The sequence below is a fragment of the Peromyscus maniculatus genome, chromosome 1 (genome assembly GCF_049852395.1).
Source record: "Peromyscus maniculatus bairdii isolate BWxNUB_F1_BW_parent chromosome 1, HU_Pman_BW_mat_3.1, whole genome shotgun sequence".
Lineage (NCBI taxonomy): Eukaryota > Metazoa > Chordata > Mammalia > Rodentia > Cricetidae > Peromyscus > Peromyscus maniculatus.
Window position 1 is genome coordinate 9,696,858 of NC_134852.1, and position 144,179 is coordinate 9,841,036.

Below are 144,179 nucleotides of genomic sequence, written 5' to 3' on the forward strand. Positions count from 1 at the left end.
CCAGCTGACTTTAAACTTTAGATCAACTTCATTAACTGCTGGGATTACAGGTGTGTGTTGTCACGCTCAATCAGAAATTCATCTTAAATGTATGTGTGCATTAGTGTGTGTGTGTGTGTGTGTGTGTGTGTGTGTGTGTGTGTGTGTGTGTTCGTTCATTTAAATCTAGATTCCTGGACCAGTGAGATGGCTCAGCATGTAAGGGTGCTTACCACCAAACCTGACAACCTGAGTTCAATCCCCCATCCTCAGGACCCACATAATGAAAGACGATAACTACCTCACATCAGTTGATGTCTGACTTCCACCTGTGTGCAACATGTTGCACACATCATAATAATAATAATAATAATAATAATAATAATAATAATAATAAATGTGATAAAATTAATAAATAAATCTAGATTTTTTATAAGAGAGAAAACAATTTCTTGTCATTCTTTTCCCTCATTACCATCTCTTGTCTTTCCTCCTCTCAGGTCCCCTTGGACTTTCAGAGCTCTTTAATGTTTTGACACCCACCTAACCTAAAAACAGACTCTTGGGACATCAGCACTGTGAAATGACACCCATCCACCCCGACCCTGGAATGGATCATTCTAATTGCAACCAAAATTGCAAACCACTGGCATAGCTAGGAACAGCATGGGGCTGGGGTGGGGATCGGTCTCCACCTATCCCTTTCCTAGATAGAAATTTCTCAGTGGTGGGATTGATTCCCAGGAGCCAATCACAGGGCTTGGGTGGGAAGGCAGCCACTTTTAAAAGTGCTTTCTCACACCTGTAGCACTGGAAGCCTGTGTAGATGCCGGCTTTGGAGAGGTGAGCAACAGTCGAGCTATTTACTCTTTTTTGTTGGGGGGTGGTGTCTCTGTGGTTCCCTCCTCCATTTCTTTGAATATTTGGATGTCTTGCCAGGAAGAATTAGGAGTTGTGGGGTTTGCACTCAAATGTGATTTTTGGAAACAGGGTCTCATGAAGCCCAGGCTGGTTTTCAACTTGCCTTATAGCTAAGAATGTCTTTGAACTGATTCTCCTGGCTCTAGCTCTAGTGTGCTGAAATTACAGGCTTGTATCTGTACTCAAATTATGCAGCATTTTGTGCATGATAGGCAAGCACTTAACCAACTAAACCACATCCTTCAGAACTTCTCTGTGCTTGGAGGAGCCCTCTCCAATGACTCTTAAGATATACAACAGCTTTTCCTCCGCTGGAACCCGAGTCCAGGATAAAGTCAATGGTTCAGATACTCAGAGGAAGGTGTGGTATTGAGCACAGCAAAAGTCTCATGCCAGGGTCTTTGTGCTCTCTGAGGGAATTTAGAACCCAGAGATACAGAAAACTGAAACACCTGAGCCTGCAGGGTGTCAACCAAGCTGTGGGCTGAGTCTGGAAAATGCTATAGTTTTGTTCTGAGAGTCCCTTCTGCTTTATACCCTTTCCTCACCCCCTTCATTTATGGGACAGGGCCTTGATGTAGTCCAGGCTACCTCAAACTCCAGGCAATCCTCTTGACTCAGCCTCTTAAGCTATATGACTTATATGATCCACCATGCCTGGGCTAAACATCTCCCCTTAACAGAGGACATCACATTTTGTTTATAGAGATGAAGTATCAAATCTATGATGATCTGTCCCAGTTACTGTCTGCATGTGATTTACATTCGTCTCCTGGATGGATGAGTTATCCTCTGTCATTCAATGTATTTCCATATCAGGCATTTTCAGTGCCTCCTTAAACATTTAAGCAAGCGTAACTTTTCACTTAACCTGCCTATATCTGATTCACCTGGGCACAGCAGCCAGCGCTGAGCATTGCCTAAGCAGCAGGTGTCATTTACCCGGAATGATTCCTCAGGAGGCCAGCACAGGGAGCTGCCCCACTCCCCCACAGCCTGTGAACACAGGAGAGAGGGAAGCAGGAGTCTGGGCATCACAGCCTGGAAGTCTCGGTGAGCTTTCATACCAACCCAAGTCTGTACCATGCACCTCTGCGTGATGCACACAGCTACCCAGTACACACTCACACTCTTACACAGCAGCCTTTGTTTTTCTAGAGCATTTTGGCATAGAAGGCATGTGGCATTACAAGCTCTTTATTTGATGTGCTGAGGACCGAACCCCCAGGTTCTTTTTGCTGCTCAACACCATGTTCTACTCACTGAGATACATGCCCAGCACCTCAGTAGAATCCTACTGCTAGCCAGGCCTTTTTTTCTATCTTCTCAATTGTATGAACTGTATCATCTATCTAGTCTATGTAAAGAGTCAGCTAATAACTTGTGTCATAGCCTTGTGGTCTCACTGAATCCTATCTACTCATATTTTTTCAATTGCGTTCTTAGCTGATAATTTAAAAGACTAATTCTGTGGATGTACTTTTTATTTTTTAACTGAGAATTGATCCTACAGTCTCCACACACAAGGCAAGCACTCTACTGAGCTGCATTCCAAAGGTCTGTGTGTTTGTGTGTCTGCCTGCATCTGTGTGCCCGCATCTGCCTGCCTTTGTCTGCCCTTCAAGTCTGCAGGTCTACGTGTGTGTGCACACGTGTGTGTGTGGGGGCACGTGTGTGTGTGTGCGCGCGCACGTGTGTGTGTGTGTGTGTGTGTGTGTGTGTGTGTGTGTGTGCGCGCACGTGTGTGTGTGTGTGTGTGTGTGTGTGTGTGTGCGCGCGCGTGCGTGTCTATGTCATGGAAAAATTAGTTTTCTCCAATAGAGTCTTACTTGGTATACAAACCACACTGAAGGGCAGGCCCCTGACCAGCAGTACTTGACCAACACAAAACAAACTTCAGGAGGCTTTTTTTTTTTATCTGTTATTGCTGTGTCTGGGTATTTTTTGTCTTTATTTGCAGGTCTTCTGCATACATACTTTTGTTTCTAGTTTTGTGTTTAAGGGTTTCTGTGTGTCTAATGTACCTGTTTCTGCATCTGTATGTTTCATATGCCTTTTCTTTGCCTTTGTTTGCTCGTTCTGTCCTATTCTGGTTTATTTTTATCTTATTGTATCTTAATCTTTTTATTTTATAAGTGTTTTCTTGTGTCCTAATGAGAGAAAGGAATGATATGGATTTGGGTGGGTGGGAGGTGGGAAAAATCTGGGAGGAGTTGCGAGAGGGGAAACCATAATCAGAATATATTTTATGGGAAATCTATTCTCAATTTTTAAAAAAATTATATTTGGAATGTTCTTACCACAAAACTACTTTGAGGTCATGGGCATGTTCAGCAATTTGATTATAATATTTCAGTTTATATGTATATTCCACCACATTATCCAACATGAATAGATACTGTTCTGATGATTACTCAGAGCTGAGGGCAATGAATGAAATAACTCAAGGTATACCGATGCATATTTAATGTGAACAATTCGGTGAACTTAGAGATAAATATATACATCCTCAAGCCATCAGCAGAGGCTATGTGATGAGTACAGTCATCCTCTTCTATTTGAACAGGGCTGAAAATCCATGTATGTTGTCCATAAAACTTTACCCCTCTCCAGGATCAGGGACAAATGAAAATAACTTGCTGTTCAAATGAGTGTCAAGATATTTTTTCAACTCAAGTTCTTGATTAATATTGTTAATATTTAATGCCTGCTATAGGGAATTGATTTTTAGAGTCCTGGGATTTTTAAAAACATGCAGACTGGAGAGATGGCTCAGTCGTTAAAGGCTAGGCTCACAACCAAAAATACAAAAACATGCAACCATGTAAAATATATTGCCTCTGTTTAGTTTCTATTCTCACTTAGAGTTCCTTCTCCATGTGGTTTGTCTGTAAACATGTACACATGCTTTCACCTCTCAGATTCAAAACTCTATCTCTCCATAAACTCCACAAGGTAACTACATATCAGGTTGGTGTGGAGACTGGCATAGATTCTATCAGCTTATTAATACTCAGTGAGCTTAACATAATCAATGATCTCCTAGGAACAGGAGACGTGGCATTGTAGACTTCTAATGTGACTCTAGAGGCTTGCATGTTTTCAAAGAGATGAAGACTCTCAGATTAACCCCTTAAATTAGGCCAAGGAATGGAACTCTACGTGAAAATAACCACTACCGGGAACTGAATTAACTGTGTGAATAGCTCTGCCATGGCACATGGTATTTGAGGTAAGAAAGCTGACTCTTTTCATTTCTTCCCATAGTTCTGTAAATCTGGAAGTTCAACTCTTACCTGTGGGTCAGGATGGAATATCCCAATCTGCCCCATATCAACATGAAGGATGTCCTGCAAAAACTGGACCACAATGAATTGAACAATTTCAAGAGAGTCCTAAGGACCTATCCTCTGCCAGATGCCCTGAAACAGATCCCCCAGATTGCATTGGACCTGGCCAATGGAGTTCAGCTAGCAGAAATTCTCGCAGAGTACTGCCCCACTGGTTGGATGGAGAGACTCACCCTGCAAATCTTACAAGAGCTAAACCGTGAAGATCTTGCTATATTAGTAGCAATACAAATCGAACGTAAGCAAAGACCATTCGATACTATGTCCTAGAAAAGAGGGAATTCCTTAAGGGGTTAGTATATGTAGAAATAAGTCAGATGTGATGGATGGCTCCTGAAATTCCAGTGCTGGGGAGACTGAGGCAAGAGGATTGCTTTGAGTTTTAGACTAGCCTAGGCTATATGGTAAGTCACTGTCTCAAAAAGAGAAGAGATGAGGAGATAGCTCAGTTAAGTGCTTACCATGATGACATAAGTACCTGAGCCTGATCCTCAGAATTCTTTTTTTGTTTTTTTCAAAAAAGCCAAGCACTATAGCACACATATAATCCCAAAACTGAGAGGTGAAGATTAGAAGATCCCTGGGGCCAGCCAGCCTAACCTACTTGCTGCTGAGCTCCTGGCCAATGGAAGACTCTGTCTCCGAATTTTTGCGTTGGCATATGGTGCCTGAATACCAATGCTAATGGTTGTTTTCTGCTCATACATGCTGGCACACACATACACACCTCTCTAGAACCTATGATCTCAGAACCATCCCTGAGATCCTTCCTGCAAGGATAAACCTCAAGTACAATCAGAAAACAACTTGGTGCCCCCAGAAGAGTCAACCTAGATTGAAAGAAAGAGTTGTAACTCCTCTAGGATCTGGGTTCTGAAAGATGCAAATGTCTTCCACTTTCTTTTTCAGAAGCACCATTGAAAACACCTGGTAAAAAGGATTCTACTTTCGAATTAGGTAAGTTTCTTGTGGATAATTTTTATTCATGGAATATTTGAAGACCTGGAGATTTCTTTTAAAAAAAAAAAGATGGAGATCTCTTTAAAATAAAAAAAGATTCTACCTTGAACGCCAAAGGACTCGAGGGTAGTGAGAAGTAAGCTGTCCCTTATCCTGGGAGATAGGCTAGGGTGGGATGCTGTTCCCTTTTTTCTTTCTTTTTGTCTGAAATTTTATATATGTACATAATGCATTTCAATCATTTCCACCCATATCCCATTCCCTGTAGTTTAGACATCCTCCATCTCGCCGTCCCAATTTCATACAATCTTTTCCTTTTTAAAGCCCTTTGAGTCAACTTACTGTATTTGCATGGGTGTTGAACCATCTACTAGATAGAGCATGCACTCATCTCAGGGTTGTGTTTCGGTTTCATTCTTGTTGTTTCTTTTGCTAACCAGTAAGTTTAACTCAAATTGCTTAAAGAAGCATAGGAGAGGGCCTATTTGCAGGAACACTAGGCACCTTACCAATGGATACGTCACTGAGGAAAATATTGTTCCCTCCATGATGGAATGTTGGGGGGGCAATCTTATGCAGGTAACCACAACAGCCTCATTGTGCATGGAACACAGGGTCCTGCGACACTCCCTCTTCTCTCTGGCTCTTACATTCTTTCCATCCTCTCTTCTGCAAATGTCCCCTGAACCTTGGAAGGGGTGATGTAGATGTCAGTTTGAAGCTGAGCAACATGCAATGATCACTTAGGCCCAACACTTACAAGTCTGCGGTTGATCACCATTCAGTAACAAAAGCTAACCTAGAGCAAAGATCAATAAACTATGCAATCCCGAAAGCCAGATAAAGACCTCATCATCTGTTTTTCTAAAACCCATGAGTCTACAGTCCTTCCTACAATTTCCACACTTCTGTTTTATTTGTTTTCATGTAGATGGCATGCATACTGATGTCAGGGGTCAACTTGTAGGTCTTGGTTAGAATTTCCCATCTTCTGCCTTGTAGCTTCTGTATCACACTCCGACTTCAGCCTCAGTGGCAAATGCCTTTACCTGCTCATCTCTCTTGCCATCTCAACTTTTGTATTTTTTAAGTGGTAGAATACAAAGGGAAATGTCTCAGGGAGGTACGTGGTGTTCAAACGTCAGTGTCAGTTAAGCAGCTTTTATGGGATACTGCTTGTTTTATGTTTGACTTTAAGACAGGTTCTCACCATGTAGCTCAGGCTGACCTTGAACTCAAAATCCTCCTGCCACAGACTCTCTGATGCTCATTATGGCCATGTGCCTCCGTGACCAGTCATCAAACAGGTTTTATATGAAAACAGCATGCCTATTTGTCTTTATTACCTGTATCTGCTTTCCCACAGAAATTAAAAGGTACAGGCTAAGCCATCTAGTTAAAAAGCAAAAAGTATTTACTGCCTGGCCCTTCGAAGGGACATTGATTGACTGGCCCTGGCCATCTTAGTTTCCTTTCCTGTAGATGTGATAAAATATCTTGACAGTGGTAACTTAAGGGAGAAACTCATAATTTCAAGTTATAGAACATTGTGGGAGAGAAGTTATAAAGTCAGGGTGCCTGAGAGAAGAGGTCACATTACACCCACAGTCAGGAGCAAAGGGCAGGGTCTGGGGTAATTGTTCAGTCCTTAAGAGCATTTACTGCTTTTCCAGAGGACCTGAGTTGGGTTTCCTCAGCACCCACATCAGGAAATTCACAAATGCCTGTAATTCAAGCTCCTGAGAATCCTACACCTTCTTCTGGACTCCTGGAGCACATGAACACAAGTGACACACATACTCACACAATTACGCAGACATACACATAAACAAAATAAAATGTCAAAGTGAAGAAAGCAATGGATTAATACATGCATCACAGCACTCAGCTTGCCCTTTCCATGTTATACAGACCAGAATACCCTGCTCAGGGAAGCGTCTCATCACAATTAAGATGGGTCTTTCCCTATTAATTAACTGTAATCAAGACAATCCCTCACATACAATCTCAGAGGTTAATAATCTAGACAATCCCTCATAGATGTGCCCAGAAGCTTGTTCCCTCCCTGTTGAGTTGACTGTTAACTATCATACGGATTTGGGGTATCATTTTTTTTTTCAATTTTCTCTTGATATTGCTGGTGTACTATAAAATATGACTTGGGCTCAAAGCAGCAGTAAATGAAAGATGATTTAGAAGGTCCCATGACCATTTGTGCCTAAGCCCAGACCATCCAACTGTTTCTAGAGGTGTGTTAAACCATCAACTGAGATCATAAGATCTATCAGAGCTGGGATTTGACATGGTTTTAAAGAATTGTGCTTGCTACAAGGTACATGTTCTGAGTAAACCAGCACCAGATAATGTTTGTTCAAAATATTTATTGGAGAAAGTTTGAATTTGTTCAAGGTGCACAATGTTTGACCAACAAATTATTTGTTTGACCAACAAATAATCTGTGTGGTGATTAAATCTAGATCAAGCAATCCATCACCACCCACATTTGAACCCAAGAACTTAGTTGTGAGATAAATGAGTTTGTTCCTTTCTTCAAGTGTCTTGTTGTATAAAGAAGGCTGGTCTCAAACTTGAAATCCTCATGCATCGACCTTACAAGTTCTGGAATTAGAAGAACTTACCACCATGTTTAAGTTTGGATCTTGTACATTCCATATTTAACTGAGGTCATACGGTGCCTGCCTGCCTGCCTCTGCCTCTAACTCCTTTCATTTGGGATTCGTTTATTTTATTTTATTTGTGTATATCCAGGGTTATGCACTCCCACATACACCCATGCCCATGGAAACCACATGAGGACTGAAGGCATTCTTTGCCTTATTCTCTTGAGATTGGGTCTCTTACTGAACCTTGGGCTAGGCACCTATGAATTAGCAAGCCACACTAGCCCTCTTTTCTCTGCCACTTACCTAACACTGGGGTTGCAAGTGTTCATGGCCAAGCCCAGGTTTTTACATGGGTGCTGGGGATTTGAACTCTGGTCTTCATGTTTGTACAACAAGCACTCTTACCTACTGAGCCATCTCCCCAGCCTCTTTAAAAACTTACTCCCAGCTTCTATGGCAGTGTTGTCCCAGCGCTAGCTCTTGCACATGGCCAGCGTGTCCACTCAACACATTTCAGAGACCCTCGCCTTCAGACTTGATTGTTAACTGGCCGCTTTCTCAGCATACCGTGCTGTCCCTGCTTACTGTCACCTTGTTTCTAGCCAGCCTCCTGAAATCTTGCTGATGGATGCTTTCAGTGTGCAATCTTCCCTGAATTTCAGATGCTTGTGCTCAGTTACCTCCTGGGTTTTTTTCCAGAAGTTCCCTGGATTCCCCTCTTAACTTTACCTTTTTGTGTGTGTGTGGGGGGGGGGCATGTGCATGTGTTCTTTTGAGTTCAGGCTTGCGTGCCACAGCCACATCTGGGAGTAAGAGGACAACATCAGGTGTTAATCCTCTCCTTTTGACTTATGTGAAGAAGGGCTCTTGTTCTTTGCTGCTGTGCTCCAGGATAGATGAGTCATTAGCTCCCAGAGATTCTCCTGTCTCCATCTCCCATCTCACCAGAGGGGCAGTGGGGTTTCAGATGTTCACTACTATGTCCAGCTTTTTGAGGGCTTCTGGGTATCCAAACTGAGACCCTCACACCTTGAAAGCAAGTGTTCTATCCACTGAGCCTTCTCTCCAGCTCCATAACTCACCTACACACAACCCAATGTTTAGTTTCAAATCCTTCTTTCACTGAGACTCACACTGCCCTGTTCTGTGGTTATTCATTCCAGACTCCAGGGAGTTCCTCCACAAGGCTTGTTAATGCCTTTAGGAATGACCTTATGTGCCTCTGTTCCATGCTGTGTGACACTTTGTTCAATGGCGGGACACATAGGACAGTGATCCCATAAGATTATGACGGGAATGAAAAGTTCCTCTCAGATGACATCAGAGACATTTTAACCTAGCAATGCAAAGAGTACCTTGTGTGTTAGATGTGGTTCTGGCATAAGTAAAACCAGTCCTACTGCTAATAGAATTAAAGCACAGAATGTATACTTGTGCACAGTGCCATGGTAATGAATTTGTCATACTATTCATTTTATCCTTGTGGTATATACCTTCTACCTAGAAAGGGGTGTGTTCTGGCATAGGTAAACCTACATGTCTGTGTGTAGAGAGGTGTGGCTGCAGAAAATAGAGGTCAATGCCTGCTGTCCTCAGTTGCTCTCTACCTTATTCTCTTGTTTTATTTACTTTTCTCATTTTTTTTCTTAGAAAATTTCCTATGTTTTGGTCACATCCCTCCCATCCCCCAAACTTCTCTCAGATGCATCTGCTCTGCCCTTTCTTACACACCCAACTTTATGCCCTTCTTTTAACTCATCAAGTACAGTTTACTCTTAAATAAATGGCCTCCTACTGGAACATGATGAACCTACCAGGAGCCTTGGTTCAATTTGCAGGTAGATGCATTGCATACCTGTTCTTCTGTGTATGTTGTATTTCTGTGTATATGGCTCTAGGAAAATCCCCATGATTCCTTCTGCACAATTTCTCTATTAAAATTGGACTTTTAACATCAAAAAAAAGGAAAATTGGTTCTCCCTCTTCCCAAAACTATCAACTGATAACTGCTTTTCAGCCAGGGGTGAGATTCTGTGCTCACCTCCCCTCTCCCTGCTGGATTTTGTCTAACCTGAGCCTGCATATTCTGCCTCCACCACAGTGAATTCATATGCATCTGCCCTGCTCTGTCCAGAAAACAGTTTCCATCCACCAACTATGACTCTTACAAACTTTCCTTGTCTTCTTGTGCAATGATCCCTAAGTCTTGGGAGGGGGAGGATGTGATAATGGGCCACCCATGTAGGAATGGGCACAGTCTTATTCTCTGTGCCTTGATTGATTCTTCTGTTAGTAATCTACTACAAAAACAAGTTTCCCTGATAAGAGTTGACCACTTCACCAATCTACGTCATTTTCTATGCACTAATGTCGTTTACTGAGATGAAGTCTCTACTGAACCTGGATCTTGCCAGTTTGGCTAAACTGTCTGTCCAGTAAGTCCCTGGGGTGGGTCCCCCTGTCTCCATCTCTCTGGCACTGGGATTAAAGATGTGTGCTTCTGCACCTTAAATAGGTGCTAGAGATGTGAGCTCCGTTCTCCACCCCTTCCCAGAAAGCACTTTACGAACTGAGCGGCCTCCTCAGCCCCTTAGAAACACTTCTGTAGAGTCATCTGCAATATTACTGGCAACAAGGGACTGCGGAAGATGTTTCCAGGTCCTTGACCTCATACCCAAAGAACTAAAAATAGGGGCTCGTGCAGATTTGCAAAACAGGCAAGATGACTGCATTCAAAGCAAAGCTATAATGTGTAATAATACAGAGGGATGAAACATCAAGATTGACAGCAGGCTGCAAGAGTGAGTGTTCAAGAGCCCTAATTTTTCTCAGGGCTTCCTTTTATGGGGTTCAATAGAAGGTGCTGGTTACTAAGGGGTGCAGTTTGAGTGGTTCACTGTTTTGATAGATTAGGTCATGTGTTCATTTTTCCTACTGTAAATGTCCCGTCCACATAAAGCATCTAATTTTAATGATCTACATGTCATTAAAGCTTACTAGAGGACAAAATTTTGCTTTCTTGCTCATGCACTCAAAAGCAGTTGAGGCCAAATCAGCCTTTCTAAACTTCATACGCAGATACATTGGGAATACACTTGATTAGAAACTATATAAATGTATTACCTAGGGTAGCAAAGATTCTTGTTCAGATGTGGCATAGCATAGCCAGAGGTTTCTGAGGTTGCAAGGTGCAGTGTTTGGAGGAAGGTGTATTTAAACAGTACATTCAGGTAAAGGAGCTAGCCTGCCAAGTGCAACATTACAGAGGGTGGAGTATGCATAATCCAAAAGTAAATGGGGTTCTCGGGGCACTAGCCTGTCTTCTAGATATGCCTGCAGCAGCCTCTGCTGTCTCACATGGAACTACATCTCTTGATTACATCAAGAGGCTGTGTTATATGATTGGATTGCACCTCCAAGACTCATGTGAGAACAGTCTGTGGTGTACCAGATCCCACAAAACAACCCAATGATGCATTTCTCCAAATGAATCCCCCTTGCTAAGCAACACATGAATACCTCCTAAGTTGTGTTGGAATTCTCTTACCAGAAAAGGCGCATAACTCCAAGGTCAGAAGCTGACACACTTCCATTTATACGTCCAGGGTCTCCTTAACATTCTCTTTGTGTAATCCAGGAATAAAATGCTGATGCTCTGTTGGTTGTGCTCTCTCCAAATCATGGATCTCATACAATGACAAATGACATGTGTCTCCCTTCTTTCAGGAGCTGCAGATCATTCACCATTTCCCCAGAAAAACATGCAAGGAGCTGAAAAACAAGGTGAGTTTTATAACATTCACTGTAAGGTAAGCAAAGCCCACATCCTCCTTCCCAACTCCCTCTGAAGAATTCAGTCTCTTCCCCTATCCTGTTTCCTCTACCATTTTGTTTTGATAGCTTCATCTATGAGCATTGTTTCTACATCACTCCAGCCTGCCCTTCCCCACCTCCAACTCCTTCACGTCCCTTACTCTCCCTCTCTAATCCATGATCTCTTGAATAACTTTTATATTCTCCCAGTTCACAACCAATGTTTTCTTTATTCTTGACTCATTCGCTATATCCTAACCACAACACCGCTTCCCTCCACTCCCCCCCCCCGTTTCCCCTCACCTCCCTCTCCCACAGATCCACTGCCCTTCCATTTCCCTTCAGAAAAGTACAGGCATCCCAGGGATTTCAACTGAACAAGGCAAAACAAGTTACGGTAAGACGAAGCACAAGCCCTCATATCAAGGCTGGGCTAGACAACCCCGTAGGAGAAAAAGAGTACCAAGAGCAGGCAAGAATCAGACAGTCCCTTTCCCACTGTTAGAGAGTCCCACAAGAACACCCAGCTTAACAACCACAACACATATGCAGAGGACCTAGTGCAGACCTATGCAGGTTCTGTGACTGCTGCTCAGTCTCTGACCCCCTCTGAACCCTGCCTAGTTGATTTTTGTGAGCCATGTTCTCCTGGTGTCCTCAACTCCTCTGGCTCCTACAATCCTTCCTCCGCCCTCTCCCGCCAGGTTCCATGAGCTCTGCGTAATGTTTCTGTTGGGTGGAGGGTCTGCATCTGCTCCCGTCAGCTGCCGGAGGAACCTTCCCTGATGTTGACTGGCTAGGCACTGATCTATGAGGATAGCAGAATAGTTAGGAATCATCTCATTTACTTTTTTTGGTTAGTTGTGTTTGCTTCATCCCTAGGTCTCTGAGCCATCCAGCTTTGGGTCCCCAGCCACCCAGGCAATGTTAGGCATAGGGTCCCTCTTGTGGCATGGGCCTCAAGGCAGACTAATCATTGATTGATCATTCTGACAAGCTGTGAGCCACAATTTCCCCCCAGCACATCTCAAAAGCAGGACGGTTGTGGGTTGAAAGTTTTAAGGCTGGGTTGGTGTCCCAGTGCCACCACTGGGAGCCTTGTGAGGTTACTAAAGATGGCCACCTCAGGCTCTCTATCCTTCATAAATAAGAGTCCTAGATAGAGTCACCCTCATAGGTTCCAGAAAGTTTCCACTACACTAGGTTTCAACATAGCCCCTAAATGCCTCCTTATTCCAGTCATCTCTCATAGTACTCTCTCCCTCCATCCCTCCCTCCACAAGCTGATAGCTCCGGTTCCCATCTCCCTTGCCCCCCAAGACACACACAAAATCTATGCCATCTCCCCTTCCCAGGAAGATCCATGTGACCCCTCCAGAGATCTCCTTGTTGCTTAGCCTCTCTGCATCTATGGATTGTAGTGTGATTTACCTTGACTGCTAATTAATGTCCACTTATAAATGAGTACATATCATGTTTGTCTTTCTGGTCCTGGGTTTCCTCACTCAGGATAATTCTTCCTAGTTCCATTCATTTGCCTGCAAATTTCATGATGTCATTTTTTTTGAAAGCTGAGTAATAACTTAAATGTGTAAATGCCACATTTTCTTTATCCACTCTTTGGTTGAAGAACATTTAGGGTGTTTCCAGTTTCTGGCTATAATGAATAAGGCCACTATGAACATAGAGTCCTTATGGTAGAATGGAGTGTCCTTTGATTATATGCTGGGTCTTGAGGTAGATCCATTCCCAATTTTCTGAGGAACCACTATATTGATTTCTATGGTGGCTGTACAAGTTTGCACTCCCACCAGCAATGGAATATTCCTCACGTCCTCTCCAGCAAGAGCTGTCATTTATGTTACTGATCTTAGTCATCCTGACAGGTGTAAGATGAAATCTCAACGTTATTTGAATTTCCCTGATGGCGAAGGATGCTGAAGATTTCCTTAGGTATTTCTCAGACATCTGCAATTCCTCTCTTGAGGATTCTGTTTAGATCTGTACCCCATTTTAATTGAGCTATTTTGCTTGTTGATGTCTAGTTTCTTTAGTTCTTTATATATTTTGGTTATTGGTCCTCTATCAGATGTGGAGTTGGAGAAAATCTTTACCCATTCTGTAGGCTTCCATTTTGTCCTATAGACAGTGTCCTTTGCGTTAAAGAAGCTTTCCAATAAAAGATGTCTATTTATTATCAATCTGAGTGCCTGCGCTATTCATGTTCTGTTTAGGAATTTGTCTCCTGTGCTGATGAATTTAAAGCTATTTTCCTACTTTCTCTTCTATCAGGTTCAGTGTAACTGGATTTATGTTAAGGTTTTGATCAACTTGGACATGAGCTTTGTGCAGAGTGATAGATATGGATCTATTTGCATTCTTCTGCATGCAGACATCCAGATAGACCAACACCATTTGTTGAAGATGATTTCTTTTTCCCATTGTGTATTTCTGGCTTCTTTATCAAAAATCAGGTGACCATAAGTGTGTGGATTTATGTCTGGGTCTTCTATTCTATTCCATTGATCAATGTGTCTTTTATGCCAATACCATGTGGTTTTCATTACTGCAGCTCTATAGTACAGCTTGAAATTAAGGATGATACCTCCAGAAGTTCTTTTATTGTTCAGGGTTATTTCAGTTTTCCTGGGTTTTTTTTTATCATATGAAGTAGAGAATTGTCCTTTCAAGGTCTGTAAAGACATGTGTTGGAATTTTGATGGGGATTGTGTTGAATCTTTAGATTGCTTTTGATAAGATGGCCATTTTTACTATGTATTCTATGGATCCATGGACATGTGAGATCTTTCCATCTTAATATCTTCAATTTTTCAAAGACTTGAAGTTTTTGTCATACAGGTCACCTGCATGGTTACAGTTACCCCAAGATAGTTTATATTGTTTGTGGCTAATGTGAAGGGTGTTTCCCTGATTTCTTTCTCAGTCTGTTTGTCTTTTATATAGGAGGGCTACTAATATTTTCAGTCAATCTTTTTTTTTAATTTTACAATTCAATTCAGTTCTATATATCAGCCATGAATTCCCTTGCTCTCCCCCCTCCCGTCCCCCTCCCCATCTCCCAGCCCACCCACCACCATTTCCACCTCCTCCAGGGCAAAGCCTCCCCAGAGGACTGAGATCAACCTGGTAGACTCAGTCCAGGCAAGTCCAGTCCCCTCCTCCCAGGCTGAGCCTAGCAACCCTGCATAAGCCCCAGGTTTCAAACAGCCAACTCATGCAATGAGCACAGGACCCGGTCCCACTGCCTGGATGCCTCCCAAACAGACCAAGCCAATCAACTGTCTCACCCATTCAGAGGGCCTGATCCAGTTGGGGGCCCCTCAGCCATTGGTTCATAGTTGATGTGTTTCCATTCATTTGGCTATTTGTCCCTGTGCTTTATCCAACCTTGGTCTCAACAATTCTCGTTCATATAAACCCTCACTAATTGGACTCCTGGAGCTCCACCCGGGGCCTAGCCGTGGATCTCTGCATCCAGATCCCTCAGTCGTTGGATGGGGTTTCTAGCACAACTATTAGGGTGTTTGGCCATCCCATCACCAGAGTAGGTCAGTTCGGGCTGTCTCTCGATGATTGCCAGCATTCTGTTGTGGGGGTATGTTTGTAGATGTCTTTTATCCAACCACTTCACTGAAGTTGTTTATGAGCTGTAAACATTCCCTGGTAGAATATTTGGGGTCACTTATGTATACTATCATTTCATCTTGCCACCACTGATACCTTTATTATTGCTACGTGTAAATATACATGTGTGTATGCACACATGCATAAACAACCTACTAAATTCATTTAACATAATCATATGTACATGTGGTACAAGACAACCACTTGGGACTGAATAACTTAAAAAGAACTGATTCTCCTCTCAGCAACCAGTAACCACCTGTAGCTCTTCATCTATGTATGGGGCCATGTGGGATTTCACCTGTCTACACTGGCATGTCAACTGGTGATGTCATTATGTTGGTCTTGTTTTGGCATCCATATTGTTGAGACTTCTGTTCCTCTATCATTTTTAAGGGGCACTAGCAACAGGAGTCACAGTTTCCACTCCCCTACTATGATGTTGTTCCCTGAGCCTTAGTTGTAGGGGTTGCATTGCAGGGGCTGAGCACCCCCCCCATAATCACTTACTCTCTGCATTTTGACTAGTTGTGGATCTCTGGAAAGGTTTCCATCTGTTGCTAAAAGAAGCTTCTTTGATGAGGGGTGGTGATGAACTACACTCAATCTGTGGGTTGTAAGGATTAGTGTTTAGAATTCAGTTAGGAAGTATATTGGTTTAGTAAAATGACAGTAGTAGGGTCCCCTCGAGAGTCTATCACCTCTCCAGCCACTGGTCATGGACAGGTTTACAGTATCTGGCATGAATTCTTCCTGTTGCATGGGACTTAAGTCCACTTGAGTATCTGTTGATTATGCCCAACCTATAAGTGACATCACTACATCCTTGGAGGTATATTGTCATCATGTCAATGTTGTGTTTCATAGTCTTTGCAGCTGTATAGGACTACGGATTGCTCTTCATACCTGATCTGAAATCAACCAAGCTTAGGTAACAATGAAAACAAATGTCCCATCATTTCTAATGTACCAGTTGTTCTGTTGATGATAGCTTCCTTCCTAACAGAAGAAAAAGGGGGAAAGTGGATACTGGTGAAAATCAGAATTCAGTTCCTAGAAGGACCAGGACTATTGTGTGTAGAATTTCTCAGCTTTCCTTGATTACCTCTAGGTCTTTGTATAAGGTTGAGACCTTGTGGGCTTTCCCATGTCCACTTAGGCATATTGATTGGTGTTTTTTCTGTTCAGCTCTTATTTGGGTAGTCATGTTAGGAAGACTAATAGGTGTAGTTTCTGACATTCCTAGAAGACACATTCTCACAGAAAACTCCTTGATCTTCTGCCTCTTATCCTTCCACCTCCTCGTCAATGTTCTCTAAGCCTTAAGTGTGGGAGTTGTTTTATAGATGTAGCCAATGAGACTGGGCTCCACAACTCTGCATTTTGATTTGTTGTGGTTTTTGAAATGGTCTTCATCTGTTGCAAAGAGAAGTTTCCTTGATAAGGGGTGAGAACTACACTTACCTGTGGGGAAAAAACCAAACATTTGGAGTGCAGTTAGGGATTATGCTGGTTTAGGAAAGTGTTGGTTGCAGTGCTCCTCCAGCATCCATGAAGTCACTAGCCCTGGGTAGTTGGATAGGTTTCCAACATCAGATGTGGCATCCTTCTTCTCAAGCATGTTTCAAGTCCAACTAGAGAACTAGTGATTAACACCAAGGTTAACGCCACTACAACCTTTGTGTTCTCAAGCCATTCTAGTCAGTGTTGTGGTTCATAGGAGTGGGATTCATGGGTTCATGGGTTGGGATTGTTGGTTGCATCCCTCCTTTTGGAAGCTTGCATGACGCCTTCTGGTATAGCAAAAGCTAGTCCTCAGGAAGGAGATTTTCAGGTCAGTTTCAGCTCAGGGACTTATGGACCCTATGTCCAAAGTGAACAGAGTCTTTAACAATAGGAATTTAGCTTCCACCTCACAGAAGGCAACAAAAACAATAACAAACTATGTGAGTTCTGGAGTCTCTTTGACCCTAAACAACAACTCAAAAGAGGGCTTCTCATATCTAGTATTGGGGATTTTGTTAGGTGATCTTTGGCTTTTGAAGGGAGTATTGTCAGCCCAGAAGAGAAACTTTTATTTTAATTATAGATGTATATTTCTACACAGACTTATGTGTATTATAGGGTTTTGTAGGTAAATAGTTAATGGTATGATCCCTTATGACATTTTCAGGCATCCTTAATGTTGCTTTACCCCTGCCTCCTTCAATATTTACATATTTCCCTGCCCTAATTAGAGTACCACCTTTTCCCATTTACCATATATATTGCTCTACCACCCTCTACCCCCAGCAATGGTCACTTTTTTACTTCCCTGGTTTCTGCACTTATTCCAGAATATGGACACTCAAATCTGAAGATTTGAAGCTAGAGTCCTCCGATAAGAAAGACCATGTGACATTTGTCTGAATCTGGATTATCTCATTAAATACTGTCTTTTCTAGTTCCACTTGTTCATCTGCAAAGTTCATGATTTCATTCTTCTCTACAGCTGAATAGTAAACTCTAGTGTTTATGTGCCACATTTTCATTATCTATTCATCATTATGGATCATTAAGGTTGTTTACATTTCCTAGATATTGTGAATGAATGTGGTTCATCAAGTATCTATGGATTAGGATGTCGAGTCCTTTGGGCATATGCCCAGGAGTGGTAGAGCTGGGTCATATGGTAGACTTGTTTTTAGCTTTTCTAATTCTCCTTACTGATTTCCACAGTTGCACACCAGTTGGCAATCCCACCAACACTGAATGAGGATTCCCATTTCCCCACATCTACTCCAGCATTTGTTGTCAGTTGTTTTGTTGATCTTTGCCCTTATAAGTGGGATAAGTTGACATCACTGTTTTAGCTTGCATTTCCCTAATTGCTAGAGATGATGAACATGTTCTGAGATATTTCTTAGTCATTATATTTCTTTTTTTTTTTTTTTTTTTTTTTTTTTTTTTTTTTTTTTTTTTTTTTTCACTTATAAACTGTATGGCCGTGGCAGGCTTCTTGTTAACTGTTCTTATATCTTAAATTAACCCATTTCTATAAACCTATACCTTGCCACGTGGCTGGTGGCTTACCGGCGTCTTTACAGGTTGCCTCTCCTGGCGGTGGCTGCAGTGTCTCTCCCTCCTTCTTCCTGTTTCCCCAATTCTCCTCTCTCTTTGTCCGCCTATACTTCCTGCCTGGTCACTTGCCATCAGTGTTTTATTTACAAAGAGTAATATCCACAGCACTTCCCCTTTTCTTCTTTTTTTAAAAAGGAAGGTTTTAACTTTAACATAGTAAAATTACATATAACAAAACAATTATCGAGCAAGAATTACAGTTACAATATTAAAGAAGTTGTCCTATCTATCTTATATTTGTGAGTTTAAGGTTTTATATCTAACTTATCTTTTATCATAACTGAGGAAATTACAACTATCTAGTTTTCAACCACATCAAAGGCCTGAGAAGGAAGATAATGGTACCTGAGAAATGGTAGATGGATGCAAGCAACTTTCGGGAATCTTGCAAGATTAGACCAAAACAGCTGGCAGCCTGGACAGTCACCTAATGTTTCTCAGCATTATTGGTGCATTTAAATTGGCTACAGGCCTAGAGTATCTGACAGACCATTTTCAGAAGCAGGAATTCTGAAAGACCATCTTACCCTGTCTTGGCAGAGTACAGTGGTCGCTTTCCTTGTGTCCCGCTTGTCCAGGAAGGACAGCATTGCATTCGTACTGTCAGCCATCAAGGCAAGGGCAGTTCTTTGCCCAGTAGGCCATTTTGTGCCAAAAAGACAAACTTCCAAATGGAAATGTCTTAGAAGCCCAACATTCTCTCGGGATCAATTGGTGCAGCCAGGAGCAATTGTGTCTCATGTCAACAGAATTTTAAGTTATTTAAATGCCATATTCTCTAGGTCTATGAAGTGTTTGAAGGTTACCTATCTATCTGAAATATATCTATGTATACCTAGAAGACTTAACTAACATGGCTACAAATATGATTATCATAAATGACTAATTATTAATCTATTTTAATTATCCATTACAATTTTAAATGAGTTACATAAACATAATACCTCAAACAAGAATAGAAATATATATATACAGTATAACAAAATTAACTTCAAGTTTGTATCAATAAACTAAAATTTATACCAATGTAAAACATTTTAAACATAAACTAAAATCTATACCAATGTAAAACATTTTAAACAAGTTGTTCTTTAAAAGTAGGTTCATTAATCTACCCTTTTATCTTATCATCTCCATATCCTCCTATATATCTAATCATATCCCCTTTTCCTTTTTTAGAAAGAGATCACATTTATAATCAACCTGTTTTAAATAAAAATATTGGTTTTTTTTCTGTCCCACACCAGAGGGCTCTTCTGATTTGGGACACAAGAATCTTTTAACCATTTTTTTTAAGCAATATGTCTGGGTTTAGAGGGGGAGTGAGCCAATTCCACCTCTAAAGCCAGCTTGGTATATTTGGGAATTTGGGCGTAGCATCTCTTACTACTTCCTGCTGGAGGGGGGCGCTGTGTCTTATGGGGACGCAAAGAAAATTTTAGGCCTATGGGGTAGTCCTTGAGGCTGTATTGTGGGAGCCAGTTGCCTTGAAACCGTTCTGGATGTTGGATCATCTGGGCCATGGTGTCATCGGATATCTTTCAGGGGGTCTTGGCTGGTGAAACCTGATGTATCTTAATCTGGAACAAATCCACAGCCTCTGGCTTTCTGTGGAAACAAAAGCAGAACCTCTTTTCCAAAGCAACATATCCTTAAATCCAAATTTTGAAGTCAAGGTACCTTTAAAATATACATTTTGGCATAACTGAACAGCTTTTGCAATCAAATGTTTTTCTTTAGTTACGAATATCAAAGAGAACATAATCCAGATTTTATGTGTGGTAGCCATCTTTACGTGGCTTATATTTTATATTACCTTAGCCTATTGCTTTAAACTGTACCATTCTAAGACTGAAACGGCGCTGACTGCTGGCTCCGCCCACTTCAGCTTCCCAACATGGCGGTGGTACGTTTTCCGCCAGCTCTGGGAGTCATCAAGTCTCAGAAATAGTGGGTCTAAGCTTTTTATCAAAGCAGCATGTAGCCCAGAAACCTTTTTTTTTTTAAAAAAAAAAAAATACTAGTAAAGACTAAATCTACTACACAGCATAATGTGCCTCTGGCAGACCCCTCATTCCCGCCATACTGCCGGTCAAACGCACACGCCAGGAACCCGCCAGTGTTCAAACCTGCGTTTTGCGGCGTCTAGCTGCTCATATGAGACAAGAAGCAGGAACCTGGTTTTGGCTCTGTTTAGAATTGGTTATTAAATATTCTCAGGTTTAAGGTGGAAACTCGAGCCGTTGGGCGCCATTTGTTGCTGGAGAGCTTCTCTCCAGGTCATTATATTTCTTTTGAGAATTCTCTGTTCAGGTCCCAGGCCCATTTGAAAAATGGGCCATTTGTGTTGTTTGCTTTCATCCTTTGTGTTTTGAGTTTTTATATAGTGTAGACATTAATCCTCTGACAGATGTATAGCTGGCAATGATTCTCTCACATCCTGTGGACTTCCTCTTCACCTGGTTGTTTCATTACCTGTGCAGAAGCTTTAGTTTTATGAAGTGCCACTTGTGGATTGTTGGCCTTAATTCTTGTGCATATGGAGTCCTATTCAGAAAGAACTTTCCTACACCTATATAATGTAAGCTATTGGCTATGTTTTCTTCCAGCAGTTTCAGTGTTTCAGGCTGCATATTTAAGTCTTTGACCCAGTTGGAGTTAGGTTTTTTGCAAGGTGATAGATATGGGTCTAATTTCATACTTCTACATGTGGACAGGGAGTTTTCCCAGCACCATTTGCTGAAAGTCTTTCTTTTTTTGGTTTTTGAGTTTTTGGGGTTTTTTTTAGTGTTTTGAGTTTTTTTTGGGGGGGGGTGGCATCTTCGTGAAATATTAAGTGGCTGAAGTTATGTGCACTTATGTTTGAATCTTCAGTTTTGTTCCTCTGGTCTGCATGTTTATTTTTATACCAATTGATATTTTAATCAGTATGGCTCTATAATAGACCTTAATTCCAGATTTGAAATAGTAGTTCGTCTAGTCCTGTTCATTTGATTTGGATTGTTTGGCTATCTAGAGTATTTTGTAAGCCCATGTGAATATTTGGATAGGTTTTTTTCTGTTTCTGTGACAAATGAGATGGAGGGGTTTTTATTAAGAAAAATTTTAATTTTACACACCAATCAAAAATCCTCCCTCTTCCCCCTCCCACCCTCCCAGTCTCCCTGACCCAACCTACCCCCCACTCCCCTCCACAAAAATGCAAGGCCTATCATGGGGAGGCACATCCATAGAGCCAAGTCCAAGCCCATCCCCCTGCCTCAAGGCTGTACAAGGTGTCCAATCATAGGTAGTAGGCTCAAAAAAGCCTGCTCATGCACCAGGAATGAATTCTGATCCTACTGCCGCCCAGCACCCCCTGCCCCCTACCAAGCAGATCAAGCTACACAATTATCTCGCCATGCAGAGGGCCTAGTCCAGTCCCATGCAGGCTCCACAGCCATTGATCCAACTTTCATGAGTTCCCACTAGTTTGGTTTGATTATCTTTGCCCATTTCCCCATCATGATCCTGATGCACTTGCTCATAGAATCCCTCTTCTCTCTCTTTGACTGGACTCCTGGAGCTCTGCCTGGATTTCTATATCTGCTTCAATCGGTCATTGGAGAAAAGCTCTGTGATAACAGTTAGGGTATCACTGATCTGATCACTGGGGTAAGCCATTTCAGTTCAGGCACACCCTCCACTATTTCTAGTAGTCCAAGTTGGGGTGATACTTGGGGATTCCTGGCAACTTCCCTAGCACTTGGTTTCTCTCTATCCCCATGATTCCTCCCTCTATCATGGTATCTCTTTCATTGCTTTCCCACTCCATCCCTGTTCCAGCTCAAACCTCCCATTCCCCTATGTTCTCATCCCCTAACCCTACCCTCCTTTGCCCTCCCCTCATCCCCGGTTTACTCATGGAGATCTCATCTATTTCCCCTTCCCAGGGTGATACATGTGTCCCATTTTGAGTCTTCCTTATTAGATAGCTTCCCTGGATTTGTGGATTGTAGTCTGATTGACCTTTGGTTTACATCTAGTATCCACTTATTAGTGGGTACATATCATGTTTGTCCTTCTGAGTCTGGTTTATATTATTCAGGATGATATTTTCTAGTTCCATCCATTTGCCTGAAAACTTCATGATGTCATCGTTTTTCTCTGCTGAGTGGTACTCATTGTGTATATGTATCACATTTACCACATTTTCTTTATCCACTTTTTGGTTGAGGGGCATCTAGGTTGTTTCCAGGTTCTGGCTATTACGAATAATGCTACTGTGAACATAGTTGAGCATGTGTCCTTGTGGTATGATTGAGCATCCCTTGGGTATATGCCCAAGAGGGGTATAGCTGTGTCTTGAGGAAGATTGATTCCCAGGTTTCTGAGAAAGTGCCGTATTGATTTCCAAAGTGGCTGTACAAGCTTGCAACAGTGGGGGAGTGTTCCCCTTGCTCCAGATCCTCTCCATAAAAAGCTGTCTGCAGTGCTTTTGATCTTAGTCATTCTGACATGTGTAAGATGGTATCTTTTGATTTGCATTTCCCTGATGACTAAGGATGCTGGGCAATTCCTTAAATGTCTTTTGGCCATTTGAAATTCTTCCTTTGAGAATTCCGTTTAGCTCTATAGCCCATTTCTTAATTGAATTTTTTTGTCTAGTTTCTTGAGCTCTTTATATATTTTGGACATCAGCCCTCTGTCAGATGTGAAGTTGGTGAAGATCTTTTCCCATTCTGTAGGCTGTAATTTTGTCTTATTTACTGTGTCCTTTGCCTTACAGAAGCTTCTCAGTTTCAGGAGGCCCCATTTATTAATTGTTCTCAGTGTCTGTGCTACTGGTGTTATATTTAGGAAGAGGTCTCCTGTGTCAATGAGTTCAAGACTACTTCCAACTTTCTCTTCTATCAAGTTCAGTGTAACTGGATTTATGTTGAGGTCTTTGATCCACTTGAACTTGACTTTTGTGCATGGCTATAGATATGGATCTATTTGCAGTCTTCTGCATGTTGACATCCAATATGCCAGCACCATTTGTTGAAGATGCTTTCTTTTTTCCATTTTACAGTTTCGGTTTCTTTGTCAAAAATCAGGTTTCAGAAGTATGTGGGTTAATGTCAGGATCTTCAATTCAATTCCATTGGTTCACAGGTCAGTTTTTAAGCCGATACCAAGCTGTTTTTATTACTATAGCTCTATAGTAGAGCTTGAGGTCAGGGATGGTGATGATCCAGGGGTGGATTTATTGTACAGGATTCTTACAGCTATGCTGGGTCTTCTGTTTTTCCAAATGAAGTTGAGTATTGTTCTTTCCAGGTCTATGAAGAACTGTTAGGATTTTGATGGGGATTGCATTGAATCTGTAGATTGCTGTTGGTAAGATTGCCATTTTTACTATGCTAATCCTAACTATCCAGGAGCATGGGAGATCTTTCCATTTTCTGATATCTTCTTCAAATTCTTCCTTCAAAGACTTAAAGTTCTTATCATATAGGTCCTTCACTTGCTTACTTAGAGTTACTCCAAGATATTTTATATTATTTATGGCTATTGTAAAGGGTGAGGTTTCTCTGATTTCTTTCTTGCCTGTTTATCATTTGCATATGGGAGGGATACTGATTTTTTGAGTTAATATTGTATCCTGCCACATTACTGAAGGTGTTTATCAGCTGTAGGAGTTTACTGGTAGAATTTTTGGGATCACTTATGTATACTATCATATCATCTGCAAATAGTGAACAGTTGACTTCTTCTCCAATTTACATCCCCTTGATCGCCTTTTGTTGTCTTATTTCTCTAGCCAGAACTTCAAGTACTATATTGAACAAATACAGGGAGAGCAGAAAGCCTTGTCTTGTTCCTGATTTTAGTGGAATTGCCCTGAGTTTCTCTCCATTTAATTTGATGTTGGCTGTTGGCTTGCTGTAAATTGCCTGTATTATGTTTAGGTATGTTCCTTGTATTCCTGATCTCTCCAAGACCTTTATCATGAAGGGGTGTTGGATTTAGTCAAAGACCTTCTCAGCGTCTAATGAAATGATCATGTTTTTTCTTTCAGTTTGTTTAAATAGTATTACATTGACAGATTTTTATGTATTTAACCATCTTTGCATCTCTGGAATAAAGACTACTTGATCATTATGGATAATTTTTTGATGTGTTCTTGAAGTCAATTTGTCAATATTTTATTATTTTTGCATCAATGTTCATGAGGGAGATTGCTCTGTAATTCTTTCTTTGTTTCATATTTGTGTGGCTTGGGAATCGGAGTAACTATAGCCTCATAAAAGGAGTTTGGTAATGTTCCTTCTGTTTCTATTGTGTGGAACAATTTGAAGAGTATTGGTATTAACTCTTCTTTAAAAATATGGTAGAATTCTGCATTGAAACCACCTGGTCCTAGGCTTTTTTTGGTTGGGAGACTTTTAATGACTGTTTCTATTTCCTTAGGGTTTATTGGTCTATTTAAATTGTTTATCTGCTGTGATTTAACTTTGGTATGTGGTACCTATCCAGAAAATTGTCCATTTCTTTTGTATTTTCAAGTTTTGTTTTGTTTTGTTTTGTTTTGTTTTTTTTGGTTTTTCGAGACAGGGTTTCTCTGTGTAGCTTTGCGCCTTTTCCTGGAACTCACTTGGTAGCCCAGGCTGGCCTCGAACTCACATAGATCCGCCTGCCTCTGCCTCCCGAGTGCTGGGACAAAAGGTGTGCGCCACCACCGCCCGGCTTGTATTTTCAAGTTTTATAGAGTATAGGTTTTTGACGTTTGACCTGATAATTCTCTGGATTTCCTCATTGTCTATTGTTATGTCTCCCTTTTCATTTTTTATTTTGTTAGTTTGGATGTGCTCTCTGCTTTTTGGTTAGTTTGGATAAGGGCTTATCTATCTTGTTTTTCTCAAAGAAGAAAGTCTTTATTTCATTGATTCCTTGTATTGTTCTCTTTGTTTCTATTGTATTGATTTTAGCTCTCAATTTGATTATTTCCTGGCATCTATTCCTCCTGGGTGACATTGCTTCTTTTAGTTCTAGAGATTTTACATGTGCTGTTAAGTCACTAGTGTATGATTTCTCCAACTTCTTTATGTGCAAATTTAGTGCTATGAATTTTGCTCTTAGCATTGCTTTTATAGTGTCCCATAAGTTTGGGTATGTAGTACATTCATTTTCATTGAATTCTAGGAAGTCTTTAATTTCTTTATTTCTTCCTTGACCCATTGGTGATTCAGTTGAGAATTATTCAGTTTCAATTAGATTGTAGGCTTACTGTAATTTTTGCTGTTGTTGAAATCTAACTTTAAGCCATTGTGGTCTGATAGAATACAGGAGGTTATTCCAATTTTTTTATATCTGTTGAGATTTGCTTTGTGACTGAGTATGTGGTCAATTTTAGAAAAGGTTCAATGGGGTACTGAGAAGGTGTATTCGTTTGTGTTAGAGTGGAATGTTCTGTAGATATTGATTGGAGTCATAACATCAGTTAGGTCCCTTATTTCTGTTTTGGTCTGGCAGATCTGTCCAGTGTTGAGAGTGGTATGTTGAAGTCTCTCACTATTAATTGTGAGGTTTGATGTTTCATTTAAGCTTCACTAATGTTTCTTTTCATATGTGGGTGCCCTTGTATTTGGGGCATAAATGTTCAGAATTGAAACTTCATCTTGGTGGATCTTTCCTGTGATGAGTATGTAATGTCCTTCTCAATCTCTCTTGATTATAATTTGAAGTCTATTTTGTTGCATATTAGGATAGCTACAACAGTTTGCCTCTTAAGTCCATTTGACTGGAAAGTCTTTCACAAGCCTTTTACTCTGAGGTAGTGTCTGTCTTTGAATTTGAGGTGTGTTTCTTGTATGCAGCAGAAGGATGGGTCCTGATTTCATATCCATTCTGTCAGCCTGTATCTTTTTATAGGCGAATTGAGACTATTGATATTAAGGGATATTAATGACCAGTGATTGTTAATTCCTGTTATTTTTTGGTGGTAGTGTTGTATGTTTCCCGTCTTTGGTATTTGTTGGTATGAGACTATCTATTGCCTGTGTTTTCATGGATGTATCTAACTTCCTTAAGTTGGATTTTTCCTTCTAGTGCTGTCTGTAGGCCTGGATTTGTGGAGAAATATTATTTAAATCTGGCTTTATCATGGAATATTTTGTTTACTCCATCTATGTTGATTGAGAGTTTTGCTGGTATAGTAGTCTGGGTTGGCATCCGTGGTCTCTTAGCATGCATAACGTCTATCCAGGACCTTCTGGCTTTTAGAGTCTATTGAGAAGTTGGTGTTATTCTGATGGGTCTGCCTTTATAAGTCATTTGGCCTTTTCCCTTTGCTGCTCTTAAAATTTTTATTCCATATGTTTAGTGGTTTAATTATGTGGCAAGAGGACTTTTTTGGGGGGTCTATTCTATTTGGTGTTCTATAAGCTTCTTGTATCTTCATAGGTATTTCCTTCTTTAAGTTGGGAAAGATTTATTCCATGATTTTGTCAAATACATTTTCTTTGCCTTTGAGTAGGTATTCTTCTCCTTCTTTTATCCATATTATTAAGTTTGACCTTTTCTTGGTGTCTCAGATTTCCTGGATATTTTGTGTTATGACCTTTTTTGTTTTAGTGTTTTCTTTGACTGACATATTTTACTCTATTGTGTCCTCTACACAAGAGATTCTCTCTTCCATCTCTTGTATTCTCTTGGTTATGCTTGTTTCTGTGTTTCCTGTTTATTTACTCAGATATTCTATTTCCAGCATTCCCTCTGTTTGTGTCTTCTTCATTGTTTCTATTTCCCTTTTCAGGTTTTGAACTGTTTCTTTCATGTATTTCATTGCTTTTTCATGGTTTTGGTTTTTTGTTTTGTTTGTTTGTTTGTTTGTTTTGGGTTTTTTGGCTTTCTTTAAGGGATTCATTGATTTCTTCCAATTTTTTGTTCGTATTTTTCTGTTTATTTAAGGGGATTTTTCATTTCTTTAAAGGCCTCTAGCATCTTCATGATATTATTTTTAAAGTTACTTTCTTTTGCTTCTTTTACATTGTGAGGTTCAGGTCTTGCTCTTGTAGAAGGGTGAGGTTCTGGTGATGCAATGTTGCTCTTTGTGTTGTTCTATATCTTTCTACACTGGCATCCTCCCATCTCTTCCTCCAATAGGTTCAAGAAGTTCCCGTGTCTGAGCAAGCTACTATTGGTCCAGTCTGTGCTTGCTTTGTCTATGTCTCAGGGAGCCACACTAAGTCCAAACTTAGCTCTTAGTCTAATTGGAGCTGGCAGATTATGTATCTCGGGGAGCTACTCTTGATCCAATCCAAACTAGCTGATTTTGCAGCTCGGGGAGCCGCTCTTGGTCTTATCAAGGCTCTTGGTTCAGTGAGCACTTGTGGATTCTGTGTCTCAGGAAGCCTCTCTTGGTTCAATGAGAGCTGGCAGATTCTATGTCTCAGGAAGCCACTCTTGGTCCAATGAGAACTGGCAGATTCCTTGTCTCAGGAAGTTCCTGGGGTCACAGGCACACAGGTATTGGGGTAGGGCTTGGGTCTTGTAGATTGCAGGGTCTTCTGAGGGGTTTTGGTGGGGAATCCTGCCCACAGGAGTTTTCCCTGCTGGCTGGCAACTGGGGCAGAGATGGGTGGGGGTTCCTGGGGACTGGCTATGTCCCAAGGCCTAGGTCCTAGAGGCAGGACTATCTGGGTGGGAGAAGAGTCACTCACCTTGTGGTCCAATGAGAGCTGGCAGATTCTATGTCTCAGGAAGCCTCTCTTGGTTCAATGAGAGCTGGCAGATTCCTTGTCTCAGGAAGTTACTGGGGTTGCAGGCGGATGGGTATTGGGGTAGGGCATGGGTCTTGTAGATTACAGGGTTTGATGGGGGGTTGGTGGGGAGCCTGCCTACATGAGTATTCCCTGGCCAGCAACTGGGGCAGAGTTGGGTGGAAGTTCCCAGGGACTGACTGTGACTAGAATGAGATGGAGGTTTTTGATTGGGGTTGCATTGAATTTGTAAATCACTTTTGGTAAAATTGTCATTTTCACAGTATTCTACCAATCCATGAGCATGAGATGTCTTCCGATTTTCTAGCATCATTTTCTTTTTCATCCAGTGTTTAAAGTTTTCATTGCAGAGGTCCATCACTTCTTTGCTTAGTTTATTCCTAGATATTTTCTTGAGAGTATTGTGAACAGAAGTGTGTCCATGATCTATTTCTCTTTGTTCATTGTTGGTATATAGAAAATCTATTGATTTTTTGCAAGTTGGTTCTGTATCCTGCCACATTGCTGAATTTTTTTTTTTTTTTTTTTTGGTTTTTCGAGACAGGGTTTCCCTGTGTAGCTTTGCACCTTTCCTGGAACTCACTTGGTAGCCCAGACTGGCCTCGAACTCACAGAGATCCGCCTGCCTCTGCCTCCCGAGTGCTGGGATTAAAGGCGTGCGCCACCGCCACCGCCACCACCACCCGGCCGCTGAATTTTTTTTAGCATTTCTAGAAGTTTTCTGATAGAAATTTTGTGATCTCTAATGTATAGTATCATGTTATCTGCAAATAAGGATAGTATAATTTTCTATCCCTTTAATTTTTCTTTCTTGTTTAATTACCCCAGTTAGGACATTGAGCACAAGATTGAGGAGTGGGACAGTGGACACCCATGTCTGATTTCTGACTTCAGTGGGATTTCAGTGAGCTTTTCTCCATTTAAGGTGATGTTGGCTATGGGTTTCTCATATATCACTTTCATGATGTTGAGGTATGCTTCCTCGATCCTTACATTTTCTCTAGGACTTTTATCATGAAGGCATGTTGGACTTCATCAGAGGCTTTTTCTGCATCTATTGAGATGATTGTGATTTTTGTCTTTAAGTGGATAATTCCATTGTTGACTTCTGTATTTTGAACCATCCCTGCATTTCAGGGATAAGGCCAACATGGTCATGGTGTATATCTTTTTTATGTATGTCTATGTTCTGCTGGAAAATATCTATTGAGCATATCAGTCTATGTTCATTGGGGATATCGCCCTGTAGTTTTCTTTTGTGTTGTGTCCTTATCTGATGTGAGTATTGAGGTGATATTAGAAGCAGTTTGGCATTGCTTCTTCTGTTACACATTTGGTTATGATACTGGAAGCAGTTTGAGTGCTCCTTCCATTATATTTTTTTTGTTGGTTGCTTTACTCTTTATTCTTTTTTAATTTTTTTATTTTATTTTATTTTACAATACCATTCAGTTCTACATATCAGCCACGGGTTCCCCTATTCTCCCCCCTACCACCCCCTCTCCTTACCCCCAGCCTACCCCCCAATCCCACCTCCTCCAGGGCAAATCCTCCCCCGAGGACTGCAATCAACCTGGTAGACTCAGTCCAGGCAGGTCCAGTCCCTTCCTCCCAGACTGAGCCAAGTGTCCCTGCATAAGCTCCAGGTTTCAAACAGCCAACTCATGCAATGAGCACAGGACTTGTTCCCACTGCCTAGTTGCCTCCCAAACAGATCAAGCCAATCAACTGTCTCACCTATTCAGAGGGCCTGATCCAGCTGGGGGCCCCTCAGCCTTTGGTTCATAGTTCATGTGTTTCCATTCATTTGGCTATTTTTTTCAATAATTGAGTAAAACCAAAATTTATTATAAGCCACAGTCGTCCTAGGGACCTCCATGCTATATATATAGCCTCTATGGTTCTATGGGTTGTGGTCTGATTGTTCTTTATTTTATATCTAGAATCCACTTATGAGTGAGTACCATGACTGTCTTTCTGGGTTTGGGTTACCTCACTCAGGATGATTTTTTTCTAGTTCCATCCATTTGCCTGCAAATTTCATGCTTTCATTGTTTTTCTCTGCTGAGTAGTACTCCATTGTGTATATGTACCACATTTTTTCCATCCATTCTTCCATTGATGGGCATCTAGGTTGTTTCCAGGTTCTGGCTATTACAAACAGTGCTGCTATGAACATAGCTGAGCATGTATCTTTATGGTATGAATCAGCATTCCTTGGGTATATGCCCAAGAGTGGGATGGCTGGGTCTTGGGGTAGTTCGATTCCTAATTTTCTGAGAAATGGCCATACTGATTTCCACAGTGCTTGTACAAGTTTACATTCCCACCAACAGTGGAGGAGTGCTCCCTTTGCTCCACATCCTCTCCAACATTGGCTGTCATTGGTGTTTTTGATCGTAGCCATTCTGATAGGTGTCAGGTGGTATCTCAGAGTCGTTTTGATTTGCATTTCTCTGATGATTAAGGATGTTGAGCATTTCTTTAAATGTCTTTCAGCCATTTGTAGTTCTTGTTTTGTGAATTCTCTGTTTAGCTCTTTAGCCCATTTTTTAATTGGACTGTTCAGTATTTTGATATCCAGTTTCTTGAGTTTTTTTTTTCTTCCATCACAGGCAATTTATTTTGTTCTATTCATTCACAGTTAATACAGAAAATACTTGGAAACATTTCCATATAATGTTTGACACAGAAATCATCAAATAGAAGTATACAATGTTGACAGGAGGCAGTACATTTATAATTTATAACCCCAAATGTATTTATAAATTAGAAATGGAAAGATCTATAAATGAAATTATGAAGGTTCACCAAAGTCATTTAATCTGTCAGTTTCTCATTCATTTTTATGTCTTAATAATATTCTATTGTATGAATAAGCCACATTTTATTTCTCTCCAGTATTTGATAGCTATTTGAGTTGTTTTAACTTTTTTACTATTAGCAACACACTGCTGTAAACCTTCATGTACATATTTCATAGGTGCGCATTTTCAGTAGTTTGAGGATATATTCCTAAGAGTAGAATTGTTGAGTAACAGAGTAACAATGTTTTGCATTTTGACCAACCACCAAACTGTTTTGCCAAAGTGGCACACCATTTTACAATCTCACCAAATCCTTGTTTTTAAGGCTCTGATTTTTGTACAAAAGCATTCAATCATTCTGTCAGACCAAACCAGGAAAAGTTAGCTATAGTTCAGAGCTGTTCTATTCCATTTACTATGCAAAGCCATTCTTGGCGTTTGCAACTCTCAGCCCTTTTGAGTATTCTTGCAGTGTTCACCTTTTCCTCCACCACTTTTTTTTCTTCTTTTTTTCTGGTTTATTTCTATCTATTACAAATGTATAAAAAATCCTCCATCAACGCTGCTGATAGCAGCAGAACCTTGAGAAATATACCTTTGGTTTGCCTCAGAAAAGGAACACATATTACACTGTAAAGTTTATAAAATTGGCGCAAAACATTGTGATAATGTTACAATACCAGTTTTAAGAGTTCAGTGACTAATGGGGAGCCGATGGGATACATGCAGAACTGTGAAAGCGATCTCACTTAGCCAGCTATACACGTAGACTGTAAATCTACATTCAGATCATTTCTGAACTAAGGCTATCATCTCAGTTTATCTGTTGAGGTCAACCAGGAAACCCTAGAATATACCTTGATTTTTGCAAAAAACAAAATAGGGGGAGGGGTTTCTTCAGCATTTCAGTCCACGAATAACAGTATCCTAATAGGCAAAGTGTTCTCTCACTGTCAACATAGAATGAACAGCTGTTGGAGGTCAACTTGGGCTTTAATTTGCATTAGCACTTACATGCATAGTAGTCCAAGTTGTTGACCTCATGACTTTAAAAAGTAACTCTAAAAAAGTAAAATGGCCCTTCTTGGAAGACTAAAGAAAGACATCCAGCCACAGTTGTAAAAAGTCTCATCCAAACAATATACCCTTTTATGAATTACGCCTAAATTAAAAAAAAAGTAGCCCCAAATAAGAAGCAGCTCTGAAAAAGAAAATATAACTTAAGATATTTGAAAAAAACAAGGTGAATACAGGTTTAAAAATAATTAAGATACATTTTCTTAAGGCTACCTAGAATTAGGCTTTAAAGAATTCTACCATTTCAAGTTTACCACTAGTTACTAGATACCTATTTACAAACAAGATGTTCACCTTTTTTGTTTCTTTCTCAAGAGAAAAATCTACCTTCAGACTATGAGGGTGGTGATGGGGAGGGACTAGAAAACAAGATTCAAACAATCCCATGCAAATATCACATTTTTCAAATGGAATAACTCCAAACTGCACTAGAAGTTCCAATCACTAAGACACTTTCCATTGAAATGATTTAAGTACAACTACATGGCACCAAGGTTTAGGCCTAATATAGGCCTGACAACCAAGTCCTTGTTTTCTGGAAGAAAGGCCTCAAAAGTCCCACTCAATTCCACATAACAATACTACAAAGATCAGTTAGGTTTTCCTTTCCTTAATATTTTTGTTTTTGACTTCTAATCTTAAAGACTAGATTAAAACTTAGCTCATTTCCCAGAAGGCATTGCTTCCCTTTGCTCTATGAAAGAGTCCACCAAGACCTCTTCCTCAAAACCATCTAGCCCCCAGCCTCCAGCCTGTGCTTGTGATGCATCTTTCTCAACATTCTGAAAAGGTACTGTAGGTAAAATATGCTCATAAACATTAAAACTAGTTGTTAGAAAGACGTAACTAGCTTTATAATTTAAGTTTTAAAGCATTAAATACTTAATTAAATAATTAAATACTTGCAGCTTAATCTGCACTGACAATGATTGTCGAAGCCTAGAATTCAACATTTACAAATTCTCATTCACACACACAAAACACACTATTATCACACAACTTGTGTCTTGAGAGAATCTTCTGCTTTTTAAATCTTTGGCCTCCCAGTCAATTCCAAGTTCAACCAACTTTTCCGAGTTCTGGTAGTTACCTGGACCACTGAGGCATTGCCACAAGACTTCTTCTCTTTTGAAACATCCTTTTTCTCTAGATATTAGGATAGCTACACCAGCTTGTTTCTTCTGTTGTGTATGTTGGTGTGGGATTATCTATTGCTTGATTTTTCATGGATGTGTTTAGCTTCTTTGGGTTGAATTTTCCCTTCTAGTGCTTTCTGTAGGGCTGGGTTTGTAAACAGGTATTGATTAAATCTGGTTTTATCCTGGAATATTTTGTTTACTCCGCCTATGGTGATTAAGAGTTTTGCTGGGTATAATAGTCTGGGTTGGCATCCGTGGTCTCTTAGTGTCTGCATGAGATTTGTCCATGATCTTCTAGCTTTCATAGTCTCTATTGAGTAGTCTGGTGTTATTCTGATGGGTTTACCTTTATATGTTACTTGGTCTTTTTCCTTTGCGGCTCTTAATATTTTTTCTTTGTTCTGTGTGTTTAGTGTTTTGATTATTATGTGGTGAGGGGACTTTTTTTTTGATCCAGCCTATTCGGTGTTCTGCAAGCTTCTTGTATCTTCATAGGTATTTCTTTCTTTAGGTTAGGAAAGTTTTCTTCTATGATTTTGTTGAATATATTTTCTGTGCCTTTGAGTTGGTATTCTCCTTCTTCTATCCCTATTATTCTTAGGTTTGGTCTTTTCATGGTGTCCCAAATTTCCTGGATGTTTTGTGTTACAACTTTTTTGTCTTTAGTGTTTTCTTTGACTGACGAATCTATTTTCTCTATCGTGTCTTCAGTGTCAGAAATTCTCTGTTCCATCTCTTGCAATCGGTTGGTTATGCTTGTTTCTGTAGTTCCTGTTCGTTTTGTCAGGATTTCTATTTCCAGCATTCCCTCAGCATGTGTTTTCTTTATTGTCTCAAATTCATTTTTCAGATCTTGGAATGTTTCTCTCATCTGTTTAATTGCTTTTTCTTGGCTTGATTTGATTTCTTCCCATTTTTTGTTCATTTTTTCTTCCATTTCTTTAAGGGAGTTTTTTATTTCCTCTTTAAGGGAAGTTTTTATTTCCTCTTTAAAAGAGTTTTTCATTTCCTCTTTAAGGAAAGTTTTTATTTCCTCTTTAAGGTAGTTTTTCATTTCCTCTTTAAGGAAAGTTTTTATTTCCTCATTGAGGGAATGTTTTATTTCTTCTTTAAGGGCCTCTATCATCTTCTTAAAGTCATTTTTAGGGTTGATCTCTTCTGTTTCTTCTGTCATGGTATGTTTAGGTCTTGCAGGTGTAGAATCACTAGGTTCTGATGTTGCCATATAGGTCTTTATGTTGTTGCCTGTATTTTTGCATTGGCGTCTACTCATCTTTTCTTCTGTGCGGTGCAGGTGGTGTCTGTGTCTGAGAGTGCCTCTCTTGTTCTAATTTTTAGTCTTGGTTTAGTAGGGGTTCTTGGTTAAATTGGTGCTATTGGGCTGTTTCTTCAGGGACAGCTGATTTCAGTCAGTGAATTATATACTTATGATTCTGGTGATCTGGTTTAGTGGCTGGGTAGTGCCTTCTTCTATGTTCCCAGGTCACGTTTTGTTCATTTGTCAACTCCTCAGCTGATCTTGTTTCTTCAGACTTCAAACTGTAGGCATCTGAATCCTCTCCCAGATGGGTTTCAGCTGAGCAGGGTAGTCTCACCAACACCTCCAAATTGTTGGGTTTCACAGGATCAGCAGTTGGGCCCTGGGTTGTCCCCAGATGGAGTGCCCAGACTCGCCCTGGTTCTGACCCATGGAGATAGCCTCTTCCCCAGGTGTTGGGGCTAGGGGCATCCCCGTTCCAAGCTGTGTCCGCCCCTCTCCGTCCCCCAGCCTGTCCACCCCTGTGGCCTGCCGCCACAGGCCCACTTGTGTCCGCTTGTCTCCGCTGCCAGGCCTGTATGTCCCTGTCAGCTGCCACTGGGTCTGTCTGCCTCTGCGGGCGGCCAACGGGCCTGTATGTCTCTGCCAGCTGCCACTGCGGGCCTACCTACCTCCGTCTGTCACCGCTGCCGGGCCCATCCACCTCTTCGAACTGCCACCCTGGGCCTGTATGTCCCTGTCGGCCGCTGCCACCGGGCCCTTCCACCTCTGCGAGTCGCCGACCTGCGTCCGCCTGTCTCCGCGTGTGGCCTGTCTACTTCGGTGGGCCGCTGCCGGGCCTGAATGTCTCCGTCGGCTGCCTCTGCTGGGCTCATCCACCTCCGTTTGCTTATCTCCGCCGCAGGGACTGTCCACCTCCGTGGGCCGCCGCTGGGCCTGAATGTCTCCACCAGCTGCCGCCGGGCCTAAATGCCCCCCTCGGCCGCTGCCGCCGGACTCGTCTACCTCTGCGGACCGCCACCACAGGCCTACCTGCGTCTGCCTGTCTCTGCCATCTTCTTCTTGAGTTCTTTATATACTGTGGAGATCAATCCTCTGTCAGATGTGGGGTTGGTGAAGATCTTTTCCCACTCTGTTGGCTGTCTTTTTGTCTTATTGACTGTGTCTTTTGCCCTGCAAAAGCTTCTCAATTTCGAGAGGTCCCATTTATTAATTGTTGTGCTCAAGGTCTGTGCTGTTTGTGTTTTATTTAGGAAATGGTCTCCGATGCCAATGCGTTCAAGAGTGCTTCCTACTTTCTTTTCTATTAAGTTTAGGGTAACTGGATTTATGTTCAGGTCTTTGATCCACCTGGACTTGAGTTTTGTGCATGGTGACAGATATGGATCTATTTGTAATCTTTTACATATTGAGATCCAGTTATGCCAGCACCATTTGTTGAAGATACTTTCTTTTTTCCATTGTATAGTTTTGGCTCCTTTGTCAAAAACCAGGTGTTCATGGATTAATGTCAGGGTCTTCAATTCGATTCCATTGGTACGTATGTCGGTTTTTATACCAGTACCAAGCTGTTTTTATTACTATAGCTCTATAGTAGAGTTTGAGGTCAGGGATGGTGATGCCTCCAAAGGTTGCTTTATCGTATAGGATTCTTTTAACTATCCTGGGTCTTTTGTTTTTCTATATGAAGTTGAGTATTTTTCTTTCCAAGTCTGTGAAGAATTGTGTTGGGATTTTGATGGGGATTGCATTGAATCTGTAGATTGCTTTTGGTACAATTGCCATTTTTACTATGTTAATCCTACCTATCCATGAGCATGGGAGATCCTTCCATTTTCTGATATCTTCTTCAATTTCTTTCTTTAGAGATTTAAAGTTCTTATCAAAAAGGTCCTTCACTTGTTTAGTTAGCGTTATCCCAAGGTATTTTCTATTATTTGTGGCTATTGTAAAGGGTGATGTTTCTCTGACTTCTTTCTCAGCCCTTTTATCATTTGTGTATAGGAGGGCTACTGATTTTTTTGAGTTGATCTTGTATCCTGCCACTTTACTGAAGGAGTTTATCAGCTGTAGGAGTTCCCTGGTAGAGTTTTTGGGGTCGCTTATGTATACTATCATATCATCTGCAAATAGTGAAAGTTTGACTTCTTCCTTGACAATTTATATCCCTTTGATCTCCTTTTGTTGTCTTATTGCTCTAGCTAGAACTTCTAGTACTATATTGAATAAATATGGGGAGAGTGGACAGCCTTGTCTTGTTCCTGAATTTAGTGGTATCGCTTTGAGTTTCTGTCCATTTAATTTGATGTTTGCTGTTGGCTTGCTATGAATTGCTTTTATTATGTTTAGAAATGTTCCTTGTATTCCTGATCTTTCTAAGACCTTTATCATGAAGGGATGTTGGATTTTGTCAAAGGCTTTTTCAGCATCTAAGGAGATGATCATGTGTTTTTTTTTCTTTCAGTTTGTTTATATGGTGTATTACATTGACTGATTTTCATATGTTGAACCATCCTTGCATCCCTGGGATGAATCCTACTTGGTCATGATGGATAATTGTTTTGATGTATTCTTGGATTCAGTTTACCAATATTATGTTGAGTATTTTTGTATCAATGTTCATGAGGGAGATTGGTCTGTAGTTCTCTTTCTTTGTTACATCTTTGTGTGGTTTGGGTATCAGGGTAATTGTAGCCTCATAAAAAGAGTTTGGTAGTGTTCCTTCTGTTTCTATTGTATGGAACACTTTGAAGAGTATTGGTATTAGTTCTTTGAAAGCCTGGTAGAATTCTGCACTGAAACCATCTGGTCCTGGGCTTTTTTTGGTTGGGAGACTTTTGATGACTGTTTCTATTTCTTTAGGGGTTATTGGTCTATTTAAATGGTTTATCTGGTCTTGATTTAATTTTGGTATGTGATATTTATCCAGAAAATTGTCCATTTCTTCCTGGTTTTCCATGTTTGTGGAGTACAGGTTTTTGAAGTATGATCTGATGATTCCCTGGATTTCCTCGTTGTCTATTGTTATGTCTCCCTTTTCATTTCTGATTTTGTGAATTTGGGTGCTCTCTCTTTGCCTTTTGGTTAATTTGGCTAGGGGTTTGTCTATCTTGTTGATTTTTTTCAAAGAATCAACTCTTTGTTTCACTGATTTTTTTGTATTCTCTTTTCTATTTCATTGATTTCAGCCCTCAATTTGATTATTTCCTGGTGTGTATTTCTCCTGGGTGAGTTTGTTTCTTTTTGTTCTAGAGCTTTCAGTTGTGCTGTTAATTCGTTGGTATGGGATTGCTCCATCTTCTTTATGTGTGCATTTAGAGCTATGAATTTTCCTCTTAACACTGCTTTCATAGTGTCCCATAAGTTTGGGTATGTTGTACTTTCATTTTCATTGAATTCTAGGAAATCTTTAATTTCTTTCTTTATTTCTTCCTTGACCCATTGATGTTTCAGGTGGGCATTATTCAGTTTCCATGAGTTTGTGGGTTTTCTATAATTTTTGTTGTTGTTGAGGTCTAACTTTAAGGCATGGTGGTCTAATAAGATACTGGTTATTCCAGTTTTTTTGTATCTGTTGAGATTTGTTTTGTGTCCAAGCATGTGGTCAATTTTTGAGAAGGTTCCATGGGGTGCTGAGAAGAAGGTATATTCTTTTGTGTTAGGATGGAATGTTCTGTAGATACCTATTAGGTCCATTTGAGTCATAACATCTGTTAGGTCCTTTATTTCTTTGTTAAGTTTCAGTCTGGTAGATCTGTCTTTTGGTGAGAGTGGTGTGTTAAAATCTCCAACTACTAATGTGTGGGGTTTGATGTGTGTTTTAAACTTTAGTAGTGTTTCTTTTATGAATGTGGGTGCTTTTGTATTTGGAGCATAAATGTTTAGAATCGAGACTTCATCTTGGTGGATTTTTCCTGTGATAAATATGTAATGTCCATCCTGATCTCTTTTGATTGATTTTAGTTTGAAGTCTATTTTATTAGATATTAGGATAGCTACACCAGCTTGTTTCTTAGGTCCATTTGCTTGGAAAGCCTTTTCCCAGCCCTTTACTCAGAGGTAGTGTCTGTCTTTGAAGTTAAGGTGTGTTTCTTGTATGCAGCAGATGGATGGCTCCTCTTTTCTTATCCATTATGTTAGCCTGTGTCTTTTTATAGGTGAGTTGATAGCATTGATATTAATGGATATTAATGACCAGTGATTGTTAATTCCTGTTATTTTTTGTGGTTATGTTGTGTTGTCCTTCTGTGGTGTATGTTGGTATGGAATTATCTATTGCTTGATTTTTCATGGATGTGTTTAGCTTCTTTGGGTTGGATTTTCCCTTCTAGTGCTTTCTGTAGGGCTGGGTTTGTAAACAGGTATTGATTAAATCTGGTTTTATCCTGGAATATTTTGTTTACTCCGCCTATGGTGATTGAGAGTTTTGCTGGGTATAATAGTCTGGGTTGGCATCCATGGCCTCTTAGTGTCTGCATGAGATTTGTCCATGATCTTCTAGCTTTCATAGTCTCTATTGAGTAGTCTGGTGTTATTCTGATGGGTTTACCTTTATATGTTACTTGGTCTTTTTCCTTTGTGGCTCTTAATATTTTTTCTTTGTTCTGTGTGTTTAGTGTTTTGATTATTATGTGGTGAGGGGACTCTTTTTTGGATCCACCCTATTTGGTGTTCTGTAAGCTTCTTGTATCTTCATAGGTATTTCTTTCTTTAGGTTAGGAAAGTTTTCTTCTATGATTTTGTTGAATATATTTTCTGTACCTTTGAGTTGGTATTCTTCTCCTTCGTCTATCCCTATTATTCTTAGGTTTGGTCTTTTCATGGGGTCCCAAATTTCCTGGACGTTTTGTGTTACGACTTTTTCGTCTTTGGTGTTTTCTTTGACTGACGAATCTATTTTCTCTATTGTGTTTTCAGTGTCAGAGATTCTCTGTTCCATCTCTTGCAATCGGTTGATTATGCTTGTTTCTGTAGTTCCTGTTTATTTAGTCAGGATTTCTATTTCCAGCAATCCCTCAGCATGTGTTTTCTTTATTCTCTCAAATTCATTTTTCAGATCTTGGAATGTTTCTTTCATCTGTTTAATTGCTTTTTCTTGGCTTTCTTTGATTTCTTCCCATTTTTTGTTCGTTTTTTCTTCCATTTCTTTAAGGGAGTTTTTTATTTCCTCTTTAATGGAGTTTTTCATTTCCTCTTTAAGGGAAGTTTTTATTTCCTCTTTAAGGGAGTTTTTTATTTCCTCTTTAAGGAAAGTTTTTATTTCCTCTTTGAGGGAATGTTTTATTTCTTTAAGGGCCTCTATCATCTTCTTAAAGTCGTTTTTAGGGTTGATTTCTTCTGTTTCTTCTGTCTTGGTATGTTCAGGTCTTGAAGGTGTAGAAACACTAAGTTCTGATGTTGCCATATAGGTCTTTATGTTGTTGCCTGTATTTTTGCACTGGTGTCTACTCATCTCTTCCTCTGTGTGGTGCAGGTGGTGTCTGTGTCTGAGAGTGCCTCTCTTATTCTAATTTTTAGTCTTGGTTTAGTAGGAGTTCTTGGTTAAATTGGTGCTATTGGGCTATTTCTTTAGGGGCAGCTGATCTCAGTCGGTGAAGTATATACTTATGATTCTGGTGATCTGGTTTGGTGGCTGGGCAGCGCCTTCTTTTGTGTTCCCAGGTCACGTTTTGTTCATTTGCCACTCCTCAGCTGATCTTGTTTCTTCAGACTTCCAACTGTAGGCATCTGAGTCCTCTCCCAGATGGGTTTCAGCTGAGCGGGGTAGTCTCACCAACACCTCCAAGTTGTTGGGTTTCACAGGATCAGCAGCTGGGCCCTGGGTTGTCCTCAGACAGAGTGTTCAGATTCGTTCTGGTTCCATCCCACGGAGATAGCTTCTTCCCCGGGAGTTAGGGTTAGAGGCATCCCTGTTCAAAGCTGAGTCTGTTTGTCTCTGTCGCCGGGCCTGTCTACCTCTGTGATCCGCTGCCGGGCCTGTATGTCCCTGTCAGTTGCCGCTGGGTCTGTCTGCTTCTGCAGGCCGCCGCCAGGCCTGTATCTCTGCTGGCTGCCGCCAAGGGCCTACCTACCTCTGCTTGTCTCTGTTGCCGGGCCCGTCTACCTCTGTGGGCCACCACCTGGCCTGTATGTCTCTGCCGGCTGCTGCTGGGCCTGTATGTCCCTGTAGGCCGCTGCTGCCGCCAGGCCCATCTACCTCTGTGGGGTGCCGCCGCCAGGCCCGTCTACACCTGCATCTGCTTGTCTGCGCCGCCGTTCTGTCTCACTCTTTATTCTTTGAGAGGCCTGCCACCCAGCTCCAGTGTCTTCACATGCTGCTGGTCATGGCGGCAGCTGGCAGTGTCTCTCCCTTCTGTTATATTTAATGGATGAGCCACTGCTGCTATAATGACCAACCTTTAGCAGCTCAGGAACTGAAGGGGAGCCATGAGGTCAGCAGACTAAGCACACAATTGACTTATTTATCTGAGGGAGTAAAACTTAATTCTCTGGGGCCAGCAAAAAAGGGAAACACACAAGCGCATGTGTATACACACACACACACACACACACACACACACACACACACACCTACACACACACACACACCTACCTACCAGTGCAACAGGTCAGAATCTCACCTATGGTGCTGATGAATGGCAAGCCTTTGGCAGGTCAGAAAAACTGAAGAGAAGATGCAGAGTCATCTACTACTGAACAGGCAAGCAGACACACAAGGACTTTCTTGAGGGTCAAAGTTTAGTTCTTCCTTTTACTCTTTCTGTTGCTTGTTCTACTCTATTTTTCTGTTCTCTACTTCTACCCTGATGTTTTCCCTTCTTCCATTTTCTTGATGAGTTCTTTTAACGACTTCCTGGTATCTTTTTTTCTCTTATGTCTTCTATACTCCAGCAAAATCTTTCAAGTGATATAAAAATTACAATGTGGTTACATTCTATTTTTTAAGTGAATGATTATAATGAATACAGTAAAAAGCAGCATTTTTTCATATTGCTTGCATGGTTAAACATTTTACATATTACAGGTGAGAAACAAATTATTCCCACGACCCACATACATTCACAGCCAAGCAATTTGTTATCAATTAACAAAGTGTAAGCAAGCAATATATTTTTCTCAGTTCTTTGACTAGCAGGCTGTGTTTGTGGTTACAAAGAAAGGATTGTTTACTTTATTACTTATCTCAAAAGGTAATCTTTAAAAAAGTCTTAAAATAATGACAAATCTAAAGTTTTATATATGAAAAACAGCTCTACTTTAGATCTTCAGGGGGCATACCCATTTATTAACAGTTTTTTATAGCAGGAAGCTGAGAGCAGAAATAGGTACAAGGAACTAATCATCACCTTTGATCACCAACTCATCCTAACAAGAAAAGTACATCAGTCAGCAATAGCAATAGCCAGGCTGCCATGGTTTTTGTTCCCTGACTTCAATGAATTCCTCACTCAAATATTAAAAGTGTGCCTTTCTAAACTTTAAATTGTTTCCCAAGATTTTCTATCTCAAAGCCATTAACAAAAACATCTTAACCTTAAGTCATTATTTAAAGCTTTGTTTCAGCTATGATGCACACCAAAACCTGTGAACACTTCTCCTAACATTAAGATTAAAAGACCTTGTGCTAGCCTAGCTTCTGGGACTCTGTTGTTTTCTTAATCATTAACCTTAATTCTGTGTTTTTAACTTGTCATATCCCTTGCTTATTTGGTCTAGGACTCTCTATTTTATCTTTGAGTCCTAATATTCTGTCTTTTGGTTGATTTCATTCTACTTGTAAGCATTTCCTTTGAATTTCCTAGTTGGGATCTTTTGGGTTTTTCAATTCCATCTTCATCTCAACTTGGGTCCTCTTAAATTGCCTGAATTATTTCCATCAACCTTATGTTTGTATTCCTTTTGCACTGTGGGGTGGGGGCAATGACTCAGGCATTTGTTATCAAGTTATCTCTCCTTAATTTCATTGAGCAGTTTCTTTGTGTCTTCTACAAAGTTTTTTAATTCTTTGAAATTCACGATTGTTCTTTTATATTCTTCATTTAGGTAACTCTTGCTGGCAAACATTTCAACAAGAGTAGTAGGTATTAGGAGATAGTGAAGGAGATACTGGTTTGATCTTTCATATCATTGGCATTTTCATGATGAGGGCAGGAGAGAATGAGTGGGCATCTTGGACCTAGAGTTTGGAAGTTGCTTGAGTAGAATGAAGTCAGGTGTACAGAGAGGACAGGGAGAATGTCCAAGATGTGCCTCCTGGTTAAAGCCTGGAGTGTGAGCATAGATCTGGCTGGGTAGAGATGTTAGATATGGCAGGAGAAGCCGCCTGTGGGTTGGGTATAGGTAAGGAGGATTTTGGCACAAGTCAGGGCACTGGATGTTGGACCCAGGCAAGATATGGTGAGTTAGGGATAAGGTATAGATAAGGTGAGGTCAGAGAAACCCATTGGGCTGGATCCTGACAAAGGAGGTGGGATGTGTGGTTGGATGTAAAGATTTTATGAGGCATAGAAGAGACATGTGGGTGGTCGCAGGTAGAGCAAGTCTTGGTGGAATCCTAAAGGGAGCCTTAGAGGTTGGTTGCAGTTTAGGCAGGGGGTACAAGACTGGGCTGGGTCATTAAATGTGGGACCCAGGCTAGATTTTGTGGGTTAAGGAGAAGGCATATGGATGGAGAGGTCATGGAGGCTCAACCTGGAAAAGGAGATGGGAGGTCTGGCTAAGTGAAGAGGTTAGATGTGGCACTGAAGAGAATTCTATTTGTATATTGTTAACATTATTACTTGTTATATGTGTAGCTAACAAGGATTCTTCTACTATTCTGTAGACTGGTCATCTGATTGTTTCCTTGATTGCAGAAACTTTTGAACTTTATGCAGCCCCTTTTGTCAGTCCTGGCTTTACTTCCTGACCACTGGGTAATTAACTGAACCCACCTTCCAGAAAGTGACTATCTGAATCCATATCTTGAGATGTTGCCCTCTTCTCCTCCAACAGCTTCAGAGTTTTGTAGGGTCTTATTTTTTTAACATTTTAATAATAATTTCATTAATCCTTTGGGAATTTCATATAATGTATTTTGATCATATTCACCCTCTTTCCCCAAACTGTTCCAAGATCTACCCCCACCTTCCCAATTTCATATTCTCTTTTTTAACCCATGGAGTTGAACCAGTTACTCAAAGGTATGGAGCCTGCCCTGAAGCATAGTCTACCTACCAGAGTTCACACCCTTAAAGAAGACTGACTCTCCCATCCTCCCCCTGGGAGCTCTCAATTGCCAACAGTTCCTCAACTAGGGGTGGGACTTTGTGCTGACTCCAACTCGCTCGCCACACCTCCATGCTGGGATTTTGTCTGGCTTGAGATTACACAAGACTCCTACATGCCGTTTAAACTGCAGTGAGTTCACACATGCAGCTTCTCTATCATGCCCCCCAAACAAACACTTTTCTTGTCAGTTATCCACCAGGCCTTCCAGTCCCTCCTCTGCAATTGTCCCTCATCCTTGGGTAGAGTGTGATGACATGAATGTCCTGTTTCAGGATGAGCACTCCTCAGAATTTCAGATCTCATATCGTGGTCCAATGTTTCTGATTTTCACCCTTTTGCATAATACTTTTATGAATTGTACAGAAGAAAAAGTTCCTCTATAACCATCTTGGTTTTTTTATTGCCTGGGTCCCTGATAATGAGAAAAATTAGGGCAAAAATTGGAGTTTTGTTACATGCAGGTGTAGTTGGAAGTTTTCTTGTGTCCTGCCTGGCCTGTGGTCAGGACAAATATCTCTCTCCCACCGGTCCTGCAGCTGCTTGGACCCAAGTAACACACTGAGGCTTATATTATTTATGAACCATATGGCCATTAGCTCAGGCTTATTACTAACTAGCTCTTACACTTAAATGCAGTAGTTATGTCATACCTTAGAAGACACTACCTGTCCTTTGATTTCTATGTTCTTTTGCCTCCTCCTCTTCATTATTCCCTGTTCCCCGAAGGAGAGGAAAAAGGTGTCCCATTTAGTGAAGATTATTCAATATATGCTTACAATCAGCACTTGGACCAGTTCCATGTTGCTTTAGTAACAACTACTCAACTGTAAAAGTTTTCCCTGACCCAAACTGGCATTGCTAAACTGGGCATCAAGATTAGATGTTTAGAAAACAATTGATAAGCACATTGTGTCTATTTAGCCAAATAACAGCAGTAACTTCCTCATGAAGGTCTATGTCCTCCCAAGCTAAAGACCTTTGACCAGGTTTACAACATAATACCAGATTTTAATTTCTTCCGGTGGAGACAGTATCAAATCAATCAGAAAGCAGGAATAGAGAAGTGGCTTAGTTGTTAAGAGCACTTGCTGCTCTACCAAAGGTCCTGAGTTCAGTTCTCAGCACCTATATCTTACTGGCTCACAACCATCTCTCCAGCTCCATGGGATCTGATGCCTCTGGCCTATGTGGGCATCTGGAAATAACTAGATTCAGATACATACATATACACATAATTTAAAATTTTAGAACATTTTAAAATTCCAATCAGAAAGCATTTGGTTTGCATGCCATTATTTGCACACTGACACTGCCCTGGCAGAGCATTGTTATGACAGGCAGGATCCACAGCTGGGTAAAACCACTAACACTTACATCATTATACTCTCCAACACTATGAAAGCTCCAAGCAGAGAGTGAGTTTCCAGATGAGTGTCAGTGTGATTTGTCTTGCCACAAAAGTATATGGGTCTTATGTCTAGTTCTGGTTAGCAGCCAAGAGTAGTGGCAATAAACTTGTGCTGATTTGGAAGGCTCTAGAGCCTCACTGGCCAATAACTTATGAAAAACACACCTCTAACACTGGAATTTCCATTTAATCCTATGCATTGAGGTTTTCTTATAGCATTTTAACACTATCTGTATAGCCCAAGTTACCTTAGAATTGCTATCAGCTGAGGTTCATCTTATCCAGCGTCCTAAGTGATGAAATTATGACCATGCAACACCACACTCAGGTTGCACTGAGTTTGAATATAGCAAATGTGTCTTATGACAACTCTCCAGAGCAGAGGCATCTGACTTGGTGAGAGAGCTGTGTACTCTCTTTACTCCCTATAAACTACCCATTATACTTCCAAGCTTACAATTTGAGCAGAATTTGCAGTTCTAGAAATATGGGGGGGGGGAGACATCACAAGCCTGAAAAACTAAGATGATCTTGGAAGAAGAAAAGTTAGTTGTGATTAAAAATAGAAAAGAAAATGTCCCAAGCCACAAAGAGGACTAAGAAGAGGATGATATGAGCATAGAGGAATATTCAGTGTACTTATGTGAACATATCCATGTATGAATGTTTGAGGTGTGGTATGTGCATGAGTGTGCACACATGAGCTCACCCATTGTATACATGTGGAAGCCAGAAATTGGCGTTAGGCTTCTTCCTCTAGCCTTCTCTACCTTATCCTTTGAGATACGGTCTCCCACTGGATCCAGAACTCTGATTGGCTAGGCTGTCTGCTCATCAAGCCCAACCTTCATAGCACTAAGGTGACAGGCACACACCAATAGGCTTGGTTTTGCATAAGTGCTAGAGACTGAACTCAGGTCCTCATGCTGGGAAACTACCAACCGAACCATCTCCCCAACCCCTGTACGAGAATTTTAAATGGCAAAGAGAATCGAATCATTCTCAACAAAGAGGTCACTTTCCCATCAAAGCAATTTCCATTTTTTTTTATTTCATCAGACTAAAATATAAATAGGAACTGGACAGACAGTTCAACAGTAAGAAATGCATACTGTTCTTGCAGAAGACCTGAGTTTGGGTCCCAGCACCCACATCAGCCCACTCTCAGCCACCTGTAACTGCTGCTCCAGGGGATCCAATGCCTTCTCCTGGCTTCTATGTGCACCACACTCATGTGTCCATGACCACACATAATTAAAGTTTTTTTTTAATTATTTCAAATTGGACCCTTTTTGAAAGTCCATTTGCAAAAGCGATTTCTGAATCACATTTTGCTGAAATGGACTTGGATTGAAGTTGGTCTTTGAGAGGTGTGTTTCCCATGTTCCTTTTCTACTTTATACAAGGTAATTTTTTTCACAATAACCAACTATGTTCTGTCTGTCTCCTCTCTCCATCATTGGCTGGGAAGAACACAAGCATAAAAAGAGCTGGTTGGATCACTACCTGAATGAATGGAAATACAGGTTCTGGCCTTCATGCAATGAACGCCTCTACATAGAGACTGAGAGCTACAGGACCCTCATGACACTATGTAATCCGAAGGCAGGAATGCCATTTGCTCATGCAATAGTGTTGCATGGCCCTCCACATTCTGGCAAAACCACAGTGGTCAATAGGCTAATGCTGCAATGGTCAGAGAGCAAGCAGGCCCAGATGTTCCCATGTGCCTTCTACATCAACTGCGGGGAGATTAATGAAATGAGACCTTGCACTTTTGTACAGCTCCTCACCATGGAAAAACCCTCGTGGAGAAAGTATGTGATGAAGTCCCTAGCCATGGGAGAAAACTTCTTGTTTGTGGTGGATGGTTTTGATGAGCTGAAATTCCCAGCCGAAGTGCTGATGCATGACATCTGTGGGGACTGGAACACAGAGAAGCCTGCGGTTGTCCTGCTGAGCAGTTTGCTGCAGAGGAAGATGGCCCCCCATGCCACACTGCTGGTGACCACGCGAACACAGGCGTTACGGCAAATCCACCTTATGATAGATCAGCCCTTCCTTGTAGACATTCAGGGCTTCTCGGAACGGGAGAGGCAGGAATACTTTCAAAAGTTCTTTAAAGATTTGAAGTATATCAACAGGGCACATGGCATTTGGGAGCCTGGTGATGACACCGCCCAGCAGGCCACCGCCTCTGTTGCAACGACCGCCGAGCAGGGCGCTGAAGACATGGTGGAGAGCGATGATGTAATGGCACTAAGAGCTTTAAATGCACTGAGAAGCAATGCGGCTCTCTTCCACATGGCCTCACTTCCTTCTGCATGTTCAATATTCTGCGTCTGTCTGGACCAAGGGATGAGGAAGAGGGAAGACCTTGCTCTGAGGTGCCAGACCCATACCTCTATGTTCCTGAACTACCTCTTCAGTGTCCTCTCACCAGAAACCTACCAAAGCTGTTTGAAAACGCAAGTCCCGAGCACGTTCAGGAAAGTGTGTATCCTGGCTGCTGATACTCTGTTGGAACAGCTGCCTGTGATCTGTGAAGAAGACTTGTTGAGATTAGACGTGAACCTGAATATAATGCATTTTTTTGATTGCAGGAATGTCGTTGATCGGAAGAAGAACAACTGCTACAGCTTCTACCACCTCAGTGTCCAGCAGCTCATGGCTGCCATCATATTTGTTCAAGAACTTGAGAAAGAAGATAAACGTGTCTCTAAATACAGTATGCAGAAATTGGTTTCTAGGGAAACAAGATTAAAGAACCCCAACCTGTCAGGAGTGCTACTATTTGTATTTGGACTCTTGAATGAGACTCGACTTCAAAAGTTGGGGACCTTTTTTGACTTCCAAATATCAATTAGGGTCAAGAAGAAACTCCTGGAGTATAAGTCGGGGGAAAATAAACCCTTCCCATTACTGATAGATCGACAACAGATTTTGTCTTGTCTCTATGAATCTCAAGATAAGGAGCTTGTGAAGGAAGTCATGGCCCTCTTTGAGGAAATCTCCTTAGATTTGAAAACCAGCACGGACCTCATAAGTGCTTCATTTTGCCTCAAGAATTCTCAAAATCTGCAGACAGTGTCCCTACAAGTGGCAAAGGGGATCTTCCCAGAAAATGATGCTGTTTTGGAGTCCACAGCTCAGTATCAAAGGTAAGAACCCTATTTTCCTTTCTGGCTTCTTAATGGTGCTTGCACCCTCCAGCTCATCCAATGTTTTGTAGTAAAAGGTTGAAATCTCTCATTCTCTATAGCTCAAGGTAAACATGTTATACATGCTTGCCTGCCTTCCTACTTAATAATAAAATCCTACTGGTACGATTAAAGATGCCAGCCTGAAACTTAAACATCTTCAGACCTATGGTCTCCTGCCTTTCAGTGAGCAATTGTTTTATTACTTTCCTTGTGGCACAGTCATAATTTTACTTGATTTTCCTGCCAGTACCCCCTCATCTCCCTGCCCACCATCTATGTTTAAACCCTTTCACTCGTGGGTATCCTACTACCACTTTTATATCTCATGTGTTTTATTAGACTTACTATATATGTGTGTGCAGAGGCTAGATAGCTTGTTCTCAGAGGAAACCAATTATCTCCTTGAATCGTGTGTATCCTAGAAATTGAATTCATCAGGTTCGGCAGGAAGCTGCTTTTCTCAGTGAATCATCTTGCCTGTCCTCATATTACATGTGCTCTGTTTTCCTCTCCCTTTTTGTTTCCTCCACTCATGGGTCCTTTCCTAGTTTTCCTAAGTATGTAACATCATTAGTCATCCTGGGGATGGAAATTAAAAGTATACTGAGGTCAGTGGAGAGATGGTTTCACAGTTAAGAGCACTTAAGTGGTCTTCCAGAGGAGCTGAGTTCAATCCCCCAGCACTTTCGTGGTCTTCATGATGCTTACAATTGTCTATAACTCCAGTTCCAGGGAATCTGGTGTCCTATTTTGATCTCCATGGGCTAGCCATGTACATGGTGCGTAGACATACATGTAGGCAAAACACTCACACACGAATCATAAATCTTCAAATCCATGCATTCTACCTTACCCTGCCGTCACCTCATACCTTTCTCAGCCTCAAGCACTATTTCAATATTCATGTTGTCTTTTTTTAAATTGCTATATATAATAAAACATTTGATATTTGTCCTTCTGGTTCAGCTTACTTCACTTTTGGTGTCTCCTAGTTGCCTGAGTTACTGCAAATGATTATAGCGCATTGTTCTGTAAAGAAAAATTAAATCATAACAGTTGCAAGAAAATGGATGGAATTGGAAACTAAGCCAAGAAGCCAGATTTCAGACAAATACTGTGTTCTCTCTAATAAACTGATTCTAGATTTTAATTTTTGTATATGTGTGTATATATACACATGTGGAGGGTTAGGTTATAAAAGTACAAAAGACTATACTGATTAAATTTTTTCAAGTGAATCCAAACTGCAGTCACCTAGGAGAAGAGAACATAAATTAAGGGATTGTCTCCATCAGACTGGCTTGTAAACAAGTCTGTGAGACATTTTATTCTGGTTGGTAATGATGTGGGAGGTCCCAGCCCACTGTGGGTGGTTTCATTCCTGAGCTAGGGGTCCTGGGTAGTAGTATAAGAAAGCAGATTGAGCAAGACAGTGAGCAGTGTCCCTGCATGGCCTGTTCTTGCCTTGAGTTCCCACCATCGTTCATGGACTATGATGGGGAAGACAAAAACCAAATAAACCCTTTACTCCACAAGTTGCTTTTGGTCATGGTGTTTAACCACAGCAGCAGAGAAGCAAAGTAGACCAGGCATCATGAGATGGAAAGGTATCTTACAGGAAGAAATGCATGCAGTAGAATATATGTTGCATGGAAACATAAGGAAACTATTGGGGAGCAAAGGGGACCAGAAATTAGCAGGCAGGTGAGCGGAGTCAAACAAAGTATAGGGGAAATGCCATAACAACCATCCCTTTGGATGCTGATGTGAAAGACGAATTGCAAAAACTTCTGTAGAAACCATGAAGATGGCTCAGTCCTTATAGAGCTCAATCCTTAAATCACTTAAGGCAAGTGGAAAGATCTAAGTTTAGATCTCAGAGCCCACACCAAAGCACTAGGTAATAGGTAATGCATGCCTGCAATCTCAGCGATGACAGGTGGATCCCTGGAATCTTATGTCCGGCTGGCCTGGTCTGCTTGGTAAAGTGCCAAACCCATGAAAGATTCTGCCTCAAGCAAAAGGTAGAAGGTGCCTGAGGATCTCAAGGGGCATGTGAGCACACATGAATACACGAAGAAATGAAAACAAGCCTCTTTGTCTTTGTAGGTCTCAAGACAACCAACACCTGCTAGCTTTCTGGACAGACTTTTGTGACTTGTTTAATTCAAATGAGAAACTGGTCTTTCTGAATATTGGCAAGAGCTTCTTCAGCAGATCCTCACTGGAGATTCTGTGTGACAAACTGTCCTCTGCTCCCTGCCATCTCCAGAAAGTGCTGTAAGTAAGATCAGATCTCCAGAGAGATCCCCCTAGCATATGACCAAAGCTCTCACATTATAGAAGAAATCCTCAAACTTGTATCCTGGACTCTAACCAGGTACCTAAGATACAGGGTATTTAGGCGTCCCTAACCTTAATTTTACCTAGAAAAGAATCCTACAGTAACTTCAGTATAATACAGGATACACATTTAATGTCCACATACACCATAAGAAAAATAATCAAAATCCCTAGGCAGTTTGAGTCCTGCTTCGGCAGCCATTGGTCTCTAAGTAGAACAGAGTCCCCCAACCTCAGTGGGCACTTGAGGTATGTGTTTCTTTATTGGGGGGAGGAAGGTTGGCCTGTTCACTGTAAAATGGTGAGCAGTGTCCCTGACCTCCACATGCCAGATATCAACAGCAGTTCCTTCCTTCAGTTATGAGATATCTCAGTGTCTTCAGGTGTCACCTAGTACCCCAGGGGATGCAGCATTGTGACAGGCTGGAAGCCACAGATGTAGAGAGATAGAGAGCAGTGTGCTTAAGGCATGAGCATGGAAAGTCAACTGGGCAAGATGTGTGCATCCATGACCCAAAAAAAACATATATGCAAATGAGTGAGATTGGAATGAAAGGTATCTGGTTAAAATATCGACAGGGGAAAGGTAAATATATAGCTTGAATGCATGAGCACAGAGTGTGGAAAACTTTTCTGTCTTCCTTAATGTTCAGCTGTGGATTGTGTGCCTAGAAGGTTTAAATCTAGAAAGGTGTGAGTCACAAGGGTTTCAGGGAAATTTCTTTAATTTGACATGTATGAGTTTTTCTCTGCGTGTATGTATACACACCATGTACATTCCTGGTGCCAATTGGAGATCAGAAAAGGACATTGGATCCCCTGGAACTAGAGTAACAAACAGTGTGAGCCAGCCTGTTGGGCACTCTGCAGAGTATCAAGTGCTCTTAACCACTGAGCCATCTCTCTGAAACCTATTATTCTTTCTTGGTGTATAAGAATAAGAACTCTCCTCGAGGTGGGAATGGGGGTGGGCTGGGGGGAAGGGGAGGGGGGCAGGAAGGGAGAGAACAAGGGAATATGTGGCTGTTATGTAGAACTGAATAGTATTGTAAAATAAAATAAAATAATAATAATAATAAAAAAGAATAAGAACTCTCATCCACTAAGATGGCACTGGAGAAGAACTCTGACTCTAAATACAATAGAGCACCTCACAGTCTTCCACAGGACAAGGCATTTGTATAAAGGTATTCACTGGTAACACTTCAAAAAATGGATGTTTCATTCTCCACCCCCATCCAAAAAAAAAGATGGCCTTTGAGTGGAAGAGAGCTTGTGACTGAACTCTCCCTTAGTAGATGTTGGAAATGACTAAAGAAACCAGGACTTCAGATAGTTTCTAAAGAGAACTGTTGGTCAATGCAAACAAAGCTTTAGTTGAGGTGAGTAAGATCTGGAAAGTAGCATATGCTGTAATGTCACTATAGCAGCAATATATAGCCCACTTTTGCTGAGAAGAGTTGGGGTGAGCGGGAGGGGGCGGTTTAGAGACAGAGTCTCACTATGTAGCCTTGGCTTTCCCACAACTCCTCTGTAGATCAAGTTGGCTTCAAACTTCTGACAATCCCCCTGCCTCCTGTGTCCTGGGATTACAGACCCATGCCGCCACACCTGGCAGGAGAGCAGAGATCTCCCATGTTCTCCCACACAAAACAGAAAATGGCTTGTTTCACACAACATGACCTTGAGTTCCATCTGTTTTTATAACTCTGTCCCCAGGGGATCTGATGCCCTCTTCTGGACTCTGAAGGCAGCTGAACTCAGACATGCATATACCCACATACATCCACAGGCACAGACAGACACATACACACATCGTCACAGAATTAAAAATAAATCTTTTTAAAATCTATCTTGTGGAGGGAATACAATATGGTTGCACAAAAAAAGAGCATCTTGCCCAAAATCTGCATGTTTCTATATCATTTCTGAGGTATAGGATTGTAGCTATGAAGTGAAAAATGGTAGCTGCATGAGATGATAGATTTGTTAATTGGCTTGGTTGGGTCAATTATCTCACAAAGTGTACATATAACAAAACAATTTTGTATGGCTTAAATACAATTTTTGTCAACAATTCCTTGAAGAATGGGGTAGTTTAACGTAGGGGAAAGCTAAAATGTAAATGTACTGCATCCCTTTGTATCTGTTTATGTATTGTAGAGGTATAGAAAGTCAAAATCTTGTCTTTTTAGAAGTTTTTGTTACATTTATTTATGATGGTGCTGAGAGGCAAGTGATGACTATATCTGCGCAAATGGAGGCCAGGGTACAACGTGCCAGAATTGGTTCTTTCCTTTGATCACGTTGGTCCCAGGGATCAAACCGAGATTGACAGATTTGGTGGCAAGTGCCTCTTACTGAGCCATCTCCCCAGCACTCATTATCTCCTCTCTGTATTCTTTTCCTCAGCCTCAAAAACATTTCCCCAGCCAATGCGTACCAGAAATTGTGCCTCATTTTTAATGGTTATGAAACCCTCTCACATCTGACCCTGAAAGGTGACAACCTGAGCACCATTCTTCCCTCGCTGTGTGAAGTTATGAAACATCCAGCATGCAACATTAAGTTTCTCAGGTATATCTATCCATCCCTAAATGTCTCTTCATCCCTAAATGTCTGGTCACATAAAACTATCTCAGGTCTTCCTATATAGCAAATCTAAATTGGCAGGAAAGATTGCTTTTCTTCAAAAAAAATACCACCACTTAGGACACATGGACCAGAAGATGGACAAAGTGTGTGTGTGTGTGTGTGTGTGTGTGTGTGTGTGTGTGTGTGTGTGTGTAAAAATATATATGACAACCCTGTGACCAAGAAACCTCTATAGAGTCTGAGTAACAACCCTATCAGATCATTTGCTTATGGTTGTAGTTACATTCTTCTTGGGTCATGATTCAGAACAAAAGCTTGAAGACCCCTATCTTGCAAACAAAGAAAGACTTCTTCAGAGCATTAGCTAAGCCTACCTCAGGCATCACCCTTAAGATGTTCTCTGCTGGTGATACCACCACCCCCATCCTGTGATCCGTGGATCCTAACATGACCACTTGAACCAGCAACAGGAACACAATGTAAGACCACAAACTTTGCCCCTACCTTCCCTGGTATGTGATATTCACCCATTTGAATAAATCTTCTTAACATGCATCCCATAAGGACTTGGAGATGAGGTAAAACAAGTCATGAGACAAATTATAACTTCTGTCAATACCATCCTTGGCAAATGACCCTTTTTTTCTTTTCCTGAGTGGATTATCTGGGAGGGAAAGCTATGACTTGAATATTTGAGACTCAATTTTTATTTTTTTTTTATTTTTTGGTTGTAAGTGAATAAGCTAATACCTAAAATGAAAGGAAATTCTATGTAAGTTCAATGTATGTAATTTTTGGAAGTAAATATCAATCTACATAACATGCCAATACCTTGATTTAATTTAGTTACATAGTTATGGTGTAGGCTCAGAGAGACTCTTTGTTATCTTTAGTACTTTTTACCTGTGTGACAGATATCTCAGTTATCAACTTTAAACATTCAAAGTAAAGATATAACTTATTTTCAACATAAAAAATGGAGATAATAAAAAATCTGTCGCATGAGACTTAGACAGAGTTAAGAGGGCTGTAACTTTGAGGTCACATAGTGACATAAGTGTGTATGAAACATTAAAAGAATAAAATTTTGAGACAGAATTTCACCATGTAGTTCTGTCTGGCCTAGAACTCACTATGTAGACTAGACTGGCCTGGAACCCATGGAGATCTGCCTGCCTCTGTTTCATGAGGGCTGTATTAAAGGCATGCTAGGTAAAAAAAATTGTGTAAGAAAGAATGAAACTTGGTGAACCTAGGCAACTAGACCATATTCTCGTACTCAACTGAGAGAGGGAGACCACAAAACAGCCCAAGAGTATACACATTGTGCCCTTGAACAACTAGGAAGTAAAACATTCATTCCCACAATGGGAAAGAAAACTCAAGTTTATCCATGGGAAGATCAACCAAGGAGAGCAGGCTTGATCAGAAACAATCTGACCACCCTAACTAGCCTCAGTCAGTTTCTCTTAGCTTTTCACAAGCCTGATTTGATGTCTTGCAACTTATTCTTTTACTTTGACTCACTATACACCTACTGAACTTGCTCAACTGGAAGAGCAGCTATTGTACATCATTCTCTAGACCATTCAGAACATACTCATTCTCATTTCTCCCGCAGTCTGTGTTCTTATCCTACTGGTATTCAGAAATGGGATGACTTCTTCCAGGCCATCAAAGTCAGACAATCCATAACATGTCTGGACCTCACAGACAATGAACTCTTGGACAAGGGTGCCAGGCTGATGTGTAAGACTTGGAAGCAACCGAACAGCACACTGCAGAGGGTGTCGTAAGTATCTCCTCTCTTCCTGTGGAGCATCTCTTTGGAATCTGAGCTGTAGAGAGGAGAGACATGGTTGACACCACACTTACCAGGCAGTCCATTTGAGTCCACCTATGCAGATACCTGCTTCTGGGTTTTTGACTTTGCATCAAGCATCTTGCTCTTCTCATTCTTCTTTTATTGAGAATTTTATACATATATATATATATACACATATGTCATTTGATAAATTTCATTACCTATTTTTCTCTCCTCTGAATTCCCTCCATCCTGTCACCATTCCCTCCTAACTTCACGTGCTCTTTGCTTAAACCCACTGAGTTTATTTACTGTACACTGGAGTTGTACAATCTACTAGAGCATGGGTCACCTCTCAGGAACCACATCCCTGAAGAAAATTTGACTCATCCTCCCCCCAGCATCCATCAACTGCTAAAAGCTCCTCAGCTGTGGGGTGGAAACATGAGCCCCTCCCTCATCCAGGCTCGGATTTTGGCTGGCTTGTCTTATGAAGGTCTTATGATTGTGTTCTTCATTCTAAATCCCTCATATGATCACGACTGTGTGATGGAATCAACAAGAACCTGAGGATTTTACCTTCTGGAGTCAGCTGAAAATGTCCTCTTCCATTTTAATAGCTTGTATGATTTTTTGTTTGGTTTGATTTGGAGGGTTTTGTTTAGGTGGGATTTTTTTTACAGTTTTGAAAATACACGTGTACCATGCATACTGACACTCTCATGCCCACCTCCCAGTCTATCCTCCTGACCAATCTCTCTCATTTATACCTATTTATTTTGTTTTGTGACCACCAAGATTAAACAGGGCCATCTGTGAGTCTGTGAGTTTGAAGCTATGTGTTGAAGCCTGGTGGGCTCAGCGCTGGAGACACAAGTCAGGATAGTAATTCTCCTTCTCCTAAAGTCTATCCATGGACAGCAGTTAGGAGGTAAATGGTGGGGCTCTGTGAGCCTCTCCCTTCCCAGACTGGTTGTTAGGAGAGCCAATCCTGTGTGTGATTCCTATGCAGGTTGGAGAACTGTCGCCTCACTGAAGCCTGTTGCAAGGACATCTCTTCCATTTTGATGGTCAGCCAGGCTCTGACACACCTCAACCTGGCCAAGAACGTTCTTGGAGATAATGGAGTGAAAGTCCTGTGTGAAAGCTTAAGCTATCCCGAGTGTAAACTACAGACCCTGGTGTAAGTCACTGCCTACAGACATTGGGGGGCTGTGTGTGTGCGCATGCGTGCGCGCATGTGCTTAAGTAGGATACATATGAAAGTAATTCATGATTATTCTAACCACCAGAAATATGCTAATGACTTTCCAGGTAAGAGTGACATAAGAAATGGCATTGGCTGGGGATGTATCCTAATGCTGACAGTTATATATAGCATGAGTAAAGCCCTGACATCATTATTCCTACAATTTTAGAATATGAATATATGATGTTAATGTTCTATAGTGAATTGAGAGAGAAATCTGATTTCCGTTTTGTTTTTGTGTGAGATGATGTCTTACATATCTCAGGCTGGCCTTGAACTCACTCTATACAGAGGATCCTCTTAATCCTCCACCTACCTAGCACCTGGGTTTTAAGGATGTGCCACCATTCCTGGATTTTTTTTATTCTTCTGTTAATTTTTTGTAAAGTATGACCCACTGAGCCCAGTTAGTACTGCCAACATGCACGTATGTGTGGGATCATCCATTTGGGGCATGGACAACCTATAAGCAGACAGCTCCCAAAGGACAGTGACTCTCCCTCTCACAACGGCCATCAACTACCAGTATCTAGCTGGGGGAAGGGCCTCAGGAACCCTCTCCCATAGATGCAGGATTTTTAGCTGAGCTGGTCTTCTGTGGGTGACCACAGGTGCTGTGACTTCATGTGTGCCACAGCCGTGCCTTATCCAGAAGATCCTATTTCAGAGCATTCTCCCCCATCCTCCAGCTCTTACATTGTTTCTGTATTTTTGAGACAGAATCTCACTCAAAACAATCCTCCTGCCTTAGACTCCCGAGTTACGTGCCACCAAGCCCAGCTTGACTTCCTCTTCAAATCTCTTCTTAACACTATGGAACACAAAGTATACATGGTTGGGTAGAGGTGGAATCAACTTGTCGACAAGTTCAATATGACCCTGGTATTCATCCTGGAGTCTATAGGATCCATTTTCTTTTTTTAATATAATTTTTTTAATTTTGAGATTATATCATTACAACATTTTTCTCTTCCCTTTCTTCCCTCCAAACCTTCCCATACATCCCTCCCACTCTCCTGAAAATTCACTAATTGTTTACTAATTAAATTTACTAATTAACTAAATTTACTCTTTTCACTAATTGTTACTGCATATATATATATATATATATATATATATATATATATATATATATATATTCCTAAACATAACCAGTTGAAACCATATAATGTCACTTATAGATATGTTTTCAGGACTGACCATTTGGCACTGGACAACCAACTGGTAGTCCCCCCTAGGGATAGACAACCTCTCCTGCTCCTAGCTTTTCTCAGTTGCCTATTGTTCTTTGTGTAGGGTTGAGGCCTCATGGGCTTTTCCCTGTCCAGTTTTGCCTGTCCATTAATATCACCCTTATTCAGCTCATGTTTGGGCAGTCGTGCTAGTGAGACTTTATGGGTTTAGCTTCTGACATTCCTAGGAGAGACAATCTCAGAGGAAACTCCCTGAACCCCTGCCTCTTTGAATATTTCCCACCTCTTCTGTGCTCTTGTGCTCAGGTGCAGGAGTGTGCGGAAGATATACCCACTAGAACAGGGCTCCAGAACTCTGCATTTTGATTGGCTGTGGTGGTCTTCAGTGGTCTCTGACTGTTGCAAAGAGAAGATTCATAGAATTAATTTCCAAAAAGTAATGGGGCTGTACTGGCCACTCTGCAAAGATTGCAAAAATAACAACCCTGCTATTCTGGATAACCAAGCAGTCACTAGCAGTGCTGAAACAGTGGCTCTATTGTGAGCCGCCAGCACAGTTTGTTCTCATTCATTTCCTGTTGCTGTGATACATGCCATGACAAAAAAGCAACCTGGGGAGGACAGGTCATTTCCTGTTACATTTTGTAGTCCATCATGAAGTAGAGTCGAGGCAGGACCTGGAGGCAGGACCTGGAGGCAGGAGCTGATGTAGAGGCCATGGAAGGGTGCTGTCACTGGCTTGCTCACTTTGCTTTCTTATACAGCCCAGGACTACATGCCCGTGATGGACACCACCTAGGGTGGGCCGGGCCCTCCCACATCAACCATTAGACAAGGAAATGCCCTCCAGACTTGCCCACAAGCCAGTCTTGTGGAGGCACTTTCTCAGTTGAGGTATCTTCTTCCCAGATGACTCTAGCTCCTGTCAAGTTGACCAAAGAATAAAATAAAGAAATAATGCAATCTGTGTACGAGGTCCTGGGTTCCATTTTCAACACCATGAAAGAGAGGAAGGAAGGGGAGCTGTCAGAGTTTCCTATTTTTTTAATCTTTGTTATACCTATGAGCAGCCATGATGCCTACTTGGTTACTTAAATGTGATGAAATATTGAGTTCATGGTTAGAGATAGATGGAAGGAAAGAACTCCCCAACAATACACTGTGTAAATACCCAACCACTGGGATCCAAAGCCTTGAGGAACCTACCTACTAACTAGCCCTATCTTGAATTTATAGCCTAATTATGTTAGAAGGCACTATCATCAGTCCAGGCATGATGGCATATGCCTGTAAACCAGCATTTGGAAGTCAAGAGGCAGGAGGATCACAGCCTAAGCTACAGAGTGAGACCCTATCTGACAAAAAAAAATTCACCACAAAAAAGTCACTACCCTCCGAGATAGCCAAACACAGCCATGAAATAACAATTATCAGCATTCATTAAGCACCTAATGGGTACAGGCACCCTGCTAGGAACTTAACACTGATATATGCCCTCATCCATGAGGTTCTATAATTTTAATGTTTTCTTTGTTGAGGGATGAGAGCTGCATTTACCTATGAGCATAAGTCTTTAAAAGGCAGTTGAAAACTGTGTATCCATTTAATGAAGAAGTGTTATAGATTCTCTTCTTTGAGTCTTTGCCCTCTACTAGCCACAGGTAGTTGCCTAGGTTGACAGTAGCAGGCATGAGGTTCCCTCTCATACCAATTAATTTTATTTTCTTATTTTTTTGAGAATTTCATATATGTACACAATGTATTTTTATCATATTCGCTCTCCAACCTCTCTATAGAAGTGGAATGGGAAAGTGGGACAGAAAAGAGGATCAAGACAGTAAATAACACTAAGGATTTTTTTTTGCAAACCCATATGGAAACCCACTTTATGATTTCATTCTAATGTACTCACTTATTCCAATAACTCTACGCTTAACTGAAACCATGGCTCAAGGTAGAAGGATGTGGTTTGAGGGTATCATCCCAGAATGAACTAATGGGTTCCTTTGTTCCTGATTTTTGTCCCTGTGCATGTGGTTTTCCAGACTGTGGTCCTGTAACATCACCAGCGAAGGCTGCTGCCATCTCTCAAAGATGCTCAGCCAGGCATTGAGTCTAGAGCACTTGGATCTGGGGCAGAATTGTATCAGAACCCCAGGTACAAGGTTTCTGTGTGAAGCATTGAAGGAACCCCAGAGTAACTTGAAAAGTCTGTGGTGAGTCATGTCTTGTTGAACTGTAATCTGTACCTCAAAGGAGTTCTCAAGTGTAGCAGATGCCTTCAGGAGCAATACAGAGAACTTGAGTCAAGTCAGTTGAGTATTGTATCACATTTTTAGTCTGTGTGTCTTATGGTTGGGACACAGAGATCAAAAGGACAGCATGAAGGGGTTGGTTCTCTCTCTTCTCACCATGTGGGATCTTGAGTTCAAATCCAGAACATAAGGCTTAGCAGCAAGGGCCTTAACCACAGATCTCTCTCTCCACCCCAAGTTGAGTATTTTTTTAATCACCTGGCAAGGGGATGGAGAAATAATAACTCGGCAGTTAAGATTACTTGCTGCTTTTGCAGAGAACTCATTTCATCCCCAAGCCTACATCTTGGTGGCTCCAAACCACCCGGCCCACTTCCAGTGTGTGTGTGTGTGTGTGTGTCTGTGTGTGTCTGTGTGTGTGTGTCTGTGTCTGTCTGTCTGTCTGTCTGTCTGTGTCCCCATACTGGTGAGTTTAACCAGGGCTGGCCATAGATAAGATGCCCATGCTCCTGTAAGTAACTCCTTACTAGTTGTTGCATCACTAAAGAAAATATTATCTCTCTTCCCCAGAAACCAAGAAATGCCTCTAAATTCCCAGGAAGTAGGGAAGGCATCAGTACTTCTAAGAGTCCATCATGATTGCAATGTAGGCTGGTGAGAACCCTGAATTGTCATCTTCAGGATTATAGGGAGGGAACCAGCAGCCACTGTGTGATTTGTGGCACAAACCTGCTGGCAGAAGAATGGTGGCATCAGTGGTTGACAGCCCTCTGGGGAATAGGTGTGTAGCTCAGTGGTTAGTGCTTGCCTAGCATAGCTGTGGCCCTGGATTGCATAAAATACCCTGTTGGCATACCAGCAGAAACGAATACTTACCCATCTGCTGTGTGTCACTATTCCTGGGGAGATGGGAACCATCGTCTAATCATGAAAGGAAAGGAACCGATAACAGACCAAAGTGAGGACACCATCAAAGGCCAACTCAGTGAACCAGCAGGTTTATTGGGGTCAGTTACAGGAATATAGGTGAGGGGTTATTTGCAGAAGCAGAAATGACTCAAAAACAGCCACATCCTAGCAGGGGAAGAAGCTCAAGAAAGCTAGAGACCTGAAGCATGCTACAAACCTGCATAGGTGGTACAAGTTGGAGGATGTCTCTTCCAGGCAGCTCAGCAGGTCTGAGGGTGTCTCTAGCAGCTCTTACTGCTAATATATGCATAGGGAGGGGAGAGGGCCTAGCATATCTGTCAGTTCCAGGGGCTCCCTAAAGCTTTGAGCTTTATTTCTGAGTTTAAGGAACTTCAGGAGGAAATCATTCACCACCCCTCTCAAAGCATCTTGCTTCACCTCTTTGCTAACATCCTGTGTTTATGAACTTCCCTCTAAGACAAGATGTTTTATCTTTGAGGAAACTGCTACACATCAGTCAGCCCTAACTCCTTTATGCATCATCTCACTCATGCATTCTAGGAAATAAGATGTCTGTCTGCTATAAACATGGCTATCACGATAAAGAAAAAAAACTATCATTGTTAAACACCTGCCAAGCCATGAGCTCAGTGCTTGCTATGTGGAGCCCATTCGACATCATGGATTAAACTTAGCCCATGGCCTGAGCTAGTATCCTATACAGGTAACACTGTGTGTATGCCCACGTATGCACACATCACTTGATCATTTCTGTGGTACCTTGTCTCTGTCTCCTGCACAGTTGACAACTCCAGATGGAGGAATGCTTTTTCCTGTATTGAACATACCCATTTTCCTGCTTTCTTGGAGTTCATTGAGGTCTTTGTCCAAAATGGAATTGATCTTTCTCCCCTACCTAAACTCTTCAGTATAAACTATCCCTCCGAACAGATCATTTCCTCGCTTTGTGTGATATCCTCTCTCCATTCCTCTTTTAGAGTCCAGTCTATTCTGAAACCTTGGCACTCTCTTCCAGTTATCTAGAATTCGAGCATAGCAACATCTAGGAGCTTGTGTTGATTTCACAAGGCTGCATTCTGACCTCTTCATTTCCTGTGGGTATTCTTCTTAAACTTTAATTTTTTTTAACTACACTTCTCTATTTTGTGGGGAAGGGAGCTAGAACATACCATAACCCAAGTGTGAAGGTCAAAGGACAACAAATGGGAACTAGTCCTCTCCTTCTACCTTGTGGATCCTAAGGGTCAAATGCAGGTCATCAGGCCTGACCTTTATCCACCAATCCATCTCACCAGCCCTCCTCTACCTGTATCCCAAGCTGGCTTCAAATTCACTATGTTTCAGAAAATAACTTTTAACTTCTGATACTCTGAAGTGCAGGGACCACTGGCATACACCACCATGCCCAGTCTAATGTGGTACTGGTGATCAAACTTGGAGCCTTGTTCATTCTACCAACTGAGCTAAAACTCCAGTCCCGTTGAATAACTTTTATGGTCATTTTTATATCACTCACATCATCCCACCATCAGTGGCTTCTGTCTCGGTCCAAGCAAAATCTGGCTGGGATCTGAGCATCTTCTGTGGGCTGGCCTCTGCCTATGACCTCCTCTTCTACGGCCTTCTCTGGGTCACTGATGCTGCCTGTCTTGATTCTATGCTTTGTATACATCATGTATATATTTTGCTCTATTATGCTCTGCTTTGTTACCTTGACCTGCCCTGACTTCTCTGCTTGCTTTATGGGGTCTCACTGTGTACCCTAGGCTTGCATCAATCTATCCAACCTACTGTCTTGGCCTTCCAAATGGTGTGTGATTATACACATGTACAACATGTTCAGTTGGATACTGTTTTCACACATGTATCACTAAGCCAACATTAGGCCTTTTCCCTGTCCTGGAGATCTGCTAATCCTAACTGTTGCAATTCTTTTTTTTAAGATTTATTTATTTATTATGTATACAGCATGTATGACTGCATGCCAGAAGAGGGCACCAGATCTCATTACAGATGGTTGTGAGCCACCATGTGGTTGCTGAGAATTGAACTCAGGACGTCTGGAAGAGCAGTCAGTGCTCCCAACCTCTGAGCCATCTCTCTAGCCCCTAACTGCTACAATTCTTTCTCTTCACTCTCTCATACCATCCACAGCCCTTGATCTGGCATCCCCAGATACTCCCTTCTTTCCTCTCATAATCTTTCCTTGTAAATGTTATACTACAGAGTACACTATTTTGTTGCCCTGAGGGCAGAAGCTTTTGTTGCTCACTGTTGAGTGCTTGCAACTGTGTGCCTGTCATACAGGATAATGATCATAGCATTGGTTGAATTAATGAGCTATGTCTTAAATACATAATATTTTTATTCAATGAAATTCTCATACATGTATACCATGTATTTGGTTCATATGCATCCTTCCACTACCCCCAAGTCTTTCCTGAGACGACCTAACCCATCTCCTTCCCAACTTCACGTTCTCTTTTATTATTGTTATTGTTATAATAGTATTATCATTACTATTTTTTATTATTATCACCCTTAGTCCAGTGAATACTGATCATATGCACATGAGTGTGGAGACATCAGCAACCTTCCACGTCTTCATCTCCAAAGTGATTCTCTTTCCATCAATTGGATGGGGACTCTGGAGACCCTCCCTCATCCATGCTGGAATTTTGACTGTCTTGATCTGTACAGGTCTTGTACAGGTCACTACGTTTGCTGTGAGTTCATGTGTGCAACAGTCATGCAATGTCCAGATGACAGTCTTTCACGTTGATCCTCTCCATGCTCCAGCTCTTAGTCTATCTACCTCTTACAAGATGTTTCCTAAGCCTTGAATAGAGAGAGGTTGATGCAAATGACCCTCCACAGCTGAGCACTTCATTTATTCTCAGCATTGAGACCAGTTATAAGTTTCCTTGTTAGCCATACTCACTGTAAAAAGAAGCTTCTCTGACTAAACTTGAGAGCAACACAGATCTGTAGTTATAAACATAAATATTTCTTGGACGGTTTGACAACATGACTGTTTAGTGAACTAACAGCAGGTTCCCCACCAGGGAACTTTCAACCATGTTTACCAGAAATGCCTCATCTGTAGCAGCCTCAAATCCAATCAGAAAGCTATTGGTACCCCCCACACTGTCTTGCCACTATTGTACCAACAAGCACAACTTGCTTGGAAGGTGACTGCTGAAGAATACAGGAATCCAGTGCTGGGTAAGACACAATGAGTTAAGGTTTGTATTTTGTCTGCAAGGCTGTATGGATGCTCCATGACTCCAAACAACTGCAAAGACTTTTCTGAGACTCTCAGAAACAACAAGAGCCTGAACACTCTCGACCTATCTCAGAACAACTTGGGAGCTGATGCAGTCAAGACATTCTGTGAAGACTTGAAACATAACGTTTGCCCCCTTCAAACACTCAGGTGTGGTCCTATCTCCTATTTCATATATATTGTTTCCTACATGGTGGTTTTGGTGGAAGTGACATGACACCCAGTGCTACTAAATGGTTCACTGTTGACATCTGGCAATCAGCTTTATCCGTTGACATTTGGTCACCAAATATTTCTTTTTAATTTTTCAAGACAAGATTTCTCGGTATAGCCCTAACTGTCCTGGAACCCACTTTGTAGACTAGGCTAGTCTCAAACCCCAAAATCTGCCTGCCTCTGCCTCCTGAGCACTGGGATTAAAAGCGTGGGTCACCACATCCAGTGGTCATTCTTAACAACCTTCTCCTTAACCTTTCTGTTGCACTGATGGGTAAACTGGGGTTGGATAATGAAGTCAATACTGCATGGGAGACCAAGAAGCTGTAATTGTTAGACATTTGTCTTATTAGTGAGAGTAAACTGCAAGTCTAACATGGTGTCTCTAGCATAGTGGGAACCTGGTGTCATGGCTCAGCCCTGATTTCTGGATCTTGGGAGGTTGTGATGAGATTGCCACAATTGGGCTTACATTCTGAATTTCAAGCACTCCTAGACTACAGCCTGAGGTGCTCTTTCAAAAGAGCACCAAGGAAAGAAGTGGCTGGGGAGATAGCTTACTTCGTAAAGTGGCTGCTATCCAAGCATGGGCGCCTAAGAACCCACATATATGCCAGGCATGAAGGTGTGTGTTTGCCTCTCCAAAGCTGAGGTCACAGAGACAGGCAGGTCCCAAGCACTTAAACAGCTTAATCTAGCCAATCTACGAGCTCCTGTTTCAGTCAGAGACACTGATTCAAAAGACAGTACAGTCATGACTGAAGGATCCATGGCTCTGCAGTGTCTTTATCACTACAGATAGATACCTTTTCCCCCAATAAATCAATATGCAGGCTGAGTGTGTAATTCAGTTGGTAGTGTACTTGCCTGCTGTGTGCCTTGAATTTCATCCTCAGAACTGCATAAAACTGGCGTGGCAGTAAACTTGGAAAATAGAGGTAGGAAGATCAGAAAGACAAGGCCATCCCCAGCTACAGAGTGAGTTTGAGGCTAGCATAGGCTAATGAGACCCAATATGCTGGGGCTAGGAAGTTAACTTAGTGTGTAAAACTCGTGCTGTGCTAACATGAGGACCTTAGTTTGAATCACCAATACCCACATGAAAGCCCTAAGCCATACAGGTCTATAACTCCAGTAGTTGGGGGTGGAGTCAGGAAGATTCACTGACCAGCCAGTTTAATCAAAGTGGTGAATTTCAGGGTGCCAGTGAGAGATTCTGACTCAAAAAAAAAAAAAAAACGGGCAAGATAGGTGGGGCGGGGGTGGACAGAGGACTCAGCAGTTGAAAGCATTTGCTGCCCTTTCAGGGGACCCACGTTTTATTTCCAGCACCATATGGTGACTCACAACCATCTGTAACTCCAATTCCAGGGATTCAGTGGCCTCTTCTGAGCTCCCACAGGCACCAGGCACACATGTAGTGCACGTAAATACATGCAGGCCAAACATTCAAACACAAAATAAAATCTGGATGGGGACAGTAGGATAAAGAATTGAGTGAGAAAGACATCCCTATAACAACTTCTGGCCTCTCGATGCAGCCACAGGAGTTTAGTCCACCAACACATATGCATATACCATGCACTCAAGTAAAATTTAAAATATCAATATGCAATTCTACCTTGCAGTATAGTGTTAAAGTGACCCATGAGACATTTAAGGCATGTGGGAATTTTAAATGAATGTCACTGAAGCAACAACCATTTTTCTCCCCTGGTTGTGACCTAGGTTGAAATTTGATGACGCTGACCTGAGTATCCAGAAGCTGATCCAAGAAATGAAAAAGAGCCATCCACAATTGACCATTAACAACGACCAATCAGATCCTAAGAGAAAGGGATCTTCTTTGCCTCATTTCATCTTTTGAGGCCACCCAGTGTCTCTACCCTCCAAATGAGTAATGGGCCTTGAAGGTGTGGATGAAGGCCTTCTGGTCACCCTCTCTGATCTGTTGGTAGCTAGGCTAAATGTCTTTATCCTTTATTCCACACAAGTCACTGAACAATGTTACATGTGAAATGTTTATATCACGGGTTTATTGAGAAATAAAGGTGAAAGCATTTGTAAAGTCCTGTTTACTAATGGGTTCCCACAAAATTGAAAAGAAATCATAGGGTAATATGTGACACCATTCCTGCGTAGATTTGATCTATACACCACTAGATAGGGAACCAAAGACAGATCAAAGCATGGATACTACAAAAATCCAACTTGGTGAACCAATGAGATTTATTGGAGTTACTTTGCAGAAGCAGCATTGACTCAGATATCTGCATCACCAAAATCCACCCCAGGGTGGGTGATAACTCAAGAAAACTGACAACCTGGAGCATGATGCACAACCTGCAGGAAGTTCAACAGGTTGGAGAGTCTCTGGCAGGCAGCTGGTCTCGTCTGGCCTGAGAGCGTCTCTTAGCATCTTTATGACTTGTGCATGCTTGGAGAAGAAGGGCCCTAGTATATCTGGTCAGATTCAGAGTCTTTCTGAAGCATTGGCTTGCATATTTCCTGAGCTTAAGGACCTGCCCCACAGGATGGGATGTTTCACCTCTTTTTAGACCACCCTGCCCCTTAAAGTGATTCCCTCCAAGAAGAAATTGCTAGACAACAGTAGAGGATACACAACAGGAATTGCACGGGGCAGTTGTTTGACTGCTCCTATTTCTATAGCCCCCACCCATGGATGCTGGGTTCTGCCTTTAGGTTTTGATGGCTGCACGGGGGATCAAGCCAGGATCAAGCCAAGGCCTTGCACAGCTAGGTGTAGGGAGTGGAGGAAGCCCTGAGAGAGCAAAAGCCTGACTGAATGTGTATTACTGACCAAGGCAAGGCCATGTCCAGGACTCCAGGGTCTCAGCCCCACAGGATTAGTGAAGGCTTACTCACCCAGGTGAGGCAAAAGAGAGGTGGCAAAGCTTTCCTGAAGAGTCCAAGTGCAGCTGAGTGACAAGTGTGTATGAAGACTACCAACTGCAGCTCTTTCCTCCTGGATGTTTACTCTCATGAGTCTGGGGTCACTCAGACTCACCATGAACATGTTTTAATATCTTAAGAGGCTTTTTATTTAAATACTGGCACCTGGGCTGATTGGTTCCGGGACTGCACCTGAGAGCACTCCCAAAATGCAGCCTTGAGTTATATCAGTCCAGGCCTTATAAAGGCAAAGACCACAACGTTACGTTGTATTTTGCAGAGTAAGCAAGCTTGGTTACAAAAGCAGAAAGAGCAGTTAACCTTCTGACTTAACTGTCTTGCAAGAACAGCAGATTTTTCAATTAAAGAGCAGTCTTCAATGTCCTGGGGAAAAGGGAAGTGGGCCGCTAGGGTAAAGCTTGTACAAGCTACAAGCTTACATATTAGGGGGATGTTTTTGTTTATCTGTCAAGCATGGCAATTCAGACATTGAATGTTAACCATCACATTTACAACCTGAAACTGCTTGTCTACAGTGATCACCTGTCAAGACCTGCCAGCCTCTCTCCTTGTGCTATACCTCATTCACACACTGATGATCTGGGTTGCTGGAAGTAGTTTTTACCCTCCGATGGTAGCAGACATTCATCTGATCCCAGGTTTTCTGCATGGGTGTCTATCTTTCCTTTATTCATCATCTTGCCACCCCAGTGAGGGTTTTTAAATCCATGCTATGTGGGTCACAGTAGCTATGGACTTTGTCTATCATTGAGTTACATCCCCATGTGAATCTGGCGTTTGCATGTGTGTGCATTCATGTGCAACCCAAGAAGCTTCTCTGAGCCAGGTTAAGAGCAGTCGAAGTCTACAAGAATAAACTTTAAAACTTAGAGGGCAATTGTACAGCTCATTTAGCTAACAATAACAGGATACACACTAGAGGCTGTGACCTCCCCAACCATAAGCTTTTTTTTTAACCAGCGATTTTTTTTCATGGTTGTGTGTATTTGTATCTATATGTGCAGGTACACATGTAGCAGGTACCTGTGGAGGCAAGAATTGTGCCATTTGAACTGGGTGTTATGAATCATACTCAGGTCCTCTTCAAAAGCAGCAGGCACTTGTAACTCCCTGAAACATGTAACTCTGAGCTGAAACACCTCTCCAGCCCTTTAATCAGGGTCTTAATTCATCATCTTGATGTATATCCTATGTTACACTCTCAGACTCATCTACAAACCATACCCAACACTGAGACATGGCATGAAGGATCCCTATCATCTACATGAATGTTATAAATGTCTGGAGGTGAGCAAGCAAAGTGGTGTTTGTTCTCATGGCACTGATTTACCTGGATCACCAGCCTCAGCCCATTACTGACTTCTGAGAAAATAAGTCTTGACTCTACTGCAGATACCATGCATATGCATGTTTTTGGATCCATTCACATTGTTAACCGGGAAGGAAGTTCTTGCTGTGAGTACTTTGGTAAGGCATATAGCAAGATCATCCTTCCATAATGCTGTCCACTTCAGCAATTCAGTGGTGTTGTAGTATATCTATGTTTGCATTTTAGGGAGGGACATAAGGACTTGGTGAGACTGAATAGGTAAGGGGTTTCCTGGAGGAAATAAGCAGAGCTTATGGACTTCTGTTCCAATGAAGCCATATTTCCCAATCCTCAGCCATCCCAAGCCCTCATATGCCCATCCCCTCTCCTCTATTCCCCTCCCAGTTGACCCAGGAGATCTTAACTATTTCCCCTTCCTGGGGTGATCCCTCTTAGGATCCTCCTTTTTTCCTAGCTTCTCTGAGGTTGTGGATTGTAGCCTAGTTATCCTTTGCTTTACATCTAATACCCACTTATGAGTGAGTATATACTGTTTGTCGTTCTGTGTCTGGGTTACCTTGCTTAGGATGATTTTTTCCAGTTACATCCATTTGCCCCATGTGGGAAGCCTTAAGTTCCAACTACAACACCACAAAATAAGCTCAAAAAATCCCAATAGCAATCTCTATATATGGTAACTAGCTAGCCAGCTAGCCAGACACCCTTTCCATTGTCTCTAAGAAATACATACTTTAATCTGAAGACTGAAAATACCAGCAAATAGGATTTTCAGTTTCCAGGAAGGAACCAGCCCCTAGCTGGATGCCCGGACTTGACAGCAAAATGACAAGTATTGCCCATATAATACCGTGTTTCCTTGGAGACATTACTCCGGGTAGAGATGATGAGTACCAAAGAAAAGGGTTTTCCTCTTAAGATTTTTGGATGTGTAAGACATTATCTTATGTAAATTATCTTTTCCCTAAATAAATATTTAATGGGCATCATAACAAAAATTGCACATCTTATGAGGTACACACATATACATATGTAATATACCTTTTGATGTTGAAAACATTTAAAAATCATTCTGTGCTCTTTAAAGAGACAGTACATTATGGTTATCTTGGTCACAAAACTGTATCTGTTTTAGAAATAGGTACTCATGCTAGTCTTGAACTCAAGATCTTCCTGCCTCTCCTTCCAAGTACTAGGATAATAGACACTCCAAAGTTTTCTCAGCTGCCTTACTGAATTTTTAAGTAAACTATTTGATGGCTCTTAACACACTGACAATGTTTGAAAACAATCACCTCTGTCTAGTTCCAAAACAATCTTCATCACACTAAAAATCTACCATCCCAAACGCATCAAGCAGTAATTCCAGCATTCCCTTCCACTACCCTTCTCAGCCTCTGGAAATAATTATTTCCAATCTCTCTAGAGTTGACTATTCTGGCCTTTCAGGTAAGGTTAGGACTCTAATATGAAAAAAGCCATAAATGTGCTTTGTTTTGTTTTTCAGAGTGTCTCCTTCTGTGTAGTCTTGCTTTCTATGGTTTCCATCACATGTGATCAATCTTAGGTTGAAAATATTAAGTGGATAAAATTCCATAAATAAATTATAATATTCAAATTGTGTGTAGCAGGATAAACTCTCATGCCATCCTGTATTATCACATTACAGTACATGAATCAAACTTTTGGATGTGTATACACTGACTGCCTGCTCATGAGGATGTACTAGCCATCTTGTTTAGCAGATCAAATGTCACAGAGATTCTGGTCAGATACTTATTTTAATGGTGTCAAAATACCAAAATATATGTAGGAAAAACATGTGTACAGGATTTGGTACTCATAGGCATCCATTTGGAGTCTTGAAATATATCTGCTGTAAACAAGAAAAAGACTATGCTGATCGTACAGATTATTATATATTAATGAAAAGTAACACCCTAGCCTACTTTCTGGAGAACAAATTTCCATTCTAAAAAGTAAAAGATTTATCCAACTGTGACTTAAGATGGGGTTAGGGTAAAGGCTAAATCTATGGAGTACCACAGAGGAGCACAAACTACCAGAGAACACTGGACATGTAAAGGATGGAACAGGTCAGCTCTGTAAACCAGGTAAATCAACCTAGAATCCATGTTGGAGAAGCTTGAAGAAATGCCATTACACAGGCCTATTATGATATCCACAATGCGCAAGGTATCAGGAAAGAGACTTCCCCTAGATTTTTCCATCACGGGTAGAGTTCTTGGAGCAAAGTAGACATTGGCTCAACTGCTTGATCAAACACCAAGAAGGCGTATGGACCGCCATCCTGCCTTGTTGCCTCTGCTCTCATTCTCCACACACATTCTTGAGTGTACACATGTCTGGGGCTCTAATGTTGATGAACCTCGAGTCAACCCCTATCTATCCTACCAGTCATGTTATGTCTAGGCCAGTGGGAGGGGTGGGAGTGGCCTTTGCACAGCTCTGATCCTGTGTGGCTGGCATTTTTTTCGACTGTGCCAATGCTCTGCCAGAAGCCCCACCAGGAACATTACAATCATGGCACCAAGGCATATCCGGACCAGATTCCCCTTGACATAGTGCTGACGGGAAAAACCTAAACAAAAGAAGAAAGTTGGAAACAGATACTAAAAGGGCTCGTCTCTAGGCCCCACTCCATATCCCTAATTGAGATTCTATTATCTTCCAACAGTTCAGATGCTCATTGCCTTCCCATAAGGTCCTTCCATCCCCACCAAGGGTCAGAAGTGAATAAGCCCAATTCTTTATCCAGTGATACCATCATAGATCCCTTCCTAGAATCCCAGTACAAGCCCTCCTCAGACAACCAACACCTGGTTATATTGCTGACCTATAAGAGATCATAACTGTAAGAGAATGAGGGAGAGAGGGAATGTCCTTATTTGACTATTGGGAAAATTTCAACCCTCCCTTTTAATCTTCTTGATCACTTCTGAATTCCATATGCTAATATTCTACTCCTCTTGATGTTTTATGCATCAGGTCCCAAGAGAACAGATCTACATATTCCATGTACAGGGAAAATAGTCTGCTCTGAATGAATAGATGGAATACAAAAGGAAGTGGATATGGACAGGACCACTTACCAAATGGAGGGCTTGATCCCTCTGGAGAGACAGTGATATTCATAGACTTCTCTAAGAATGAAAAAAAATGTCCAAGCGTAAACAAATGAAAACATTGCCCCTGCTGGAGACAAACGTGTTCTCATGTGTTTGTGAGGCAGAAGTCCATGGCATTTAACAAGAATGCAAACCATAGAGTCAGGCTGCCCAGACTGACTTCCCCATACAGCACTTATTGTATAAGGGACCTCTGGAAAGAATCTCACCAGCTGTGAGTCGTCGTTATCATCTACCAAGTGGAATTGATACTATTATACAATGGGTTGACTTATAGTACAGATTAAGCATTGTTAGTTGATTTTATCGTCTATCAAGTGGAATTGATACTATAATACAATGGGTTGACTTAGCAATAATAGTACAGATTAAGGCTAATCTTGAGATCCAAAACATGAAATTACAAAATTTGATATTTCTAAGCAGTGACATGATGCCACAAGTGAAAAAATATCCACGCCTGATTTTCATAGGACAGACTTCAGTCAAAACTCAGGTTGTCTGGGAGGAATTGGGGAGAGGAAAGACTTTGATCAAAACATACAACATATATACAAATAATAAAATACTAAATAAAGTACAAGAATACTGTATGTATTTTTTAAATAAAAATAATTATATAAAATCGCCTTTAGGTTATATGTATAATGTGCATATAAAACATAAATGTGGGCCTGGTGTGGTAACACCCATCTTTAATCCCAGAATTTGGGAAGCAGAGGCCAGTGGGCCTTTATGAATCTGGGGCCGCCCTGGTCCACATAGCAACTTTGAAGCCATCTAGGGTTACATAGTGGGACCCTTCTACAAAAAAAATACATAAATGAAGGTCAGAATCATAACTTGGCTGGTTAAGTGCTTTGCCTAGCATGCATCAAGCCCTAAGTTTGATACCCAGCACCACATAAACTGAGTGTGATGGCACATGCCTGGCATCCCAGGACTCAAGAGGTGAAGGCAAGAGAACCAGAAGTTCGAGGTCATCCTCTGCTATATAGTGGGTCTGAAGCCAGCCTAGGCTACATAAAATTCTGACTCAAAGAAAAATGTCTACAGATTTTGCTAGTAGGAAACAGAAACCAATCCCTGTGCCCCTTTTGTATTGAGCTTTAAATGCCTACTTACCAGTCGTAGATATCTTGGTTGTGGGTAAGATAGAAGGTCTCCTGGAGGCTTCTAAGAGCTCTGAGCAGGAATATTATGAGGAAATAGAATAAGAACAGTTCATCCCAAGTGGCCCCACTCTCCAGACCCCTTCTGAGATATCTGAGTTCTCTAAGGTTCCCTGGCACACACTGCCCAACTGCTGAGATGAATAAATTCAAACAGCCCAGTGGCTTCAAAGATTTGGACCATTTCTCAACTGATAGACATTTAAATGTTTCCACTTTGGGGCCAGTATGAATGATGCTGGTATAAGCATTCAAGTATAGGAGCTTGTTATGAACCTAAGTGTGGTAGTTTGAATGGGAATGCCCCTCCGTGGGCTCATATATTTGAATGTCTGTTACCCAGCTGAAGAAACTGGGAAGGTTTAGCAGGTGTGGCCTCATTGGAGGAGGTATGTCACTGGGGGTGGGCTTTGAGGCTTCAAAAGCCCACATCAATTAGCTCTCACTCTCTCTGCCACTTCTTGTAGATCAAAATGCAAACTCTCAGTTACAGCTACAGGGCCATGCCTGCTTGTCTTCTGCCAGACTCCCCCCACCGTGATAGTCATAGACTCACCCTATGAAACTGTTAGGCCAAGTAAACTCTATTTTCTATAAGTTACCTTGGGCATATGTAAATATCATGGCAATAAAAAATGTAACTAAGACAATAAGTTTTCAATCTTCTTTTCTTTTTAAGTTTTTGATTTTTTTTAGTACCAGCCCAAGAATTTCAGAATCACTGGGTCACAAGATAATTCTGTTTAACTTCAGAGAGACTAAAAGACTAGTTTTCAAATTATATGCTTTATTTGACAAACCCCACGCCTGCAGTAATGTAGAAGCTCTAAATCTTTGCAACACATGTCATGATTGGTTGGTTGGTTGGTTGGTTGGTTGGTTGGTTGGTTGGTTGGTTGGTTGGTTTGTGTTTGTATAGTGGACACATGGTATGTGAATTGTATCTCAGTTTTAAGCAGGTGTCCTAAGAGAACCAGTTATTAGCCTCTTGTTCAGGAGGCTCCATTGTCTTCTATGAGACTGCCTATTGTTTTCACCAAAATGTTTCCTGGCCCCATTAAGCCTGTGAGTATATACCTCTTAAAGTTAGGAACTACATTTGAGGGCACCTTCAGTGTAGAACTTCATTCCCCAGACACCAGAAGCTACTGAACTCACCTGTTGTGGGAGGTGGCACCTCTGCAGGTACCTGGCTGGGAGTGGCTGAGAAATCGGGAAAAAAAGAGAAGTCAGTGCCTTGTAAGTCTGTTAACTATGAATTCTGAGCAAATAATGAGACATTTCTGTGACTTGATTTTTCTCACATAGCAAGTGAGTGTGAAGACGCTTCCATTGTCGATGGGTTGAAAAGCATGCTCCCTGATGCACTCTACAGCTGCTTTCTGACCTTTGTCTTCCACAGACTCTTGTCACCTATCCCCTCACTTGTCAGTTGTCACTTGACTGGCACTTGACCCCAGGAATTATATGTGGAGACAAGAACCATGGGGAAAGCTGTGGAAATGCATCAGGAATCACAGGTGAGAGGGAGTATGCGGTGGGAGAGGGGGTAAATATTTAAAACAGTATAGAGTAGTCTGAATGTTAGAGTAGAATAGCATATGATAGTCATATGAGAGTTCTTTTTCCTTTTATTTATTTATTCATTTTTTTGGCACTTAGAATTGACCCTGGGTGCCTTGAGCATGCTGAGTATGTGCCCTATCAGAGATACATTCCATTTATTATTTTAAATCATATTTATAATCTATAACAATTCAGGCTTTCAGTTCTTTAACAATGTTTTCTTGTTTCTATTCTATAGAAAGATCATAAACTGGACATAGTGGCTCAAGCCTGTAGTCCCAGTACTCAGAAGTTCAAGGTTATCCTCCACTACACAATGAGTTCAAACCAGCCTGGGATACATAAGACCATGAATTTAAAAAATAAAATTTTAAAAGGAGAAAAAATATTAAGTTCTATAAAATCAAAGCAAAAGTAAGAACTCAACAACTCAGGAACGCAAAATAATTGTTGCTATGCTGTTATATGTTCACTGATTTCTTATTTAATTTTTTTGAGAATTTTTACATAGGTTCTGTATTATCATTTCCACCACCCCACACTTTCCCCTCTCTAACTCAACCCATATCTCCCCTGCTCCACCTCAAATTCATGACCTCTTCTTCATTAGTGTGTGTGTGTGTGTGTGTGTGTGTGTGTGTGTGTATGTGTGTGTAATATATAACCTACTGAGTACGTTTAGTGTTGTTCATATGTATATGCATTTCGGGCTGTCCACTTGATACTGGATAACCTATCAGGAGGCTCATCCCCAGGGAAGATAAATTCTCCTGCTCTCAGCAACTGTTTATTGCCTGTAGCTCTTATCCAGAAGTGGGGCCTTGTGAGATTTCACGCAGCTGGCAGTGTCAACTGGAACTATCATTATGCATGTCTTGTTTGGGCAGCCATATTGTTAAGATTTCATGGTTGCAGCTTCCCTGTCTAGAAGACATAGTAAGCATCCTGGTCATCTGTCTCATAATCTTTGATATGTTTATATCTCTTCTTCTTGGTAAACTAATAATTTTTATTCAGGCTATGTTATTACCATAGAGTCATAGACAATAAAAACTGCTAAAGAATAAAATCTAATAATTAGTTGTGGTTTGGAGAATCAAATAAGAAAAACCTTCAGATTTTCCTTTCCAGGTACCTATACTATTATATAAAATAAGTGTGTGGTATCTCTTGGCTCTCAACTTATTGGACCAAGAGATGCCTAAGAAACTAGGAACACACATCTCTAGGTGTGTCTATGAGAACATTTACAGAGACTATTACATCAAAAAGGATCCAACACAATCAATGGATTAACCCACTGATGGATTCAAATTCTGAATGTGCTATTGGGTGGTGGGAGAAGTGTAGAAGTTACAGCATGACTGGAGGAAGTCAGTCACTGAGGGTATGTCTTTGGAGAGTACAACTTGGCTTAGTCCCTTCCTATGATCATCTCCTTCCTGGCTACCATGAGTTCAATGACCTTGCTCTACTACATCTTTCTGCCTTGAAGGTCTTCTGCCTTACCATGAGCCCAGGAACACAGAAGCAGACAACCATAAACTGAAGCCTCTGAAACTGTAAATAAAAATAAATCCTTCCTCCTTTAGGTTTATCCCAGGCAACTTTATATAATAATACAGAGAATAGTATGGATCCTAGGCTTCCTCAGAGGCCCTGATGAAAGGACAGAAGGATCCTAGTTCTGTGTCCTTGCTCAGGACTACGGGGCCTGGTCCTCAAAAGAGTCAAGGTTTCAGTTCCTGGGAACTTGGCTTTTCCCCATGAAGAGACTGGAGTTATTGGTCATAAGACTGCTGTGAGCTTACTCTGTGATGCTCTTGAGATACCATGTTCCTCTTGTGCAACAAAGCTTGATTAGCCTTCTGCTGACTTTATCCCATTGTATGATAGTTCCTACTGACTTTATCCCATTTCTCCCCTGAAAATAGTATATAAGATGTGTTTCTTAATCAGTTTGCTTGACATGTCATAGCATTGTGAGACCTCCAAATCCCAAGCTTCCTTATCTTCTCTGTCTTCAATCCTCTTTATCATCGGATAATCTGGTCCTCTCTTTCAGGACTTTGTAGCTGAAGAGTGGCCCACTGGTCCAAATCAACTTTAAACTGATAGACCCAAAGTGTTCCCAAAAAATATAGAAACAAAAGAGATTTTACCACTAAACTTTCAATGATACATTCTGTTTTATTTAATTTGATTATTTTCTGTACCAGAGATCTTTTGTAACTTCTTGTTGTCCTTAATTGGTTTTTTAATTTGATTATGCTGAATTATGTAAGGCCATTTTGTATATATGTATACAAAAATGCATATATCTGTATACATATGTGTATAGGCATATAATGTACTTTGAACAGATTCTCCCTGCCCTGCTTCCTCCACTTTCTCATCCCTCCCATTAGTCCCCTAGACTAGTGGTTCTCAACCTTCCTAATACTGTGAACTTTGAATACAGTTCCTCACATTCTGGTGACCCCCAACCATAACATTATTTTTATTGCTACCTCATAACTGTAATTTTGCTACTGTTATGAATTGTAATGTAAATTTTGTGTTTTATGTTGGTCTTATATAACCCTTGTGAAAGAGGAATTCCACCTCCAAAGTGATCACGACCCACAGGTTGAGAACTCCTGCCCTACATAGAAAGCTCCAGCTTTTCTGTTGTTTGTAAATATATGATTTTATGATTCTATATAAATCTATGACCCACAAATGAGAGAAGTCATGTGATATTTGTCTTTATGGCTAAAAAAATCCCCTTTGTTTAAGAACTACATTTAATTTTCTTTACCCATCCCTCTGTTGATGGACGTGTAGGTTGGTTCCATAACTTAACTGTTGCAAAGAGTGTTACAATTAAGTGATGGTGTACAAGTGTCTGTGCGGTAAACAAGGCTGAGTTATACATTTTTAGTTTGCTAGAGAAGATCTATATTGATTTCCACAGTGACTGGACTGTTTTATAGTCCACTCTTGTCCACATTCTCATCAGTGTTTCTTATTTTGTTTTGTTTTGTTTTGTTTTGTTTTGTTTTGTTTTGTTTTGTTTTGTTTTGTTTTGTTTTGTTTTGTTTTGTTTTGTGTTGTATTTTGATGACCACCATTCTGACTGGGGTGAGTTGGAATGTCAAAAATCTTTTTAATCTGCACTTCTCTGGTGCTAGTGATATGGAACACCTTTTTGTGTTTATTAGTCCTTAACCATCTGAGAGGCTGAATATTTTTTTCTTGATACATTCTTTAGGTCAGTTTTATACCTTACCTGTTGTGGTTGGAACTGCAATGATTGACAGCTTTATTTTATAGAAGTGAGACCCTTCACAGACTTGAGACATTCACAATGTTAAGGTAATAAATTTGTGTTGTAGTGAGCCAGCAAGAGTCTGTGGTGATTTGTTATAGCAGCTGTAGGACCCTCATACATCTCCAAAGCTAATTAAAACTGGAGGCTCTCCTTGTTCACACCTCTGACTCCCTTGAAATTTCCACAAGGGATTACATATGCCAAAGAAAAGAATCTTGTATCTGGACCACTTACCTGTAACCACAAGCACCAGGGGGTCACTGGGGGCTGACCACAGGTATGGAGATGAGCTGGAAAAGCTGTAACACTGGTAAGTCCCACTGTGAGCAGCAGTCACTTTGGTGATGGGGAAATCAGCCCCATACCATCTCTTGGTTCCCTTGTAAGGCCCAGTATCCCCCTCTTTGTATAGAACAAATTGATTAAAACTTTTGGGGGTCTGGCACTTCAGGGTCACGTCCCTGCCCGGGGGGACTGCTGAGCTGGGATGAGCTGAGAGTGAGGGTTTACTGTAAATGCCTGGGAAGAAAGAAAGCTGTGTTAAAGACAGGAAACACACTGGGGAGATGACTCCGTAGGTAAAGTGTTTTCTGTGTTTACTTAAGACCTAGAATACACAAGAGTCTAACTCAGGCCTACACAGGAAATTCATGTACATGCTTTCTAAGGCTCAAGACACATTGAGGAAGAGGGAGTAGAAAAACAATTAAAAACATAGAGATGATTTACAAAATGCTGTCTTCAAGGCATTGCAAGCATGATCTCATAGCAGCTATGGTTACCTCTACAAGATCAAGCCAGTTTGACATTGGAGAGGAGGGGGCCTCCCTAACTGAGGAGTTGCTGGCAGTTGGCAGCTGCTGGAGGAAGGAAAATGTTTTCCAGTGATGGCCCCATTTCATTGTTTGCAGGCATGAAATCTCTAACAATATTTTTTTTAATTTCTTAGATTGCATTAAAATGTTATTTGTCTCGATTAATGACTATGCCAGAGACACCACCCCTGTATTCAGTAAACAAGACCAATGACTCATTTGTCTCATACTCACTCTAGCACCAGGGAATTTAGGGGTTTACCATCTAGCACCTACCTGCTCCACTTTCACCCCTCCAAGTCCAGAACTGAAGGCCAGGCAGCCTCAGAGCCACAAGAACTACAGCACTCCATCCCTTCCTGCTATGGAATGTTGTTCTGTATGCTGTGAACGTGTGTTGTTCTAACTGGTTGATAAATAAAGCTGTTTGGCCAATGGTGAGGCAGAACAAGTTTAGGTGGGACATTCCAACTAGAGAGAGAGGATGGAGAAAGACAGAGCTGAGAGACACTGCTAGCTGCCACCAGGAGAAGCAAGATGTAAAGTACTGGTAAGCCACAAGCCATGTGGCAAAGTATAGATTTATAGAAATGGGTTAAGATGTAGGAGCTAGCGAGAGGCCTGAGCCACTAGGCCATATAGTTTAAAAATAATATAAGCCTCTGTGTGTTTATTTGGGTCTGAGCAGCTGCAGGACTGGGCAGGATACAGGACAACTCTCCAGTTACACCTCCCCCTCCAGTTACCTGTAGCAATTAGCTCAAGGTGGTCACTTGGGGGAGACCAGTGACTCCCATTCTGATACGAGCAACGGTAGCGTCCGGCATCGTTTATTTTCATGCGAGGGATGAGGCGAAAGTCTTGATCATTATACTCCTTGGTTTTCAGTTTCTCTATTCGATATAAATCCACGACCCGAGGCCCCTGGCACCGCAGAGTAACTGACTGCTCCAGGGCCACCAGGGAACTGGGCTGAGCCTGGAGTGAAGGCTTAGGGAATGAGCCTTGGAAGGGAATCACAGCCTCTAGGTTAGCTTCAGTGAAAACATATCCCTTTTGCATGATGGTACACCCTCCGACCTCTCACTAGCTGAACCCTGAGGAGCCTTGGGGGTACTAGAGAGATGTACTTACCCCTCTGTGTTTGGATCACTTGCAGTACACACAGCCCTGGGGGAGAGAACCAGAGGCTAGAGACTCCCTTGAGTGGACACCTGTGCACATGTATTAGTTTGTATCATAATTATGTTACATTTGTGTTGATTTATGCGAGCCAGGATGGCCTCACTCTTGCTCTGTAGCAGAAGATGACCTTAAATTTCTGATCCCACTGCCTCCATCCTGTGAGTGCTGGGATTACAGGCATACAGACATCACCACACCTGGTTTTATGTGGTACTGGGGATGGAACCCAGGCTTCACCAATGCTAGGCAAGTCACTCAACTGACCTACATACTTATTACCATAATTACTTTACTATTTCAGAAGATACATCATTCAACTGGAAAAGGCCAACTCTCAAACCCAAATCCTAGCCAGGAGAGGAACAGTGAGCGTGAAGTCCCAACAGTGAGCCATTAGCATTTGATGACTACTAGGAGAGAGAGTCCATTTCCCTTAAGGGGGTACCCCCCATAACTTGATCATAACCCAGTGGAAGCCCACATACTCAAGAGTATACAGGCAGCACAAACTACTTGATAGGTCTAAAATTCAACACACACACACACACACACACACACACACACACACACACACCGTTGGGTGAATAGTGAAAAGGAATGGATTGTGGGGAAAGGGAATGTGACCTAAACACACCAAACAAAATGTTGTATGGTGTCATGTGAAATGTCCAGAGAAGGCAAAGCCATAGATGCAGGATGCAGGAAACAGGCCAGCGCTTATGTGGGATAATAGGAGTGGGACCATGGGGAGGTGGGACTCTTTAATAAGTACAGAGCTTCTTTGGGAGTGGAGAGAATGTCATGGAAGCAGACAGAAGTACCGGCTGCACCATATCATCAATGTACCAAATGTCACTAATAAGTTTTAATTAATTTTTGGGCCAGCATACAAAATAATGGGTTTCAGTGTGGCATCTTCATACATATAGTGTTCTCATTCATTCCCCTCCCACAGTTCTCTCCTCTATGCCTCCTCTAGTTGATTTTCTTCCCTCAGGCCTGGCCCTTCCAATTTCCTAATATGTAAATTCCATTGTCCTCTCTATTTCCCATATGCCTTAAGATCTCTTTCTGCTCTCTCATGATCCTCTTTCTAGTATCAAAACCAACACACACAATCACACACACACACTTTTATATCTAAGTTCCTTACATGAGAGAAAACACACCATATTGTGGCAGTACTTTCTCATCAAAACTGCCAGCCCACATATAATGACACAGAGACTTATTGAATATGAAACCTTGGCCATTAGCTAGCTCTTCTAACTTGAATTAACCTGCTTTTATTAATCTACTTTCTCCCATGTGGCTCAGTTACCTCTACTCTGTATCATATGTCCAACCTTTTCAGTGTCTCCCTGGCACCTTGCTGCCATAATTTGAGCACCTAGATTCTTCCTCTTCTTCCTCCGCTCTCTCCCAGGAAATCCTACCTATCCTTTCCTGACTAGCTGTTGGCCATTCAGCTCTTTATTACACCAACCACAGCCATGCATCTTCACACAGTGTACAAATATCTCACAATGCCATATTTGCACTTCTTTGTCTGAGTTATTTTGCTTAACATAAATATGTGTGGGGTTTTTTTTGAAATAAGAAAAAAATTTAAGTCAGGGGGCTGGGGAAACTGCTCAGTTGTTAAGAGTACTTGCTGCTCTTACAGGACACTTGGTTTGGTTCTCAGCACCACTGTGCAGTGGCTCCCATCCAACACCCTCTCTTGGCCTCCATGGGCATCAGGCACATACAGGGTGCATATATATGTGTGTGTGTGTGTGTGTGTGTGTGTGTGTATATATATATATGTGTGTGTGTGTGTGTGTGTGTGTGTGTGTATGTGTGTGTAAATACACATACAAAAAGAAAATATAAATAAATCTTAAAATATATTTTTAAGTCAAAACAAGGATTTCTCCCCACCCTGTCTAGACTCTTCTCACCATTCCCCCAATACACACGCTCTTGGCTCTTTTAGCTTTTCCTTTTCACATTTTTATATCTGTAAAAAAATTAACTCTATATATACTGCAAACAAATATTGACTTCCTTAGTGAAGATGGAGATTCAGATGTCTAGACTCACAGCCACCCTCATCCTATTCTATTTTGTATGCAGCCCACAGTATCTCACCCATGGCCTCACATCGAGTAGTAAACAGATTCAAATACTAGCAGAAAAGCGTAGTGGTAAAGAACATGCACTTGGGAACTCATAAAAGCAAAGAGAAGGGAGTGGTGGATATAGGAGGTGGGGTAGGGAGGGACTGAGGAAGATGATATTCAGAGGAGGAGAAATTTCAGTCAGACAGGGACAAATTCAGGAGCTATATTGAACAAAATACTGATTACAATAATAACAACATATAATGAAATGTTATTCCACTCTAAAGAAAAATGTAATCAAAACATTTACAGGAAAATGGATGACTTAGAATGCAAGGTGTGTACAATCTCAGAAAAAAAACCTGCATTTCCTCCCTGCATTGAGTCAATAATATATGCATATGTGTAAACAAATATGTGTGTGTGTATGTGTGTGTGTGTGTGTGTGTGTGTGTGTGTGTGTACAAGTCATGCAGTTGTTGTTCTTCTAGTTCTAATTCTGTCATAGTTTTTTTGGGGGGTGGTGAATAAGTGCTGTAGTGGTTTAAATACAATTAGCCCCCATAGTCCCATAGACAGTGGCACTATTAGAAGGTGTGGCCTTGTTGGAAGAAGTGTGTCACTCCCTGGGAGTGGGCTGTGAGGTCTCTGATGCTCAAGCCACACCCAGTATGGCATTCTTTCCCTGCTGCCTCAGAATCCAGATGTAGAACTCTCAGCTCCTCCTCCATCACCATGTCTGCCAGGACACTACCATGGTTCCCATCATGACGATAATGGATTAAACCTCTGAACTGCAAGCTACCCCAATTAAATATTTTCCTCTATAAGAGTTTCTGTGGTCATGGTGTCACTTCACAGAAGTAAAACCCTAACCTAACTAATACAAGAGCATAAAAGTGTATTTGGCAGTGAAAGTGTAAACTCCAATGGGAAGCTCCACAGCTCTTGTTCGGAATGTCTACTCTAATTATACACAAGTTAATTGAGTTCTATAGTCTTTGGGTCTGGTTAATTTCAGTGTGTGTTATTATGATGGGAGAGGAGGGTTGTAATTTTTAATAATAAAGGGGGTTTTTTCGAGACAGGGTTTCTCTGTGTAGTTTTGGTACCTGTCCTGGATCTCTCTCTGTAGACCAGGCTGGCCTCGAACTCACAGAGATCTGCCTGGCTCTGCCTCCCAAGTGCTGGGATTAAAGGTGTGTGCCACCACTGCCCAGCCTATAATAAAGTTTTTAATTGGGGTTTTTTTTTTTGGTTTTTTTTTTTTTTTTTGAGACAGGGTTTCTCTGTGTAGCTTTGCGCCTTTCCTGGAACTCGCTTTGGAGACCAGGCTGGCCTCAAACTCACAGAGATCTGCCTGCCTCTGCCTCCTGAGTGCTGGGATTAAAGGCGTGGGCCACTACCGCCTGGCCTCAATTGGTTTTTTATTAAAATAATCTTCATACAGTATATGTTGATCATGTTTGCCCTCCCCCAATTTCTCCAAAATCCTCCTCGCATTCCTATCCACTCAACTTTATGCTCTTTCTTTTCTTTGAAAAAAGTCAAAACAAACAAAAAGCAAGTAGACAAAAATAATACCAAAGCAAAAAAGCCCCCAAAAAACATGGAGTTCATTTTGTATTGGCCAACCCTGCTGTGGAGTATGGAGTGTGATATACCCAGTAACACTTCATTAGAGAAAACTCATTTTTCCTTTGCCAGTGGGTATCAATTGTAAAGAACTTCTTGGTTAGGGGTGGGACTCAGTCTGGCTTGAATTTGTCAGGTCTTGTGTGTGCTGTCACACACTCTCTGTGTATGGCTTGTTTTTTTTTAATAATAACATGATTTTTATGGTTGAGAGAAAGGTTTTTATTGTAGATATGAGGGAGAGTGCAGCCCAAAGCATCTGGAAGCATCCAGAGCAGGGAGAGAAAGTAGAAAACTAAACATTGCCAATTGCCAGTAGATTGAACTGGACCATATGAAGAGAGCTATGGTTTGAAAGAGGCAGACCGAGAGAGGGCAAGAGAGAGGGGACCAAGAGAGCACCAAGAGGGCACATAGCTGAAAAGGGTTATATAGGGATGAGAAGCTGGGGCAAGGGAAGTTAATGAGCTGGAGAGGTTTAGGGTAGATAGTGGGGTGAGAAGAGCCAAGATGCCAGTATGGACTCTATAACAGGTATTTTCAATGCTGAGAAATAATAACATATAATACACTATTCTGGAAACTTTTTAATGTCCTCATCATTTTTTAAATTAGCATATATGTGGTCTTCTTGTGAGACGAGTAGCAGGAAGAGGAGAGCAGGAACTGTCTCTGACTCCATTGCCTGCTTTTGGGACCCATTCCTCCTAACGTATTGCCTCATCCAGCCTTAGAAAAAGAGGAGGTGTCTAGTCTCACTGCAATTTGATATACCATGGCTGGCTGATATCCATGGGAGGTCCACCCATATCTGAAGAGAAACAGAGGAGGAGAAGTGAATGAATGGGGAGGAGGGGAGAAGGAGAGATGAACTGGGAGGAGATGTAGGAAGGGAAATTTTGGTGGGGATGTAAAAAAGAAAATAAAAAATTAGCATCTATGTAATGCATATGCTAATTAGCTTGAGCTAGCTAGTCCATGTGCAAACATTTATCAAAAAATCGTTTTCTATCACTATAAATATATTTATCAAGTCAGGCAGTGGTGGCCCACGCCTTTAATCCCAGCACTTGGGAGGCAGAGGCAGGCAGATCTCTGTGAGTTCAAGGCCAGCCTGGGCTACAAAGCAAGTTCCAGGAAAGGCAAAAAGCTACACAGAGAAACCCTGTCTCAGAAAAACATATATATATAATGACAATGAAAAATATAGACAGATCCCTCTTCCTACCTAGAAAAGGAAGAAGATAAGCATTTTTAAATGTGGCAATAAAGACAAATTTAATTTTAAAATAAGAGTGTGGCATGAGTGTAAGGAAAGACCTACCCACCATGAGGTGGAGCAGAGTCCATAAACAGAGTCACATGCATGATATTTAAATTTTTATAATACATATAAATTATTTTTACGAGCAGAATAAACAAATTGGTCTTTCATGTTGGAAAAATAAATATAGAGGTAGTGGCAAAACTTCTGAGTTTGTCTTTGAATCCTTGGTATGCAACAAAATGCTTTACCTCCCCAGGTTTCAGTTTATTAACCTATAAAGTGAGGTCATTTACTGTCCCTGCCTCATTCAGCTTTGGGGCATGAAATGAGTTATATTTTTTTTTAAGACAAAGAGGGGAGGAATCATGTCTAACCCATAGTAAGCATTGCATAAGTGTGTTAACGAGTGAGTGACAGGTTGCTTGTCTTCAGAGGATGCCTCTTATTCCCCGTAACTCAACAGTCCTCTGCCTGCTCTGCCTCTTTAGGCCATGAAGTTCTTCTGATAAAATAAGGAAATAGGGATGCAACCTGGAAGTATCAGCCTAGTGACGAAGGACAAGAGAAACAGCTGCTCCACCATGCATCATGTGGCAACGATTCTAATGTGCTCTGCTATTAGGGTACATACAGACAGATGAAGTTTTTTAAACGAGTCCAAACATCATCAAACCCACATGGAAACAAATAAAGGTGAAATAAAGAGAAAAGGAGGGAGAGATGGGAGGGAGAAAAGATGAAAGTGGAGACAGAAGGAAAGGGCTGTAAAGATTTAAAAGGCAAGAGGAAGAAAGAAAAGAACAATATGAAGAGGGGAAAGAAAGGGGACCAGTGAGATGGCTGAGTCGGTAAGAATGCTTCCCATCAAAATTGATGACCTGAGTTCAGTTCAATTCCCCAAGACTCAACATGATGGGAGGAAATAAGATGACCTCTGATCTCCATGGTACACACACACACACACACACACACACACACACACACACACACACACACACACACTGAACTAACAGATAAATAAATGATTATTGTTTTTACATGGAAGAAGAGAGGAGGAGAAGAAAGAAAGCAGTCCTGGTGTTCCTGCTATAGAGGAGGGAAAGGTGGCCAGCTCTGGAACACCTGTTCAAATGTCCTGGCCAAGCCAAAGCAAACAGAAACAGTTAAACCAAATGTATCTTGTCTCTGTTTTTCTATCCAACAAATGCAATGTCATGGACGCCCAATCTTGTTCTGAAATTCACCACTGACAAGATGTTTTTCATTCCTTTGTACATGGAGACTGTTTCAAAGTATTTCCCAGGTCAACCCTCAGGACTCACCAAGACAGAAGAAAGTAGGTAGGGCTGGAGACATGATTCTGAAACCCGGTCCTGAGCTGTGTGGCCAGGCAAGGAAGTTGTAGATGCCTGGGACATAGGCACAGGATGTGATGAGGGTGAAGAACTCCCTCCTCCCTGATTCTACAGGTCCTCGCTTTCCTCATTGAGAATCATCAAGACAGGGCCATCTCCTCAGTAGGATGACTTGCACACAAGCTCCAGCAGCCATCACTTATCTCCTCTCACCAGCTGTGTGGCAGCCATCCGTCTGCCTGCAGGAACATGACCTGTGTCCTAGACTCCCATAAAATTCCTGGTAGTCACTGGGGAAAGGCTGGCCCAAACTTCATATGTCTGACTTCATTCTGTCAGGTTCAAAGGACACTCCAGTTTCCCAAACTCCAAAGGGCTGGGCATATGTCCAGAAATGACTCTCTTGGCCCGGCTTCTGGTGGTTAGATAAAAGTCAGCATTCCTCGGGAACTTGTGAAACAGTTCCAGTCTTCCAGAAGGACTCATCACCCTTATCTCCGACAGAAGAGATATATGGCTTTCCACTACACATGCCTGTGGTTACATATCAAAGCCCATGCTGGCCTCCAGGCTCCTACCGTCCATAGTCACAGGACCTATTATACATTTCAAGTTCACCACACTGGCATCCTGACCCTTATCCAATTCCCAGGCTTCCCTTCTCCTGTATATCCATTTGTTCTCCATATAACAGCAAGGTTTCCCTCTGCTCCCATTGTCTCTTGCTATCTCCACTATCTTCTGTCATTCCCACTTTCCTATCCCTGGCTGTGGCCAGTCTGTTACTTGTTCTCCCTACCCTGGACTCTTCCAAATGCCTCTGGATATTCTATTCATCTTGATTAAATAAAAACCTTCCCTCCTAAAGGAGTGGCTATGTAGGTGATTTCCTTATCATGCACCCCCAAGTACATATTCCTACTAGGATCATTATAACTCCAAAAAGTGAAAATTATCTCATTCCTGGAGGATGGAGCAATTGCTTATCAGTTAAAACACTTGCTGCTCTCCCAAAGGACCTCAGCTCAGTTGCCAATGTCCACATTGGGCTGCTTTCAACTGCCTGTAACTCCAGCGCCAGGGAATCCAATGCCCTCTTCTGAATCGGATGCCACCTACACATATATGTGCAAACTCACATACATACATATAATTACTTTTTAATTGTCCCAGCCCTAATTGATGAGCTTTTGGCAGGTGATGGCTGGTGATGGAGGGAAAGTCATCTTTCTTCAGGGGTTCGACCAGTGGTTGGTTGCCCATCTTTCAGTGGATGGCCCTACACATATATGCATATGGGAAGCACTATGGATTTAGGAGGTTATAAAAAGAAGAGGAGGGGCAGAGGAGGAAGAGGAGAGGAGAGAAAGTGCCTGGAGACGTGACTTAGTGATCAAGAGTACTTGCCACTCTTCCAGAGGACCCCAGTTCACATCCCAGCACCTACATCGGGTGGCTCACGAACACCTATAACTGTAGCTCCATGGAATATGATGCCCTCTTCTGGCCTCTGCAGGTACCTGCACACATGTGGCTTATACACACGTAAATAAAAATAAATCTTAGAGAAGAAGAGGAGGAGGAAAGAAGAGGCATGAATTTGGGAGAAGGGTGTGGTAAGAGTCCTAGGAGTGGGGATAGATATGACTAATATGTTATATTCATTTATGAAATTACTACAGAATGTGTAATAAAAAAAAATGAAAAATAACAAGTGCTAGTGAGGATGTGGAAAAGTTGGAGCCTGTATGCCTGCTGGAGAGAATGTTACATGGTACAAATGCTGTGGGAAAAAGTATGCCTTGGTCGGTTTCTCAGAAAATTGGGAATCATTTTACCTCAAGACCCAGCTATACCACTCTTGGGAATATACCCAAGGAATACTCAATCATACCACAAGTACACATGCTCAACTATGTTCATAGCAGCATTATTTGTAACATCTAGAACCTGGAAACAACCTAGATGCCCTTCAACTGAAGAATGGATAAAGAAAATGTACATATACACAATGGAGTACTACTCAGCAGTAAAAAACAATATCATAAAATTTGTAGGCAAATATATGGAACTAGAAAAAAATCATCCTGAGTGAGGTAACCCAGACCAAGAAAGACAAACATAACATTTACTCATTCCTAAGTGGATATTAGATGTAAAGCAAAGGATACCAAAGTCCACAGCCCCAGAGAAGCTAGGTAACAAAGAGGACCCAAAGAAAGACTCATGGATTTCCCTGGAAAGGAGAAATAGATGAGATCTCCTGGGTAAACTGGGAGTGAGGGTGGGGGATGAGGGGATGGGAACATGAGGGATTGAGTTGGTCAAGTTGGGGGCAGGTCAGAGCGGGGGAGCAATGAAAGAGATATCATGATAGAGGGGACCATTTGGGGGCTAGGGAGAAACCTAGTGCCAGGGAAACTCCCGGGAAACTACAAGGATGACCCCAGCTAAGACTCCTAGCAATAGTAGAGAGGGTCGCCTGAACTGGTCTTCTCCTGTAATCATATTGGTGACTACTCTAATTGTCATCAAAGATGCTCTATCCAGTAACTGATGGAAGCAGATGCCAGCCACTATAGTAAACATGGAAGTCAGTCAGTCATAGCACACGCCTTTAATCCTATCACTTGGCAGGCAGGGATCTGTCTGGATCTCTGTGAGTTCAAGGCCACCCTGGAAACAGAGCCAGGTGTGGTGGCACATGCCTTAAATTCCAACATTAGTTAACCATCGAGGTCTGGAGGTCTGTACAGATAGACAGGAAGTGACAGAGCTGGTCAGGAAGAGGAAGTGATGTAGCTAGACAGAGAGCAAATGAGATAGCGGAACAGAAAGGCATATAGGTGTGGGTATACAGGAAGTAGGTCTCTTTGGAGACTGAGGTGTCGGTGAGGTGAAGTTAGCTTGTGGCTTTTCCTATTCCTCTGATCTCTCAGGTTTTCACCCCTATATCTGGTTCTGTGTTCTTTATTTAATAAGACCATTTAGCAATTCATCTACACATATGTTCTTTGTGATGTGTGTATGTATTTGCTATGTGTGCTGTGTGTTCTTGTGTTTTTATGTATGGTGCGTGTGTGAGAAAAAAATCTGTTGGGGGTGTATTATTTGCTCTGTGCTCTACATATGTTCTGTATCCAAACTTCTTCTTTTCATGTGGTCACCAGTTATATCAGATTGGGCATCCACAGTATTACAATATCAGTTCATTTTAACTATATTAACTATACCTTCAACAACGTATTTCTAATAAAGTCACATTCTAAGCCACAAAGGGTCAGGATTTCAACATACAAATGTGAGGCCGCCATGCAACACCACATACTTAATATGAAATAAAATCACATTGTTGCTGCAACTTTAGAATTTTGATATTGAGGAAGACCCAAAAAGGAACAGATGAATTTCCCTGGAAAAGGGAAATAGAAGAGATCTCCTGGGTAATCTGGGGGCAGGAGTGAGGGGCATGGAGGGATGGGAACTTGAGGGAGCTGGTTGGGTGGGCTGGGTGTGGGAAGCAGGTTGGGGGCCTATGGAGGAGGAAAGTAACAAAAGAGACATCTTGATGAGGTGGCCATTTTGGGAATAGGAAAAACCTGGTGCCAGGATTCCTTCAGGAATCCACAAGGATGACCCCAGCTAAGACTTTTAGCAATGTGGAGAGGATGCCTGAACTGGTCATCTACTGTAATCAGATTGGTGACTACTCTAATTGTCAACAGAGAGACTTCATCCAGTAACTGATGGAAGCAGATGCAGAGATCCACAGCCAAGCACTGGGCTGAGCTTTCTTCAGTCATGCTGAAGAAAGGGAGGTGGTATTGTATGAGCCAGGGTGATCATAATGGGACATCCACAGAGGTAGCTGACCTGAGCTCTTGGAAGCTAACAGACTGGACCAACAGGAGCCTAAATGGAACCGACCTAGGCCCCCTACATGTGTTGTGTAGTTTGGTCTGTTTGTAAGGCTCCTAGCAGTGAGATCAGGACCTGTCCCTGGCACTTAGCTGGCTTTTGGGAACCCATTCCCCATGCTGGATTACCTTGCCTACAAGGGGAGGAGCTTGGTCCTGCCTCAACTTGATGTGCCATGCTTTATTCAAGTCCATGGGAGGCCTGCCCCTTTCTGATTGTAAACAGAAGAGGAATGGAAGGGGAGAGGAGTAGATGGGAAGCAGGGATGTGGGGGGAGAAGAGGAAACTGTGGTTGGTAGGTAAAATAAATGGAAAAAGGTTATTTAAATAAAATTTTAAAAAATAATCTGCTGTTGTTGTTGCTGCTGCTGCTGCGGCTGCTGTTGGTGATGCTGTTTTGAGACAGGGTCTCATGTGCCATGGGCTGACCTCAAACATGTTATGTATCCAACAGTGACCTTAAGCTCCTGATTCTCCTGCCTCTACCTCCCAAGTGCTGGTATTACAACCATGTGCCACCACATAGTTCTACAATTTTCACCTCTCCAATTCCCAACAGTGCCGAACATTACCCTAATACGGTCATATGGGCTTGCATTTTTCTCCTGTCTTAAAGAACAATTTACAAGATGCATGCACACTGTGAGGCTAGCAGGTGCAGAAGCAGGATCTAAGCTACACCTCCAAGTGCCAATCATCTCTCCCTCCCCAGAAACGGCCACACCATCCCCAGTTCACTTCCACTCCACATTCTCAGTTTCTTCCAATTCTTCTACTCCCCACGCAAAACTACCTCACGGCAGCCCACTGCCCATGCAGTCAGCTTTCTTCTCAGCTTCCTTTTCATTCTTTTTCTCTTTGGCAACTATTTTATTTATTATTCATGCATGCATATAAGGTGAATGTATCAAGTCTACCTCCCATTCCTTCCCTTACAACTTCCCCCCCATTTCCCCCACCTTTCCCTATCAGATGTCTTCACATTTTTTTAGAGACAAGGTCTTATGAGTCAGTTCTCTCCTTCTACAGTGTAGATCCCAGGGATCCAACCCAGGACTTCAGGCTCAACAGCAAGCACCTCTACCCAGAGAGCCATCTGACCCAACTCAGGAGCTCACTCTCTAGCCCATACTGACCTGAAAGTCACTGTGTTGCACAGGCTGGCCTTGATCTAGAGGTAATCCTCCTACCTCAAGTTTTAGTTGAGACTGCAGCTGTGAGTCACTGAAATGATCCAGGGAGAGATAGTTCTTGACAACCACACTAATGAAGCCAATTCAAAGTATATAAGTCCTTTTGTTAGCCAGAAACCAAGAACATGGCTCATCCCTCTTCATGCCAGAGCTTGGGGATGTAGCATTTTTAGAGACAAAAATCACAATTACATCACTATTTGAGGAGAGTCTGAGCGATACCTATGTTTTTACAGAGTGTTTTTTGTATTTTCCAGATACCACATGACAATTATTTCTTTTTTTCAAAGAATTATTTATTTATTATGCATACAGAAGAGGGTGCCAGATCTCATTACAGATGGTTGTGAGCCACCATGTGAGTGCTGGGAACTGAACTCAGGACCTCTGGAAGAGCAGTTGGTGCTCTTAACCTCTGAGCCATCTCTCCAGCCTGACAATTATTTCTGATTTACACTTCCTTTTAGTTATTTTAGTTTTATGTTTTAGCCTACACAAACACCAGTTGTACCATGGTCAGAGTCGTGAACAGTCCCAAAAGCACTGCCAAAGTGGATATGGCTGTGGGGGGGGAGGGGAGGCTGAGGAGTTTCTAGGCAGACACAAAATAGAATAAGGACAAGATGATCTTAGCCATTTCATCACCATGCCTACTTCCTACCGTTTTTTGTCAACATTTATTGAAAGCTTTATTTTTGCCTTAATTTTTATTCTTTAAGAATTTCATACATGAATATGATGAAACACAATCATTTCTGTGGGGAACAGATGAAGTCCTGAGTGAATGTGTATTGTTGGCATGGATACAGCCATGTCAAGGACCCCAGTGCCTCAGACACATGGAAATGGCAGAGCCTTCCCCAGGTTACGCTCATAGGGATGGCAAAGCCTTCCTCCGGTCCAAGTAAGATTGTTTACAAATTATTTGGCTAGCATGGGCAAAGCTAGCAGCCACAACTTCCTCTTCCATGATGACTCAAATTGATACTTCTCCCTTACAGAGATCTTCCACTGAGACTAGTTAACCTCTCCTTGTGTTGTACATATTAACCATATAAGTCATTGGTGCACTCCATCAGAGTTACTAGCATTGAGAGAGTGGAACAGTTGTCGAGGTGGAAACACAAGAAAATAATGAAGAGGGAGTATGAGCAAAGTGCAATGATATCGATGTGTGGAAATGTCATAATAAAGCACATTATTGTATATGCTAACTGAAAACTTAGTAAAAAGTAAAATGGACAAAGACCTGGATTTTATTTGTCTTCAAGAAGATATAAACTTCCCAGCAAGCATTCAGAAAGGTGTTTGGTATCACTAACCATCTTATAAATGCTAACCAAAGCCACCATGAGATATCACCTCAAACCTGTTAGGATGTCCATCACCAAAGAGAGGAAGTGACAAAGGGTTGACAAGGGGGTGGAGAACAGAGAATCCTTGTACACTGTTGAAGGGAACATAGACTGGCTCAGCCTTTAGGGAAAGCACTATAAATGTTCTTAAATAAATTTGAAAAGACCTGTCTACTAAGTTATCCAAATCACCTCTTCTTCTATGTGCACAAATAAAATAACACCACCACCTCATAAATATTCTCGCACTCCCGTATTTGTTTCAGTATTATTCACAGTACCAAGTGATGACAAGAACTATCCCTATTCTTGACTTCTCCCTGGTGCCTGTCGGTCTCCTTAAGCAAACCTGAGTGCTTTTACCCACCTGGGAACCCAAAGTTTCATTGAAAAATCTCTAGTGGGTGACTACCTCTCCACTTTCTCTAGTAGTTACTTCTCTGGTGGCTATGATAAAATCGAGTTGAAGAAGAGAGAGTGTCCTAGTTACTTTTTCTGTTTGGGTGATTAAAAAAAAAACACCTTGACAAAAAGCAACTCGAGCCAGGCAGTGGTGGCTCACGCCTTTAATCCCAGCACTCGGGAGGCAGAGCCAGGCGGATCTCTGTGAGTTCAAGGCCAGCCTGGGCTACCAAGTGAGTTCCAGGAAAGGCGCAAAGCGACACAGAGAAACCCTGTCTTGAAAAACAAAAAAAAAAGCAACTAGAGAGAGAGTCCAAGGTTACAGTCGATCGTGGTGAGGAAGTCGTGGCAGCAGGAGCCTGAGGCATCTAACGTATTGTACCCACAACCAAAAAGAAGAAAGCGATGAATACTTGTGTTCAATTGACTATCTCCTTCTTATGTAGTCCAGAATCTCAACCCAGGAAATGCAGTGGGCAGGTCATCCCACCTCAATTAACCTAATCAAAATAATCGCTCACAAGCATGCACAGAGGCCAGTCTCCCAGAAGACTGTATCTCATCAAGTTGACAATTGAGAGTAATCATCACCAAGGCTTTATTTTGACTTAGTTTGAAGGTGTAGTCCATCATGGATATAAGGACACAGTGGAAGAAATTGCCTCTAGTTACAGTGGCAGGAGCATGATACAGCTGGTAATTCTGTAGCCATAGTCAGGGAGCAGAGAAAGATCAGTGAATAATGATGTTACACTTACTTTCTCCTTTCTATTCAATCTAAGACCCTGGCCCATGAAATAATATCACCTATATTCAGAGTATGTCTTTCCACAACAGGTGAACATCTCTGGATCAGCTCTGAAAAACACATCTACAGGTGTGTCTCCTAGGTGATTGTGAAACCCTTCAATTTGACAGCTAAAGTTAAGGATCACACTGTTGAGGTGTTCCAAAATACTAACAACCGGGAGTGCAGATTATGCAGCTTGCCTCTTCCAGTAGATGATGGAACTCATGTCTTACTAAGTTAACATGAGCCCAAGCTCATCTGCACATATCTGTAGGGAGAGTTTTCCTGTCCTGACCACCTGCTCCCAAACAACTGGCAGCCGCTTCCCATTTAAGTGACTCAGAGACTCAATATAATTTATAAATGCTTGGTCAATAGCTCACGCTTGTTACTAACTAGCTCTTACAACTTAACCCATTTCTATTCATCTATGTGCTCATGACTTTTACCTCTATGCCTTTTTTGTGTGTCCAACTCATTCTCCATCCGGCAGGTGTCTCTTCTGACTCTGCCCTTCCTCATCCCATCATTCTCCATTTGGCTTTCCCACCCAAATTTATCCTGTTCAGCTATTGGCCAGTCAGCTTGTTTCTTAAACCAATCATAGCAACATCTATTCACACAATGTACAGAAGGATTGTTGCACAGCACACATTTGACAGGTACATCAATGAGTGAGCAAATCACAAGGAATCAGAAGTTTGCTGAGCAATGTTTACAAGCTCCAAGTTCCTTTGCAGTTAACAAGCTTCTCTACACTTGAGTCCGTTGGAGCTCCAGCTAATGGCTTGAGTTGAAAAATGTGAGAAGTGTCATTCATGAGGCCACCTGTGCTGAAGAAACAGTGGAACACTTAGCTCTGACTCTTCTCTTGGGATAATGTGAGGGTGGCATACACACAAGTATGTGTAGATGTGCCCTGAGGAGTATTGGAGGGAAGCGGATTCATGTTATTCCTGAAGTTCTCTTGGCATAATTGTGCATAAGTCACCTCCTGTGAGTTTTCTGCTGCAGACACCTGCCATCACAAGATACAAAACATGAAAAGAATACACAGATGGGGGTCCGGGAAAGAAGAGCAGGGTGGTAGGGTGGGCTAACCTGTGTGTCCACTTTCCTACAGTCCTCAGGCTGAATACCCTCCAAGTCACCATCTGGAAAGAAAGGTGAGAAGGTAGGCCTGTTTCACAGGAGTCTTTAAACTATATAGTTTTGTATTTTATGTTTCAGAAATGACCAACAGAACCCAGGGGAAAGACAGCAACATCACACAGCAAGGTGGCACCTCCCACCTCTTCTGCTTTTCCCTGAAGACCTCCTAAGCCCCACAAGCATCCCTTTCCTCAACAAAATTCACTTCACCTTACATTTATGTTTTTCCTCGATGTCCATGGCTGTGCTAGAACTGAGTGGAAAGAAAAAAATGTTAAAGTATGCCTGAGAAATGATACATAAATAGAATTTTTAGGAGCTATAGGGGCCCTGGCTTCAATCCCCAATATTCAGACAAAAATTTTAGATGGAGATGAATGGGTGTATTTATTGGGAGAGTCCAAATTTACCCACCTCTTATATTTCACATGGCTCCTGGTCTTACCATTGGAAGCCCCTACAGAGAGACAAAGGTCAGTCTTAGAACACACCACTCCCCATACATCCCTACCAGATTAATCCCCCCTGACTCTTGGGACATACTGCATTTGGCACAATGGCAGCAGAGGCAGATGAAGAGAAGAAGGAGGAACAGGAGGAAGCAAACAGCAGCAACTGAGACCCAAACCACAATGTGAAGAGATGGACCTGGAATTACAAAAAAGTAGTGATCTGTTATTAAATGTCTGTTACATTAATTCACTCATTCAATCAAACATTTATTGAGTACCTACCTTCTACCAAACACAGAACTAGGCATTTAGGAAACTATAGGAAACCTATGAAATGAAATAATTAAAGCAATCAATTCATGTGTTGCTTATCACATAGGTGGTGTCTATTATGACTCTTTAAACACGGGGTCTTACTATGTATCCCAGGATGACTTCAAACTTGAGAACATCCTGCCTTCAGCTCCCAAAAGCTGGGATCATAGGGATGCACCAGCACACCCAACTGATGAGACAAATCAAATACAATACCAAGAAAGTTCATTTGGGGAGATGGTCCATAAAGAATAAGAAACCCCCAGCCCTCTGAGGCTGAAGGAGAACTCTTCCCAGATAGTCTACAAAGAGCATGCACTAATCTTGACCAGGAGCCTGAGTGAACCACATACAGAAGCAGACGATCAGGAGAAGGCACAGGAGATGTATTCTATCAAAAAATTGGAGGTCAAAAGTGACATGCAAGAGTAAAAAAACTGAAAAACATTGCAAGCTGTAATGACTAGACTAAATGAAATAACACCTGCCAAGTGATTGGCACACAATGATTAATGCACTGTCTTGCTTTGTTTTGTTTTAATGAAAGGAACAGAGACTCTTAGCAAATGGCAGAAAACTCTAAGTCAACAGAACAGAGACTTGCATATTCACACACACACTATTGCATTAGTCACAGCAGCCAGAAAATTGAACCAGGCCAAATTAGACGTCCATCCACAGATGAACAGATAAAGAAAAGGTAGTCCCTAGACAGACTGGAACTTTATGCAACTGGAGAGAAAAAATAAAATCATGGTACTCATAAGAAAATGGAAGAAACTGGAAATCATTATATTACACCAAGTAACCCAAACTCAGAGGATAACACATCATTTTACACATATATGAAAATTCCTTTTAAAATGTGTGTGTGTTTGTGGGGGGGGGTGTCTGTCTGTCTGTGTGTGTGCATGTGTGTGTGTGTGCGCGCGTGCATGCGTGTGTGTGTGTGTGTGTGTGTGTGTGTGTGTGTGTGTGTGTGTTGAAACTAAGAAGGGATCATGAGAAAAAGAAAACTCAGGATCCGTAGGAAATTGAAAGTGTAATGAGATGACGTAACAGGAAAGCAGCGATGGGGACTATCCTGGGGGGGGGAAGCAGCAGTAATAATAACACATGTGACTGTGAACAGATATCTGAGTGCTGAGATTAAAAAAGTGTGTGTGCCATCACACTTGGCCTGAAATTGTAATTTCAAAGTTAATTGAGACAGTCAGTCATGGCACATGACTTTAATGCCAGCACTTGAGAGGCAGAGGCAGAGGCAGGTAGATCTCTGTGAGTTCAAAGCCACGCTGGTCTACAGAATGAGTTCCAGGACAGCCATGGTTACACAGAGAAACCCTGTCTAAAGAAAACCAAAACAAAAATCATTTGATTAAAAAGAAAGAAGACAAAAGGCTGGTGAGATGGCTCAGTAGATGAGCATACTTGCTTATACTTGTAGCTTGAGGATCTGAGTTCAAATCTCCAGCATCCTCACACATACAAGCATACATGGAAGCATGGCTGTACATACTTGTAACACTAGGGAGTGGGGACAAGAGAGACTCAAGAGCCCAGTGGTCAGTCAGCTGAACCAAATCAGCAAGTTTCAGGTTAGGTGATAGATCCTATCTCAGGGAAATATGGTGGAGAGTGAGAGAGGAAGACACTTGACACCTTGCTCTGGCCTCCTCATGTGTGCATACACACCCACACCCTTGTGTACATGCACACACACAAACCACACACTACTCACATTTTTAAAAGAAGAGAAAAACCAAAGTGGGAAGAACTATGGGGAGGAAGGAAAACAGTTGGCAGCAGAGAAGGGACACGGAAAAGGGAAGAGGGGGAGGGCAACCGTGAGAACCAAGATGATCGGCACATGTGGAAAGGTGCTTGAGGAAAATACTTTGTGTGTCCTAATCAAAAAACTCATGGGAATAGGAAGAAGTAGGGTGCCGGGGAGGCTTGCAGGAATCCACAAGGTTAACCCCACCTTGGTCTGCTGGCAGTGGTCCAGAGGGTGCCTGGACTGGTCTACTCTGGTGACCGGTCTAGTGAATACCCTAACTATCATCATAGAGGCTTTGTCCAGTGACTGATGGAGGCAGATACAGAAATCCACAGTCAGGCGCCAGGCTGAGCTCCAGGAATCCAATTGATGAGAGAGAGGGCAGGTGAGGGACATCGAGATCATGATGGGAGGATGTGCAGAAATGACCGGCCACACTAGTGGAAGCCCATGAACTGTGGACTGGTGGCAATGGAGCCCCCATGGGACTGGACTAGGCCCTCTAGATATGGAAGACAGGTGCTTGGCTCGAACAGTTTGGGGGGGACCCAGGCACGGGAATCAAGATCCATCCCTGGTGCATAAGCAGGAAATTTCTTAATAAAAAAAATGAAAAGAAAAAAATCTCATTTTTAAAAAAAGAAAATGCACTTGTGGTGGTAGTTGGAGGATGTACCTCGGAGACAAGCTTCTGGGCATATCAGTGAGGGGTAGCCTAGATTCAGGTCATCTCTGACCCTGCCTGTGAGAGAGCAGACTGATTAGATTCACTGAGGTGGGAGCACCCACCCTAAAAGTGAGAAGCACCATTCTCAGGGCTTGGGTCACTGCATTAAAAAAGGAGAAAGGTAGCTGAGCTCAGGCAGCCTCAGCCTCTGCTGATGCGATGTGACCACCTGCCTCAAATTCCTGCCACCATGCCTTCCCACCATGATGGATGCACCTCGAGTCCCTCAAACTGCAATAAAGTGAACCGTGACTTCCTTAAGTTGCTTTAGTCATGTGTTTCACTGCAGCAATAAAGACTATACTATACTGTACTATACTATACTATACTGTACTGTACTGTACTATACTGTACTATACTATACTATACTGTACTATACTATACTGTACTGTACTATACTATACTGTACTGTACTACACTATACTATACTGTACTATACTATACTATACTGTACTATACTATACTATACTGTACTATACTATACTATACTGTACTATACTATACTGTACTATACTATACTGTGCTATACTGTACTGTACTGTACTATACTGTACTGTACTATACTGTACTATACTGTACTGTACTATACTATACTATACTGTACTATACTATACTATACTGCACTATACTATACTATACTGTACTATACTATACTGTACTATACTATATGTACTATACTATACTATACTATACTGTACTATACTATACTGTACTGTACTATACTATACTGTACTATACTATACTATACTGTACTATACTGTACTGTACTATACTGTACTATACTATACTGTACTATAGTATACCATACTGTACTATACTATACTGTACTGTACTATACTATACTGTACTATACTATACTATACTATACTGTACTATACTATACTATACTGTACTGTACTATACTATACTGTACTGTACTATACTATACTGTACTGTACTATACTGTACTGTACTGTACTGTACTATACTGTGCTATACTATACTATACTGTACTGTGCTATACTGTACTATACTATACTGTACTGTACTATACTATACTGTACTATACTGTACTGTACTATACTATACTGTACTATACTATACTGTACTGTACTATACTATACTGTACTGTACTATACTATACTATACTATACTGTACTGTACTATACTATACTATACTATACTATACTGTGCTATACTGTACTGTACTATAGTAAACTATACTGCACTATACTATACTATACTATACTGTTCTATACTATACTGCACTATACTATACTATACTGTACTATACTATACTGTACTGTACTATACTATACTGTACTATACTATACTGTACTGTACTATACTATACTGTACTGCACTATACTATACTGTACTGTACTGTACTCTACTATACTGTACTGCACTATACTATACTGTACTGTACTGTACTATACTGTACTGTACTGTACTATACTATACTGTACTATAGTATACTGTACTGTACTATACTATACTGTACTATACTATACTGTACTATACTGTACTGTACTATACTATACTCTACTGTACTATACTGTACTATACTGTACTATACTATACTGTACTATACTACACTGTACTGTACTATACTGTACTGTACTATACTATACTATACTATACTATACTATCCTATACTATAATATACTATACTATACTATAACAGTAGGATATGAACAGAATGGGGATTTATTCAGACATGAAGATGAGCTAACTGATGTAATTTGCCAGAACATATATGAAAATGGGGGTCCTCATATTGAGCAAAAAAAATCAGACTCAAATAGTGTATGTTTTGCCTCCTATATGGAATCGATGTGTACATATATGTGTGTCTGTCTGTCTGTGTCTCTGTGTGTTTGTATGTTTGTTTGTATATGTATGTATAGGTATATGTATGTGTGCATATACATCTATATAACATACATACTCATGACATAAAGTAGAAAGAGACTAGGTTAGAATTGAAGACTGGTGGGAGTGAGAACAGAGGCAAAAGAGTAACAGAGGTCAATATGGTCACAGTACAGGATGTACCTGAGGAACATGTCATTGTAAACTCATCACTTTGTGCAATGGATAGAAACTTACAAAAATGTTTGGTATGAATTTTCTGTGGGATGGACGGATATAAAATATTGGGTAGAAAGAAGAAAGACAATAAGGAGGCTGGGTGAAAAGTGATCTTGGGGTGACAGAGATGACATAATAAAGAAGGAACAGGATTTGAAAAGTGTTTTCAGGACACAAATGAGAGTTTGATAATGAGCCATGTGAGAACTGAGAGCAAAAGAGGATCCCTGAAGAATTCTAGTACAAAGGGGACAGATGCACTTTCTGTTGATACAAGGACTTATGTGAGGAGAATGCAAGGATGCTTTCCAATCTGGGGCTTTGTTGAACTATGTACTAAATGTCTTCAAAGATAAATTTCAAATATTTCATTGGATATATAGTTCTGAACATCATAGAGGATTTCTCAGTTGCAGCAGGAAAATTAAAATCCATCATCAAATGTTGCATAGAAGTGGATGTCTAAGGATGAGCAGACCCCACCAGCACTCCTGTGTGCCACATGCTCACAAAAAAGCTCATCATGGGCCATCCCATTTTCTACCCTACACGGGATTTCTTCCCCCTGCCTCCTCATGTCCATCTTCCCATCTTTAACCCATGAACACTTGATGTTTTCTATCCCAAGTTTTCTATCTCAACTATGTTCCCAACTAGAACTTCCACGGCCCTGTGCACTTTGTTCCCCATACCTGAAACATGTCCCAACTCTTAAAACCCAAGACATCTCTAAGGGCCAGAAGTTCTAAGATATAAAGAAATAAGTCCCCTCCACCAAGAAATCTGGCACTGCTGTTTCTGAGTTCTCTTCTGTTAATGTTTCCTACATTCTCCATTGGACTGAGGGCTGTTCAGAGGGGGCACTATGATGACAAAGGCTGGGGGGACAGATAAGAGTAGTACTCGTCCCTCACCAAGGAAACTTCATGACACAACAGATGAAGACCATTACACATCACATCACATCACATCACATATACCACGACAAACACAACAAACCAAAATGCAGAGTTGTGCAGCTCAGATGCAATGGCTGCATCTACAAAACAACCCCTACATTGTGATAGAGGGGGAGGAAAGATTGTAAGAGACAAAGCATCAGGGAGTTTGTTGTGAGATTGTGTCTCCTACTAATGTCAGAAGCAACACACATAAAGTTTCACCAACATGACTGCATAAACATGAGCTGGACAAGTTCAACAAAACAGACATGCAAAAGTGGATGGGAGAAAGACCACGAGGCCTTGACCCTACATAAATAAGTACAGGGAACTGGAAATTCTGAGAGGGGGAGAAATGGTCTTCCCCAGGGAGGAGAACACCAATTGGTTATCAAATACCAAATAGTCAGCTCTGCAAACATACAACAACATTATACAGACTAAGGAGGGTATATTAGAAATATATACATGGATATACATATATGCATGTAACAACAATTAATGTAAAAGGAAGCCATGGATTTGAAAGAGAACAGGGGGTACATGGGAGCATTTAGAGGAAGAAAAAGGAGAGAGTGAATGACATATTATATCATAATCTAAAAGGTAAAAGAAACAAACAGATAATCTCTTGAGATCTGAAAACCACCTTCAATGGGGAAAATAGCAGATACTATTTCAATTGTTCTGTCCTGTTGGATAGTGATATATTTGTCACACACACAACTCAGAAAGCAACATGGGAGGATAACAGTCAGCAATCACGTGGAACACCATCTTTCAGGAAGATTCTCATTATGGATAGGTAAGGACTTCTGTTCCCCAGATGAATATTCTTGTATCTACCACAAAATAACATAATTAACACATAATGTTCAGAGTCCATAGTGCAATGGAGCAATTGCATTAAGAATAGCAGTGTGGTGTGAAACACACAGCACACAGGAGACATGCAATGGAATTGGCATATCTCACATGGCATCCCTTGAGGACTCTCTAAGCACAGAGATAAGGAACAAGAACCAGACGTACTTACCTGGGATTGAAAACTCAAGGGGGTCACTAGGCAGTGACCACAAGTAGGAATTGTGTTTTTTAGACCCAAAGCATCTATAAGTTCTCAGGTGCTCCAGGCTCACAGGGGAGATGAGGAATGTGTTGTGGTCCTGCTGTGAGCAGTTCTGGGGAAAGGAAGCATTTCCATCTCTGCAGAGGATGAAGATATTAAGGGAACCATGTATGTGGCAGTGGAGAGTTGCATTGATTTCTGAGGATCCCTGAGGTCCTGAATCAACAGTAAGAGATGGCTTCTCCTTATAAACACCTGGAAGAAAAAGACCTTCATATTAGTTGCTTGTGGTGGCATATTCCTTTAATCTGAAAACTTCATAAGCAGAGGCAGGTGTATTGTTGTAAGATTAAATTAACCTGCTCTATATCGAGGTTTCAAGGCCAGACTGAGTTACATGATGAGACCCTGTCTCAAAAAAAAAATTACAAAAAGAACCTTGTCTTAGTTAGGGCTTCTGTTGATGCGATGAAAAAACATGACCAAAAGCAAGTTGGGGAGGAAAGGGTTTATTTGGCTTACACTTCAGCATTACTGTTCATCACTGATAGAAGTCGGGACAGGAACACAAGCAGGGCAGGATGCTAGAGGCAGGAGCTGATGCAGAGGCCATGGACAGATGCTGCTAACTGACTTGCATCCCCTGGCTTGATCAGCCTGCTTTCTTATAGAACCCAACATCAGCCGGTAATGGCACAACCCATCTTGAGCTGGGCCCTACCCCATTGAAAATGCCTTGCAGCTGTATCTCATGGAGGCATTTCTTCAACTGAGTCTCCTTCCTCTCTGATGACTCTAGCTTGTAACAAATGGACACAAGTTGACCCTAAACTATCCAGTATAACTCTGTTATTTAAAACATGATGAAAATAAGCCTACATTTCACAGACTCTGACCAGAGAGAAGAAAAGATGAAGACGAATGGAAACATCCATTGCCAGTCTAGAGGGATCACAAAACATGTTTGTATCATTTTCCATGAACCAGGACCATAGAGAGTGTCTATGTATATACAGAAGGCTGCTGTCAATTCCCACGAACTCCATCCTTTAGGAGATATAAGTACTGTTCTGAAAGGAACCTAGAACAAGGTCAGCGCAGAGGGAGGGTCACAAATCAAAACGGAGGGTCGGGGATGAATCTTGTTCAAGTTCTTGCCAAATATACACAATGCTCAGGGGTCTATAATCATCACTATATGATGGTGTCATTGTCCACCTCTATCATAACAGTACTAGGAGACTAGAAGCAGAGGGGTCATAAGTACAAGATTTGTTTGGATACCCAGCAAGGTCAAGGCCAGACTGAGATATTTGAGAACCTGTCTCCAAAAACTGCCAAGAAAAATGGAAATTGAAAAGGAAAGGATGAAATGAGAGAAGAGAAAGAGAGTAGTGGGGGAGGGCAGGGGAGGTGAAGAGAGAAGGGGAGGAGGGTAGAAAAGAGATGAGAGGAGAGGGAAGAGATCAATATATGGGAGCAGAGACACAGGGCAGGGCCTGGGATGGGGCAAATGTGGTTCAGTGAGGTAGGCATCAGAGACTGAGTCTGAAGGACAGTGTGCTTGGGCAGTTACTCACCTGTCACCACCAGCTCCAGTTTGTCACTAATTTGTGGTGATTCGCCTCCCTTGAAGTATTCACAGTAGTACATCCCAGCACTGCCTTGTGTCATATTCTGCAGACTGAATTCAAACACCTCCTGGGCTCCCTCTGGGGTGCAATCAAACCACTTTCCACCTGGTACATAATGGGTTAGACGCACATAAGTCACTCCTGGAGTGGTCCTGCAGAAGATGGTCACAGCACTGCCTGTGGAAATCACAGCTCCTGGAACTGCCCAGATGGAAGGCTGGGGTGGTGGCCCTGAAGAGACACAGGAAAAGAGAGCTAGTCATCTGATGTCGAGAGGGCCAGGTTCCCAAGGAGCTATAGAGTAGCTCCCACAACAATTATTAATCAAGAAAATGCCCCACAGACATGCCCACAGGCCAATATGGTGGGGGCAATTCCTCAGATGATGTTTCTTCTTCCCACATGACTCTACCTTGTGCCATGTTGAAAGAAAACTAACCAGCACACTTCCAGAGAGAAGTCTCACTGTTTTCAGAATTGATCTTCAGACATAGTTCTGACATAGTGACTGTATGTCTGTGTGTCTGTGTGTCTGTATGCGTGTGCATGTTTGTATTTGTATGAGTTGAAACTAACAAGGGGATCATGAGAAAAATAGAACTCAAGATAGGTAGGAAAATGAAAGTGTAATGAGATGACGTAACAGGAAAGCAGCAATGAGGATTATCCTGGGGGGGGGACAGCAATAAAAACAACACATGTGGCTGTGAACAGAGATCTGAGTGCTGAGATTAAAAAAGTGTGTGTGCCATCACACTTGGCCTGAAATTTTAATTTAAAAGTTAATTGAGACAGTCAGTCATGGCACATGACTTTAATGTCAGCACTTGAGAGACAGAGGCAGAGGCAGGTGGATCTCTGAGAGTTTGAAGCCAGCCTGGGCTACAGAATGAGTTCCAGGACAGTCATGGTTACACAGTGAAACCCTGTATCAAAAAACCAAAACAAAAACCACATGATTAAAAAGAAAGAAGAAAAAAGGCTGGTGAGATGGCTCAGTAGATGAGCATACTTGCTTATACTTGTAGCTTGAGGATCTGAGTTCAAATCTCCAGCATCCTCACACATACAAGCATACATGGAAGCATGGGAGTACATACTTGTAACACTGGGGAGTAGGGACAGAAGAGTCTCAAGAGCCCAGTGGTCAGTCAGCTGAACCAAATCATCAAGTTTCAGGTTAGGTGGTAGCTCCTATCTCAGGGAAATATGGCGGAGAGTGGGAGAGGAAGACACTTGACACCTTGCTCTGGCCTCCTCCTGTGTGCATACACACCCACACCCTTGTGTACATGCACACACACAAACCACACACCACTCACATTGTGGTTTAAATGTGAAAAAAGAGAAAAGCAGAAGTGGGAAGAACTATGGGGAGGAAGGAAAACAGTTGGCAGCAGAGAAGGGACACAGGAGAGGGAAGAGGGGGAGGGCAACCGTGAGAACCAAGAAGAACGGCACATGTGGAAAGATGCTTGAGGAAAATACTTTCTGTGCCCTTGTAGATGTAACAATCTTATTAAATAAGAAACACAGAGTCAAACACAGAGTTAAAAGCCCAAGAGGTCTGAGCAGTAGCTAAGAGCTGAGACTAAAACCGCCTTCTTACCCTTCGCTGCCACTGCCGTCCTTCCCGTGAGAAAGAGACCTGCTTCCTGTGTGTCTGTCTTTTTATGGACTTTCTGTTCTGCCTTCTCATTGGTGGTAAACCCTACCACATGACCTCCTCATCACTGCCTGTCTATACAGACCTCCATATCTTCTATGGTTGGTATTGAGATTAAAGGCGTGTGTCTCCATGCTGGATATGTCCTTGAACACACAAACTCTGCCTGCCATGTGATCAGATTAAAGACGTGTGCCACCACCGCCCTGCTTCTGCTATGGCTTGCTATTATTTCTGACCCCCAGGCAACTTTATTTATTAACATACAAATAAAATCACATTTCAGCACAAATAAAATATCACCATATGTTCTAATCAAAAAACTTGTGTTATTAAAAAGAAAATGCACTTGTGTTGGTGGTTGGCAGGATGTACCTGGGAGACAAGCTTCTGGGCATGTCAGTGAGGGGTAGCCTAGATTCAGGTCATCTCTGGCCCTGCCTGTGAGAGACAAGACTGATTAGATTCACTGAGGTGGGAGCACCCACCCTAAAAGTGAGAAGCACCATTCCCAGGGCTTGGGTCACTGCATTAAAAAAGGAGAAAGGTAGCTGAGCTCAGGCAGCCTCAGCCTCTGCTGATGCGATGTGACCACCTGCCTCAAATTCCTGCCACCATGCCTTCCCACCATGATGGATGCACCTCGAGTCCCTCAAACTGCAATAAAGTGAACCATGACTTCCTTAAGTTGCTTTAGTCACGTGTTTCACTGCAGCAATAAAAAGACTATACTATACTGTACTATACTGTACTGTACTGTACTGTACTGTACTATACTGTACTATACTGTACTATACTATACTATACCATACTATACTATACTATACTATGCTATGCTATGCTATGCTATACTATACTATACTGTACTATACTATACTGTACTATACTGTACTGTACTATACTGTACTATACTATACTGTACTGTACTATAGTATACTGTACTATACTGTACTGTACTATACTGTACTGTACTATACTATACTGTACTATACTGTACTGTACTATACTATACTGTACTGTACTGTACTATACTATACTGTACTGTACTATACTATACTATACTGTACTGTACTATACTGTACTGTACTATACTGTACTGTACTGTACTGTACTGTACTATACTATACTGTACTGTACTGTACTATACTGTACTATACTATACTGTACTGTACTATACCGTACCGTACTATACTATACTATACTATACTGTACTGTACTTTACTATACTATACTGTACTATACTGTACTATACTATACTATACTGTACTGTACTATACCGTACCGTACTATACTATACTATACTATACTATACTGTACTATACTATACTGTACTATACTATACTGTACTATACTATACTATACTATACTAGAACAGTTGGATATACAGAGAATGGGGTTTTATTCAGACAGAAAGATGAACTGATATAATTTACAAGAATATGAAAATATCCTCATATTGAGCAAAAAAAAATCAGGCTCAAATAGTGTATGTTTTCTCTCCTATATGAAATCGATATACATATATGTTTGTGTGTCTGTCTGTCTGGGTTTGTGTCTGTATATAAATATATGTATGTGTGTATATACATCTATATAATATACATATTCATCACATAAGAATAGAAAGAACTTATGTGAGGAGGATGTAGGGATGCTTTCCAGGCTGGAGTTTGTTGAGCTGTGTCCTAAATGTTCGCAAAGATAAATTTCAAATATCTCATTGGATATATAGTTCTAAACATCATAGAGGATTTCTCAGGTGCAGCAGTAAAATTAAAATCCATCATCAAATGTTGCATAGAAGTGGATGTCTAAGGATGAGCAGACCCACCAACACTCCTGTATGCCACCTGCTCTTTCTGAGTTCTCTTGTGTTAATGTTTCCTGCACTCTCCACTGGACTGATGGCTGTTCAGAGGGGGCACTATGTTGACAAAGGCTGGTGGGACAGATAAGAGTAGTACTCATCCCTCACCAAGGAAACTTCATGACACAACAGATGAAGACCATTACAAATCACATCACATCACATCACATCACATCATCACATCATCACATCACATCATCACATCACATCACATCACATCACATCACATCACATCACATCATCACATCACATCATCACATCACATCATATCATCACATCACATCACATCATCACATCACATCACATCACATCACATCATCACATCACATCACATCACATCACATCACATCACATCACATCACATCACATCACATCACATCACATCCACCACTACAAACACAACAAACCAAAATGCAGAGTTGTGCAGCTCAGTGGCAATGCATCTACAAAACAAACCCTACATTGTGATAGAGGGGGAGGAAAGATTGTAAGAAGCAAAGCATGAGGGAGTTTGTTGTGAGACTGTATCTCCTACTAATGTCAGAGGCAACACACATAAAGTTTCACCAACATGATTGCTTAAACATGAGCTGGACAAGGACAACAAAACAGACATGTGAAAGTGGATGGGAGAAAGACAATGGGGCCTCGACCCTACATAAATAACTACAGGGAACTAGGAATCCTGAGAGTGGGAGAAATGGTCTTCCCCAGGGAGGAGAACACCAGTAGGTTATCCAATGCAAATGGTCAGCTCTGAAAACATACAACAACATTATACAGACTAAGGAGGGTATATTAGAAATATATACATGCATCTACATATACATATATTCATGTAGCAACAATTAATGTAAAAGGAAGCCATGGATTTGAAAGAGAACAAGGGGGTACATGGGAGGGTTTAGAGGAAGAAAAAGGAGGGATGAAATGACATATTATATCATAATCTAAAAGGAAAAAGAAAAATCAGATAATCTCTTCAAATCTAAAAAATCACCTTCAATGGAGAAGCTAGGAGACACATTCCAATTGTTCTGTCCTGTTGGATAGTGATATATTTGTCAAACACACAACTCAGAAAGCAACATTGGAGGATAACAGTCAGCAATCAAGTGGAACACCATCTTTCAGGAAGGTTCTCATTATGGATAGGTAAGGACTTCTAGTCCCCAGATGAATATTCTTGTATCTACCCCAAAATAATATAATTAACATGTAATGTTCAGAGTCCATAGTGTAAATGGAGCAATTCCAGTCAGAATAGCAGTGTGGTGTGCAACATACAGCACACAGGAGACATGCAGTGGAATTGGCATATCTCACATGGCATCCCTTGAGGACTCTCTAAGCACAGAGATAAGGAACAAGAACCAGATGGACTTACCTGGGATTGAAAACTCAAGGGGGTCACTAGGCAGTGACCACAAGTAGGAATTCTGTTTGTTAGAGCCAAAGCATCTGTAGGTCCTCAGGTGCTCCAGGCTCACATGAGAGATGAGGAATGTGTTGTGGTCCTGCCGTGAACAGTTCTGGGGAAAGGAAGCATTTCCATCTCTGCAGAGGATGAAGATATTAAAGGAAACATGTATGTGGCAGTGGAGAGTTGCATTGATTTCTGAGAATCCCTGAGGTCCTGAATCAACAGTAAGGAATGGCTTCTCCGAGTAAGCACCTGGAAGAAAAATTTCCTGCTATTAATTGCTTGTAGTGGCACATTCCTTTAATCTGAACACTTCATAGACAGAAGCAGGTGGATGTTGTGAGTTTAAAAACAATCTGCTCTTATATTGAGGTTTCAAGTTCAGACAGTTACATGGTGAGACCCTGTCTCAAAAAGTTTACAAAAAGACCCTTGTCTTAGTTAGGGCTTATGTTTCTGTGATGAAAGACCATTACCAAAAACAAGTTGTGGAGCAAATGTTTTATTTGGCTTCCCCTTCACCATTACTGTTCATCACCAAAGGAAGTCAGGACAGGAACTCAAACAGGGCAGGATCCTGGAGGTAGAAGCAGATGCAGAAGCCATGGCGTGGTGCTGCTTACTGACTTACTGGCTTCCCATGGCTTGCTTATCCTGCATTCTCATAGAACCCAGGATCCAGGGTGCCTTCAGCCCAGGGATGGCACCACCCACCATGTACTAGGCCCTCCCCCATGAGAGCTACCTGAGAAAATGCCTTACAACTGGATCTTATGGAGGCATTTCCTCAACTGAGTCTCCTTCATCTCTGATGACTCTAACTTGTGTCAAGTTGACACCAAACCAGACAGTGCAGCCCTGTTGTTTAAAACATGATTCAAGTTAAACCTAAAACTCACAGAGACTGCCCAGAGAAAAGAAAAGATGAAGAGGAAAGGAGACTCATGCATTGCCAATCTATACAGATCACAAAGTATGTTTGAATTATTCCATGAACAAAGACCATAGAGACCATCTATGTATGACAGGAGGCTGCTGTCAGTTTCCATGAACTCCAGCCCTTACGGGCTATAATCACCATTCTGGAGGAAGCCTAGAACAAGATCAGCACAGAGGGGATCATAAACCAATACAGAGCGTCTGGGGACGAATCATAGATGGGGGAAATCTTCCCTAATATACACAGTTCCCTGTGCTCTATGCCCATCACCATATGAATGGTGTCATTGTCCAGGTCAACAATGCTAGTACTAGGAGAGTAGAAGCAGAGGGAACATAAACTCAAGATTATGTTTGGGGCCTGCCCCCGACCTCCCTTCTGGACCAGAGGTGAGTCCCCGGGTCCAGCCCGGACCCCATCCCTGGGCACCAGCCACTGCGGGGAGGCCTGCACAGCTTGGCGCCGGGTTCTGGCCACTGGGCAGCTCCCCTTCTAGCCCCACCGGGAGGGATCCCCTTTTCCAAGCCCCCCGACAGCCCCTGCAGTCTCCGCGCCCTGCCCCCACGCCCATCTGCCCGAAACTCCAGCCACTTCCTGAGACTTAGAGACCAGCCCCCAGCTCCCAGCCTGCCCCCGACTTCCCTTCTGGACCAGAGGTGAGTCCCCGGGTCCACCCGGACCCCATCCCTGGGCACCAGCCACTCCGGGGAGGCCTGCACAGCTTGGCGCCGGGTTCTGGCCACCGGGCAGCTCCCCTTCTAGCCCCACCGGGAGGGATCTCCTTTTCCAAGCCCCCAGCAGCCCCTGCAGTCTCCGCGCCCTGCCCCCACGCCCATCTGCCTGAGACCCCAGCCACTTCCTGAGACTTAGAGACCGGCCCCCAACTCCCAGCCTGCCCCCGACTTCCCTTCTGGACCAGAGGTGAGTACCCGGGTCCAGCCCAGACCCCATCCCTGGGCACCAGCCACTGCGGGGAGGCCTGCACAGCTTGGCGCCGGGTTCTGGCCACTGGGCAGCTCCCCTTCTAGCCCCACCGGGAGGGATCCCCTTTTCCAGCCCCCCCGGAAGCCCCTGCAATCTCCGCGCCCTGCTCCCACGCCCATCTGCCCAAGACCCCAGCCACTTCCTGAGACTTAGAGACTGGCCCCCAGCTCCCAGCCTGTCCCCGACTGCCATTCTGGACCAGAGCTTGCCCCTGACTTCCCTTCTGGACCAAAGAGTTGGACAAGAGAACTCCCTTTTGGACAAGAGAGTCTTCCTGAGTCTGTCAGCTCTTTGTGAAACAAGTACACTGATAAGACCAAGAAGGAACCACAAGGAGATGGGCAGACGTCAAGGCAGAAGTACATACAGCAAAATGAAGAGCAATACAGCATCACCAGAACCTAGTTCGCCTCCAACATCTAGACCTGAACACCAAAAATTGGAAGAAGCAGAAGAAAGTAGCCTTATGAGTAACTTCATGAAGAAGGTAGAGGCTTGTGTAGAGGAAAAGACAAGAAAATTGGAAGAACGCTGTAAACAACTAGAGGAAAGGGTAAACAAATTAGAAGAAAACAATAAAGCCCTGGAAGAAAACAATAAAGTCCTGGAAGAAAACAATAAAGCACTGAAAGAAAATCATGAAAAAGCAATGAAACAAGCAAAGGAAACAGTCCAAGAACTGAAAAAGGAAATTGAAAAAATAAAAAAGACACAAACAGAGGGAATGCTAGAAATAGAAAACCTGAGTAAAAGATCAGGAACTTCGGATGCAAGTATAACCAACAGAATGCAAGAGATGGAAGAGAGGATTTCTGGCATTGAAGATACAGTAGAAGAAATAGTTCCATCAGTCGAAGGAAACACTAAAGCCAACAAAGTCATGAACCAAAATGTCCAAGAAATCTGGGACACCATAAAAAGACCAAACTTACGAATTATAGGGATAGAAGAAGGTGAAGAATACCAACTCAAAGGCACAGAAAATATATTCAACAAAATTATAGAAGAAAACTTTCCCAACTTAAAGAAGGAAATGCCTATGAAGATACAAGAAGCCTATAGAACACCAAACAGACTAGACCCCCCAAAAAAGTCACCTCGACACATAATAATTAAACAACTAAATGTACAGAATAAAGAAAGAATATTAAGAGCAGCCAAGGAAAAAGGCCAAGTGACCTATAAAGGTAAACCCATCAGAATAACACCCGATTTCTCAATGGAGACTTTGAAAGCCAGAAGGACCTGGACAGATGTAATGCAGACACTAAGAGACCATGGATGTCAGCCCAGACTAATATACCCAGCAAAACTTTCAATCATCATAGACGAAAGGAACAAGACATTCGAAGACAAAGCCAGATTTAAACAATACCTATCCACAAACCCAGCCCTACAGAAAGCACTAGAAGGAAAATTCCAACCGAGGGAAGTCAGATACACACTTGAAAACACAGGCAATAGATAAAGCCACAACAGTAAACCCCAAAGAAGAGAAGTACACACACTCTACCACCAAAAATAACAGGGATGAAGAATCACTGGTCATTAATATCCCTTAATATCAACGGACTTAATTCACCTATAAAAAGACATAGACTTACAGAATGGATACGAAAGCAGGACCCATCGTTCTGCTGCATACAAGAAACACATCTCAAATTCAAAGATAGACACTACCTAAGAATAAAACGCTGGGAAAAGACTTTTCAATCAAATGGTCTTAAGAAACAAGCAGGGGTAGCCATCCTGATATCCAACAAAATAGACTTCAAACTAAAATCAATCAAAAGAGATCAAGAAGGACATTACATCCTCGTCACAGGAAAGATCGACCAAGATGAAGTTTCAATTCTGAACATATATGCCCCAAACACAAGGGCACCCACATATGTAAAAGAAACATTACTAAAGCTTAAACCACATATAAAACCCCACACATTAATAGTGGGAGATCTCAACACCCCACTTTCACCACTGGACAGATCTCCCAAATCGAAACTTAACAGAGAAATAAAGGACTTAACTGATGTCATGACCCAATTGGACCTAATAGATATCTACAGAACATTCCATCCTAACAAGAAAGAATATACTTTCTTCTCAGCACCCCATGGAACTTTCTCTAAAATCGACCATATACTTGGCCACAAAGCAAATCTCAACAGATACAAAACAATCAGAATAACCTCCTGTGTTCTATCAGATCACCATGGTTTAAAGCTAGATTTCAACAACAACAAAAAACTACAGAAAACCTACAACCTCATGGAAACTGAATAATGCTCAACTGAATCACCAATGGGTTAAGGAAGAAATAAAGAAAGAAATTAAAGACTTCCTAGAGATCAATGAAAATGAAGACACCACATACCCAAACTTATGGGACACTATGAAAGCAGTGTTAAGAGGGAAATTCATAGCACTAAATGCCCACATAAAGAAGTTGGAGAAATCGCACACTAGTGAATTAACAGCACATCTGAAAGCTCTAGAACAAGAAGAAGCAAAGTCTCCCAGGAAGAATAGACGCCAGGAAATTATCAAAGTGAGAGGTGAAATTAATAAATTAGAAACTAAGAGAATAATACAAAAAATTAATGAAACAAAGAGTTGGTTCTTTGAGAAAATCAACAAGATAGACAAGCCCTTATCCAAACTAACCAAAAGACAGAGAGAGAGAATCCAAATCAACAAAATCAGAAATGAAAAGGGGGACATAACAACAGACATTGAGGAAATCCAGAGAATTATAAGGTCATATTTCAAAAACCTCTACTCCACAAAACTGGAAAACCTAAAAGAAATGGACATTTTTCTGGATAGATACCACATACCTAAGTTCAATCAAGACCAGATAAACTATTTAAATAGTCCAATAACCCCTAAGGAAATAGAAACAGTCATTAAAAGTCTCCCAACCAAAAAAAAGCCCAGGACCAGATGGTTTCAGCGCAGAATTCTACCAGATCTTCAAAGAAGAGTTAATACCAATACTCTCTAAATTGTTCCACATAATAGAAACAGAAGGAACATTACCAAACTCCTTCTATGAGGCTACAATTACCCTGATTCCTAAACCAAACAAGGATGCAACAAAGAAAGAGAACTACAGACCGATCTCCCTCATGAACATTGATGCAAAAATACTCAATAAAATACTGGCAAACAGACTCCAAGAACACATCAGAACAATTATCCACCATGATCAAGTAGGCTTCATCCCAGGGATGCAAGGGTGGTTCAACATACGAAAGTCCATCAATGTAATACACCATATAAACAAACTCAAAGAAAAAAAACACATGATCATCTCACTAGATGCAGAAAAGGCATTTGACAAAATCCAACACCCCTTCATGATAAAAGTCTTGGAGCGATCAGGAATACAGGGAACATACCTAAACATAATAAAGGCAATATATAGCAAACCAACAGCCAACATCAAATTAAATGGAGAGAAACTCAAAGCAATTCCACTCAAATCAGGAACGAGACAAGGCTGTCCACTCTCCCCATAGTTATTCAATATAGTACTTGAAGTTCTAGCCAGAGCAATAAGACAACATAAGGAGATTAAGGGGATTCAAATTGGAAAGGAAGAAGTCAAGCTTTCACTATTTGCAGACGACATGATAGTATACTTGAGTGACCCCAAAGATTCCACCCAGGAATTGATAAAGCTTATAAACACCTTCAGCAACATAGCAGGATACAAGATCAACTCAAAAAAATCAGTAGCCCTCCTATATACAATGGACAAAGAAGCTGAGAAGGCAATTAGAGATACATCACCCTTTACAATAGCCAAAAATGACATAAAATACCTTGGGGTAACACTAACCAAGCAAGTGAAGGACCTATATGACAAGAACTTTAAGTCCCTGAAAAAAGAAATTGAAGAAGATCTCAGAAAATGGAAAGATCTCCCATGCTCATGGATAGGCAGGGTTAACATAGTAAAAATGGCAATCTTACCAAAAGCAATTTACAGATTCAATGCAATCCCCATCAAAATACCAACACAATTCTTCACAGATCTGGAAAGAACAATACTCAACTTCATATGGAAAAACAAAAAACCCAGGATAGCTAAAAGAAACCTGTACAATAAAACAACTTCTGGAGGCATCACAATCCCCGACTTCAAGCTCTACTATAGAGCTACAGTAATAAAAACAGCCTGGTATTGGCATAAAAACCGACATGTGGACCAATGGAATCGAATTGAAGACCCTGACATTAACCCACACACCTATGGACATATAATTTTTGACAAAGAAGCCAAAAGTATACAATGGAAAAAAGAAAGCATCTTCAACAAATGGTGCTGGCATAACTGGATATCAGCGTGTAGAAGGATGCAAATAGATCCATATCTGTCACCGTGCACAAAATTTAAGTCCAAGTGGATCAAAGACCTCAACATAAATCCAGCTACTCTGAACCTGCTAGAAGAGAAAGTAGGAAATAGTCTTGAACGCCTTGGCATAGGAGATCACTTCCTAAATATAACACCAGTAGCACAGACACTGAGACAAACAATCAATCAATGGGACCTCTTGAAACTGAGAAGCTTTTGTAGAGCAAAGGATACGGTCAACAAGGCAAAGCGACAGCCTACAGAATGGGAAAAGATCTTCACCAACCCCACATCTGACAGAGGATTGATATCCAGAATATATAAGGAACTCAAGAAATTAGACATCAAAAGGACCAATAGTCCAATTGAGAAATGGGCTTTAGAACTAAACAGAGAATTCTCAACAGAGGAATCCCAAATGGCTGAAAGACATTTAAGGAATTGCTCAACTTCCCTAATCATCAGGGAAATGCAAATCAAGACAACTCTGAGATACCACCTTATGCCTGTCAGAGTGGCTAAGATCAAAAACACTGAAGACACTTTATGCTGGAGAGGATGTGGAACTAGGGGAACTCTCCTCCACTGCTGGTGGGAATGCAAGCTTGTACAACCACTCTGGAAATCAATATGGCGCTTTCTTAGAAAATTGGGAATCAATCTCCCCCAAGATCCAGCTATACCACTCCTGGGCATATACCCAAGAAATGCTCAATCATACCACAAGAGCACTTGCTCAGCTATGTTCATATCAGCATTGTTTGTAATAGCCAAAACCTGGAAACAACCTAGATGCCCTTCAACTGAAGAATGGATAAATAAATTGTGGCACATATACACAATGGAATACTACTCAGCAGAGAAAAACAATGACATCACACGGTTTGCAGGCAAATGGATGGATCTAGAAAAAATCATCCTGAGTGAGGTAACCCAGACTCAGAAAGACAAATATGGTATGTACTCACTCATAGGAAGATGCTAGATGTGGAACAAGGATGACTAGACTGCTACTCACATCACCAGTGAGGCTACCTGGAAAACGGGACCCCAAAAAAAGACACGGAGAAATGGATGAGATCTACATGAATAGCCTGGTCATGAGTGGGAACAATGAAGGGCGACAGTCGAGGGAAAGAGTGGGAGATCCTAACTGGATCAAGAAAAGAGAGGGAGAACAAGGAATAGGAGACCATGGTAAATGAAGATCACATGAGAAGGTGAGAAGGGGAGGAAGCAGAGAGCTAGGGAGGCCCACGGAGATCCACAAAGATACCCCCTCAAAAGACTGCTGGCAATGGTCACGAGACGGCAGGAACTGATCTACTCTGGTGATGGGATGGCCAGACACCCAGATAGTGGTGCCATAAACCCCATCCAAGGACTGAGGAATCTGAAGGCAGACATCCACGGCTGGGCCCCTGGTGGAGCACTGGGAGTCTAATTAGTGAGTAAGAAGAGGGTTTATATGAGCGAGAATTGTTGAAACCAAGGTTGGATAAAGCACCGGGACAAATAACCAAATGAATGGAAGCACAGGATCTATGAACCAAAGGCTGAGGGGCCCCCAACTGGATCAGGCTCCCTGAACGGATGAGACAGTCATTTGGCTTGATCTGTTTAGGAGGCAGCTGTGCATTGGTGCCAGGTCCTGGGCTCGTTGCATAAGTTGGCTGTTTGAATCCTGGGACTTATGCAGGGACACTTGGCTCGGTCTGGGAGGGGGGAATGGACCTGCCTGGACTGAGTCTACCAGGTCAACCCCGGTCCTCGGGGGAGACCTTGATCTGGAGGAGGTGGGAATGGGGGGTGGGCTAGGGGGAGGGGTGGGCGAGAGGGGGAGAACAGGGGATTCTGTGGCTATTATGTTGAACTGAATGGTGTTGTAAAATAATAATAATAATAATAATAATAATAATAATAATAATAATAATAATAATAAAATATTAACACAGTTAGTACTAAATGAATAAAAGATACCAACAAGAAAAAAAAAAAAAGATTATGTTTGGATACACAGCAAGTTCAAGGCCGTACTGAAATGTTTGAGAACCTGTCACAAAAAAAATCAAGAAAAATGGAAATTGAAAAGGAAAGGATTAAATGGGAGGAGAGGAAGGGAGAGGAGAGGAGAGGAGAGAGATCCATATATGGGAGCAGAGATATAGGGCAGGGCCTGTGATGGGGCAAATGTGGTTCAGGCATCAGAGACTGAGTCTGAAGGACAGTGTGCTTGAGCAGTTACTCACCTGTCACCACCAGCTCCAGTTTGTCATTATTTTGGGACCATGTACTTCCATCATAGTATTCACAGTGGTAAACCCCTGCATTGCTGTGTATCATATTCTTCAGACTGAACTCACACACTTCCTGGTCTCCCTGTAGGTTATGATCAAACCACTCTTTATCATTGGTTAGACGAACACTAGTCACTCCTGGAAGAGTCCTGCAGAAGATGGTCACAGCACTGCCTGTGGAAATCACAGCTCCTGGAACTGCCCAGATGGAAGGCTGGGATGGTGGCCCTGGAGAGACACAGGAAAAGAGAGCTAGTCATCTGATGTCAAGAGGACCAGGTTCCCAAGGAGCTATAAAGTAGCTCCCACAACAATTATTAATCAAGAAAATGCCCCACAGACATGCCCACAGGCCAATATGGTGGGGGCAATTCCTCAGATGATGTTTCTTCTTCCCAGATGAATCTAGCTTTTGCCATGTTGAAAGAAAACTAACCAGCACACCTCCAGAGAGAAGTCTCGCTGTTTTCACAATTGATATTGTGCCACAGTTCCAGAGGCCCAATCATCTTTACTGTTCCCAAACAGTGTGAGACTAACTTTCAGAGGAGGAGTGCAATAAGAGGGGGTGAATGGGAGGTTGGGGTGGGAATGGAAGGAGAGAAGGGAGGGGAAACTGTGATTGGTATGTACAATAAAGAAAAAATGTTAATTAAGTAGAAATTTTAAATGTGATATTCTTTTAAAAAAAATAAATCTCATAGTTTAGTGATAACAGTGCCTTCTCTCAACTCCCACCAGGCCAGAAATGAACCCTGCAGGTTGCGATTCTTATCACGCAGCCTTCCCACTTCCCTGGAGTGAAATCCCATTAAATCACTGAACTACAGTCAGACAGTGGTGGAGCACACCTTTAATCCCAGCACTCTGGAGGCAGAAGTAGGCAGATCTCTGTGAATTTATAGCCAGCCTGATCTACAGAGCGAGATCCAGGACAGGTTCCAAAGCTACAGAGAAACCCCGTCTCAAAAAAAAAATAGTCACTGACCTATGTCTTACTTTCTCTCCTGCTTCCACATAAAACTCAAAATCTACACCCACCTCTAATATCACACAAAACCTGGGAGCCTCTGGAAACAAAGGAATCCCACCTGTACTGCACCCACACAGACAGCATTTATGATGAATTTATCATGAATGATGTGTCTCCCCAGAGGCAGAACTCAGTAAGAAAGCCAGACACAGCCCAGGTGAGAAGAGATGGGAAGAAAAGGAAAACTAATTGAAAGCAAATGTCTGTATCCTCAGGAGGAATCATGTGTGTGAGTGTCACCTCCTCTGTGCCCTTTGTTTCCATATCCTTTGAGCCAGATCTCATGTGGGCATTACTGTAGCACAGTCAAGAATCCCCACCCCAAAGATGGCTGCAATAGTAAGGACGAATCATTAAGTAAGTGTGCCAGTGGCTGCCAATGAAAATCCCATCTCAGAATCTGCTCAAGAGACTTCAAGCTCCTCCCATGCTATTCCCAGCCAAACTCAGTTTCCCATGGCTAAAACAGAGAACAGACTCACCATATTGTGCCCAAATCTTCGGTGCCATTAAAAACACTGAAAATAAAACAAAAGATCTGATAAGAGAAGTCTGTCCTGTTATACACTGATCCCAACCCCAGAGCTCACATCAAAAGACCAAGACCAGATAGACAGGCTGAGGCCATGGAAGACTCTTCTGATGCACCAGGCCAGGTCTTCATAGAGAAATTTCTATGAGAAGATCCTAGGTTAAAAATCTGGGATTCTGTATTCATTACCACTCTAACTAAAAATAATGACACCTGTCTCACTTACCAAGTCCAAGAAGAGCAGCGCCAAGGACCATGGCAGAGTCTCATGCCAGATCTCCACATAAACAGCAAACAGAACTGGTGATACAGTCTGCACAGCAGGACACACCCATGAGATAGACCAGACTGCAACCCGGAACCCCTGTCAAGGATGAAGACATGCAGTACAAAACAGAAAGAGGATATGCTCTTGCTCAAGACTTGTCTCTGACAACTCAATTCTATACCAAAGCTCTGGGCTAGGCAATGCTTCCTCCATATACTTCCTGTAGTGGCTTTAAATTCTCAAAGATTTTGTGGGTAAGAGTAATGCTGTTTCCTGCTGAAACCAAATCCTATGTAAAAGACTTGTGGCCAGTGTTTCAGAAAAATAATGTGATGCAGGGTTGGGGATTTAGCTCAGTGGTAAAGTGCTTGCCTAGCAAGCGCGAGGCCCTGGGTTCGGTCCTCAGCTCTGTTAAAAAAAAAAAGACAAAAAAAATAATAATAATAATGTGATGCACCCAGAAAACACTGAGCCCAAATGCACAATCTACTGGATCAGTTAGATTATTCTGGATGAACACAAGAAGACATCAAATCTGACAAAATGGATGATGGGAGGGGAGGACCAGGGAAGATGCTGGGAACCAAGGCTTCTGTAGTATGCGGATGCTCTCAGTAAATTCCCCTGACCATCTAACTACACAGCCAAGTGCCTACAACTGACTGACAATACAAAAATAAGTTCTCAGAAGAAGAAATATACTTGCTTAAGATATATTTTCAAAATTATTCACCATTGTTAGCCATAACAGAAATTCAAACTAAAACACTTGGCTTAGTCTGGGAGGAAGGGACTGGACCTCCCTGGACTGAATCTACCAAGTTGATCACAGTCCTCGGGGGAGGACTTGTCCTGGAGGAGGTGGGAATGGAGGGTGGGCTGGGGGTAAGGGGAGGGCGAGGGAGGGGGGAGAATAGGGGAACCCATGGCTGATATGTAGAACTGAATGGTATTATAAAATAAAAAATATATATCACAAAACAAAAAAAAAGAAAACAAAAGTCAAGACCAGGTAGACTGGCCCAGCAGCAGCGGCCAACAGGGACATACAGGCCAAGCAGTGGTCCGCAGAGGTAGCCCAGCAGCAGCGACAAGCACAGGCAGGGACGCCTCTAACCCCAACACCCTGGGAAGAAGCTATCTCCATGGGATGGAACCAGTAGGAATCTGAACACTCCATCTGAGGACAACCCAGGGCCCAGGTGCTGATCCTACAAAACCCAACAACTTGGAGGTGTTGGTGAGACTACCCCGCTCAGCTGAAATCCATCCAGGAGAGGATTCAGATCCCTACAGTTTGAAGTCTGAAGAAACAAGTTCAGCTGAGGAGTTGATGGATGAACAAAACGTGACCTCGGAACACAGAAGAAGGCACTGCCCAGTCACCAAACCAGATCACCAGAATCTTAAGTATATACTTCACTGACTGATATCAGCTGCCCCTGAAGAAACAGCCCAATAACACCAATTTAACCAAGAACCCCTACTAAACCAAGACTAAAATTAGAACAAGAGAGGCACTCTCAGACACAGACACCACCTGCACCGCACAGAGGAAGAGATGAGTAGACACCAGTGCAAAAATACAGGCAACAACATAAAGACCTATATGGCAACATCAGAACCTAGTGATTCTACACCTGCAAGACCTGAACATACCAAGACAGAAGAAACAGAAAAAATCAATCCTAAAAACGACTTAAGAAGATGATAGAGGCCCTTAAAGAAGAAATAAAACATTCCCTTAAAGAAGAAATAAAAAAAATCCCTTAAAGAGGTAATGAAAAACTCCATTAAAGAAGAAATAAAAAACTCCCTTAAAGAAATGGAAGAAAAAACGAACAAAAAAATGGGAAGAAATCAAAGAAAGCCAAGAAAAAGCAATTAAACAGATGAAAGAAACATTCCAAGATCTGAAAAATGAATTTGAGACAATAAAGAAAACACATGCTGAGGGATTGCTGGAAATAGAAATCCTGACTAAATGAACAGGAACTACAGAAACAAGCATAACCAACCGATTGCAAGAGATGGAACAGAGAATCTCTGACACTGAAGACACGATAGAGAAAATAGATTTGTCAGTCAAAGAAAACACTAAAGACAAAAAAGTCGTAACACAAAACGTCCAGGAAATTTGGGACACCATGAAAAGACCAAACCTAAGAATAATAGGGATAGAAGAAGGAGAAGAATATCAACTCAAAAACACAGAAAATATATTCAACAAAATCATAGAAGAAAACTTTCCTAACCTAAAGAAAGAAATACCTATGAAGATACAAGAAGCTTACAGAACACCAAATAGGCTGGATCCAAAAAAAAATCCCCTCGCCACATAATAATCAAAACACTAAACACACAGAACAAAGAAAAAATATTAAGAGCCGCAAAGGAAAAAGACCAAGTAACATATAAAGGCAAACACATCAGAATAACACCAGACTTCTCAATAGAGACTATGAAAGCTAGAAGATCATGGACAAATCTTATGCAGACACTAAGAGACCATGGATGCCAACCCAGACTAATATACCCAGCAAAACTCTCAATCACCATAGGCGGAGTAAACAAAATATTCCAGGATAAAACCAGATTTAATCAATACCTGTCCACAAACCCAGCCGTACAGAAAGCACTAGAAGGGGAAATCAAACCCAAAGAAGCTAAACACATCCATGAAAAATCAAGCAATAGATAATCCCATACCAACATACACCAAAGAAGGACAACACAACACAACCACAAAAAATAACAGGAATTAACAATCACTGGTCATTAATATCCATCAATATCAATGGTCTCAACTCACCTATAAAAAGACACAGGCTAACAGAATGGATAAGAAAACAGGACCCATCCATCTGCTGCATACAAGAAACACACCTTAACTTCAAAGACAGACACTACCACCGAGTAAAGGGCTGGGAAAAGGCTTTCCAAGCAAATGGACCTAAGAAATAAGCTGGTGTAGCTCCTAATATCTAATAAAATAGACTTCAAACTAAAATCAATCAAAAGAGATCAGGATGAACATTACATATTCATCACGGGAAAAATCCACCAAGATGAAGTCTCGATTCTAAACATTTATGCTCCAAATACAAAAGCACCCACATTCATAAAAGAAACACTACTAAAGTTTAAAATGCACATCAAACCCCACACATTAGTAGTGGGAGATTTTAACACACCACTCTCACCAAAAGACAGATCTACCAGACTGAAACTTAACAAAGAAATAAAGGCCCTAACAGATGTTATGACTCAAAAGGACTTAATAGATATCTACAGAACATTCCATTCTAACACAAAAGAATATACCTTCTTCTCAGCACCCCATGGAACCTTCTCAAAAATTGACCACATGCTTGGACACAAAACAAATTTCAACAGACACAAAAAAATTGGAATAACCTCCTGTATCTTATCAGACCACCATGCCTTAAAGTTAGACCTCAACAACAACAAAAATTATAGAAAACCCACAAACTCATGTGTTGGGGACCGACTCCGGAGAGCTGCGTCTTGAACCTGTGTAACCTTCCACGATTTATCAAGCCTCGTGTAAACAGGAGGCTCCTGGCTTAACCACAGAATGCAGGATTAAATAAACTTCTTGGAACCTGTGCTAAATCAGCTAGCTGCAGGGGCCTGGGACCAAAGCGACCTCCTGCTGAGCCTCCCTTAGGAATTTCCTTTCTTCTCTCCTTGCTCCTCCTGCTCCCCTTCCCAACCTGAAGCCCTGCTATAAAGCCCTAACACCCAGTCAATAAACGAGACCTTGACGCAACTCAGACTGACTCTGTCTTTCTTCACGTGCTTGGTCTCCTTTCCCTCTCACCCCCCATTGATTCACAGGTGGTCCCTCCTCGAGACCCTCGAATAACCTGGCCTGCTGGATGGGTCAAGTGGCGCCCGAACGTGGGGCTCGAGGCACGGCGGCTCACTACTGGACGGCAAAGAGAAAACGTGGTCTGGCCAGACTCACTAGGGTAGAGGTGCCCCAACAGCATCACTCGTGCGCCGCGGGCAGCCTTGAGGTAAGTGCCGTTCATCAATCAATGGGTAAAGCACTCTCTAAAGAGGCTCTCTTCATTAAGGAAATGAAGAAATCAGGGAGAGGGGAATAAGAGTCAAAAACAAAGAAAAAAAAAAGATTTAACTAAGTTTTTCTGTTTCGTGGAAGAAAAATGTCCCTGGCTGGTTATTAATGGCCCAGGCATCCACCCTTTGACGTGGAATAAAGTTGGAAAGGATATCAATAACTTGCTTAAGGACGGAGAGTACGTCCCCGATGCATTCTTTAGTTTCTATGGAGTAATCAGAGATGTTTTAAAGGATTCAGAAAAGGATAGTAGGGTGTCACATCTTCTGGCACTTGCTAAGGACCTATTAAACGATGTGTCCATCCCAGAAGACGGTAAGAGTGAGGTTGCCACAAATCACATTGAACAAAAGACCAAAAGACCCCACCGGGACCATCAAGGGTCCAGAGGTTTATTTACATCTACCGGTAAGAGCGCTCTCTGTCTTGTCTCTGTCTCTGTCTTGTCTTGCTACATTTTGTGCCGGTCGACTGATTTGTACTTTGCAGGCTCTCACTGGGACAGACGTGTCCGGACAGTGATCCTGGGAGGGAAAGAGAGACGTCTCATTCCCTGATTTGGGCAAGGGACCCCCTAGTCCCGAGCCATTTAGGGCCACCTCAGAGGTGACCATTTGATTTTGGGAGTCTCCTCCAGGGAGTGCTCAGGAGAAGAGCATCTTTGGGTACCTTCCCCCATGGTGGGAGGAAGTGCCACTTTGTATTTTGTCCTGGGAAATTGTTAGAGACATTTTGTGGGGTTTTTTTTTTTGTATGTTTTATTGTGGTCATTGTTACTTTACACTCTGTTTCTCTTCCAAGAAATAAGGTACATGTCTGACTGACAGGGATGTGAAAGCCCCCTGATGTCTGTTTGATCAAGGACAGAGATCCTCGAGTTTGGATTGTTTTTGGTGTGATTGAGCCTGGAGGGTCACTCTCCACAGAGCACATCAGGCTGTCATTGTTCTTGGAGCTTTGTTGGTTGTCTCATTGGGGCAAAGTTTTTCTTTCGTGTGCCCTTGGTCTTGTGTGTAGTGTGTTAACTGTTCTCATTGTTGACTTGACTGTGACGGACGCTATGGGACAGTCCCCTTCTTCTCCTCTAGACCTTTGCCTAGCCCACCAGAAGGATGTGTGAGCCACAATCGAGGGGCTTGCTTGCTGTGAGTGAGGCCATCATCATCTCAGTGCTGATGTGCTGGTACTTGGATTGCCTGTGTAAATATCATCTGTTTCTGCTACTCATCTCCCTTATTTTCCCGGGGAGAAGGAGAGAGAGGCACAGCGAGGGCCACCTCCCTCCCTCCCTAGCTCTCTTGCTATCAGGACTGCAGGCAGCTGGCTGATCTCACGAGGGTGGGGGTGCGTGCTCTCGGTACAGGCGGGCTAAGATTCTCATGTCTTGCTCTGGACAGGACAATGGCTGCCTGCAACTGACAAAACTGTGTGAACACTGAACAGAGAATCTGACTTTAGTCAGAGGAGTTAACAAAAACTTTTTTTTTCAGGAACACTGGCAGCCAAGGAGATACTTTATGACCACTGCTCCCCCTCCCTTCCTTTACTGTGATAACTTCAATGTCTCTTCTGCCAGCCAGGAATTTCTCTTGTTAACCCTTCTCTGTCCTGATTGCGAAACCTCAGTAACCAGACCCCCAACTTCATCCCCTACAGACAAAGAGAAGCTAAAACCAGGATTCTTAAATGTAGACAAGAACTTAGATGCCTTTTTCCAGGTGGCTTTATCAACTACAGAAACTTAAGAAAACAGAGTTAGGATATATGACCATCTGACAGAGACTAAGTGGTCATAAAACATCCCAAACTCCCCAAACCCCGGGGACAGCTCATAAAACTCCTAAACACGGTTGCTAAACAAATGAGAAATAAAGATAACATGAAAAACTACTGATATGAACCTAAAGAGGGACGTGGGCAGTGGGAGATGAATTATGTGGTCTGTATTAGCCTCACAAAGAAAGGTTTGTGCTCCTTCCAACCTCCCTGCTTTGTGTGAGAGGTTTGGAACAAGCCCCCCTGCCGAGGCTTGTAAACTTCATTTGTATAAACCTTGCTTTTGCATTCTGTACCTGAGGTCTCCAGTGGCTTCTTTGGGGACGTGATCTGGGCATAACACTGATATTGCTTAAAAAACAAATGTTAAATTACCAGTTCAAGATACTGGGGAAATTATGCTTTTGTTTCCACAGGAAAAATAAAAATTTACATGGGTTTTGGTCATTTGAGTTCAATGTGTTACAAATACTTGTCATCATTTAAGAAAATTGGTTTCAAATTATTGTTGGTTAAAATAAAAGTTTAAATAAATGATTGTTTGACTTGAGAAAGCAGTTTAAGATTTAAAAATTTAAAGGCTTAAGCATGTCATGAGGGTTTAAAAAATATAATAAAACTTTAAGGTCTAACTTTAAAGTTTAAGTAAATGTGTTTCAGATTTCTTTCTCTTTCTATTCTGCTGTTACATGGAGACTCCAAAGGGTCATAGTTTTAAAAATGTCTGTCTATTCTGCAGGTATGAATGAAAATGTGGCCACATGTATGTTTGGTTTTGAATGTCTGAGTTTGCATGCATGTCCTTCTGTGTCAAGGAATACAAGTTAATACTAGTCATCTGGCTATCCAGATACTAGTTTAAAGCATAAACGGTTCTATTTAAATAAAAACAAACTGAGAGGTATATTTGACTAATATATCTATAAGAGAACAAATTAGCCTGGTCATTATTACCAAACTTAGAGATATTTTCAAGATTAGGCCTAGATTTGTTTGACTCAGATACATTTAATAGATAATGGTCCTCAAAACTGTCAATGATCTGATGAATATGACATTTAAATTATTTGATTAAAAACTTACTATCGGAAACAGAGACTCCTAGCTCCCCAGCTCCTAGTAATGACTCCCAAGGTCTCCAAAGAAGATATGGAATGACAAGAAGATGCCACCTGAATTGCGAACAACACTGACCACAGGGCAAGATGCCCCAATGCAACACCTGCCTCTAGGACCCAGCCCAGACTGTGGACAAGTAGTAGGACACTGTCAGTCTTTCGTGTCCCTATTCCACAGAAAAGTTACTCTGCCTTATGGGCTTGATGGTGGTAGAAGATTGATGTTGTTCTGACTGGTACCTCCAATGCTATAGAGACCTGGGTAGGGATTGATCACTGTAATTTATAGGATTGGGAGCTTCTTGACCTGCACTCAGATAAAGTTTATCCTTCTCAGATTTCTGATAGTACTGATGGCTAGGCTAGCTCTAACTTTGTCATCATGGCAGCATCAACCAGATCCTTCTGCAAGGCCATAGCTAGCCTGTTAGCTCACTTTAAAAGAAAATGTTCTAAGATGTAAAAATTTAAATAAATCATAAAGGTTCGGATATGAGTCTAAAATAAGATATGTTTCAGATTACTCTCCTGTTCTATGGTTCAGAGCTTAACATTTAGGAGTCCTGATGAGCTGATAGAGCAATGACCACTTACTGTTCAGTCATTTGTTTTAGATATCATCTGAATATGTCTAAATGTAAACCTAAAAGTGCTTCTCACCTGGCCAAAAATCTCTGTCCAATTTATACCTGGCTTTCTGGACAGAAGAAAAATGCCCAAATCTGTAGTTCTTGTTTGGACTCAAAGGCATAAGTCTACTTCTGCTGTTTTACAGATACCCATTATCTGCTTTGTCTACAATATGGATTTCAGTACAGATTGGTAATACTAATGTATCTAAAACTTTTATGTCATTTTGTAAGTAGGCCTGGAAGGATTAAAAGAGTCATAAAAACATAGACCCACTTCACAGAGGTCGAAAGGACCCCAGATAAGTATTCCTAAAGATGGGTGCCGGGCGGTGGTGGCGCACGCCTTTAATCCCAGCACTCGGGAGGCAGAGGCAGGCGGATCTCTGTGAGTTCGAGGCCAGCCTGGGCTACCAAGTGAGTTCCAGGAAAAGGCGCAAAGCTACACAGAGAAACCCTGTCTCGAAAAACCAAAAAAAAAAAAAAAAAAAAAAAAAAAAAAAAAAAAAAAAAAAAAAAAAAAAAGTATTCCTAAAGATGGTATTTTTCCTTTCTCCTGGTCTTGGGATTACTGCTTTTCCCATTACTAAGGGTATGGACCTAAGGTTTCAAATAAGTTCATAATTTTTAACCACTGTTCCTAGTTTAAATCTGTCTCAACAGATTTCTACTTGGCTGGCAGACACCTCCAAGTTTCAGTTGCTGACTCCACTGCTCCAGATGACTGTGGGCTCTGGACGTGCTAAAGGCTAACATGGACGAGCACAGCTAACATGATTCTTCTCTGTCCCTATGGGGTCAGGCAGCTACATGTTACTGACAAATGCCCCCTGCCTAGTCTTTGACCAGCTTTTCAGCCTTTTGGGGGAAGGGCCCTGATAACGACGCCCCAATGCCAGCTTGAAGCAGTTCCAGAAGAAAATACATCATCCCATTTTCCTTGTTCAAAAAAGGCTGAAATGCTGGGTCAAAAGAAAAACTCCCTGGCATAGAGACAAGATGGCTAATTATACATGAACTATGCATGGCCATTACAGGCCATGAGTTACTAAAATAGGCCATGAGGTACCAAATGTAATGCCATAATTTTAAGATTAAAATTTGCCAAAAAGAAAATGGGGGAGTGAAAGACCCTAGCCCTTCAGGCGTACACCCCCAAGCCTCAGGAAAAGAGAAAACTTCAAGCACCAGGAAATGAAAAACTAAAAATCTAGTTCCAAGAGCAACCTGACTTAGCCATTGTTCAATCTCCACTGCAACCATATAACAATGTAAAGAGATTTCTGTTAAGAGATGTGCTCAACTGTGACTGGGATAGTTGCAGGTGTTCCAGGAAGGACCACTGTGACCTTTGTGTAAACTCCACTCCTGCCCTGATACCCATCCCCTTGAGGTTTCAGGAAAAATGTACCTGTTGACGCAAATTACCCGACTGTGATCACTCTGTACCCAGACCATGATCTTGTGAAACAAAATTGTATGAAAATTGTAATCTTATGGGTTTTTCCTTTATAAGCCTTTATGGGGCTACAGTAAGATGCGGCTCTTGCTCTTAGGAGCAGGGTTTGCCCTTCTATATAGAAGCTTTAAAGAATCCCCTTGGCTTTCTACCCTGATCCCCACCCTCCTGGCCCCCCTGATTATTTTCCTTCTCCTTCTCATTACCTTTGGTCCCTGGGCCTTTCAGCGGTTGACTCGGTTTATCAAAAATCAGATTGATTTGGCCTTACCACGACACGTCTTGATTCATTATCACAGAGTAGATTCCTAGGAGGCCAGCCAGGAGCCCCATCAAGGACTCAGATTCAGTGTCCTAAAGCCCTAACGTCCCCACAGTCTTGCTAGAGAGTACTCAATGACGGGAATAATACAGGGCCCACGCAGGAGACAACAGCATACAGAGGTCGTTGAGACCAGCTCAACATGGCACCTGCCGTGCTGGGAATCCCCCTGTATAGCCTAAGACAGAGGCTCTCTCGGACCTCCACAACCCCGATCTTACGGACTTGGTCCATTTTTGAGAAAAGAGGGGGAACTGTTGGAGACCGACTCTGGACAGCTGTGTCTTGAACCTTGTGTTACCTGCCACGATTTATCAAGCCTCGTGTAAATAGGAGGCTCTTAGTCTAACCTGGGAATGTACGATTAAATAAACTTCTTGGAGCCTGTACTAAATCAGGTAGCTGCAGGGGCCTGGGACCAAAGCGACCTCCTGCTGACCCTCCTTAGGAATTTTCTTTGTCCTCTCCTCACTCCTGCTCCCCCTCCCTACCTGAAGCCCTGTTTATAAGCTCTAACACCCAGTCAATAAACGAGACCTTGACGCAACTCAGACTGACTTTGTCTTTCTTCCTGCGCTTGGTCTCCTTTCCCTCTCACCCCCCATTGATTCACAGGTGGTCCCTCCTCGAGACCCTCGAATAACCTGGCCTGCTGGACGGGTCAGCAAAGGTCAGAAACAGGTTGGAAAAGCCCAAAAGAGAGCAAGAACAAACACAGGGCTGGTCTGAGTAACTATTCAACTCATCCCCATGGATGACTACTCTGATTTCTACCTTGCTGGGTCCCTTACTGATTTTGTTACTATACTCACTTTTGGGCCCTGTATCCTGAACAAGTTAATTTCCTTTGTTAAGGAACAGATGAATACAGTACAGCTAATGGTGATGAGGTCTCATGTCCTTCCCTTTAGGGATCCTCAGGGAGAACACATGATTGGTCCTTTTTGAGTAACATCAAGAGGGGACAAATTAGGAACTCAGGGCCCTGCCCAGACCCCTGTTTTGACTGTTCTGCAGCCATGACAGACTGTAGAAAAGATCCACCAGGATGTTTGAACTGGCACAGCACAATGTGCCCTTGAGCCCCTGACCGTGGGCCTAGCTAGCTCTAGTTACAGGAAAACCCCACCAGATGCCCACATACAGTAGAAGAAGCCAATTAAAAGCTATTGGGCTCCTGATAAAGAGAAAATGTAGTAGCCACAACAACTGCTGGATGGGAGGTGCATCAATCCTGAGTCTGCCCCTGTGTTGTCTGTAGACCCAAACCCCCCTTGCTTTATTTCCTATAAATACCCTGTTCCCTTGCTGCCCAGCATCTGCCTGCTCTGCTGCTGCATCAGATGGATGGAGAGGCCCCCGTTAACTCCTAATAGCAAAAAGACTTTGCTTTTGCATTGGATTTGGTCTCTTGGTGGTCTTTGGGGGACTGTGGGTACAACACAACCAAATGGGAAGCATAAGCATGATAATTGATCTCTAGGAATCCTAGGTCAGTCTGTTCTACAGAGTGAGTTCAAGAACATCCAGAAATAAACAGTGAGACCCTGTACCCCCTAAAAAACTAAATAAATTTTCAATAACCCTCTAAGAAACATTATATTACTCATTGTTTCACCAGCTTGGTTTAGGTAGAATCTTGTCATTGTCTGTGTGATTGATTTACCTGCTGCAGGAAGTAGCCATTCATTGTTCATGTATCCCCAATAAAACTGAAGTTGGCCTGGATAAGGAATCTTCAGCATTACGAGTACAGTCTGGCTTAAAGTGTAATTAGAACCAAGTAGAAGACAGAAAAAGATCAGCTCTGAGCACCCTCAGCTGAAGGTGTTGGCTCAGGGATGCATCACAATTATTTCTTTTTTTTTCCATCACTGGCAATTTATTTTGTTCTATTCATTCACAGTTAATACAGAAAATACTTGGAAACATTTCCATATAATGTTTGACACAGAAATCATCAAATAGAAGTATACAATGTTGACAGGAGGCAGTACATTTATAATTTATAACCCCAAATGTATTTATAAATTAGAAATGGAAAGATCTACAAATGAAATTATGAAGGTTCACCAAAGTCATTTAATCTGTCAGTTTCTCATTCATTTTTATGTCTTAATAATATTCTATTGTATGAATAAGCCACATTTTATTTCTCTCCAGTATTTGATAGCTATTTGAGTTGTTTTAACTTTTTTACTATTAGCAACACACTGCTGTAAACCTTCATGTACATGTTTCATAGGTGCACATTTTCAGTAGTTTGAGGTTATATTCCTAAGGGTAGAATTGTTGAGTAACAGAGTAACAATGTTTTGCATTTTGACCAACCACCAAACTGTTTTGCCAAAGTGGCACACCATTTTACAATCTCACCAAATCCTTGTTTTTAAGGCTCTGATTTTTGTACAAAAGCATTCAATCATTCTGTCAGACCAAACCAGGAAAAGTAAGCTATAGTTCAGAGCTGTTCTATTCCATTTACTATGCAAAGCCATTCTTGGCGTTTGCAACTCTCAGCCCTTTTGAGTATTCTTGCAGTGTTCAGCTTTTCCTCCACCACTTTTTTTTTCTTCTTTTTTTCTGGTTTATTTCTATCTATTACAAATGTATAAAAAATCCTCCATCAACGCTGCTGATAACCTTGAGAAATATACCTTTGGTTTGCCTCAGAAAAGGAACACATATTGCACTGTAAAGTTTATAAAATTGGCGCAAAACATTGTGATAATGTTACAATACCAGTTTTAAGAGTTCAGTGACTAATGGGGAGCCAATGGGATACATGCAGAACTGTGAAAGCAATCTCACTTAGCCAGCTGTACACGTAGACTGTAAATCTACATTCAGATCATTTCTGAACTAAGACTATCATCTCAGTTTATCTGTTGAGGTCAACCAGGAAACCCTAGAATATACCTTGATTTTTGCAAAAAAACAAAATAGGGGGAGGGGTTTCTTCAGCATTTCAGTCCACGAGTAACAGTATCCTAACAGGCAAAGTGTTCTCTCACTGTCAACATAGAATGAACTGCTGCTGGAGGTCAACTTGGGCTTTAATTTGCATTAACACTTACATGCATAGTAGTCCAAGTTGTTGACCTCATGACTTTTAAAAGTAACTCTAAAAAAGTAAAATGGCTCTTCTTGGAAGACTAAAGAAAGACATCCAGCCACAGTTGTAAAAAGTCTCATCAAAACAATATACCCTTTTATGAATTATACCTCAATTAAAAAAAAAAAAGTAGCTCCAAATAAGAAGCAGCTCTGAAAAAGAAAATATAACTTAAGATATTTGAAAAAAACAAGGTGAATACAGGTTCAAAAGTAATTAAGATACATTTTCTTGAGGCTATCTAGAATTAGGCTTTAAAGAATTCTACCATTTCAAGTTTACCACTAGTTACTAGATACCTATTTACAAACAAGATGTTCACCTTTTTTGTTCCTTTATCAAGAGAAAAATCTACCTTCAGACTATGAGGCCTCCAGCCTGTGCTTGTGATGCATCTTTCTCAACATCCTGAAAAGGTAATGTAGGTAAAATATGCTCATAAACATTAAAACTAGTTGTTAGAAAGACGTAACTAGCTTTATAATTTAAGTTTTAAAGCATAAATACTTGCAGCTTAATCTGCACTGACAATGATTGTCGAAGCCTAGAATTCAACATTTACAAATTCTCATTCACACACACAAAACACATTATTATCACACAACTTGTGTCTTGAGAGAATCTTCTACTTTTTAAATCTTTGGCCTCCCAGTCAATCCCAAGTTCAACCAACTTTTCCGAGTTCTGGTAGTTACCTGGACCACTGAGGCATTGCCACAAGGCTTCTTCTCTTTTGAAACATCATTTTTCTCTAGATATTAGGATAGCTACACCAGCTTGTTTCTTCTGTGGTGTATGTTGGTGTGGGATTATCTATTGCTTGATTTTTCATGGATGTGTTTAGCTTCTTTGGGTTGAATTTTCCCTTCTAGTGCTTTCTGTAGGGCTGGGTTTGTAGACAGGTATTGATTAAATCTGGTTTTATCCTGGAATATTTTGTTTACTCCGCTTATGGTGATTAAGAGTTTTGCTGGGTATAATAGTCTGGGTTGGCATCTGTGGTCTCTTAGTGTCTGCATGAGATTTGTCCATGATCTTCTAGCTTTCATAGTCTCTATTGAGTAGTCTGGTGTTATTCTGATGGGTTTACCTTTATATGTTACTTGGTCTTTTTCCTTTGCGGCTCTTAATATTTTTTCTTTGTTCTGTGTGTTTAGTGTTTTGATTATTATGTGGCGAGGGGACTTCTTTTTTTGGATCCAGCCTATTCGGTGATCTGTAAGCTTCTTGTATCTTCATATGTATTTCTTTCTTTAGGTTAGGAAAGTTTTCTTCTATGATTTTGTTGAATATATTTTCTGTACCTTTGAGTTGGTATTCTTCTCCTTCTTCTATCCCTATTATTCTTAGGTTTGGTCTTTTCATGGTGTCCCAAATTTCCTGGACGTTTTGTGTTATAACTTTTTTGTCTTTAGTGTTTTCTTTGACTGACGAATCTATTTTCTCTATCGTGTCTTCAGTGTCAGAGATTCTCTGTTCCATCTCTTGCAATCGGTTGGTTATGCTTGTTTCTGTAGTTCCTGTTCGTTTTGTCAGGATTTCTATTTCCAGCATTCCCTCAGCAAATGTTTTCTTTATTGTCTCAAATTCATTTTTCAGGTCTTGGAATGTTTCTTTCATCTGTTTAATTGCTTTTTCTTGGCTTGATTTGATTTCTTCCCATTTTTTGTTCGTTTTTTCTTCCATTTCTTTAAGGGAGTTTTTTATTTCCTCTTTAATGGAGTTTTTCATTTCCTCTTTAAGGGAAGCTTTTATTTCCTCTTTAAGAGAGTTTTTCATTTCCTCTTTAAGGAAAGTTTTTATTTCCTCTTTAAGGTAGTTTTTCACTTCCTCTTTAAGGAAAGTTTTTATTTCCTCATTGAAGGAATGTTTTATTTCTTCTTTAAGGGCCTCTATCATCTCCTTAAAGTCATTTTTAGGGTTGATCTCTTCTGTTTCTTCTGTCATGGTATGTTTAGGTCTTGCAGGTGTAGAATCACTAGGTTCTGATGTTGCCATATAGGTCTTTATGTTGTTGTTGCCTGTATTTTTGCACTGGCGTCTACTCATCTTTTCCTCTGTGCGGTGGCAGGTGGTGTCTGTGTCTGAGAGTGCCTCTCTTGTTCTAATTTTTAGTCTTGGTTTAGTAGGGGTTCTTGGTTAAATTGGTGCTATTGGGCTGTTTCTTCAGGGACAGCTGATTTCAGTCGGTGAATTATATACTTATGATTCTGGTGATCTTGTTTGGTGACTGGGTAGTGCCTTCTTCTGTGTTCCCAGGTCACGTTTTATTCATTTGTCAACTCCTCAGCTGATCTTGTTTCTTCAGACTTCAAACTGTAGGCATCTGAATCCTCTCCCAGATGGGTTTCAGCTGAGCGGGGTAGTCTCACCAACACCTCCAAGTTGTTGGGTTTCACAGGATCAGCAGTTGGGCCCTGGGTTGTCCCCAGAAGGAGTGTCCAGACTTGCCCTGGTTCCGACCCACGGAGATAGCCTCTTCCCCAGGTGTTGGGGCTAGGGGCGTCTTCGTTCCAAGCTGCATCCGCCCCTCTCTGTCCCCGGGCCTGTCCACCCCTGTGGCCCACCGCCACAGGCCCACCTGCGTCCACTTGTCCACTTGGGTTTGTAAAACAATCACACAGGAAGCTGACTGAGAAAGGGGAGGAGATTGAGACCTGCTTGAATTCCAGTAAGCTTTGTGTCAGAACCAAAACCAAAAGCAACAAAATCCACAAGAACAGAGACCACATGCTTTGCAGCCCCACCCTTCACAGCAGTGGGAAAGCAAAAGCTGCTTGCCTAGAAAGAGCAGTTCCTGTTTTTGCAAGGACTGCCTGTATAGCGTACTCTCGACAAGGAGGCACCATACTGCACAGGCAATATACTTTGTGTCTGTTCATTTGTCAAGGGGACCAACCATCTGCAAACTTTTGGCAACTGGAAGAGGCTATGATCCCCAACCTCACAGTTCTGCTTTGTCTTGGTGAGAAATGAAGTTGTAGAGAGAGAACTCTGAGTAGTCTACCTCAGAGCTAAGCACTAATCCATCAGGATGTCTCAGTAGCTCAGAAGGCATCTGGAAGTGGAGGTCCTGCTCAGGCTTCAAGGACATACACTCACAGGTAACTCTCTTGCAGGACTGAGTCTGTGCCCCAGGAACCAAGTGCTGGCAGGTGAGTGTATTCTTAGCTTTCATAAAGTGTACATTCTCAGTGGGAATCAAAGGTCACCTCTGAAGAAAAGAGATGGAGAAGAGCTGGTGTGGGCTGATGCTGGTGTTGCCTGCAAGGTCCTGAGACTGAGAGCTTGGAATTAAGCAGAATGTCTTCTGACAAAACATTCATTTTTTGCGTTGTTCTTTGTTTTGTTTTGTTTTGTTTTGTTTTGTTTTGTTTTGTTTTGTTTTGTTTTGTTTTCAGTGGGCCTCTCTAAACCCAAACTCAGAGCTGTACCAAGTAATGTGGTAACCATTGGGAAGCAGGTAACTTTAATTTGTGAAGCCCTCTTAGATGCTCAGGAATAATATTTTTATAAAAAGGAAACCCAGATATCCAGATACCAACAGCTCATGAAGACATTGAAAAAAAAAAGAACAAGATCTTTATTTCATCCATTAGACGTCATGATGCAGGCCAATATTGGCGTTATTTTAAAAGTCCTGCTGGCACATCAGAACACAGTGACATGCTGGAGCTCATGGTGACAGGGGAAAGGACCCTTCCCCAACACTAGGATTTGTCTTAAGGAAATGAGTATATTCACTGTGGGGTTCCTTTGACAATTCTGGAACGAGGTTACCAGGTTAGCAATATAAGTCCACTTAGGAGGCTTCCTCTTCTCTCCAAGGAGTCTACTCCAGCAATGTCAGCCTTTTATCCCTGCCCACCTCTGTGGTGACCTAAGGAGGTTATGTGACTCTTCAGTGCTCCTCACAAGAGGAATATAACAGTTTCATTCTAGTGAAGGAAGATCAAAATTTTTCCATGCACGTGGCCTCACAGAACACATACACTGGTATATTCTAGGCCCTATTCACAGTGGGTCATGTGACTTCACAAGAGAGATGGAGATTCACATGCTATGGCTATTACCTGAACAGCTTACAGCTGTGGTTAGAACCCAGCAACAGCTTAGAACTCCTGGTCACAGGCAAGGGAGCTTTAGATTTTGCTTTGAATGATAATTGGACAGATATGAGATCACAGAAAAGGATATATGGTGGGTTGGTGAGCTCATGCTCCTGAGCCCAATGTCACAGAACTCGGGATACAGCTGTGATTAAGGTTCAAAAACCAGGATGGACATTAAAAGTAGAAGCCATTAGGTCCTGGGAAGAATTTGGTCTTTATGTGTCCTTCTGCTGCTGCAGATCAGCATAACTAACATCTGCAAGTGTGAACTTCTTTGTGCAACTGTCTTAGCAAGGAAACGTTTTTTTCTTGTTCTTTGCAGGGTCCCTCCACAAACCCAACATCTGGGCTGAGCCCGGCACTCTGATCACATTAGGGAGTCCTGTCACCATCTGGTGTGAGGGGACCAGAGAAACCCAAACATATGTGCTACATAAAGAGGGAAGTCCAGAACCCTGGGACAGACAGACCCAAAAGAATGACAGCAATAAGGCAAAATTCACCATCCCATCTGTGACAACACTGCATGCAGGGAAATATCACTGTTACTCCTACAACTCTGCTGGGTGGTCAGAGCACAGTGATACCCTAGAGCTGGTGGTGACAGGTGAGTGTTTAAATAATACTCAGGAATTGTATCCCAAGATATGACTTTTAAAACGTCTGGTCTGAATGTATTCCCACTCATCAGCCTTTCAGGGGACAATGCAGACTGTATGAGCCCACTTAATTTTCCATGTTTATCTCTTCTAGGAGTGTCCATTAAACCCAGACTGTTAGCCCTGAACAGCCCTGTTGTAAATGTAGGACGGTCTGTGACCCTCTCATGTACCTCAAATCAGAGATACAACTGGTTCAGTTTAATTAAGGACAAGAAGATGTTTTCCAGCTCCATGGGCTCCCAGAATGTATATACTGGGCTGTCTTCTGCCAGGTTCCAAGTGCGTCTCATGACCTCCAGCCAAAGATGGAGTTTCAGATGCTATGGCTATCACACAAGCAACCCTCAAGTGTGGTCAGAAGGGAGTGACATCTTGGAGCTTCTAGTCTCAGGTGAGGACATTCCAGCTCTCTGTTGAATGACACTGAAATGGGTTTGCCCTGGAGGCCCTAATGTGTGATAAATACAGGGAAAGACAGGTTATTGAGATCACTGATACAGCAAGCAGACTGTGGGAGTCAAGATACAGAACCCAATGAGGGGTGTTGTGATAATGGAACCTGGAAGGGTCAGGAGAAAGATGGATCCTCACATGGCTCCATCTGTCCTTCGGTTATTTAAGGGTCAATTCCAAATTTTACTTTCCCTGTGCAACTGTTCAAAGTCCCACATCCCTCTCACCTACTTGTTTTCAGGGACCCTCCAGAAACCCAGCATCTGGGCTGAGCCAGGCTCTGTGATCACCTCAGGGAATCCTGTGACAATCTGGTGTGCATGTACAATGGAAACACAAATATATTTCCTGTATAAAGAAGGAAGCCCAGCACCCTGGGAGAGATTAACTGCACCAGTGCCTGATCACAGGGCTAAGTTTTTCATCCCATCCATGAGAGAGAATAATGCAGGGCAATATCACTGTTACTGTTATAACTCTGCTGGGTGGACTGAGAAGAGTGACGCCCTGGAGTTGGTGGTGACAGGTGAGTGGAGACTCAAGAATCATATGATGTGACTCTTTAGAAACTTCTTCTCTGAATGTATCCCCACTCAAACCTCAGGTCTGGGGGACAATCCAGACTGTGTGAACCCATTTAATCGTCCATATGTATCTCTCCTAGGTGTCTACAACAAACCCAAGCTGTCTGCACTGCCAAACCCTGTTGTAACCTTAGGAGGATCTGTGACACTTTCATGTACCTCAAATCAGAGATATGACAGGTTCATTTTAATTAAGGACAAGCTGTTCTCCAGCTCCATGGACTCACAATATGTATATACTGGCCTGTCTCCAGCCAGATTCCAAGTGGGTCCCATCACACTCAATGAAAACTGGAGTTTCAGATGTTATGGCTATCACACAAACAACCCTCACGTGTGGTCAGGAGGGAGTGACATCTTGGAGATTCTAGTCTCAGGTGAGGAAGCCCCAGTGTGATAAGTATGGGGAAGGACAGGTTCCTGAACCCACATATACAGCATGCAGATTATAGGACTCAATATACAGAAAGCACTGAGGGGTGTTCTGAGAAGGGAGCCTGGCAGGGTCAGCAGAGAGATGGATATTCAGATGGTTCAATGTGTCCTTCTGTTATACAATGGTCAACTATTCAGTACAGTACTTCCCTGGAGTTGTTGGTGACAGGTGAGTCATTACTCAGGAATCATATGAATCCATAGATGTGACTCTTTAGAAAAGTTTGCTCTGAATGTATCCCCACTCATTGCTCAGGCCTGGGGCAAAATCCAGACTGTGTGAACTCATTTAATATTCCATATGTATCTCTCCTAGATGTCTACAACAAACCCACCCTGTCTGCACTGCCAAACCCTGTTGTAACCTTAGGAGGATCTGTGAACCTCTCATGTACCTCAAATCAGAGATACGACAGGTTCATTTTAATTAAGGATGAACAGTTCTACAGCTCCATGGACTCACAATATGTATATACTGGCCTGTCTCCAGCCAGATTCCAAATGGTTCCCATCACTCTCAGTGAAAAATGGAGTTTCAGATGCTATGGCTATCACACAAACAAGCCTCAAGTGTGGGCAGAAGGGAGTGACATCCTGGACCTTCTAGTCTAAGGGAGGAAGCCCTAGCCTCTCCATTGAATGACAATGAACATGAAACAGGTTTCCCCAGGAGACCCTATTGTGTGATAAGTACAGGGATGGACAGATTCCTGAACCCACATATACAGCTGCAGATTATGGGAGTCAAGATACAGAGAGTACTGAGGGGAGTTCTGAGAAGGGAACTTGGAAGGGTGAGGAGAGAGACGGGTCTTCAGATGGCCCTATGTGTCCTTTTATTCAAGGGTCAAGTCTGAGTATCATATTCACTGTGTGACTCTTTAAAGTCCCACATCCCTCTCTCTTTCCTCTTTTCAGGAACCCTCAAGAAACCCAACATCTGGGCTGAGCCAGGCTCTGTGATCACCTCAGGGAATCCTGTGACAATCTGGTGTGAGGGAACTAAGGAAACCCAAATATATTTCCTGTATAAAGAAGGAAGCCCAGCACCCTGGGGCAGATTAACTGCACCAGTGCCTGATCACAAGGCCAAGTTTTTCATCCCATCCATGCGAGAGAATAATGCAGGGCGATATCACTGTTACTGTTATAACTCTGCTGGGTGGACCCAGCACAGTGACGCCCTGGAGCTGGTGGTGACAGGTGAGTGGACACAAAGGGTCACAGTATTCACATTTTCCTGTGGGGCCCCTGAGAGCCCTGCTGCTGGCTGGGAAATGACCCACATGACATAAGAAGGAAAACTCAGATCAGGCTGACATAGTAATTGCCAGTTCATACTCTTAAAAGTCTGAAACCAGGTCACTTATTGCAAGCAAATTTAAACATAGTACAAATCTGGACAAAAAGATTCCTGGTGTAATAGAAAATCCAGTGAGCAACTAGACATAATTGTATCAAAACTCAACTCAGAAGTGACCATGAAGTTGGGTTCTATAGCTAAGGGGCCTTTAATCTAGTGTGGTCTCTGACTGACATAGTATAGATGTCAGCAAGCTGTAAAGTGTACAGCACATCTTCCCTAAGAATGGGCTTTATTAAGTGAGAGCTAATGAAAAAGTCTAGGGTGACAGAGTCTGGGATAAACATTCTGGAGTATTCAGGTGATGCCTGGAGCTACAGATAGATGGTCCCCTGGTTATTAACAACATGCACTCCCAGCTCTCTTGATAGAAAACAGGTATTTATTCCATCAATTGAGCCAACACACTGCATGGATAACATTCCTGATTTCTCCCATGTTACAAATTTGTGAGATGAAGCACATCATGTCCTCTACATTTTCCCTCAGGAAATATATCTCCCAAATATTTTCACCCACAGCCCAGCTGCTGGAGACAATGTGTCATTAAATAGGCTATTCCATCTTCTCCTAGGAGTCTAACAAGTTAAACTTACTCTGTCAGCCTTGCCCAGCCCTGTGGTGACCTCAGGTGGGAATGTGACCCTCAATTATGTCTCATCAAAAGGATATGATTAGTTCATTGTGACTAGGGAAAATCAGAATTTCTCCAGGTCACTCAAGGCACAGTACATAGACACTGGACAGTCCCAGGCTCTGTTTCCTGAGGTCCCTGTGACATCCAGAAAGAGTGGGCCTTTTAGATGCTATGGATACTTCAAAAGTAAACCACATGTCTGGTCAGAGGCCAGTAACCCTCTGGAGATATATGTCTCAGGTGAGAAGACTTACTCAGTCATCTGGTTTTTGACTGGGAATCCTTTATCACTAGCTCTGCTGGCCTGAAGATGGTTCCAGCCATGATGGCTGAAGGCAGATCTCGACAGCTATGACCAAGATTATGAGAGACCCTGACACCATCAGAGCAGGGAAGGAGAGGTTATTGTCCTAGTTAGGATTGTAGTATTGAAATGACATACCATGACAAACAGCCAGTTGTGGAGAAAGATTTTATGTGGCTTATACTTTTACTGCACTCTTTATCCTCAAAGAAGTTAGGTGAGCAACTCTAACAGGGCAGGAACCTGGAGGCAGGAGTTGATGCAGAAGCCCTGGGGTGCTGCTTGCTGCCTTGCTCAGCCTGCTTTCATATAGAACCCAGGACTACATGCCCAGGGATGGATCCATGCACAATGGGATGGACCCTCCCTGTGAATTCCTAATTAACAAAATTCCATACATGTGTGCAGCCTAATCTTATTGAGCCTTTTTCTCAGTTGGTGCTCCCTCTTCTCCAGTGACTCTAGCTTGTGTCCAGCAGACTTAAACTTAGCCAGCAGAGGAATGTACAGCAAGAGCTGACCTGATGCCTTTCTACATATCCTTCTTCCAGGGTCATCCAGGAAGCCCTCCCTGATAACCCACCAAAGACCTATCTTGGCCCCTGGAGAGAAGCTGACCCTCCAGTGTTACTCAAACATGAGTTATGACAGATTTGTTCTTTCCAAGGAGGGCGGAAGTGATGTCCCACAGATGTCTGCCAATTTTACCCAGGCTGGAAAGTCTCATGCAAACTTCACCTTACACTCTGTGAATTTCACCACTGGTGGCCGGTATACATGCCATGGTTCATACAACATCTCTTCTGAGTGGTCAGCACCCAGTGACCCTCTGATTATCCTGATCACAGGTGAGGAACATAGTGTATTCTCTCAGGAACCCTGACTCTGGTCATGGTCAGCTTTGGGGAGGCAAGTGATTGATGGTCAAGATAATGAAGGTCTTCTCAGGATGAACAGATCTGTGGAGAGGGGAGTAGATGAATGGCATTCAGGGAAGATATAGAAGACTATGTAATACAAAAGGGTCTCAGAACAATGACTGTAGCCCCTCACTCACCCTTCTTCTCTCTAGGACATCCTCCTGTTGCACCCAACCTCTCAGTGCATCCAGGCACCACCGTGTCCTCAGGAGAGAAAGTGACCCTGTTGTGTAAATCGTCAATCCCAGTGGACAGCTTCCTTCTGTTCAAGGAGGGTGCATTCCATTCCCACATGCTTCAAATATCAAAGCTCCAAGATTCACAATATCAGGCAGAATTCTCCATGAGTGCTGTGACTCCATCCGTTGGGGGTATCTATATGTGTTTTGGTTCTCAAAGATCATCTCCTTACCTGTTGTCACAACCCAGTGTCTCCATGGAGATCATAGTCTCAGGTGAGATGACCTTGGTATATGTGAGATCAGAGGGTAACATTGGATACTTCACCTTGGAAGCTCTTGACTGAGTTAATAGTAGACTTATCTTAAGCATGGCTAATCAGAAAGGGTTTAGTATTAGTCAATAATACAGAGGCAAACTGGGATTCCTCAATTAATTCCCATTCCGCCTTCTTGAGGGAAATTCAGAATGTTCCAGGTAAGCAGCTGCAAGGTTCTGTACAGGCTTCAGTGTGGATGTGAGACTGAGAAGACCTGAGATAATTAGGCCACACTTCTCCCCATCGCCCTCTCCCATTGTCCTATTACCAACACTTTCCTGGATCCCCAAAGCTCATACCAATAGAAGTGTTAGATTTTCCTGTCTAGGGAGTTTGTTCCATCCCAGAGTGTGAAAACTCTGAGGTCCTGGAAGTCTTTATTTCTGTATCTGCCTGCATGATGACCAGGATGCTGGGATTCAAGCAGTATGCTCAACATGGCCCCTCTCCTGTGTGATTCCCAGTTTCTATAAGGGTAAACAGAAGAGCCCTGGCCTAAATCTTAAGGTGCTTTTAGTTCCAACTTTATCTCTGTCTTTCTCATAGAGGGGAATTCTCTAGAAACCACTTCTGCAATTGTCTTGACACATGCCACACTGCAATGGTGACATCGTGTAGGAGAATGTGACAGGATCTGGGCAGGGCATTCAGGCTCCTTCCTTCTAGGACATGCAGTGTAGTTCCAGAACAGGGAAAAAGCATAAAAGCTGGATTATTTGGGTTTAATCCTCAGCAACATGCCTTCCTGCTGGGTTACCAGCAGCTAAAATACCTGAGAGTGATGAGAGTCATTTTCACATTGCCTGGCTAAGAGTGTAAAAGGTACTGAATAAAAAGACTCAGTATGGGCCTCATACACAATTTCTCATTCATGAATTAGCTTCCATGTTCCTGTGCTCCATACTGGCCAGAAAGCATAGAAGGGCTTTATTAATTCTGAACTGGAAATGGGAGATTATTTTCTTCACCAACCCTTAGTTCTCTACATTGAAGTAAACTTCATGCTCAACTGTTTTAGCTCAAAGCATGAACTCAATCAGCTTGATGCATGTGAATAATCCAATAAGAAGATCAGAAGGAATCAGGCAAACTAGGGAAAAGGATTATACTGTATCTCTCTGAAGTTATATGATTTGCTTCATATGTAATTACAGGAAATATGATTGTTGAACTTGAGAAGACACTCAACTCTCTTAAGTACTTTATAAACTGTGTACATTCTCTTCTGTTCCTAGGATCTATTGGGAATATCACTGCATCACAAAACATGTCCAAACCAAAGACAGGTGAGTAGGAATATTCTCACTCACAGAGCATGCCCAAGGGTTTGGTATCTGATCTTTCTCAGGTGATTTTTACAACTCTGCCTTCTTTGTCCACAACCATAGCCTCAGAGTCACAGGATCATCACATGGTGGAGAATCTCCTCAGAATGGGGATGGCTGGCTTGGTCCTTGTGGTCCTTGGAATACTGGTGTTTGAGGCTTGTCACAAGCAGATGTGAATGAGAGCTACAGCAATGCATCTTTTGCAGTGCCATGGACTGGAAAATAGATATGAGGACTGAGTGTGGTTTTGTAAGAAAATACAGCACTCATGTGAAAGAACTGCTGTCATAAATATACCCAGGGCTAGTGGGAATTGAGTTTAAAGGGTAAGTCTGTTTGTTGGGGTGGAGAGGTATTTCCCCATAAATTAAACTTATCCTCTTACATTTGGCTATGGAGTTTTGCTGACCAGTTCCCCCTTTCCCCTCACCTAATGGTCTTGGAGAACACCCTACACTATCAGTCATGGTTGGGCCCCCATCTTTATACATATTATGCTTTGGCTTACTTTCATGTATCCTTTTCTATTATTTTAAATCACTATTTTCCCATTTACTGTATGAACTTATTATTTTCTGCTGAAAACACAGCATTTTGCTCGATTACAATGAAAGTCTGAAGAAATAATACTCTAGGATGAAAAATTAGCATCTTAATTACAGTGATGCCTTCATGATTTATTTAAAAGGAGGAGTGGAGGTTATGTGTATGTATGTGCACATGCCATACTTTGCATGTGGAAGTCAGAAGAGTCAAATCTCTCCTTCCCTCGTGTAAGATCCTTGAAACATTTCTAGGCTTGGTAGTAAGCTCTTTTATCCACAAAGCTGTCTTTAATGACTAAATGTTCTTAATGCCAATGAAATATCACATAAATGAAGTTCAGAAGAGACATGTAAAGCTGGTAATAGATGTAGAGGTAGTATCACGGATCTCTGATTTTATACTGCCTTGGTCAGAGCCCCCACTGCTAGACATGAATTTGGAGATGACCTTAGACTTTCCCATTCAGGAAAAAATTCATTTCAACTCTTAATTCATGGCCTCAAAGCTCTGTCTGCCCAGCATCATCACATAGATCTCTGTGGTACATGGGTCTCAGTAAAAATCCCAAGTTTATGTCCCTGTGCAGAGAAGATTGTAGTGATAAATAAACCTTGTCTGAAG

General features: G+C 41.8%; 4 protein-coding genes across 4 annotated transcripts; 2 read left to right on the plus strand and 2 right to left on the minus strand.

The window, feature by feature from the left end:
• The first annotated feature begins 4,208 nt into the window (after window positions 1-4,208).
• Window positions 4,209-66,214, plus strand: LOC143271735 (NACHT, LRR and PYD domains-containing protein 2-like). Its single transcript, XM_076563608.1, has 12 exons — window positions 4,209-4,488; window positions 5,160-5,207; window positions 11,561-11,617; window positions 46,589-47,243; window positions 47,331-48,278; window positions 50,430-50,600; window positions 53,076-53,240; window positions 54,880-55,050; window positions 56,075-56,245; window positions 59,550-59,720; window positions 63,955-64,125; window positions 65,920-66,214. Exons 1-12 carry the CDS (start codon window positions 4,209-4,211, stop codon window positions 66,056-66,058), a joined length of 3,147 nt encoding a protein of 1,048 aa, XP_076419723.1. The 3' UTR covers window positions 66,059-66,214.
• Window positions 66,215-69,871: 3,657 nt separating this feature from the next.
• On the minus strand, window positions 69,872-86,286 carry LOC143271910 (platelet glycoprotein VI-like). The gene is made up of 8 exons (XM_076564567.1): window positions 85,982-86,286; window positions 79,602-79,637; window positions 79,214-79,471; window positions 77,887-78,171; window positions 73,932-73,976; window positions 72,727-72,786; window positions 71,566-71,616; window positions 69,872-71,054 (listed from the first exon to the last, which is right to left on the minus strand). Exons 1-8 carry the CDS (start codon window positions 86,013-86,015, stop codon window positions 70,882-70,884), a joined length of 942 nt encoding a protein of 313 aa, XP_076420682.1. The 5' UTR covers window positions 86,016-86,286; the 3' UTR covers window positions 69,872-70,881.
• Window positions 86,287-93,463: 7,177 nt separating this feature from the next.
• LOC143272838 (leukocyte immunoglobulin-like receptor subfamily A member 3) lies at window positions 93,464-119,270 on the minus strand. The gene is made up of 11 exons (XM_076569116.1): window positions 119,147-119,270; window positions 118,871-118,906; window positions 117,308-117,583; window positions 108,736-109,023; window positions 103,762-104,046; window positions 102,149-102,436; window positions 95,368-95,472; window positions 95,239-95,281; window positions 95,040-95,077; window positions 94,774-94,826; window positions 93,464-94,690 (listed from the first exon to the last, which is right to left on the minus strand). The coding sequence occupies exons 1-11, from the start codon at window positions 119,175-119,177 to the stop codon at window positions 94,526-94,528; spliced, it is 1,608 nt and encodes a 535-aa protein (XP_076425231.1). The 5' UTR covers window positions 119,178-119,270; the 3' UTR covers window positions 93,464-94,525.
• A 15,254-nt stretch (window positions 119,271-134,524) lies between these two features.
• LOC102928924 (leukocyte immunoglobulin-like receptor subfamily A member 6) lies at window positions 134,525-143,402 on the plus strand. The gene is made up of 11 exons (XM_076569125.1): window positions 134,525-134,680; window positions 134,835-134,870; window positions 136,150-136,434; window positions 136,581-136,880; window positions 137,184-137,468; window positions 137,607-137,903; window positions 138,880-139,164; window positions 140,817-141,113; window positions 141,338-141,640; window positions 142,920-142,970; window positions 143,073-143,402. The coding sequence occupies exons 1-11, from the start codon at window positions 134,647-134,649 to the stop codon at window positions 143,186-143,188; spliced, it is 2,289 nt and encodes a 762-aa protein (XP_076425240.1). The 5' UTR covers window positions 134,525-134,646; the 3' UTR covers window positions 143,189-143,402.
• Window positions 143,403-144,179: the final 777 nt, after the last annotated feature.

What these genes read in the sequence shown, in the direction of transcription:
- LOC143271735 (XM_076563608.1), top strand. Translation starts at nt 4,209, where the DNA reads ATGGAATATCCCAATCTGCCCCATATCAACATGAAGGATGTCCTGCAA. An exon ending in TCCACAGCTCAGTATCAAAG is followed by an intron (nt 48,279 to 50,429) that starts GTAAGAACCCTA and finishes TTGTCTTTGTAG; the next exon opens with GTCTCAAGACAACCAACACC. An exon ending in TGCCATCTCCAGAAAGTGCT is followed by an intron (nt 50,601 to 53,075) that starts GTAAGTAAGATC and finishes TCTTTTCCTCAG; the next exon opens with CCTCAAAAACATTTCCCCAG.
- LOC143271910 (XM_076564567.1), bottom strand. Translation starts at nt 86,015, where the DNA reads ATGTCTCCAGCCCTACCTACTTTCTTCTGTCTTG. An exon ending in AGTGATCCAAACACAGAGGG is followed by an intron (nt 79,472 to 79,601) that starts GTAAGTACATCT and finishes TTCCCTTCCAAG; the next exon opens with GCTCATTCCCTAAGCCTTCA. An exon ending in AACCAAGATATCTACGACTG is followed by an intron (nt 71,617 to 72,726) that starts GTAAGTAGGCAT and finishes TTTCATTCTTAG; the next exon opens with AGAAGTCTATGAATATCACT.
- LOC143272838 (XM_076569116.1), bottom strand. Translation starts at nt 119,177, where the DNA reads ATGGTCCTTGGCGCTGCTCTTCTTGGACTTG. An exon ending in CCTTGAGTTTTCAATCCCAG is followed by an intron (nt 95,473 to 102,148) that starts GTAAGTACGTCT and finishes TTGTAATTCCAG; the next exon opens with GTCCATCTCTTCACATTGTG. An exon ending in CTGCCATTGTGCCAAATGCA is followed by an intron (nt 95,282 to 95,367) that starts GTATGTCCCAAG and finishes GTCTCTCTGTAG; the next exon opens with GGGCTTCCAATGGTAAGACC.
- LOC102928924 (XM_076569125.1), top strand. Translation starts at nt 134,647, where the DNA reads ATGATCCCCAACCTCACAGTTCTGCTTTGTCTTG. An exon ending in CCTAGAGCTGGTGGTGACAG is followed by an intron (nt 136,435 to 136,580) that starts GTGAGTGTTTAA and finishes TATCTCTTCTAG; the next exon opens with GAGTGTCCATTAAACCCAGA. An exon ending in CTTGGAGATTCTAGTCTCAG is followed by an intron (nt 137,904 to 138,879) that starts GTGAGGAAGCCC and finishes TCCTCTTTTCAG; the next exon opens with GAACCCTCAAGAAACCCAAC.